The 111,133-nt window shown below is 59.7% G+C and overlaps 6 protein-coding genes and 2 long non-coding RNA genes across 13 annotated transcripts; 5 read left to right on the top strand and 3 right to left on the bottom strand.

The window, feature by feature from the left end:
• Window positions 1–728: 728 nt before the first annotated feature.
• Window positions 729–57,101, top strand: PIEZO1 (piezo type mechanosensitive ion channel component 1 (Er blood group)). 3 transcript variants are annotated; one of them, XM_020911698.2, is made up of 51 exons: window positions 729–1,121; window positions 29,292–29,387; window positions 33,847–33,972; window positions 34,974–35,031; window positions 35,155–35,293; window positions 37,884–38,052; window positions 38,199–38,412; window positions 38,515–38,686; window positions 38,770–38,883; window positions 38,963–39,053; window positions 39,889–39,989; window positions 40,269–40,529; window positions 41,086–41,197; window positions 41,282–41,460; window positions 41,567–41,715; window positions 41,813–41,995; window positions 42,265–42,377; window positions 42,480–42,634; window positions 42,739–42,915; window positions 43,007–43,132; window positions 43,207–43,407; window positions 43,777–43,981; window positions 46,787–46,891; window positions 47,468–47,621; window positions 47,719–47,962; window positions 48,068–48,164; window positions 48,254–48,425; window positions 48,749–48,838; window positions 48,909–49,003; window positions 49,303–49,374; window positions 49,913–50,013; window positions 50,435–50,516; window positions 50,587–50,643; window positions 50,731–50,903; window positions 51,068–51,153; window positions 51,370–51,561; window positions 51,668–51,926; window positions 51,995–52,183; window positions 52,366–52,627; window positions 52,841–52,976; window positions 53,054–53,201; window positions 53,281–53,495; window positions 53,609–53,767; window positions 53,851–53,998; window positions 55,265–55,453; window positions 55,548–55,640; window positions 55,721–55,893; window positions 56,012–56,134; window positions 56,217–56,296; window positions 56,387–56,576; window positions 56,677–57,101. In XM_020911698.2, the coding sequence occupies exons 1-51, from the start codon at window positions 1,058–1,060 to the stop codon at window positions 56,924–56,926; spliced, it is 7,539 nt and encodes a 2,512-aa protein (XP_020767357.2). In that variant the 5' UTR covers window positions 729–1,057; the 3' UTR covers window positions 56,927–57,101. The 3 variants fall into 3 exon arrangements, with proteins under 3 accessions (XP_020767357.2, XP_070307510.1, XP_070307511.1); XM_070451409.1 differs by lacking the exon at window positions 49,303–49,374; XM_070451410.1 differs by lacking the exons at window positions 33,847–33,972; window positions 34,974–35,031; window positions 35,155–35,293 and having other exon boundaries at window positions 731–1,121.
• On the bottom strand, window positions 4,645–7,796 carry LOC110149331 (uncharacterized). Its single transcript, XR_002317428.2, has 4 exons — window positions 7,707–7,796; window positions 5,678–5,874; window positions 5,272–5,410; window positions 4,645–4,786 (listed from the first exon to the last, which is right to left on the bottom strand). It is a non-coding gene; the product is annotated as an uncharacterized lncRNA (long non-coding RNA).
• Window positions 54,269–63,965, bottom strand: CTU2 (cytosolic thiouridylase subunit 2). 2 transcript variants are annotated; one of them, XR_011482264.1, is made up of 16 exons: window positions 63,807–63,965; window positions 63,085–63,162; window positions 61,102–61,180; window positions 60,870–60,929; window positions 59,780–59,840; window positions 59,266–59,375; window positions 58,888–59,153; window positions 58,674–58,809; window positions 58,427–58,558; window positions 58,073–58,164; window positions 57,885–57,979; window positions 57,660–57,786; window positions 57,462–57,528; window positions 57,311–57,369; window positions 57,109–57,234; window positions 54,269–56,815 (listed from the first exon to the last, which is right to left on the bottom strand). XR_011482264.1 is itself a non-coding variant. In XM_070451411.1 (15 exons), the coding sequence occupies exons 1-15, from the start codon at window positions 63,869–63,871 to the stop codon at window positions 57,159–57,161; spliced, it is 1,503 nt and encodes a 500-aa protein (XP_070307512.1). In that variant the 5' UTR covers window positions 63,872–63,964; the 3' UTR covers window positions 54,269–57,158. The 2 variants fall into 2 exon arrangements, 1 of the variants encoding a protein (XP_070307512.1); XM_070451411.1 differs by having other exon boundaries at window positions 54,269–57,234; window positions 63,807–63,964.
• A 58-nt stretch (window positions 63,966–64,023) lies between these two features.
• RNF166 (ring finger protein 166) lies at window positions 64,024–71,942 on the top strand. 3 transcript variants are annotated; one of them, XM_020911711.2, is made up of 6 exons: window positions 64,031–64,265; window positions 68,069–68,225; window positions 69,448–69,560; window positions 69,950–70,064; window positions 70,144–70,251; window positions 70,952–71,942. In XM_020911711.2, the coding sequence occupies exons 1-6, from the start codon at window positions 64,111–64,113 to the stop codon at window positions 71,015–71,017; spliced, it is 714 nt and encodes a 237-aa protein (XP_020767370.1). In that variant the 5' UTR covers window positions 64,031–64,110; the 3' UTR covers window positions 71,018–71,942. The 3 variants fall into 3 exon arrangements, with proteins under 3 accessions (XP_070307514.1, XP_070307513.1, XP_020767370.1); XM_070451413.1 differs by having other exon boundaries at window positions 64,024–64,265; window positions 69,965–70,064; window positions 70,144–71,942; XM_070451412.1 differs by having other exon boundaries at window positions 64,027–64,265; window positions 70,144–71,942.
• Window positions 71,943–76,538: 4,596 nt separating this feature from the next.
• On the top strand, window positions 76,539–84,554 carry SNAI3 (snail family transcriptional repressor 3). The gene is made up of 3 exons (XM_020911699.2): window positions 76,539–76,672; window positions 79,662–80,282; window positions 81,762–84,554. The coding sequence occupies exons 1-3, from the start codon at window positions 76,597–76,599 to the stop codon at window positions 81,938–81,940; spliced, it is 876 nt and encodes a 291-aa protein (XP_020767358.1). The 5' UTR covers window positions 76,539–76,596; the 3' UTR covers window positions 81,941–84,554.
• A 2,829-nt stretch (window positions 84,555–87,383) lies between these two features.
• LOC110149323 (uncharacterized) lies at window positions 87,384–95,329 on the bottom strand. Its single transcript, XR_002317427.2, has 3 exons — window positions 95,271–95,329; window positions 88,683–88,942; window positions 87,384–88,171 (listed from the first exon to the last, which is right to left on the bottom strand). It is a non-coding gene; the product is annotated as an uncharacterized lncRNA (long non-coding RNA).
• Window positions 95,330–95,556: 227 nt separating this feature from the next.
• On the top strand, window positions 95,557–102,114 carry MVD (mevalonate diphosphate decarboxylase). Its single transcript, XM_020911710.2, has 10 exons — window positions 95,557–95,698; window positions 97,647–97,717; window positions 98,121–98,235; window positions 98,490–98,636; window positions 99,265–99,464; window positions 99,553–99,627; window positions 99,728–99,946; window positions 100,131–100,246; window positions 100,959–101,067; window positions 101,500–102,114. The coding sequence occupies exons 1-10, from the start codon at window positions 95,629–95,631 to the stop codon at window positions 101,578–101,580; spliced, it is 1,203 nt and encodes a 400-aa protein (XP_020767369.2). The 5' UTR covers window positions 95,557–95,628; the 3' UTR covers window positions 101,581–102,114.
• A 686-nt stretch (window positions 102,115–102,800) lies between these two features.
• CYBA (cytochrome b-245 alpha chain) lies at window positions 102,801–109,677 on the top strand. Its single transcript, XM_020911709.1, has 6 exons — window positions 102,801–102,938; window positions 106,193–106,262; window positions 106,721–106,795; window positions 107,014–107,097; window positions 107,617–107,698; window positions 109,278–109,677. Exons 1-6 carry the CDS (start codon window positions 102,881–102,883, stop codon window positions 109,485–109,487), a joined length of 579 nt encoding a protein of 192 aa, XP_020767368.1. The 5' UTR covers window positions 102,801–102,880; the 3' UTR covers window positions 109,488–109,677.
• Window positions 109,678–111,133: the final 1,456 nt, after the last annotated feature.

Below are 111,133 nucleotides of genomic sequence, written 5' to 3' on the forward strand. Positions count from 1 at the left end.
CGTGGGCTCTGCCTCGCACACTGAGTGGCTATTTTTTTCTCCTTTCCCAGCCTAACTCAAGGTGGAGAAGGCCAAACTGGGGTGGCCAAGTGAAGTGCCTATGCAGTCTGTATTCAGACCCTGGCCTATTGACCCAAGGGCAGTTCTCATTTCCTTCTTACGGCAGGGCCCGTGGTGGTGCTGGTGGCGGCAGGCAGAGGCGCCGGTGGAAGCGGCCCCCAGTCCTCGTTGGACCTCACGGGGCCTCCCACCCGAGCCCCAGCCCGGCTGCGGCCCTGCAGGCGGGGCCTCCGAGCCACTCCACGGTTTCCAGGGGGCGCTGCGGGCTGGGGGAGCAAGGTTTCAGCTGCTCCTGCCACCCGGGGCGCACTTGCGAGTGGGTGCTGTCCGAGAAGCCTGGGGCTGGGGTCCCTTTACGGAGCACTCCGGGCAGCGACGGCCAGGGAGGAAGCTGCCCCCGCCCGCACCCACGCGACTCGGAGCGGCCCCGCCAATGCTGGCAAGGCTGTGGGGGGTCTTCTAGGGAAGTGCGCCGAGCGGGGGTCTCCGACCCCCACTGGCCACCCCGTACCGTGAGGGCCAGTGCGGGGCGCGGGCCGCGTGGAGCCGCAGAGTGGGTGCCAGGGCGCGCCGGGCCGTAGGGGAGGCGCGGGGGCGGGCACGCAGGGAGGGCGGGGGCCGAGCTTATAAAGGCCCACGGGCTGGCCGAGGGAGGAGGGAGCCGCCGAGCCGCGTCCCGCCCTGCTCGGCCTCCGCGAGCTGCCGAGAGAGTCAAGAGCCGCGCGCAGCGCTCCGCCGCGGGGCAGGGCTGACACCGGAGCGAGCGCGGACCCCGGCCGTCCGCACCGGCGGGGCGCTGCGGACCCCGGCCCTGGGAGGAGGAGCAGGAGGAAGCGGAGGCGCTCAGGTCCCTGCTGACCAGCCGGGGTCCTGGCCGCGGCGCGCGGCACGTGCGGCGACCCGCCCTGTGCGCCATGCGCCGGCCAGGGCTCCCCCGCACCGCCCCTTAGCGCCGCGCCGGCCGACCGACCCTGGCCGGCCCCGGGGCCCCTCGGGTATGGAGCCGCACGTGCTCGGCGCCGTCCTGTACTGGCTGCTGCTGCCCTTCGCTCTTCTGGCCGGTGAGTGGGGGCGTGCGCGGCGGGCTCTGGTCTGGGACGGGGTCTGCGTCGCCGCTCCCGGCATTCCGGCCGGGCCACCCGGCGAGAATGGTCGGGCCGAGGATGGTGCGCGGGCGGGCGCGGAGATTCCCCGGGACGCGCGGCCCTGGGCGCCCGCATTCCAGAAGCATGAGAGCGCCGGGCCCGCCGGGAAGGCCGGGGCCCCGTCCGAGCGCCAGGCTGGGAGGGCGGCGGCGGGGTGGCGGGCAGATGGCACTCTGGCGCCCACGAAGGCCGGCGGCGAGCGCCCCCCGGAGAGGGCGGCGGGTGCCTCGGCCCGCGGCGCTGGGGGTAGGGACACAGGGGCAGGGAGGAGGAATGTCGGCCCCCATGGGAGGGGCTGGGGCGTCGGTGAGTGGGGCACGAATCTCTTTTTCTCTTTCGTGTTAAAAAAAAAAAAGCGCAAACTTGCATCACGACTTCCTGACCAATCTGGGAGAAGGCGGGCTTCCTGCCTGGAGCTGTTTAATCTGGAGCCTCTGGAGCAGAACTAACGTCGTTGTGCCCTGGGCTCGGCCCCCCTCTCTCTTCCCCTTCCCGTCCCCACCCCCGGCCGGACTAGGGCAGGCCCTTGCTCTGGAAAAAATAGTTCGGGTTCCTCCCTGCCTTCCCGGTGCCCTGGCTCCTCCGCTGGGCTCTAGAGCTGCGGGAGGGGCCGGGGGTGGCTCTGAATTGGGCTGGGGGAGAGGGTGACCCCAGAAGACTCTGGTCTTGGTGCCAGAGCTGAGGTCTCCACCGGGGCATCAGTGTCCCGGCTTGTGCTGTCATCTGCACCCCTTCCGGAAACCTCTATCTGTGGTTCTTGTTGCTCAAGGCCCCTCCCCTCTGCACCCCTCCTAGCCTCCCTGTGCCCAGGGCACAGTGCCGGAGCCTCCTTTCACCCTTCACAAGCCAGCCCTCCGTCCCCAGCTCCCTCCTCTGGGGCTGCCTCTACTGGATGTGAGCTGAAAAGTGGTCTGATTAATTCAGAGAAACAGGGAATGGTTTGCACTGTGCGTCTCTGTTGGGTGGAAATCCGTCAGACCGTGGTGGGTGTTGGTGGTTTTACTCTGAAAGCCTTTGCACAGCCTCTTAAATCTCTCCAGGTGGACTCTGCCGCTTCTGTCATAGGTGGGCGTGGGCTCCAGTGGGCCAGGAATGTGGGGGCCCGGAGCAGCCAGCACCAGCTCCCACACAAACTGTTTTGATTTGTAGCAGAGAAAGGTGGTGAAACTTGGGAAAAATTTCAGGACAGGAATCAATGAAAACCATTGAGGTCAGGGAGGAGGGTCTGAGTCAGCCTTGTGTGGACAGAACAGCCCAGGATGTGCTGGGAAGAGCGCAGGGTCAGCCGGCCTGTCTTTCTCCTCTCGCCTCTGGAAAACACACATTAACAGGCCAGCAGAAGAGACCCAGCTGGAGGTCGGGCTCAGAAGCCGGTAACCTTCTCACTGCAGGCTCGCCTCTGACGGCCCCACAGCACACCTGCAGCCTCCTTATCCTCTGAAGACATGAGGGGAATCAGGTTGGCTTGTGTGGGAGGGGCCTCCCTCCTGAAGGGCATGCCTCCCCCCATGGTGCAGTCTCCTTGTTCAGGGTCGGGAGACATTTCTCTGACGAGCTGGATAGTAAATATTTTCACATCATCAACTCTTCTGATATTTTTTCCAGCCATTAAAAAATGTAAACACCACTCCTAGCTTGTGGGCTGCAGCAAAACAAGTGGAGCCAGGCTCAGACCAGGAGCTGGAGTTTGTTGACCCGAGAATTAATCTGTGTTCTTCGGGCCCTTGGCTGCAACTCAAGTGGGTGATGAAGTTGGGGGGAGGGTAGGTCTCTAGTTCTCTGGATGCCGGGTGGAGCTACTCAGGGTTCCCACCTGGGCTGTATTGGTATCTCCTGGGAGCTTTTCACATCCTGATGACTAATTTTTTGTGTGCTTGGCTCAGTTTTTCTGTAAACCTGAAACTGTCCCCCAAAATAAAGTCTGTTAATTAAAACCCGTATACCCAGGCCACACCCCACATGGATTCTGTGTCTGGGTGTGGAACTTGGACTTCCATGTTTTTTCTTGAGCTTCAGGGGAGGGTGATGTAGAGCTGGCCGAGAGTCCTGCCCAGTGACACCTGAGAGGGTGGAGGCCGGAGGCCGGCTCTCGGGGCTGGGTAGCTCCAGAGGAATCTTGCTGTGCTGCTGGCTGGAGGTGGGACAGTCGCCCTGCTGCCTTCTGAGCACCCCTTGCTCTGTGACGAGCTTCGGTAGAAATAGTTAATTCTGCAGTGATTTCAAAGTGAGTGGTGGGTGCTGGATGAGGCCATCTGAGGGTTTGGGTTATCCTAGGGCACCCCTCGCCTCCCAAAATCCCACTTCCACTTCCTCATTATGTCAGAGACTCCCCAGTCCCCCGTCCCAGGAAGGGTGACAGCCTTTATCATTTCACCTGTTGTCTGGGGGGCGTCAGGACCCAGAGCCGAAAGCTTCTATAGAGACTTCAGGACAGAACACTTTGTGATTTCTCCGTGAACAGCCCCGCCCCCAACTCTTGACCTAACGGGACAGGGGCAGCCTGAAGGAAGCACTGTAGCGGCGAGGCAGGTGGTGAGAAGGTGGTAACTGTATCACTGACTGGCAAACACGTGCAGGGTGGCAACATGGCTTCCTCCTGCGGGATGGGGCTCTGGCCTCTCCGGCACGCCCACCGCATGCCACGTCACCTGCCAGCCTGACTGTCGCTGCTGTGTCACTGTTTAGAATGGGGACACTTCCTCCTCTATGTAGGGTATTCACTATCACTGTCTCAACACCGCCCCGAGGCAGGCAGGAAGGCAGTGGGAAGACAGTCCTAGGATGGGGGCCCCTGTTAGGAACGCAGACCTGAGAGTCCACCTCAGCTCCCGGGCTGCCAGGCTCTTGGAGCCAGCAGTGAGCCCAGGCTGTCCTGTTCAGAGATCCCCCAGAGCTGGGGGTGGGTCTTGCTCTCCTCTGCCACCTTAGGGAGGAGACTTGGCCTTGGCAGCCCCTGCCCGCTCCCAGGACTGATTACGTTGCAGGACTCAGGTGTCTAGCTGATGGGCCCCGAGGAATCAGTGTGATCAGGGAGGGGCTGGGGTCAGCCCAGGAGCTGAGGACGGCCCGCAGTGGTCATCCTGCCGGCAGCCACCCCACCAGCATGCGCCAGTGGGAAGGTTCCTGCAGAGGAAGTGCTGATGGAGCGGCGGGAACGTCTTGGGTCCTGGCTGTGGGGCTGCTTCCTGGGCAGTGTCACTCCTCTAACACTCTCAGTGCTCAGAGATGGAGAGAGAGAGGGGCCCCCTGCTGTGTGTGCAGCCGCAGGGGACTGCCTTCTGTGACAGGGCCACCGCAAGGGTTGAGGGTATCCCCTGGGCCTGCCCCTTATCTTTAGGGCCCAGTGTGAGCTGCCTCTTACAGGAAGCCACTCTTGACCACCCTGGTCCAATGAAATATTGGTCTTTTCTGTGTTTTCTATTTTTAGAAATATATAGACTTTTTTTTTTTTTTAAAACAACTTAGTCTTTTATTTGCCCAAGGCCAGCTGTTGCAGGCACTGAGGCCCCAAGACTTCCAGGAGGGATGGGGGGTGGGGCGAGCCATCCTGCCCTCTGGTGCTGCCTGCCCCATCCTGCTTCCTGCAGGAGATGGGAGAACAGATAAAGTGTACACTTGTGCCACCAAGCATCTCCTCAATTTCGTGTGTGTGTCAGTAGCTCAATCATGTCTGACTCTGCAACTGCATGGACTGTAACCTGCCCAGCTCCTCTGTCCAAGGGATTCTCCAGGCAAGAGTGCTGGAGTGCGTTGCCATTTCCTTCTCCTAGACATTTTTTATGTAGACTCTCTTGTATGTGGACTTCTCTTTTCTGATTACCAAAGCAGTTTTCCTTCCTCCCTTGGGTACAGGCTCCAGGTGTTACAGAAGCAGGTGAGAAGGCTGCCTGGAGTGCCTCCAGGAGGTGGGTCAGTGCCTCTGTGTGAGCTCCTCCCACTGTTGACCTTTGAACCCCTCTAGTTGAGCCTGTTCTCTGGATGAGGATCTTAGGGCTTGGGGGATGAGAACACTGGCGGGTTTTCCTTCCCAGGACAAGTGAGTTGTGCAGCTATTGGCAGGTGTTACCTGTGGGAGAGCCCAGAGTGGGAAGCCTCAGGGAGGTTGGGGGCTGGCTTTGCGGGACGAGCTCATGGGCGGTGCCAGCCTCCGCCTTGCTTTGACTGGTCAGGCCCTCACCCCTCTTTCTGGGCCTCAGTTTCCTCACCTGTAAATGAGACAATAAAAGCTTGAAGGCCAGTGCCAGGTCTCTGATCTCTTGGCCTCTGGATGGGGCAGGGCGGGGCAGCCCTCCCTTGCACAGTGTTGGGGGTGCCAAGTGGGTCCGCGGCACACAGGGCTGCCCGCTGGCCACAGGTGGTTTCCAGGACAGGAGGTGTGTCCGGGGCCAGCCCAGCCACCCTGCCCACCTGCCTGCCCAGACTCCTGTGCTCATGTGGAACCTGTTCCCAAGTTCATTCAAGCATCGCCTTACCAGGTCTCCTGAGACGGAGCTCCGGGCAGCCTCCTAGGCTCTGGTTCAGGGCCCATGGCGGTGAGATGGGAGGGGCTGGGCCCACTCTGCTCTGTAACCCGGCCGAGGTTTCCTTGCGTGTAAAGGGAGGTGTGGATCCCCCCAGCTTCTGGCACCTTGGTTCTGTAAGTGCCTTTTCCGTGTTTGTTCACGCTGTGCTGAGTCCAGATGGGAAAGAAACATGCTGCCGTCAGTGACGCCATCCCTGGGGGTATCCCCTAGTAAATGCCATACAGATGGAGGTCCAGGCTAGGAGGGGCTGGGAGGGGGGTGGCTGGGCACCAGACAAGATCAGTCTGCCGGAGGGAGCGAGGTTGTCTGCCATGCTGGGCAGGGGTCAGAAAGGCAGATCCAAGGTGCCAGACCAGTGCACCCAGGGCCAGGCCGTCTGTGGAAGGAGGTCAGTGAGTGGCCTGCAAATGGGGGCTCAGGTCCCCTGGGTGGCCAGTCGGAGGGTTGAGGTGGGGTAGAGAGGGAGGGGCGGTGCCCAGTGGACAGTCAGGCAGGAGGGACTTGATCCCTGCCCAAGTTTTGATCTGTATTAACTGTTCATTACAGAAGTAAAGTATGAATAGTTGTCATAAAATAACCAAGAGTTAAATCTGATGAGAGTTAAGTTTCTTCTTCTTTTATCCTTTCTTCTCCCTCTCATCCAAAGCAAGGCCCTGGTCAGCAGTGAGGGCCTGAGGTTGCTGTGTCCCCACTCCTGAGGTTAGGTGGCTCCAGTGTTTGGAGCCACGGCAGTGCCCCGTGGCTGGGGTTCTGTGGGTGCCCAGGGTTGCCAGCCTCTGCCCTGGGGAGGACGCTGTGAGGCTGAGGCCCGGCACTCGGGCAGCCCTGGAAAGCCACCAGCATGCGATAGGCAGTGCTAGCCCAGACCAGCCACCCCAGGCACCTCAGGCCGACGTGCGTGGCCTCCCCCTTCCATGCGGTGTCTCGGGCCTTTGCTGAGTGGGGCGGGTCGATTTTTCTGGTGTGTTTTAATCACATAATTATAGGGAGTATTTTTAGTTCCCTGTAACGGCCGGCTGTTTACCAGGCTCTGACCTGCGCTGTTTGTCTCCCAGAGTATATATAGTTAGGCCTCCTCTCCTTCCCTGGGGTCAGGCTAAAGTGGGACCATGGCCACCTCAGCCGCCTCCTGTGGTTTCCTTTGCCAGTGAACAGGCGGCTGAACCAGGCCCCGTGGCTTCCGCAGAGCGGGAGGGGCCTGGGGGCTTCTGTCCTCGAGAGCAGGTAGGAGTCTGTCCCGAGTCCAGAACTGCTGACCATGCGGTGGGCTGTGAGGGATGCGCCTTCTGGGCCCCATTCAGGTTCAGCTGTGAGCCTGGCGGTACCCAGGTGTACCGGCTGGCCCGTTCCCTGGCTCTCCCCATGTCCCCTGCCCTTCAGTGGCCTCTGGTGGATCCTCTGAGGGAAAACAAAAGAACAGAACTGCTATGTGCACAGATTCCTTGGGCCTGCATGAGCAGCCAAAGGCCTGTGATTGTGGCCAGGATTGCGGCCCAGTCTGAAGGGACCAATCGAGAGGATATGGCCTGGGCTCCCGGGCAGGGGCCTCGGAGCAGAAGCCTCACCAGCCTCAAGCCTGAGTCTCCATCTCTCTCACCCCCAGGAGCCACCAGGCCTGTGAGCTGTTGGCTGGGCCCTGTCACACCCCAGCCTCCCCTTGGGACCCAGGCTCCTGTTCTGCCTCCATCCCCCCCTCCCCAATCTCTCCCTTTCATTCACCCCATCCCTCTCCCTCATTCACCGCCCCCCCCCCAATTCCATCCTCTCATTAACTTGATTCATATTTATGGTTAAAACACTGAAACAACACATCATTACAACAGCATTAACAGGTGCTTTTCAAAGGGAAGCAAGGTCTCCGATTCCACTCCCCCTCTCAGCTGCTTCATCCTCCCCTTCTGCCCCTCCCTGAAGATGGCCAGGGGTCGTAGTGACCAAGGGCATTCCTAGGAGCCCTCAGAGGCTGTGTGGTGTGTACCTGGCTTCCCTGCTGGGGGCGTGTCCCTGAGTTGCTTCTTGGGGGAATGAGTCACCTCATGGCAGAGACCCTGGCTGGCTCCCATGGGCCCAGGGGCAGCTGGGACAAGGTTTGCACAAGTTGCCTTTGTGATGTCGCAGGGCAGGTCCCCAGGCCCCTAATCCCCATGTGCCTGTGTGGGCAGCCGGCGCTGACCGTCTCCTCCGGTCATGTGGGCACACAGCTCTGCGTCATGTCTCTGCCTCAGTGTCCACTCACCCCCCACCCCAACCCTGCAGCCTCCATCCACGTCTGCTGGCATCACAGCCTCTACTTGGACAGCCTTGGGGGCCCTCGGCTCCCAACTCTGCTCCCAGATGCGTCCCATGGCCAGGTGACCTTCCTAGTCATTCGAGAGCTGCCTGCTGCCCACCATGCCCTCTCCGCTGCATTCACCTGGCTCAGGGCCCCCCAGGTTTCTAGTCTCCCCTCAGAATGAGTCTCCACTCACTTTCCTGCTCCTGAGGGTGGGCAGTCGTGGCCCTGTGTCACAGATGAACACCCAGAGCCAGAGTTCTGGCTGTGACACCCCTGCCTCCCAGGAGCCCCCTGCCCCGGCACCTGTCAACACATGGGTGACCCCCCGGTTCCTTCCTCTGGCTGCACCTCTTTCCCTGCAGAACTTCTCTCTGGCCCGCTAACTCCCCAAATCTGTCCTCACCCTGGAACCTGCCAGCTGTCCCCCTGCCACCACCTCCCATGGCTTCCCCTCTTGCCCCCCCCCCGACACTTGGCCCAGATTTAGGAAGCCCTGGGGTCCCCACAGAGCCCCCAGGGGAGAATGGCACAGCCTACACATCAAGCTCTCCATGGGGACAGCTGGAGCTCAGGGTGAAGAGCAGACCTCACAGCTGAGGTTGGGTTGACAGTTGAGTGCAGCCACGTACCGCCTCCCCAAGGACTGGGAAAAAATTCCGCCTCTTGCACTGCACGTCCCCCCTGCCCTCATCTTGGTTTTGCCTACTCTGGGGGTCCATGCTTGAGGGACCCCTGGGGGCGTGTAGTGGTGTGTCTGCTGTCCCCTCAGTACTGAGTTTGTGTGATTGTCTGTGACCGTGTGGCGGTGGTCCCTTCTGGCTCTGGCTTGTCCCCTGAAAGCAGTGCCACATTTGCTTATCCTGTCACCCATCCTGCCTGGCAAGTAGGTGTAGGCTGCTAGCTGGCGCATCTCTACAGACCCACTCATGCGTTTCATTCACTCCTGGGCATTGGGTTGCCAGGTCACGGGCCTCAATTGTCCACTGCAAGTAGGCTCCGATCTGTCCTCCTGGTAGTCATCTGGGGATGTTCCAGGGTGCCCCACCCTTGCCACACGTGGTGCTGGCCTCTGATTCCAGCTGGTCTGTGGGTGTGAAGTGGCATCTCCTGAGACTTCAGTCTGCGTTACTTTGATGCCAGTGATGCTCATCACCTTGGTATCTTCTCTGGCGTGTGTCTCTAAGAATCTTTCACCCATTAAAAAAAATTGGATTGTTTATCTTTTTATTTCTGACTCGGGGGGGTTCTTTGTGGACGTGAAACTGTAAGCTCTTTATCACCCTTTTGTACTGCATGTGGTTTTCCCTGCCTGTGGCTTACAATCCTAATTGTCATCTTTATGGTGTCCGGTTAAGAGCTAATCGTCTTTATGGTGTCCGGTTAAGGGCAAGTGTTTTTAGCTCAAAGTCCTGTGAACTTGGATGTTGCTGACTGGGACATCCTCTCCTGCTCCCCTGAGCTGGTGGCGGGGTCTCTGAGTGTTTCCTGGCGGGTGGGCCCCTCCGCTCACTGGGCCGGACCTTCCTGCTTCCCCTGCACCCTGCCCGTGCCCTTCCTGCACCCTCCGCTCGCCCTCCTGTCCCACCCCCTGCCCCCCCGCCGCCCACCTAGGGCTCTGCCGGCTCTCAGACCTCCTCCAGGGCCTCTGTCCTGCCACGGCAGGCTCTCGTCCTGGCATCACTGCTGCCGCTGGGACCCTCACTCTGCCTGTCATGACACGTGACCTCCCACAGCCGCTGGTTGCATGAAGTGGGTCTATTTCAACTGCTGCAGGGATGGTCTTGGCCTCCTGACCTCCATTCCTGTGGTCCCCATAGACACGGTGACCAGCTCTTGTTCATTGGCTTTCCCTCCTGACAGTTCCCTGTCCCCCAGGATAAGCCCCCCCAGAATCGGACCCCCAAGTCCGAGGGCAAGACAGCCTCGCTGTTGGATGCACACTCTGGGGTGTGAGTCTTATGTGACCCTCTAGGGAGGTGGTTGGTCCTGGGGGCCCGTACATGTCCAGGGTGGCCGGCACCCTGCCTCCTGCCTGCTCCTGCCTCCTCTGGGCCCTACCCAGCTCGGCACACGCTCAGCCCGCCTCTCCGCCCTGTGAGGAGGCGCCCTCATGGTTCATCTCCACCCTTGCTGTTGGGGTGGTACCCATTTGTCCCTGGGCGCTTGTTTCCTTGTCACTGTTGCTGTGGCCTGGCCAGGGTGGGCCTGTGCCCAGCCCTGTGAGTGGGAAGTGGTTGAGGCAGAGGCCCCGTGGGCTCTGAGCCCTGCCTGCTCCAAGAGCATCCTGCTGCTTATCAGTGGTGCAGACCTTCCCTGCTGGGGAGAATTGGCCTGTCAGGCCCTAATCTCTGGAGGTCAGGGGGTGGGGGGCACAGGCAGGGGTGTGGGTGACCCAGAGACAGGGGCTTGAGGCCCTGTGGGGGCCCCTGAGTGGTCCAGAAAAGGGGCCCTGGGGTGGGCAGTGTCACCAGGTGACCCCAGCAAGGGCCTCTCTTGCCTCCGAAACCTTGTCCTGACGAACGGGCAGATAATGTGACCTCAGGAGGCAGAAGTAGCTCTGAAAGCAAAGTGCTGGGGCATCTTCTGGCCTGGAGGCAGCTCTGGGGTGGGGGGAGGGCCTGGGCCCCGGATCCTCGGTCCCAGTGTTCCCTGCTCCCTGGGGGCCGCACCCCGGCTCTGTGGGCCCATTAGCAGCTGCTCCATCAGACTGCGGTCCTTAGGAACTGGGGGCCTCAGGGCGGGGGTGGCTTCTGTCCCGGGGTTGCAGGTGGAGTCTCCAGCTGGGGGGTCCTCTGTCCAGGCTTTCACTGAATAAATGAAACCTGGGCCACCCAGGGAGGGAGAAGCCTCTGCTCCGCTCCCCGGGGGGCACGCCTCCCACCTCACCCCCACGCGGCCCCTTTACCCTCACCATTGCCTCCCTCACACCGTGAAGACTGGAAGGGTGACCGACCACACAGGGAGGGCAGTGCCCACGCCACCCTGTCCGCTCCCTTCCTCGTGAGAGTGAGGCATGAAAGGCTGGGGACAGGGGTTGCCGGGGAGGGGGGTGCCCATGCTGAACAGAGGAGCCCCCTCACCCTCAGGGGCCTGGAGGGCACCCGAGGCCGACGGAGAAGGAATGGCTGCCTCCAGAGGCAGCTCCTGGAAACTTCTGGGCTGGACAGGCTGTGTCACATTCCAGAGCCTGAAACACTTCTAGGTGTTTGGTGGGTGTGTGGAGGGGGGTCAGGGGGAGCCCACTCATGTCTTCAGGAGGTGAAGGGTGCCTGCGGGGGCTGGGTCATGGGCCGGGATGCTGGGACTTCGGAGATGAAGGGGCCCTGGGGATGGTGCTGCTGCGGAGGGGCGGGGTGGGAGCAGGTGCTCCCTCGCAGGGGTGACCTGAGGACCAGGGCCGCCAGCGTCACCCCTCAGGCGAGGAGGCGGCAGGCACTGGAGCCACGGAGAGGGATGGAGCGGAGGCTGTTCTCTCTCTCCTGCCTGCAGGTGAGGGGCCTCATGGTGTGAGTGAGGCTGCCAGGAGTTAGGCATCCAGCACCCATCTGCTGGTTCCTTGTAACTTGAAGCCGCTTTCCTCTCTGCCCTGCGCTCTCTCTGGTGGCTCCTGACACAGCCGGGCTACCACAGTCCACCGGGCTGTCCTTGTGGGAAAGGGCCTATCATCAGCCTCCTCACTTGCCACTCAGCACTGGGTTCTGGAGTCACGTTGCTTCTTCCTCGTTCTGACCACAGACCTGGAACGTCAGGTCTGGAGACACACGATGCTGGACCCAGAGGTAGCGGGCGGTCGTGCCAGTGCTCTGCTTGGAATCCAGCCTCCCACTGGGATGGTCCCAGGGCTTCGGGGGTGTTTATAAATGGGTGTTTGGATGTCATCACCCCTGTTTCACTCCTGCGCATTGGTGCCCTGCCCAGTCCTGTTCTGCGTGCGGAGTGTGGGGGCCTGCCAGGGCTGTCCTGGGACCTCAGGCGATCCCCCGCCTGGTTCTGAGCTCTGTCACAGGGGGCTGCCAGGCCGGGACTCAGGCCACAGTGTGCCTAGCACCTGCCAGGCAGGACTTCAGCATCCATGCTTTGAGGCCGCACATTCCTCCCTCTGCCTTCTGGGTGGCAGGTGCCTTCAGAGCAGAGGAGTGGGGTGGAAAGACTCCGGGGACAAGCTTCTGTCACCTCTCCGCTCCCAGTCTCAAGCTGGCCCAAGGCCTGGCTCTGCTGCTGGGCACCTTGGGGAAAGTTGACTCAGCCTCTCTGGGCCTTGCACTCCTTACCTTTAGAAACAGGACACACTGCTGTGGGGAAGGCCGTCCAGAGCGGAGCCAGGGTGCGGAGGCTGCTCTGCGCCAGGCTCCTGCATCTCTGCACCTACTTGTCGTAACCTCTAGTTGTGAGACTAGCACCTACCCTGCTTGGCCCCGCAGCCCTCAGGGTGACCTGCCAGGTGACGTGGGTGGAAATATTCAGTTGTCACTGAATGCGACTGAGTGCGAGGCTGTCTGCCACCACGCCCACACCCCCAGGTGCCTCTCAGGAAGCCTGGCTGCCCAGCACTTTAATCAAGGTGCCCTGAGCCTCAGGACATGCGGCGGCCTCACCAGGGGGGAATCTGGGGCAGAGTTGCTGGTGACATCCTGGCTGAGGCGGGGGCGGTGGGGTGAGGACACCTCACTCAGGCGAATGCAGTGGAATGCAGTGGGTCTGAATAAGTCACAGCGGCCAGGCACTCCCCTGGAACAGCAGCTTGGATACCATGTGGCTGACCCTGGGCTGCTGGCGGAGGCTGGGAGGGAATGGAGGATGTTGCCTGGAGCCTGAGCCTGGGTGGGGGCGCCTGGAGTTCCTGGGGCTGTGGCAGCTGGCCGTGTTTCCTGGTGCACCCCCCCCCCCCCCGCCCCCACCAAGAGTCTGTCTGCCTCAGCCTGACCTCTGAGGGAGCAGGAGAGAGTCTTGCAGCCCAGAGAAGCTGAGTTGGTTCCCAGTCCCAAACTGGATCCTCAAAACCAGATGTCAGCCGGGCTGTGACCCATCCGGGGGGTGGGTATGCGGTTGGCATCGGGGGGCACAGGGACGGGAAGTCCTGGCATCAGGTTCCTGCCCAGGCTTCTGAGGGATTCGTCTGATGAGGGTGCGAGGATGGAATTGCATACTCAGCTGGCAGAGGGAGTGAGAAGGTGCCCTGCTGGTGGGCATATCTGTATGGGGGACCTCTCTGGCCTCGGGAGCCCCTCTGGGTGGAGAGACACTCTGGAGGGCATTGGGAGCGGGTTTCTGTGGGCCTCCTCCAGTTTTCTGGCCTCCCTGCTCTCCCACCACTGGCTGCAGCATCTGGATGGGACATAGACCTTGTGGCCTGTCCCTGTGTAGCAGGTACCCCATGGGGACCCAGTGGCAGCCAGGTTGGGGGCGGCCTCCTCCCTATGATGACTGGAGCCTGCACATTCCCAAAGGCTTGGCCCTGACCCTTAGGAGCAGGTGGGCCTGGGAGGGAGTGCAGGGTCAGGGGGCACCAGCGGTGGGAGGTGACCTGAGGCTGGGTTCTGGGCCCCTGGGCTGTGGGCAGGTGGACCAAGCACAGGCCAGGCCTCTGGCGAGCATCAGCAAGCTTTCTCCCTGCTGCTAGAGAACCACCAGCTGATAACCACCCATGAACCAGCCTCTAGGAGGGACGGTCTTGGTGTCCCTGCCTTACAGACCCCAGCCCAGGCTGACTGGACTCCTGAGCCAGAGTCCTGTGTCCATGAGGCCACCAGCCCTGGGAGCTTTTTCTTGCAGCTCAGGGCGTCCTCATCTTTTGTGACCCTTCCATCGTGGGTGGCAGCCCTGTGGTGACCATTGTCTATGTGCTGACCAGTCAAGGCCCTCTGGAGCAGGGCCAGCTGAGACTAAGGGGATGTAGACAGGAGCTGGCCTGCCCCTCCTGCCAGGGAAGATCTGTCAATCCCAGCCTCCCTGGGGAGTCAGGGGTGCTGGGATGGGGGCTCTGACCCTAGGGGTGGATGGGCGCCAGCTCCACCTCACGCCTTGTGGGGGGCCTATCCATCAGGTCCCTGGGGACCCCCGCGGATGTCTGCTGCTTGCTTTGCTGTCAGGAATTAGATTAGTTTTCCATAAAAACAGGATGTGGTGGGTGAGAGGCAGTGTTCGATCTTTTTTGTCACGCCTCTTTTTCCAGGAACTGAATGTATGGCTTTGGCCAGGACTGCCCTGTCCCCACCCGCCGCCTCCCCCTGGGGTGTGGGGACAGCGCTGTCTGCTCTTAAGTGGTTGCTTCTTCTCTGTCTAGGGAGCTGACTCCATCATCAGGAGCCAGCAGGGACACTCCCACCATGTGGTTTGAGAGCCGGGCAAGTTGGAGGGGGTCACCTTTCAGCCACTCTGGACATCCGGGTCTGTGATGCTGGACAGAGGGAGATGGCCTGGCCTCAGTCTCTCGCGTGACAGCACAAACCCTTGGGGGTTCCAGCCTCAGTCTGGAGGGTCCATTGTCCACAAGAGGTGGTGAAGAGCTCAGCCAGGGGTTGGGCAGGCCCTCTATGCGTGGGGAGGGGTGTGAGTCTCATGGCTAGTTCAGGGAAAAGCCCAGGGGTGGTGGAGCTGTGGGCATAGCTTGGGGGGACTGGGGGCACAGTAGGGAGCATGGAGTTGTCTGTGGGTGACAGGAGCTACACAGAGGAGCTTGTGGAGTAGGCCTCGCCCTGAGAGGACCTCATGAGAGGGCTGCTGCTTCCCGCTGCGGAGAGGCTGCCTCGTACACAGTGAAAGACCTGGCTTGGTCACTCACTGGCCCAGCAACCGTGGCCACTTGTGGCCCTCAGGACCTCCCTCCTCTGTGAGCAGACGGTAGTGGGCTTGGCCTGGCGCCTTGGGTGAGCGCTGATGGCATTGCTCTTGCAGAATCTGAGAACAAGGAGCCGAGGGGCAGGGGTTTCCAGCAAAGCCAATCACTGCCCCGACCCCTCCCTTCCTCAGCCCCTTCTCCACAGGCTCAGAATTCATGCCTCTGGAAGTTTCAGCACGGATTTAAAAGGGGAGAAAGCCCCACACTGGCTCAACCTTTGTCGGGCAGGCTGGCAGGGTCCTCTGGGTTCTGGTCTTCTGGGAGGCAGGAGGGGAGGGGCTGAGACGGGCCCCTGAGAGCCTGGGTGAGAGTGGCCCACCCTCCGTGGTGGGCCTGGGGCCTGGCCCAGGGGGCCCAGCATGCCCAGGGCTCTTTTGTTCTTTCTGGCTCAACACACCACAGCTGCAGGCCCAGATGCCCCCTTGGAAACCACCCCAGATGGAATTTCAGAGCCCAGAAGTGCCTCTTTCCTGGAAGGATATCCTGAAATTCATGCGCGTTTTTTTCTCAGGGCGTGGAGGGGAGGCCTGGGGAGATGAGCAAAGGACACTCAGGCTGAGGGTGACGATTGAGGGTGACGTGTGACCTGGTAGGACGTGCTCTGGCAGGAGGACCGTGTGACAGCCAGACCGCAGGAGCGGGAGGAGTGGAACTCACTTGTTTGTTATTTCTGTGCTTCTCCGCATCTAAAAAACTTCTGAAAAGGAAGGAAAGGAAAGTGAATGTTCTGTGAGCTGGTCAGCACCCTTTCCTGCCCAGGGGAATAGATCGCCCACTCCTGGCCTGAGCCAGAGTTCAGGCCTGGGGAGGCCCTGCCCCGGGGCCATCCTGCCCCTGGGGGTGGGCTGTGTCTCTGCCCCGGGGGCTGGTGTCCTGGGGGAGAAACCAGGCTGAGCCGCCCTGCCCAGGCTGGTTGTTAGGACTCGATGGTGTTGGTTTCTCCCTCAGTGGCTCTGAGCTTGTTGCATTTCCAGAGCCTGAGTGGGGCCCTGACACCCTGTCTGCCCCAGCCCTGCAGCCACCTGCGCCCAGACCTCAGAGACGGGCAGGTCAGCCAGCGGCTCACAGTCTAGAATCCCGAGAGCTGGTGGATCAGTCAGGGTTCTGCAGAGAAACAGAGCCCGTGATAGAGGGATAGAGCGGTGTGGTGTTTTACAGAAGAGGCATATGCATACACTCATGAGAGAGAAAGGGATTTGTGTTAAAGAATTGGCTCGCACAATTGTGAGACAAGTCAAATTTGCAGGGAGCCCAGCAGGCTGGAAATTTGAACAAGCCTTGGTGTTGCAGTCTGGCATTCAGATTCTGAAGGGGCTGGAGAATTCCTTCTTCCCTGGAGGCCTCAGGCTTTACTATGAGGAGGTATCCACCATCCTCTGGCTTCTGATAGACACGAGATGAAGCACCTCACAGGCCTGAGGCCCGTTGCAGAAGCTCTCAGTCTGCCTCTCTAGGAAAAGAAGTCTGCATGAGCTGGTTGGCATGTGATGTCTCTGGTCACATCTCCAGGCTCTCGGGCCATCCCCTGACCTCAGCACCCTCACCTGAGTGAAGAGGGTGGCCAGGTTCTCCAGCTGCTCCCTGCTGTTGGCACCCACTCAGTCACACACTTGTGGGGTGCCTTCTGGGGTCAGCACCATGCTGGAGCAACCACCTCCTCAGAAGCAGGATGGTCATGGGGCAGAGGGCCATGAATGTCCCCTTTCATCTCCTGATCTCACACACACACACACACACACACACACACACACACACACGAACAGGGCCTCCTACCTAAATGCCCAGGCATGCCCCAGTGTTGACAACAGCATTATTTACAATTGTCAGATCGTGGAAACAACCAAAATGTCCAATGACAGATGAATGGATAAAGAAGATGTAGTGTGTGTGTATACAATGGAATACTACTCATCCATAAAAGGCAATGGAATTGGGTCATTCATAGAGATGTGGATGACCTAGAGTCTGTTATACAGAGCAAAGTGGGACAGAGAAAGACAAATGTATATTAACGCATAATGTGGAATCTTGAAAAATGGTACTGATGAACCTGTTTGCAACACAGGAATAGAGACGCAGATGTAGAGAACGAAGCTGTAGACACAGCAGGGAAGGAGTGGGTGGGCTGAACTGGGAGAGTAGCAGTGCCTTATATACACTACCATGTGTAAAACAGTCAGCTAGCGGGAAGCTGCTGTATAGCCCAGGGAGCTCAGCTTGGTGCTCTGTGATGACCGAGAAGAGCGGGATGGGGGGGGTGGGGTGGGAGGAAGGCCCATGAGGGATGGGATTATGTATTGTTGTTGTTCAGTTGCTAAGTCATTTCTGACTCTTTGTGAACCCATGGACTGCAGAATGCCAGGCTTCCCTGTCCTTCACCATCTCCCAGAATTTGCTCAAACTCATGTCCACTGAGTCAGTGATGCCATCCAACCATCTTATCCTCTGTTGCCCGCTTCTCCTCCTGCTTTCAGTCTTTTCCAGCATCAGGGTCTTTTCCAATGAGTCTGCTCTTCATATAAGGTGGCCAAAATATTGGCGCTTCAACATTAGTCCTTCCAGTGAATATTCAGGGTTGCTTTCTTTTAAGATTGACTAGTTTGATCTCCTTTCAGTCCAAGGGACTCTCAAGAATTTTCTCCAGCACCACAATTTGAAAGCATCAGTTCTTCGGCACTCAGCCTTCTTTATGGTCCAACTCTCACATCCATGCATGACTACTGGAAAAACCATAGCTTTGACTATATGGACCTTTGTTGGCAAGTGATGTCTTTGCTTTTTAATATGCTGTCTACGTTTGTCACAGTTTTTCTTCCAAGGAGCAGGTGTCTTTTAGTTTCATGGCTGCAGTCACCATCTGCAGTGATTTTGGAGCCCAAGAAGATAAAGTCTGCCACTGTTTCCATTGTTTCCCCATCTATTTACCATGAAGTGATGGGATTGGTTGCCATTTATCTGAGTTTTCTGAATGTTGAGTTTTAAGCCAGCTTTTTTACTCTTTTACCTTTATCAGGAGGCTCTTTAGTTCCTCTTCACTTTCTGCCATTAGGATGGTATCATCTGCATATCTGAGGTTATTGACATTTCTCCTGGAAATCTTGATTCCAGCTTGTGACTCACCCAGCCCAGGATTTCACATGATGTACTCTGCATACAGTTAAATGAGCAGGGTGACAATATACAGCCTTGACATACTCCTTTCACAATTTGGAACCAGTCTATTTTCCCGTGTCTGATTCTAACTGTTGGCTTCTTGATCTGCATACAGATTTCTCAGGAGGCAGGTAAGGTGGTTTGGTGTTCCCATCTCTTTAAGAATTTTCCACAGTTTGTTGTGATCCACTCCTGCTTATTTAACTTATATGCAGAGTACATCATGCAAAATGCCAGGCTGGATGAAGCACAAACTGGAATCAAGACTGTCCGGAAAAATATCAATAACTTCAGATATGCAGCTGACACCACTCTTGTGGCAGGAAGCGAAGAGGAACTAAAGAACCTCTTGATGAAAGTGAAAGAGGAGAGTGAAAAAGTTAAACTTAAAACTCAACATTCAGAAAACCAAGATCATGGCTTCCAGCCCCATCACTTCATGGCAAATAGATGGGGAAACAATGGAAACAGTGAGAGACTATTTTCTTGGGCTCCAAAATCACTGCAGATGGTGACTGCAGCCATGAAACTAAAAGACACCTGCTCCTTGGAAGAAAAACTTTGACAAACCTAGACAGCATATTAAAAAGCAGAGACATTACTTTGCCGACAAAGGTCTGTATAGTCAAAGTTATGGTTTTTCCAGTAGTCACTTATGGATGTGAGAAGTTAGACATAATGAGAGCTGAGCATTGAAGAATTGATGCGTTTGAACTGTGGCATTGGAAAAGACTCTTGAAAGTCTCTTGGACTGCAAGAAGATCAAACCAGTCAATCAGTCTTGAATATTTATTGGAAGAACTGATGTTAAAACTGAAACTCCAATACTTTGGCCACCTGATGCGAAGAACTGACTCATTAGAAGAGACCCTAATGCTGGGAAAGATTGAAAGCAGGAGGAGAAGGGGACAATAGAGGGATAAGATGGTTGGGTGGCATCACTGACTTGATGGACATGAGTTTGAGCAAGTTCCAGGAGTTGGTGATGGACAGGGAAGCCTGGCATGCTACAGTCCATGGGGTCGCAGAGTCAGACATGACTGAGCAACTGAACTGAATTGACGTAGTCAAAGACTTCAGCAGTCAATGAGACAAAAGTTGATGTTTTCCTGGAATTCTCTTGCTTTTCTATAATCCAATGGATGTTGGCAATTTGATCTCTGGTTCCTCTGCCTTTTCTAAATCCAGCTTGTGCATCTGAAAGTTCTCAGTTCACGTACTGTTGAAGCCTAGCTTGAAGGATGTTGAGCATTACCTTACTGGCATGTGAAATGAGTAAAATTGTATGGTAGTCTGAACATTCTTTGGCATTGCCCTTCTTTAGGATTGGAATGAAAATTGTTGTTTCCCAGTCCTGTGGCCACTGCTGAGTTTTCCAAATTTGCTGGCTTATTGAGTGTAGCCCTTTTAACAGCATCGTGTTTTGGGATTTTAAATAGCTTAGCTGGAATTCCATCACCTCCACTAGCTTTGTTTGTAGGAATGCTTCCTAAGGCCCACTTCACACTCCAGGCTGTCTGACTCTAGGTGAGTGACCACACCATTTTGGTTATCTGGGTCATTAAGACCTTTTTTGTACAGTTCTTCTGTGTATTCTTGCCACCCCTTCTTAATTGCTTCTGCTTCTGTTAGGTCCTTACTATTTCTGTCCTTTATTGTGCCCATTTTTGCATGAAATATTCCTTTGGTATCTCCAGTTTTCTTGAAGAGATCTCTAGTCTTTCCCATTCTATTGTTTTCCTCTGTTTCTTTGCATTCTTCACTTAAGAAGGGCTTTCTTATCTCTCCTTGCTATTCTTTGGAACTCTGCATTCAGTTGGGTATATCTTTCCTTTTCTCCTTTGCCTTTCACTTCTCTTCTTTTCTCAGCCATTTGTAAGGGCTCCTCAGACAACCATTTTGCCTTCTTCATTTCTTTTTCTTCGGGATGGTTTTGGTCACTGCCTCCTATACAGTGTTACCAACCTCCATCCGTAGTTCTTCAGGCACCATATCAGATCTAATCCCTTGAATCTATTCATCACTTCCACTGTATAAGCGTAAGGAATTTGATTTAGGTCAAACCTGAATAGCCTAGTGGTTTTCCGTGCTTTCTTCAGTGTAAGGCTGAAGTTTGCAATAAGGAGCTCATGATATGAGTCAGTCAGCTCCAGGTCTTATTTTGTCCAACTGTATAAGAGCTTCTCCATCTTTGACTGCAAAGAATATAATCAACCTGATTCCAGTATTGACCATCTGGTGATTTCCATGTGTAGAGTCATCTCTTGTGTTGTTGGAAGACGGTGTTTGATTATGTATATGTATAGCTGGTTCGCGTGGTTGTATAGTAGAAACCAACACATTATAAAGCAGCTTTATCCCAATTTAAAATATAAACTGATTGAAAATAAATAAATGCACAGACAAGGACACCCTTCTCCACCAGGCCCCACCTCATGGAGAGGGCGGGGCTCTGAAGGCACTTGTGGACCCTCTCTTGCCAGCTAGCCTGCCTCCTCCAGCCAGTGAGCCCGCCCCGACCTGCCAGCTGAGGTGGCTGGGTGGCATTCCTCACTAGGTGCCAGGAAAGCCCTGGAGAGTGGGGAGACTGTGACCAGGCTCTGGAGCTGTTTGCACTAGCCAGACCGGAGAGGCTGAGGGACTGGGGTGCTGAATCACAGGGCGGGCACTCTGAGTCAGCACCTCAGCCTTCAGAGGCCCCATGGCCTCAGCCCCGGCTGCTGAGGCCAGCCTCACGGTGGATGTTGCCTCCACTTGTGGGAGATGCAGGACTCAGGGAGGCAGCTTGTTGTTCTCCTGGGGGCACTTGGGGGCCACTCTTTGCCGAGATGCCACGGGTCAGGCTAGGCTGCAGCAGGGGGTCCCACAAGTAACTGTTTTGTTGGGAGAACCACGCACCTGCTTCTTCCCATGTCTGGGTAACCTTCTCTCTGCGGGCAAGTCCCACAGGGCTGTGTCACAACATGCAGGGCTGGGCAAGCCTGGCATCGCTGCCAGATCCACAGGGGACGTGATGGGGTGGCCTGGGAACCCACTGGGAGGACCACGGCTCTGTAGGACGGGTTCTGCCACATCTGGTAACAGTGAAGAACTTTGGGGAGGATGTGGGCCGCTGGGTGGAGAGCCCTTGGAGCTCTGTGCAGGATGCCCAGGTCCAAGGCCCACCCACCCCAGAGGGGAGGCTCTGTCAAGACTCATGTGAGCATCACCTCCCATGGCTTCACATCTCCCCAGTTCTCCCCACGTTCTCTGTGACTTTGTGACCTGTTCAGGTTGCTCGGGGATGGGAGGCCCTGGCTGAGGCTTTGGGAGGCATGCTGGTGGCTGAGGCTATCTCAGGCCCCAGTGCTGACATGCCTCAGTGCTGGCTCAGGAGGGTCCTCTATATGGCACTGCCCCTCCTCACCCCGCTCCTGGCACTGTGGACAGGGCATCTCAAGGGGACCCCATGCCAGGGCCACCCCTGTAGGAACCCGATCATATCAATTGGCTTGGGGTTCGAGGTGGGGTGGGAGTGCCCAGGTCATGAGCGTCCTTGTTTATGCAGAGCTGAGTACCTGGGATGCTGTCTGTCACCACAGCTGCTTCTGTCTGCATCCATCAGGCAGGCGCCTTGTTGCAGGGGGCACACGGGCACTCTGGTTGTTGGGGGCTGCCTGTCCATCCCCTGTGAACTGGTACATGGGGTTTGGGGGTGCTCCTGGGGGACTGGGGGACAGGGTCTGGGAGACAGCAGGTGAGACCTGGCTGAGTGGGGCTGATGCATGGAGAAGGTGGTCAGAACTTGATCACAGGAAGAGTAGCGGGCTGTGGGAGGCCCTGAGGTCTGCATGTGGGCCCTGCTGGGCCTCAGTTTCTGCTCCTGACAAATGGCCAGCAGGAGGCCCTTGCTGGTACAGGGGCTGGCTGTCCCTGGGGAGTCCAGGAGGGCGGGAGCCATGCCCAGAGCTGACCCATGTGGAGAGGCCAGCAGAGCCAGTCTGCCCTTGTGGTGGGTGGGTTCCTCCTGCTGGCTGCTGGCTTTGAGGATGCCGCTGACCATCACCTGCCCACTGTGGCCCTCCATGAAGCCCCAGCTGTGACCTACGTGTCTGCTAGGCCCTGGGCTCCAGGCGGTGGGGAGGGCCGCATGGTCAAGCCACATCCGGGCAGAGGTGGGAGGGGAGTGTCTGTCCTCCCTTAGTGTCCACCTGCAGAGACTGAGATAAGCGAGGTCTCCTCCTGCCCTGGGGAGGCTGGGGGCCCAGCAGGGGTTCTCTGTCCCTCCCTGTGGAATGTGGTTCCCACCCCTGGCCTGGAATCTGGCCTCTCCATTGTGGAGGGCTAGGCGGGCTGGGAGCCCTGACCCTTCTGGGCCACAGCAAATACCTGAAGCTCCAGACACAGACCAGGAGCACAGTTTTTCGGGGCAGCTGTGTGGCCCTGGTCTAGGGAGGCCGGCTCATTCCCAGCAGTGCTTGAGGGTCTTCAGGGAAGGCTGAGCTCTGGGAGAAGGGGTCTGAGAAGCCTTTGGGGGCACAGGTGCCAAAGTTCCCCTTCCCCATGTCTCCCTGGCAGAGAATGGGCTGAGGGCGGCTCTCCTTTGAGTCAGGAGGCCTGCAAACAGCCAGCGAGGCCCATGACTGACCCCCAGGAGCAGCTCTCTCAGCACCCCTGACCGCCGCCGTCTCCCCTCACCTGGGCCGTGCTGGTTGGAAGTTTGGTCACCATGCTTCCCAGAGCCCATGCTGTGGGGAGGGGGTGGCCACCTGTGTGCTCAGGTGAGTCGTGAAACCTGGTTTCTTGGACACCGAGCTCGTTAAACCTGGACGCGGTGGTGGTTAAACCTTCCGCCTTCCCTGGGCACCCAGGCTGCCGGCAGGGCTCCAAGTGGGTAACCGTGTCCCTTGGCCTCTCCTGTCCCCTCGCTCCGTCTTGCACCCCTACGAGCCCACAGCTGTGTCTATGGCCTCCTTTTGCTTGTGGCCTCAGCTTCTGCTGTGGAGGGAAGGGGACTCGTCTGAAGGTTACTGAGGCTCCAGGGCGTTGTGGGCCCATCCTCCTCAGTCCCCGAGCTGGAAGAGGCTGCCCTGTGCTGCCCTCATCCCTCCTGCCATGCAGTGTGCCCCCGCCACCCCAAGGCTGGCCTGTGGAGGGAGCATCTGGATGCCCGTGTGCGACCCTCCGGTGGGCAGGCTCCGGCAGAGGTGGTACCCCAGGGGTGCGGGGTCTCAGGTGGGCAGGCTCTGGTGGAGGTGGTACCCCAGTGGGATGGGGTCTCAGGTGGGTGGGCTTCGGAGGTGGTACCCCAGTGGGAAGGAGTCTCAGGCGGGCACATGCTGGACGGAGCATGGGGCAGGCACTGGGCAGTGGAGGAAGTGTGACTGAAGAGCCCGGCGTCTTGGCCGCAGGTGGGTCTGGGCAGCAGGGCCTTACCTCCCCTCTCCCCCCAGCCGCCTGCACACTCTCTGAGGGGCCCTGAGGTGCCACCCGCACTGGCTGTGCTGGCCCTGGGCTCCTGTCCCCTGAGGTGGGGGGCACTGGGGGCCTCAGCCAATCTCCTTGCCCTCTTCTTTAGAAAGCCGGTCTGATCCAAGCCTTGGTCTTCTCTGGGTTGGGGCCTGGCTGGTGGGGAGTGGGGGGGATGGCAGGTGCAGCAACTGAGTGCCGTGGGCGCTGCCGTGGGCGCTGTGAGGCCTGGCTGCCCATGTGGCCCCACAGATGGCAGGGCACGGCCGGTGCCACTGTGTCTGTCTCCCCTTTTCTGTCTTCCTCTTCCTCCTTCGCCCCACCCACCGGCCCCTGGCCGAAGCGAGCAAGGAAGTGTTTATGGGTTTCTCCTCCAAGCCAAATAAGGCAGAATGAACAAGCTGGTGGGAGATGCAGCAGCCTGGGGGGAGGGCAGGCTCGGACGGGACCCCCGCCCTGGAGGCTGTCGTGGCCTGGCAGCGGTCCCCTGGGGACTCTGAGCCTCTAGGCCCTGCCCGGAAGAGCTGGCAGAGAGGTGGCCCAAGGGTGCCCATGTTGGATCAGGAGACCCTGGGCCTAGTCCTGCCACCGCCTGGGGACTCCAGTGACGCACATCCTCCCCAGCCTCCCGCCCCGTCTGTGACCGGGCAGCCTGGGGACCCACTGCTCTGTGGTGTGTCCCCCAGTCTCACCCTCTTGGTCACACTGCCAACAAGCCCAGTAACACACCCCCGAGGAAACTCTCGGGCAGGCAAGGTCCCTCCTCTGCAGGTAAACATTGGCTCCGCTGGTGTGGCTCTTCTGGGCACTTGTGACGTTTACACGTGCGTGTGTCTGTTCTCACTTAAGTTTTACACAGGGAGTGGTGGTGGGCGTGGCTGCCGGCTGCGGCCTCTGTCCTGCATGGTGCCTCGGGGATTGGCTGGTTCTCTCTGCTGCCCTTCTGGCTTTGTCCCCTCAGGGGGTGGTTTTGAGCCCCACCCCCACCCCCACCCCGTGGCTGGGGAGACAGCAGCCCGGAGCGGCCTGTCTCCTGCAGGACTGGGTCTCCTCCAGTCGTTTCTCAAGGAAGAATTTCATGGTCTGGGGTGTAGGCTCTGTGCTCCTGAGCCGCCTCACACCAGAAGCGATCCCCAAGCAGAGGCCCACAGCTCTTCTCCCCTTGACCTCGAGCAGGAGCCCAGCGGGGAGAGTAGGAAGGGCCAGGGAGCTGCAGCCACCCCGGACTCTGGGCCTCACGCCCGCCCATCCTCCTCCATGTTTTTCCGTGTGCCACAGTGCTGGCCGCCCTGGAAGGGGCCTGGTGTCCCCAGCCTGGTGGAGGATATGGGAGCGCTTCCCAGGCCCTGGTTTCCCACGTCGGGCCTTCTGGCCGGGTCCCCTGTCCGCAGCTGACCCCACAGGTCTGCCAGTCCTGGCCCAGCCCTCCTGCCCCATCTGTCCACTGCTGGCTGTCCTCCAGAGCTGGTTCAGCAGGTCCTAATGCCTGGCCTGGAAGTGACCCTCACCCACCCACTTCTACACCCCGGGCCACCATTTCCCCAGTGGGGAGTGCTATCAGCCCCTGTACCTGGGACTCGCTCTGTCTCCTTATCTCTGAAGAGGAAATGCCTGGACAGTCATGGTGGTGGCTGTGGTGCATCCCCCACTGCTGGCCTCCAAGGTCTCTCCCAGTTCCTCTGTCTTTCCAACTTGGATGCTGACTCAGGTCTGGCATGACCTCTGAGCCTCCTCCTGCCATCCCTGCTGGCCCCGGGGGTCACCCACCCGTGCCAGCCTGCGGGCGGGTCCCACCGGTCAGGTGGTGTGCTCAGGCCTCATATTCATCCTGGGCCCCCCTGCAGATGGGCTGAAAGACCCCTTGGAGGATAATGATGAGGACCCTGAGGGCGTGTGCTGAGCTGTAGCCCCAACCCACTTTACAGGCAGGGAAATCAGGGCTGGAGTGGGAGCAGGAAGGATTGGGCCTCACTGTCCATGTCTCTCAGCTGGGGGGGAGGGCAAGTCAGACTTGGGGTTGTGTCATGGCACCACGGGGAGACCTATGGTCTCTCAAGTCCAGCCCCCAGCAGGGACCCCAGCTCCCTGCAGGCTAGGCTGGGGGGTCCAGCTCTGCACACAGTGTCCAGGTATCTGTGCTCTCCATGCTGCCTCCCCGCCTCCCTTCCTGGCCAGGCATCAGTGAGACCAGGACTCCATCTCTCCCCCCAGGCCTCACTTGCCTCACCTGCAGGACGAGGGGCAGACACGCTGGGGTCTCTGAAGGGTTAAGCAGTGGGGAGGGGTTGCAGGGGCCTTTCCTGCCGGCACAGCCCTGCGGGCACAGCCCTCCCCCACCCCATTGTTCCTGCTCAGGAAAAGGCATATCTCCCCCATGAGGTCACCAGCCACCACCGGCAACTCTCGAAGCTCTCACGGGGAGGTGGGAGCTGCCTGGGCAGAGCAGCCTGTACCCCTTCTCAGAATGTCCCCACCGCCTCCCCAGCTTAGCATCTTCCTTGTCTGTGGAAGCTGGGGCCGACCCAAACCTCCCGAGTCTTAGTTGGCCTTCAAGACCAAAAGCAGTGCCTCCTCCTCCAGGCAGCCTGCTCAGATGCCCTGAGTCTCCTGGTCGTAGAGTCACAGTGAGACCATGTCCTTGGCATTTAGACCAGTGACTCCAAGGGCGGGTATACAGCCAGGAGTCTGTACCCAAGTCCCGGTGTCCCATCTGAATGCCCTTCCCCCTGGGCACCTGATTTTTCCTTTGAACAAGGGAGCATGCAGGAGCCAGCCTGGCTTCCCCCGAGAGGCCAGTTTGCTTCTAGTCCCTGTGTCCAGGCCAGCCCTCTGTCACTCTTGCTCTGCTAGCCTCTCACCCCAGGCCCTGATAACAGGAAGGGGAGGTGGTCTGGGAATGTGACCTCAGCCTATCTCATCCTGGCCCAGGGCTGCCCTGCTGGGGCTAGAGGCCAGTGGGTCCACAACCCCTGGGCTGCGTTCCCAGCTCACGTCCCCTGGGTCAAGTCCAGGGCTTGTCCAGGCACCAACTCCCTGTGGTGCCAGTTTCCTGGTGGGGCACCATCTCTCAGCCCGTCTCTGTGGGGCCAGCAGCCGGCTGTACTCCCGGACACCCCAATCTTTCCTCATCTGTGTTGGCAGTGCATCCATGCGTGTTAAGTCACTTCAGTTGTGTCTGACTCTTCGCAACCCTCTGAATTGGCCAGGCACCTCTGTCCATGGGATTCTCCAGGCAAGAATACTGGAGTGGGTTGCCATGCCCTCCTCCAGGGGATCTTTCTGATCAGGGATGGAACCCGTGTCTCTTACGTCTCCTGCATTGGCAGGAGGGTTCTTCACCACTAGCACCACCTAGGACACTCTCTTTCTCTAGCTCTCTGCCATATCCCCATGGACACAGGACTCCCCCTGGGCCGACAGCTCTGCGTCTAATTAATGAATGACTGAGGGGTCCTTGTCCCCCGCTCCAGGGCAGGCCCTATGTGAACTCTGGTGCCTGGCGACCATCCCAGGGTGGGGCAGTGCCCGGCAGCACCCACATGGGTGACCATGTCCGTCCTGTCTTCCCACGCCCTCCCTTCTGACCCTTCGTCTCTGATTTCCTGCTTTTTGCAGAAGGAGCTTCTAGATTCTTTTCCTTCTGCTTGGGCTGGGGAAGGGGCAGAGGCCCAGCCCCGCATGCCTTGTGGCCCCACTGGTGGCAGAGGAGGGGCGGCCCCTGCCCTTCTGGTTCTGGTCTGAGATCCTTCACTGATTTCTGGGACCATTTATTCTTTTATTTTGGTAAAATACACATAAAATGAAATTCACCATCCTAACCATTTAATTAACTGATTTAGTTATTTGACCACACCGTGCAGCATGCAGGGTCTTAGTTCCCCAAGCAGGGATGGAACCCCTGTGCCCTGCATTGGGAGTGCGGAGTCTTGACCACTGGACCACCAGGGAAGTCCCCTGCTTAACCATTTTCAAGTGGACAGTTCAATGACTTTAATTACATTCTCAGCATTGTGCAGCTGGCACCACCACCTCCAGAACCTTGCGTCTTCCAGGCTGCAGCCCGCATCATGAAGCGCTGACTCCATCTCCCCCAACACCATCCCTCCAGCTCAGGGTCGGCATCAGAGCCAGGAGCTCCCCAGGGCTGCACTGAGTTAGCCTCCCTATCACTGGCCTGTGCACACCTGTCAAAGGGGCTTGAGTGCTTGTCCAGCGCTGATGTCCCTGGCGGATTAGAACAGGAACACCTCAGTACAGAGACCACCTTAGGAGTGGATGCACCCTTAGGAGGAAATTTACCTGGTCAGATGGGTGGACATCATTTGGCTGGTGCTGTAGGTGCAGGGGGCAGAGCCCAGAGGGTAAAAGTGCGGCCCTGGAAAACAGAACGGAGTGTTAGAAGCCTTTGTCATAAATGCTTTTCCCTGGTCTTCTCAGGCCAGATCAGATTGATTTTTTGTTTGTTTGTTTTTTATGCAAATATGTAATTGTGAGTAGCCTTAGACTTTGACTGAGCTGGTCGCTATGGCTAGTGGACCTCATGGAAAGAGGCAGCTTAGTGTCAGGGCACTCTGTGGAGTGGGAGAGCGTGGTGGTGCCCAGAAAGGAGGACTGCTGATCAGAGTTCAGGGCTGCAGCTCTTCCCGTATGGTTCTCCAGGTTACCTTGTTGCTGGGGTGGTTGGAGGGCTTGGGGGCTGAACACCCCCCTGGCCCTGCTGACTGCTCTGGGGAGATGGTGTGGCCGGGTTCAGGTCAGCTTGTCTTGGCCCAGGACGTCCAGAGGGCTGTTAAGCAGAGGTCCAGCTCTTGCTGGGTTCATGGTCCCCACCTGGGGGCCTGAGGGGCTGAGAGTGGAAGTGGGATAGCATCCCCTGGGAGGCCATTCTGGGGGTGAGTTTACCCCTGTGCCACTCTGCTCAGTCTCGATGACAGGGCCATGAAGCTGGACCGTCTGGGGGTGAGGTTGTGTCTGTGGTGGGTGCTGGCACCCACAGCCATCAACTCTGTCCTGGGCTGGGGTAGGGGGTGGGCAGGGCCAGGTCACCGGGGCCCAGTGGATTGAGGAGCAGAATGGGCAGAGGTGGCTCCAGGCCGGGGGCTGCTTTCAGGGTTACCAGTACCCTCTGGGCTGCTAGCTGGGCTTTCCTGGCCCAGCTTCCTCTCAGGCCCCTGGGAAAGGCTGAGAGGGCTGGTTTCTGGGTGATGAGCCCTGAGCTGGGACACTTGGCATTTCCCCAGCCTCTCCAATCCCAGCATCTGCTGCACTCTGTCAGGATGGCTTTGGGGAGGCTTCCAGGAGTAAGTTGTGGATGTGTGCCGTGGCTTGAAGGGATGCGTGCTGTGGTTCTCCTGGGAGATATGATGGGGGACATGGCCACGGCCCCAGTGGGTGTACAAGGATGTCCAGGAAGTGGAAGCTGGGCAGGAGGGAGGAGATTTAGAGAGCTAGACCTCAAAATCAGCCGTGCTGTGTGTTGACTGGAGACATAAAGTCTTACAAAGGAGAGAAAACAAGTGGGGAGGTTGTCATGACCTCAGTGTTGACCCTGGGCAGGGGGGAAGGGGGTGTGGGGGGCGGCTCTGCAGGGCGAGTCCTGTGACACGTGCAGCACGAGAGCCCCCTGCTTGGTGCAAACAGAGCCCGTCGTAGGTCAGACTCGGGGCTCCCGGGGCAGGTGACCCATCCTGCACTGAGCATGGTTGCTCACGCGTGGAGGGAGGTGGGCAGCCTCCTGAAGTGACAAGCGCCGCACCCATGGCGGGGAGGCTCGGGGTAGTGGCCAGGGTGTGGGGCTGGCTGTCCTCGCTCACCGAGTGGCCCTGATGACTGTCCCGTCTCCTCTGCAGCCTGCTTGTTCCGGGTCAATGCGCTCTCCCTGGTCTACCTGCTGTTCCTGCTGCTGCTGCCCTGGTTCCCGGGCCCGTCCCGGCACAGCATCCGAGGTAAGGGTGGGCAGGGCTCGGTGGGGGTGGGGTGTGGATTCTGGGGTCTCAGAGCTCTTTCTCCAGATGCCTGGGGCAGGGGAGAGTTGGGGCCGTGGCTGAACCGGGCAGGGGTTATGTTCTCTGTGGTTGAAGAGCCACTGGTAAAGGATGAGTGGTCCCAGGTTCATTTTTCATGGTGGACCCTTGGCTGTTTCAGATCTCTGTTCTGATCTCCTGTTGCAGGGCCCATGCCATGTTCCCCTGGCCATGGGTTAAGCCACCTTCCTGCCAGGTCCCTCCCCTGACCCCTACCCGGTTCCAGTGCTGACCTTGCAGTCTGTCTGCCCAGAGTGGCTCTGGCCAACCCTTAAGTCCAGCCACCTTACCAGCGCCCCTGCCCCACTGTGGACTCAGGCTCCATCCATGTGTGCTTGGAGGTCTATGGGGCAGTGGCTTTGCTCTGACCACCTTGTTGTCAGGGTAGCTGGGGGCCTGGTGGTTCCCACCTAGTTCTGAGCTCCTAGAGCGTGGCCTTTGAGTCCACTAGGCGGACAAGATGGGTGGGAAAACCTGTCAGGGTGCCTTTGCCCCCAGGGCTGTCTGCACAGTGGGGCCCAGAGAACTGGCTTGTCTGAGAGGAGTTGAGAGCGGAGAGGATCCCTGAGTAGGAGGGCACCCTGGCCCCTGTCCTGTGGAGCAGGACAGGTCCCTGTAAAGGGGGACACAGACCTGCAGGCCAACAGTGTGGGCACATGGTTGAGGAGCCCCTTCAGGCCAGGGTCCCACCGGCCACTCTCTGGGTACTTCTGGGTCAGCTTTTGTCCTGGCTTTTCAGTAAGGACAGGTGCAGCGGATGGCTCTGTGCCCTGTGGGCAGGGAGGCCCTCAGGTTTCCCAGAGTGAAGAGAGAGGCCCAGGCTTAAAAGAGGGTTCCCAGGGAGCAGTTTGTCAGTGGTGTGACCCCCACCCCATTCCTGACAGAGGTTATGGAAGAATAGCCTGGTGGTCCAGGGGATTGCCAAGACTGCTGTAGGGAGCCAGGCCCATGCCTGCTGCTCCTGGGAGGTGCTGGCAGCAGACTGGCTGCCCGGGACCTCAGGTGTGTCCTTTGGCTGCAGAGACCACTTCACACTGAGCAGCCACCCGCAGGTCTCTGCTCCCAGTCTGGGGGTCAGAGTCCAGCATGGGCTTCTTGGGGTAAATACCGGGCTGGTCCCTCCTGAGGGATCTGGGGAGAATCTGGTTCCTGTTTCCAGCTCCTCAGCTCAGTGCCCCTTCCCCATCATCCAGGTTAGCAATGGACAGTTGATCATCACCCCCGGTCGCTCTGGGCCCTCCTGCCCCCTCTCCACGGTTGGGACCCTGGAGTGAAACTGGGCCTGCCCTGGGTGGGGGTGGCCAGGAGCAGCCCCTGTTTAAGATTAGCTGCTTGGCTCTCCTGGTTCCCCTTTGCTGCATCAGGAAATGTTCACAGGGTCCCAGGATTGGGGTGTGGATTCTCCTGGAGGGGTGTCATCCTGCCTCCCACAGGGTGACAGGTCCCCCTCCCCAGCCTGTGGTGTCTGGTGGGAACCCCCAGGTCAAGCTCTCTGCTCCCATGGGCACTGGTATGGGGGGTGGGGGTGGGGTGGCCTGACTGTGGAGTGCAGGGCCCCACACAGGTGTAGGGTTGGGAGCCACGGGGGACCCCAGGCCACACCCCTCCATGGCTGGCTGTCCCAGCCCTTCCCCAATCCCCAGCTCAGGCCAGCCTGGGGAGACTGCAGGCAGTCCAGGCGCCCCCCCTCCTCTGTGGACCCTGTTCCCAGGGTCTCAGCTCTGAGCTGTTTGTTCCATCATATTTCATGCCCTGCAGTGATGGGGAACACTTTCTTCTAATTGGCACTGGGAGAAGCACAGGCTCTCAGCCAGGGCAGGAGTCCAGAGTGGGGAAGGGTCAGGGTGCTGGGAAGACGTGCTTGCCTGACCTTCCTCTGTCCATCTGTCCGGCCTCAGAGGCCCTTCAGGGTCAGAGAAGCTGCTGGGTTTTTCCGGGTGGGAGAGAGGAAAATGTGAGGCCCATCCATGCCTGAGCACCTGGCCACAGGGTCACAGTAGTGTTGCAGCTGTGCCTTGGCGCCAGCTCTGGGTGGAAGGTCTGAGGCTGCCTGGGTCCCCTGTGGGTGCTGATTCCTGGCTCTATCCTCATGTGGGTGTCAGCTTAACACCAGCTCCCTGTGCTGGGCAGAGAGGTGCCCAGTTCAGTGCGTCCTCAGGAAAGTTCCAGCTCTTCCTCAGTCACGTTGCCAGCACCATGGGCTACGTGCCCCAGCAGGGCACAGCCACAGCATAAGTTTCAGGGAGTCCCGAGGGTCAGCTCCCGTGCCCTGATTAACAGGGACTTGAGGAGACAGCCCCTGCCTTAAAGTAACACCTGGCCCTGCAGCTGCTGTCCGGAGAGGGTGACTGCCCTGGAGTCCTGAGCTCTGCTCTGACTTGGGGGCCATGGACAGGAGGGCCTGGCAGGCAGGCCTCGTTCATGTCACAGAATGGCACACCAGGAGGACCCTGTGCTCATTGGACGAGGGGATGAGAGGCTCTGTCGTCCTCCCAAGAGCTGTGCCCTCCTGCCTGTGGGCAGACAACATGCTAGGCATGGCAGAGCAGATTCCCAGGGCCTCGAGCTCAGGCTCTGACCTCCCCTGGCCCTGTCCCTCTCTGCCCCCCACCTCCAGACCATCCTCCCTGTGACAGGGCCTTGGACGAGTAGGGGACTCCTCTTCCCTTGGCACCCTTCACCCAGTTCATGTTGGGAGGATGAGGTTGACCAGCAGCTCATCGTGGTGTCAGAACTGGGCCCGGGTGGGCACCACAACCACAGGGGTCCCAGGCTGCCCCAGAACAGGGTCGTGGGAGTGGGGCTGTCTTGGAGTATTTGGAGACTGAGTGGCTAGGTCAGGAAGGTTTGGGGCTTGAGCCCCAGTGCCCACTCTGGTCAGATGCTCTGTGCACCCCAAGTTCCCTCTCCTCCACGCCAGAAGCCCCAGCCTCCCAGCCCCATTTCCTGCTTTTCCAGAGATTCTGGCCTGAGCGGAGCCCTGGCTCCTTCAGGAGGAAACGCTTCTGTGTGACCTGCTCCCCTGCACAACAGAGGTGGGGGTTGCCTGCCCACAGAGGCAGGGCTCCATCCTTTCACCACTCTCCCTGTGCCCTGCAGGCCTCACATGACCAGATGAGTGACCCCAGATCAAGGGGAGAGGCAGGCAGGGCTTCCAGCTACTGCAGTGGGTGGCCCAGGACCCCCACATACCACCCCACCCTCTCAGGAGCCCCATACCAGCCTGACTGCCCTCCACCCTCTGGAGTTAGAGCTGCCCCCTGGCCTCGCCCAACACTGCTGTCAGCCATCCCACTACCCTCTCATCCTCCATCCATCATTCCATTTATCCACCCATCCTCCCACCCACCCATTCACTTGTATATCCATCCTCCACCTATTGATCCATCCTTCCATCCATTCAACCACCTCTCTATCCTTCTATCCATCCATCCATCCATACCCATCCATTAATCTCTTTGTCCTCCTATCTATCCATCCATCGTTCCCACCATCCTTCTTCCCATTCATCCATCTCTCCATCCTCCCATCAGTTCCTCATTTACCCATCCATCCATCTTCTCATCCATCCAATCCATTCATCTGTCTATAATCACAGCTGCCCATCCATTTATCCAACTTCCCATCCTCTGTCCTCTCATTGACCTTCTGCCATCCATCCCTTCTCTAATCTGTTCATTCATCCATCTATCCATCTCCCATCCATTCCTGCGATACATCCTCTCATCCATCCAGTGTATCTTCCCCTCCCTCCATCCATCATGTGAATTCCTGGGATACAGTCGCCTCTAGGAATCTGAGGCTTTGTTCTGTGGGTAGGTTTGATAAGCCATGTGGTTGAATGTTGGGCAGGGTCTTCCCTGCATGGTGCATGCTTTCAGCCCACATGGGGGGTGACGCATTACCATGCTGCCAGGGCCAAGTAGCAACACATATGTTTGCTGGATACGTGACCAGACCTGAGGGTGGCCCCCAGCCTGAGGGGGCCTCTCCTTCTTGCGCTGGCTCTACCCCCCATGCCCCATGCCCCAAGTAGGGGGCGAGACTCAAGCGCTGGCAGGCTGGGTGTGCTGTGCTCCCCTGATTCCTTTTTGTATGACTATGGGCAAGTGGCTTCATCTCTCTGTGCCCATTTCTTTGTAAAGTGAGGTCGTCATAGTCCGGGACCGTGGGGCAGCTGTGAGCGGTCAGTGGGATGGTATAGGAGGGGTGTGCTGCCTGAGTTCTCTGCTGACAGACCCTGGGTCCATGCTAGGCTGGTGGATACAGCCTGGCTCGGGGCTGACAGCCAGGGCTGACTGGCCTTGACTGGTCTGCTCCTCCCCATACCCCCGCAGACCCAGCTGTGTGCTGGCCTTACCCCTGCCCACTCTGCCTGCAGGTCACACTGGCCGCCTCCTCCGAGCCCTGCTGGGCTTCAGCCTCCTCTTCTTGGCTGCCCACCTTACCTTCCAGATATGCCTGCATACTGTGCCCCGCCTGGACCAGCTTCTGGACTCACCAAGCTGTGAGTCACTAGGGGGCCTGGGGGGGATGCTCGAGGGCAGCAGGCCTTGGGGAGAGCCAGTGGTCTCCCTGAGCCACCAGAGGGCCTGGGCAGGGTTGGGGAGCCTCACACTCTTTGGAAAGGTCAGCCAGCCTCAGGGCCACCCTGCCTCACCCAGGCTTTTTCTACCTCTGAGTGTCTATCCATTGTTTATATCCAGTGCAAATGGGCCCAGGTTAACTGCCCCAGCGACAGGGGCTGGGCTGAGCACTGGCAGCACTGAACTGAGCCTGGTGTCTGGCTCACCGGACAGCCCTGGTCTTCTCAGGCCCCACCTGCTCACATCTTCCTCCTGAGCCTTTGGAGGCATAGAGGCTAGGCTGGGGGGACAGGGGTGCCAGCAGACCTGGTGAGCTGCCTGCCCACCGTCCTGTACCCTTTCACCCTGTGGAGATTCTTCTCCAACTGGCACCCAGCCCTTCCACCTCCACTGACTCCAGCACCCCAGTGTGCAGATGAAGGAGCCCTGGGCTCCCATCTCCACTGCTCAGAGAGGGGTTTCCCACCTCCATGTCCCACCTGGATTGTGGCTGGCAGGATATTCTACCCAGCTTCCCATTTTCATTCTGTGAAGATCATGTGTCTCCCTCAGCTTAGAGACTGGAAGTCAGGTGCCTCGAGGGCCCTCTGGTCCTGGTGGCTCTGAGACCAGGCTTCCCATGTGGGCCCCCCTGCCTCCCAAGGAGCGGTCGGCTTTGGCCAGCAGACCTAAGAGCCCCCCACAGACACACAGCTCCCAGCTGGGCTGTGAGCCCCATTCTGCCTGGTAGAACTAACAGGCCTCTGACCTATCAGACTTTCCCTGGCTGGGCCTCAGTTTCCCCACCAGCATAGGCAGCATTCTCGAGTATCCCTGAATACCTGGGGACCTGTGGCTTGAGGGATGGAGGGCCTCTTGGCCACAAGGAGGGGGTTTCTTGACGACCACCTGCCTGACCTGGATCCCCCACGTCTCTCTACAGGCAGCCCCTGGGACACCATCACCTGGGACACCATCTCCCGGCATATTGGGGTCACGAGGTGAGAGTCCTCAGTCTCCCTCGGGGATTTCCTGGGCCTGAGGTGGGGGTCTCCAGCTCCTCGGATGCCCCCACCAGCCCCAGCCCCCCTAAGCCCACCGTGGGCTCTCCCTGCCCTCCACAGGCTGGACCTGAAGGACATTCCCAATGCCATCCGCCTGGTGGCCCCTGACCTGGGCATCCTAGTGGTCTCGTCCCTGTGCCTTGGGGTCTGCAGGCGCCTCACGAGGACAGCCCGGTGCAGCCAGCACGTCCAGGAGCCGGTGAGGGCTGTGGGGCACCCTGGGTTCCAGCCATTTGAGGACCGTTGTACATCCTCTTTCTTTCTTTTCTTTTCTTAAACAAATGTGGACATTTTAGTTGTAAAAGCCTGTATGTGCCCACTGTGGAGAGACATGACACCAGTGGAGAGGTCAAGTGCGTGTCTCAAGGGGCACTGGCATCACAGCACATGGTCTCAGCACGTGCAGGGGCTGCAGGCAGCATCTGCCCCAAGAGCTGCTCCTATGGAGGGTCTTCGAGGCTGCAGGCCACAGGGAATCAGTGGTGCTGGGAGGCCGTGTGTGCTGGCCGTCAAGGAGCACCTGGGGACTGATGGATGGACTGACAGACGGATCTTTGAGGAGCCCCACCCACAGCGAGGGCATCAGTGGGCTTGTGGATGGGGCAGAGGCTGTGTAGCTGGAGACCTAGAGCAGGGCCCTGCATCAGAGTCCTTTGGGTCCCACCCTGGGTCTTCCCTCCGTGTCCTCTGGTTGATGGCTCAGCTCTCCTGTTCCCGCACGAGGGCTGAAGTCTTGAGCCTCGTTTGGGTCCCACACTTGGCCTCAGCCTCTGTCCAGTAGGACCTGGTCTCCAGGGCTCGGTAAGGTCTGTGATATAGAGTCCCTGCCCAGGAGGCGGTGGGGGACACAGGCTCACACCCTTAGCCCCAGTGTCCTCTGGTCAGGCTGCTGATGCTTGTGAAAATGAGGGCCTCAGTCCCCAGAGAGGGGGTGCTTCCCATTGTGGGCTGGGGTGGGGCTCAGCCTGCAACTGACTATCCATCCCCTGAGTCCTGAGGGGCAAGGCTGGCACCCCTATTTCACAGAGGAGATGGGGCCTGGAGGTCAAGCGGCTCTTCCAGGTACTTGTGAGGGTGGAGTGGGGGCTGGGGCAGCCCCCTGACTGGCTGGCTCCCTCTATCCCTATGGCGCGTGGCACTGGCGGGCACAGGGGCCAGAACAGCCTCTGGTTTCCTCGTTAGCAGAGCCAGGGCTTCCAGGAACAGCTCCGCTGGGGAGGGGCTGGCTGGTTCCCCATGCCTGGGGCAGAGGGAGGGGCCAGCCCCCCACTCCACGCTGCCCATCACCCCTCGGACCTCAGAGCATCACAGGCATCACAGGCACCCAGCATTTAAGGTCTGAGGCAGAAGCAGGCACAGCGCCCCTTGTGGACGACACCACCTGGCAGGGCCATAGCGCATGCATCCACGTACATGCGCCCATCCCAACTTGGCAAACATGTATCCATGCCTGTCCTGCGTTTCAGATGGGCTGTGGTGAGGGGTGCGGCCTGGGGGACTGGCCGAGGCAGGCTGGATGCTGCTAGCGGCCCCCAGCACCTGTCCTTTTGCCCAGCAGCTGCTTCTGTTCTTCCCACACCCAGAAGCGCTCATTTTCCACGGCAGCTTTCCCAGGGCTGGAGCCAGGCTGTGGGTGGAGTGAGCTCAGGCCTGGTTATAGTGCCTTCCAGGGCTGACCCCGCACCCTCGTTCCAGGACATAACAGGGGGACCCTGGGTACTGCTCTGACCACAAGGCTGGGCCTCCTGCCCTGGCCTGTCCCCTCCGCACTAACAGACATGGCCCAGCAGCACTCCCTGGGGCCTGCCCAGCTCCCCACCTACGTTTGATAGGCAGAAGATGGATTCAGAGAGGTTAGGGGGCTTGCTGAGGCTGCCCAGCTGGGAGATGTGGAGCTGGGGTGTGACCAGGGCTCCTGGCTCCCCCATGCCCTCAGCCTGGATGCCAAGGGCCACCTTGGCCAGGGCAGGTGAGGCACAGGCCAGCGCCCATGTCACAGGTAGGGACCCAGGGCCTGGGCTTCCAACACAGAGGCTGTTCTTTCTGCCTCCTTCTGGCTCCCCGATTCCAGGAAACAGTCTGTTCTGGGAAACCGTGAGGCAGGGCCAAGGAGACAGGCCCTGGTGGGTCTCCATGCCTGCGGACAGGTGAGGCCAGAAGGGCTGGCCAGGGACACCCAGGAGGCCCACCTCACTCTGCAGAGTGAGGGCAGAGAATGCCCACAGGCAACAGAATGAGAGTAGACTGTCCCCTGGGCGCGGTCTCCCCTGGCAGTATGACCTGAGTCCTTCCACCCCCAAGCCTCCATTGCTGTTCTTATAAGGAAAGTGCTGTGGGCCAGGAGTAGGGTGTGGAGCTGCTCTGTGATTGTAGAGGGAGGGGCACCTGTGGCCCTGCCATGTGTCCCCACTGGGGCGCTCTCAGGCCAGGGGCATGGGGCACGGATGCACGAGCCTGTGGGCTGGGCTGTCCTCGGGGCCCCTGGCACAGGTGGGAGATAAGGAAGCTGCACCTGAGGGACACCTGGGTCATCTGAGTGCCAGGCCTTGGCAGGAATGTGTCACTGCCGCAGTGGGCCACCTCCAGGAAGGCCTCCAGGGCTGCGAGGCCGTGGGAAGGTGGTGGGCAGACCAGGCATGGAGGGCAGCACTGCTGGACACAGGCTGGCGGCCCTGTGACCTCAGAGGGCCAGCAGTGGGTGTGGAGGGGGGCCAGGGAGATGGCCATGGGGTGGGCTCCTCCCCCCCCCCCCACGTACCTGACCTTTGCTCTTCCCATGACTTCGGCAGGATGACGACAGTGAGGAAGCAGACACTGGCTCCCTGGGGGAGCTGCAGGAAGCCCCTGCACTGTCCCCCACGCGGAGATCTCGGCTGGCTGCCCGGTTCCGGATCACAGCGCACTGGCTGCTCGTGGCAGCTGGGCGGACCCTGGCCATCATGCTGCTCGCACTGGCAGGTACCCAGTGGGCAGGGGGCTGGGACCCCACCTCTGACCACCACACTAGGAGGGGTCTCAACAGCCAAACTCCCCACTGGCCGGCGAGACGGTGGTCAAGCCACCCCCACCAGGAGTGACCCTGTGTGCCCTTGCCTGGCCTGCAGGCATCGCCCACCCCTCAGCCTTCTCCAGTGTCTACTTCCTGCTCTTCCTGGCCATTGGCACCTGGTGGGCCTGTCACTTTCCCATCAGCCCCTTGGGCTTCAACACACTCTGCGTCATGGTGGGCTGCTTTGGCACCGGCCATCTCATCTGCCTCTATTGCTACCAGACGCCTCTCGCCCAGACCACTCTCCCACCTGCCAGCATCTGGGCCAGGTGAGGGCTCACCCCAGGCACCTCCCTGCCCTTGCCCTAGCCCTGCCCACCCGGCACCCGTGAACCCCTCGCCACAGTCACCGACACGCCTTCTCTGGGCAGGGTGTTTGGTCTCAAGGATTTCGTGGCCCCCACCAATTGCTCCAGCCCCAACATGCTGGTCATCAATGCCGACCATGACTGGCCCGTGTATGTGAGCCCCGGCATCCTGCTGCTGCTCTGCTACACGGTGACCTCGCTCCTGAAGCTCCACGCCCGCCAGCCTGCGGACCAGGTGAGCACCCAGGCCAGCGCCCTGCATCCCCCACCCCCTTGAGCCAGGGCGAGGGGGCTGAGCCTCATCTCTGGTCTCCACAGAGGAAGGAGGCGGCCAGAGACGATGATGCACGGGAGGTGGAGTTGACCGAGGTGGACCAGTGGCCCCAGGGTCAGGCCAGGGTTGTGGCCATCAAGGAGGAAGGGGCTGCCCAGGTGAGGGGTCGGGACTGAGAGGTGGGGCCGGCACCCCCCCTGCCCACGGGCTTCGCTCATGGGCTTGGCTTGTCTACAGCACACAATACCTGCTCCCACAACACCAGACCCCGAGGACAACTGCATCGTACACGACCTCACTGGCCACAGCGCCGTCCAGCAGCGGCTCTGTAAGTATATGTAGCCATGCAGTGCTGCCCCCTGGCGGCCTTTCTGTGTCAGCCTCTCTAGCTGCACCCCTCTTTGGGACTGCCCACAGACCTTCCTGGCTCGGCTGGTAAAGAATCCACGTGCAATGCGGGAGACCTGGGTTCAATCCCTGGGGTGGGAAGATCCCCTGGAGAAGGGAAAGGCTACCCTCTCCAGTATTCTGGCCTGGAGAATTCCATGGACTGTATAGTCCATGGGGTCAAAAAGAGTCGGACACAGCTGAGCGACTTTCACTTACTTACTCATTCTCTCACGGACCCAAGACCTTGCAGGGATCTCCCATGCCTGTCTGCCTGCCTCTCAGTCCCAGAGTTATTTGCTGCTCTGTCTTGGGCTGGCTCTGTGTCCCCAGGGCAGGTCTGGGTGTTTTTCCTGGGTGCTTTTTCTTTCTTTTCTTTTGCCCTAAGCCTCATTTTCCATTTTACAAAGCAGGGGATGAAGCTGCTGGCCTTGGGAGATGTGGGCACTCACAGAGCTGGAGGGACTGAGGCTATCTTGTCCACCCCATCCCTCTAGAGTCTTGAAAACCAAGGCCGGGAAGGGGGCGAGGATGGGCCAGGGTTCCACGATGCATTGGGGACAGGGTCAGACAGGAGCCTGGGCCCTTTTCTGCCCCCAGAGCCCCTGTGAGACTGTGCTGAGCACGGCTCCCCCCGCCCCCACCCCAGGCTGCGGCTCCAGCACTGTCTGCGCTTGGGGGCTGAGTCAGGTGTGGGTGAGGGGCTCTGGCCTAATGATGTTGGAGCCTCCCCAGCAGCGGTCCTGCTTCACCTGTGACCCCTGCCCTCACCCTAGCATGCCCCCGACTGGTTGAGCCAAAGGAGACGTCTCCGCTGCACGGCCTGGGTCACCTCATCATGGACCAGAGCTACGTGTGTGCCCTCATTGCCATGATGGTAAGGGCGCTGGCCTGGACCAGCTGGGGCTGGGCCTTCCCACGGGCTCCCACAGCGTTCCAGTGGCCTGGTGCCTTGTCACCAGAAGTGGATGGGACTGTGGCCTACCTGCTGGGCCACAAGCCATCCAGGCCAGCCACCAGCCACATGGTTGTGTGTGTGTGCACGTTTGTGTGGTGGATGGGTGGGCCAGCAGGGCAGGTTTGCTTTCCTGTCGGGGGCCCCCACGCCATCAGCCTGGGGAGCATGCGTGCTGCCCTGCTCCACCCCGGCCCACAGGTGTGGAGCATCACCTACCACAGCTGGCTGACCTTCGTGCTGCTGCTCTGGGCCTGCCTCATCTGGACGGTTCGCAGCCGCCACCAGCTGGCCATGCTCTGCTCGCCCTTCATTCTGCTCTATGGGCTGGCGCTCTGCTGCCTGCGTTACGTGTGGGCCATGGACCTGCAGACTGAGCTGCCCACCACCCTGGGCCCTGTCAGCCTGCGCCAGCTGGGGCTGGAGCACACCCGTTACCCCTGCCTGGACCTGGGCGCCATGGTGAGTCCTCCCGGCCCTCACCTGGCTCCCAGTGCGGTGGGCATGCTGCAGCCCAGGGCCCGCGTCTGGCTGTCACCAGGACCCCCTGGCCAAGCCCAGCATAGTTGCTCAGTTAGTGTTTGTCGAGTGAATGAGTGACGACCTCATGTTGCTAGGGGCACCATCCTGTGTCCTGAGACGGGCTCTGTGAGCACCGCATGTGGTCCCCGGTCCCAGTGAGTTTCTGTGCCCTCATGGTGTCCCCTTGTGAGACAGGTCACTGCACCTGGACATCCATGCCACCGCTGGCCGCGTGGGAGGGCTGTGGGTCACACCTCACTATGTGAGTCTGCGGGCATGCAAGCATGCAAACACATGTGAGCCTGTGTTCACCTGTGGGTCTGTGTGCACACAAGATCGTGTGTGAGTAGGAGCCGCCATGTAGGAGTGTGTGTGCGTTTGTATGTGAACTCGTTCCTGCGAGGAGGATGGCAGGTGGGGGGACACCTTCCCGCTGCAGTCTTGCCTCTGGCTCCCCTGCTTAGGCCCCTCGGTGATGCCGCCCCCCTCTCCCCAGCTGCTGTGCACCCTGACCTTCTGGCTCCTGCTGCGCCAGTTTGTGAAGGAGAAGCTGCTGAGGAGGGCGCGGGCCCCGGTGGCGTTGACGGAGGTCACCGTGGCCACCACAGGTGAGTGTGTGGGAGGGCTGGGTGACTGGGGGGGAGCTCCTTGCCCACCTGCCTGGTCCTGACGCTGTGCCCCACCCACTGCAGAGCCCACGCGGACGCAGATGCTGCTGCAGAGCCTGGGGGAGCTGGTCAGGGGCATCTACGCCAAGTACTGGATCTACGTGTGTGCAGGCATGTTCATCGTGGTCAGCTTTGCTGGCCGCCTGGTGGTCTACAAGATCGTCTACATGTTGCTCTTCCTGCTCTGTCTCATCCTCTTCCAGGTGTGGGGACACAGGGTGCAGAGTGGTGGGGGCAGGGGCATCGGGGAGCGTGGAGTCAGGGGGCTGGGGCCTCACGGCCAGCCTCACCATGCCCGTTGGCCGGTAGGTCTACTACAGCCTGTGGCGGAAGCTGCTCAAGGCGTTCTGGTGGCTGGTAGTGGCCTACACCATGCTGGTGCTGGTGGCCGTCTACACCTTCCAGTTCCAGGACTTCCCGGCCTACTGGCGCAACCTGACGGGCCTCACCGATGAGCAGTGAGTCTGGGGCGGGGCTGGGCGGGGGTGGAGGGTGTGGGACGCCACTGTGGGGGTCATGCAACTGTGCTGACTCCTACTTCGCCTCCCCACCCAGGCTGGGGGACCTGGGCCTGGAGCAGTTCAGCGTGTCTGAGCTCTTCTCTAGCATCCTGGTCCCCGGCTTCTTTCTGCTCGCCTGCATCCTGCAGCTGCACTACTTCCACCGGCCCTTCATGCAGCTCACCGACCCTGAGCACTGGCCGCTGCCCGGTGCCTGCATCCCACGCTGGGTTCCTGGGTAGGCCTGCCCTCTGGGGCTGGGGGTCTGCAGAGGCTGGTGGCATCAGGCAGGAGACCCAGAATAGGGGTAGGGCCTCAGCCGTCACCTTTAGGTGCCCCACTGGGGTCACAGGGGTCAGGAGGTCAGCAGGCCCCATGCTCCCACCTGGTGGCTGCAGCACCCACAGCCGGGGTCCCAGAGCTGGGGTGGGGGAGGCAAGAGAGGAAGGGGCTACAGGGCCACCCCAGGAGTGCGGGTGGGAAGGACACTCCGGGGCCCTGTCCTAGGCAGGACGCGGTGAGCCGGACCCCCCTGCTGCAGCAGGAGGAAGAGGAGGAGATGCCTAGGGACGAGGGGTTGGGCACAGCCAGCCCCCACCAGTCCACGCAGGTCCCAGAGGGTAAGTTCAAGGTGTCTGAACTTGAGTCCTGGAGCCCCATCTGCACGGGACAGGATGGCCCGGGCCCCTCCTCCTCACTGTCCATCCCTCCAACACCCCCAGCCAGCAAGTGGGGCCTGGTGGCCGAGCGCCTGCTGGACCTGGCCACTGGCTTCTCGGACGTCATCACCCGCGTGCAGGTGCTGGTGCGGCGCCTGCTGGAGCTGCATGTCTTCAAGCTGGTGGCCCTGTACACCGTGTGGGTGGCTCTGAAGGAGGTGAGTATGGACATGCTCGCATACCCGCGTGGGCCCCCTGGGTGCTATGGGGGAGGGGCAAGGGGCCTGTGGGGAGGGTGCTGATCGGCCACCAACACCCATAGGTGTCGGTGCTGAACTTCCTGCTAGTTGTGCTCTGGGCCTTCGCCCTGCCCTACCCACGCTTCCGGCCCATGGCCTCGTGCCTGGCCACTGTGTGGACCTGCATCATCATCGTATGCAAGATGCTGTACCAGCTCAAGGTGGTCAACCCCCACGAGTACGCCAGCAACTGCACGGAGGTAAGCGCCACAGTGGAGGGGCAGGTGCAGAGGGCCTGGGTGGGGGTCCATCCCAGGGGTCAGCATGCAGTGTCCGCCGCTCCTCTCCCAGCCGTTCCCCAACAGTACGAACCTGCAGAAGACGGAGATCCGCCAGTCCTTGCTGTACCGCGGGCCTGTCGACCCCGCCAACTGGTTTGGAGTGCGGAAGGGCTTTCCCAACCTGGGCTACATCCAGGTGAGTGCAGCAGGCAGGTGGGCCGGGTAGGGGCACTGCGGGGCGGGTGAGGCCTGACCACCCTCGCCCCTCAGAACCACCTGCAGATCCTGCTGCTGCTGGTGTTCGAGGCCATGGTGTACCGGAGCCAGGACTACCACCGCCGCCGGCACCAGCTGGCCCCGCTGCCTGCCCAGGCCGTCTGCGCCGAGGGCACCCGCCAGCGGCTGGACTGTGACCTGCCCAGCTGCCTCAAGTACTACGTGAATTTCTTCTTCTACAAATTTGGGCTGGAGGTGAGGCGGGGGTCAACCCTTGTCCCTTCCCCGGGTAGGGGCTCAGCCACATGGGGCCTTTGCTAAGCAAAGGCTTGAGGGGATGGGGGGGTGGGGCGTGCAGACCATGGGGGCTGGGAGCCCCAGCTGGAGGTGGGCTCAGGCTTGGGCTCAACTCTGCTGCAGGACCCCCACCTCAATTTCCCCAGCATGGAGACATGTTTAGCCTCTCTGCTCCTCCAGGAGAGTGGCCTGGGCTGCTGCCCCTGTCCTGGGCACAACACCCTCTGCCCACCAAGGCTGCCCAGAGGCAGAGCCAGGAGGACCCCCACTGCCACTGGCTCACTGTGTCCTCACCCTGGCCACTCCTTTCCGCTCTGCCACCCCCAGGTCTGCTTTCTGGCGGCCGTGAACGTGATCGGGCAGCGCATGAACTTCATGGTCATCCTGCATGGCTGCTGGCTGGTGGCCATCCTTACCCGCCGACGCCGGGAGGCCATCGCCCGCCTCTGGCCCAATTACTGTCTGTTCCTGGCGCTCTTCCTGCTGTACCAGTACCTGCTGTGCCTGGGTGTCCCCCCAGCCTTGTGCATTGGTGAGTGGGCTGCCGGCCGGGCACACGCTGGGTGCCCTGCCCCTGGTGTGGTGTCAGGCGCCTTCCACCTGCACCCCCTCCCCCTCCATGGGCTCTGTGGGCCGCAGTCATTCCAGCTCTAGGGGGCAGTGCTGGCCCTTCGTTCATTGGTCTCCCTGAATCATTGTTTTCTTTTTGCCAAACATTTTATTTTGAAAAGTTTCAAATCATCAGAGAGGTTGAGAGTTTGGAAAACAGTCCAGGGAGCAGCCCTGCACTCCTCTTGGCTAGTGGGGGCTGTCTGGAGTTCACGTCCAGTAGGCCCAGGGTGGAGGCCTCTATGCGCAGGGCGGTGACCACAAACAGCTGCCCATCCCTGGATGACACCTTGGTCTGGTGTGCCATCCAAGCTCAGCGGCCGCATCTTCAAGGCTGTGTCCCTGGTAGCTGCTGGCTCTGAGCAGGACCTGACAGGAGCACTTGGCCATCTCCTTCTATTGCCTTCCTGTTATGACCTTTCTGGAGTCAGGCCACAGGCTGGCAGAAAGCCCTGATCTTGGATTTGTGGACTCTGCCCCAGGCTTAGACACTGGTGAACATGTGGGCAGGAACAGCCCCCACCGGGGGAGTGAGCAGCCATCAGCCCTGCATGCTGAGAGGCTGGTGCTCGGTCTTGTGTGTGCACGTCCACACCTGCAGACTCTCCCTGCTGCAGGCAGGCCTGCATGCAGTGGAGGTCGGTTCCGACTTCGGTTACTCCTGGCGCACTTGTTAAGTGGCTTCTCTGTGAGAGGAGCTTGGGTTTCTCTCCCTCCTGTTAGTACAGGGGTTTCTCTGGATGCCTTGTAATGTCCTGTGCTTCCTTTCACATTTGGAGCATCTCAGCGGTGCCCGTGGAGCCCCCAGGCAGGCCCTTCCTCCCTCAGTGTCTGTGGAAGGCAGATCCCTGGCTCGTGAAATGCCCCTTTTGGTTGACAGTCTGAGTTTTGACAGAGAACAGCAGAAGCACAACGGGGTTTGTAAACATCCTTCACTTAGTTTCCCTGATGTGAGCGTCAGCCTCTGACTCCACCTGGCACGGCGACCCAAGTTAAGAACCAGAAGAGGTGCAGGGCCCCGACACCGGGCAGAGCCACAGGCTGCCATGGCCAGCCCTGATGGCCCCTCCCCCTAGCTCTCTGTCCTAGGCCTCTGAGAAGACCCCTCGAGCTGGCCCCACGGTCTTCTTGGGCTTCTCTGTCTCTTGTCATATTGAGGCTTCCGGAGCACGAAGCAGTTGCTTCTAGAAACTCTCCACGCTGCACCATCAGTTTTCATTAGACGAGTTTATGCGTCTTTGGCAAGAAATGTGCAGCTGCGAATAGTCCGTCTCAGGGCGTCACATTGGGGCCAGTGTATCCCATCACAGGTGGCGGCCTTCCACCACCGGGCCTGACACTGCTTGTCACTGTCATGTGTGTGGTTGTGGAAGAGACCTTGGGACCTGGCGAGGGTCTCGTTTCCATGTAAACCCTCACCCACTCAGGGGATCCATCCACAGGACTGTCTGGTTTTCTTTGTCCCCTGTGATGCTCGGTTGGCATCTTCTCTAAGAGAGCTGTCCTCTCACCCTGCTGGTCTGTCCAGCTGTTTCCCTGTCCAAACAGATTCTGGGCCTTCATTCCTGGGCTTCTGCTCCTGCCTGTCACTGGGGCTTTGAGTTCACACAGTCCCTGCACGGCCCTGGGACATGTCCTCACTTGGTTCTACGAGGTGCTGCCACCACAAGAGACCCCCTGCTCCCCCGCCCCAGGAAAGTGGCCCCTGCCTCATGGAGCCTGGTTCCTTTCACTGGAGAGTGAAACTCAGAAACCAAGACAAGGGCCATGGCTGTGTTGCTGCTATGAGTGTCGCTGCTCCAGCACCCTCTCGCTGGACAGTCTTTAGTTAAGACACCGTTTCTGAAGTTACTCAGGGTGGCTCCATTCTCCCCCCGCCCCCCCCCCCCCGAAGGTGTGTCATGCACACCTTGTCAGGTTAGACCCCTTGTCAGCCTGTGCTCTGTCCTGGGCTCCCCCAGCAGCCTGTAATGTAGTAAAATTCATCCTTTGGTGCTGACCAGGGCAGGAGCTCTGTATGCCCCCCAGGTACCTGCCTCCCACCTCCTCTTGCCATCAGCCCCCCACCCTGCTTCCAGTGACCACCGTGGTCTTTGTCCCTGTGGTTTGCTGTTTCTAGAACAGCGTGTGAGTAGGATGGTTTAACCTCGGGCTCTGGCTTCTCTCATGAGACACTGTTCAGGGTCAAGGTGCACTGGGCTGTGGGCTAGATGCCACTTGGCTTGCGACCCCTAGTAGGCAGTTCCATGCTTTGGATGCGCCAGAGTGGGCTTGACCTTTCACCCTTGGATGGCATCAGGCCATCTCCAGGTCTGAGATGTCGGGGATTAGGTGCTATAGAGGTTTGCTCGTTCGCCAGTGTGCAGGTGTCTGTGGGGCCATGGTTTCTGTTTCTCTGGGGTGATCACCCCAGGTGGTCCTGCCAGTTCCCTTCTGCTCTGGTACTGGGCATCCACACTATTTTCTTTTAGCCATTCTGACAGGTGCACAGTGAAGCCTCATTTGGGTCTACCTGGGCCATGGCCCACACGCAGGGGGCCTGCCCCACTCCCCTCAACCCCTGTGCCCCACCCACATCCCCCCACCCACCCAGGGTGCCTGGAGCGCATGTCCATGAGAACTGGGCTCTCTGGGCCTGTGTGCAAGACAGTGTGTATGAGTGACTTCTGGGGTTACTGGGGTTGGAGGTGGGTCGGGACAGTGGGTGACAGACTACCTCTGTCTACAGACTACCCATGGCGCTGGAGCCGGGCCGTCCCCATGAACTCCGCGCTCATCAAGTGGCTGTACCTGCCTGACTTCTTCAGTGCCCCCAATGCCACCAACCTCATCAGTGAGTCACCAGCCCCTCACGCACACACGCCACTGCCAGCCATGCTGAGACTGTGCAGATGCCCATGGGACGGGCAGTGGGTGGGCACCGACCCTCCTCTCCAGCCAGCCAGGGGCCCATCGCCCAGGCCTCACCAGGCAGTCCAGTCCTGCCATTCCCTGTGGGGTCTGTGTCCTGTGAATGTACCCCATCCCACAGGCACATCTCACGTGTACACGTTCCACCACACAGACACGTCTGCTCCCTGGTGTGGGCACAGGTGTGCATGCAGGTGTGGACATAGGCGGACACGGGTGTGGAGACTGATGCCACATGGCATAGTCAGGCTCATGTTGGCCTCATTTCCTGACGCGTGTGGTTTGTGTGTGTAGATCTACATGTACACACAGAAAATGTACGCAGGCATGTTCTCCAACACCCACATGCACATCCACACGGTGTGTAGATGCAGGCATAAATACGCATGGATTTTCTGCTCAGCTGCCCACACACCCCATCACCCCAGGATAAGGGCCGAGCTGGCAGGAAGTGGACTGCACTTTCCAGGCGTGACAGTGGCCTCCCATTTGCCCACAGGTGACTTCCTCCTGCTGCTCTGCGCCTCCCAGCAATGGCAGGTGTTCTCGGCCGAGCGCACGGAGGAGTGGCGGCACATGGCCGGTGTCAATACTGACTGCCTGGAGCCGCTGCGGGGGGAGCCCAACCCTGTGCCCAACTTCATCCACTGCAGGTGGGGGTCTTAGAGGCTGTGGGGCTCCTGGGGCCGTGGTCCTGGGCTGCCGGGGAGGTGGTGGTGACCTGGGTCCACGGTGCCATCCACCCGGCAGGTCCTACCTCGACATGCTGAAGGTGGCCGTTTTCCGCTACCTCTTCTGGCTGGTGCTGGTGGTGGTGTTCATCACAGGGGCCACGCGCATCAGCGTCTTTGGGCTGGGCTACCTACTGGCCTGCTTCTACCTGCTGCTCTTCGGCACCAGCCTGCAGCAGAAGGACACACGTGCCCGCCTCGTGCTGTGGGACTGCCTCATCCTTTACAACGTCACTGTCATCATCTCCAAGAACATGCTCTCTGTGAGCCTGGCCCCCACCCCCTGGCCCCGCCCCACCCCCCTGGCTCTGCCCCACCCTCCTGGCTCTGCCCCACCCTGACACCCAGACTGACTCCTCCGCCCACAGCTCCTGTCCTGCGTCTTTGTGGAGCAGATGCAGAGCAGCTTCTGCTGGGTTATCCAGCTCTTCAGCCTCGTATGCACCGTCAAGGGCTACTACGACCGTGAGTGGGCGAAGTGGGCGGCAGGGCCCCGGGGGTGCTCTGTGACATCCAGCTTACGGGACCCTGACCTGGACCGTATCCGTCTGCAGCCAAGGAGATGCTGGGCCGCGACCAGGACTGCCTGCTGCCCGTGGAGGAGGCGGGCGTCCTGTGGGACAGCGTCTGCTTCCTGTTTCTGCTGCTGCAGCGCAGGGTGTTCCTCAGCTACTACTTCCTGCACGTTCAGGCCGAGCTCCGCGCCACCGCCCTGCAGGCCTCCAGGTGTGCCGCCCCTCCGTGACTTGACTTGTCACCTAGAGGGAGAACCAAGGAGACAGACCCCCTGGGACCTTCTCAGGACCTTGGCGATGCGCGGTCTCGCCCCCCTCTTGGTTGTTGGCTGGACTGAGGGCACATCCCCGCTGGAAGGCCTTCCTCCCTAGCCCTGTGCTTTGGCTGCTCCTGTTCCTTCTTTCCTACCCTGTGATACTGGAGGTTCTAAGAGGGTCTCCCTCTCCCCATAGCAGGACAAGGTGGGTGTGGGTGGGTAGGACTGAGCGCCCTGGGCCAGGCCGTAGCTAATGCCCAGCCTTGCTGCCCTACAGGGGCTTCGCCCTCTACAATGCTGCCAACCTCAAGACCATCGAGCTCCACCGTAGGGCGGAGGAGAAGTCACTGGCCCAGCTGAAAAGACAGTAGGTGCCGTGTGGGCAAGGCCAGGGCTTTCCTAACTTGCCCAATGCTGAGCCACCTCCCCTTCTGCAGGATGGAGCGGATCCGGGCCAAGCAGGAGAAGCACAGGCAGGGCCGGGCCAACCGAGGCCGCCTTCAGGGCTCCCCAGACCCCGGCCAAGAGCCAGGTGAGTGTGGACAGAGCCTCAGTGCCCACATCCCATGTGTCCACACCCGCTGGAGCCGTGTCCGTGCTGTGTGGCGTCCCACGGGGCTTCTGGCCCATCCGCCCTGTGCTGTGTGGTCACTCTGTCCCTGCAGGCCACATGGCCCGACTGTGACTATCCGTCTGCACTTGTGGGCTGCCCTCCACCCCCCGTGGCACTTCATGTAGCCCCTTCATTGCCTAAGGGCTCCGAGTCTGTGTCCTCTGAGGGGCCGCCTGCGCCCCTCCCCACTGGCTCATGCGCACCCTGCCCCTCCACAGGGCCCGGCAGTCCAGGGGGCGCCTCCCCGCCACCACAGCAGTGGTGGCGGCCCTGGCTGGACCACGCCACAGGTACTGCCCCCACCCAGCCTTTCCTGACCACCCTCTCAGGGCTGCTGTGACTAGGCAGACCTCCCTCTTGCCCTGCACTGACCTGGCCGGCACCTCCCGGGAGCCCTGCTCTCAGGCTTCACACTGAGCCTCTGGGTCATCAGGGGCCACGTCCCCACAACAGGCTCTGTGTGTCTTCTGCTTTCTAACTCTTAGCCTCAGAAGTCTGAATCTTGGCTGCTGGCTGGCAGTGTCCCTCCTTCCCAGTCCTGCCCGCTTGTGTTCCTCTCGTCCAGTCTGGTCTCGTCCCCCTGCTCTTGCTTGTGTCCTGTGCATGTGCCGCTGTCCCCCGGCCTGCCACCCCCTGGTTCTTGCCCATGGCTGTCCCTCGGGAGGGTGGCATGCAGGCCTTTGCCACAGGGTCACGGGCTACTGAGGGGCTCAAGCTGGCCAGAATAGCCAGACTGTTACTGCATCCATCCCAAACCAAGGAGATGAAGTTGAGGGTCTGGGGGGAGGAGGGAGTGTGGCTGGCTCTCAGTGCCCCCCTTACCCGCAGTTATCCACTCTGGGGACTACTTCCTGTTCGAGTCAGACAGTGAGGAGGAGGAGGAAGCCCAGCCTGAGGACCCCAGGCCATCATCACAGAGCGCCTTCCAGGTGAGCATGTGGGCCTGACACTCCCTAGGCCGGGGGCACCTACCCAGCCCATTCAGACCTCCTGCACTCACATATGGGGGGAAGGCAGGATCTAGGGGTACAGGTCATGGGCAGCTGTGTGCCCCTCTGCCCACCTCTCCAGGCCCTGACCTCTTGAGAAGGCTCACTGTTTGCTAGACACGCCCTTCCTGTCCACCTTTAGGCTCCTGTTCTTAGCATGGGGACTGGCGCTGAGTGGTAGCCAGGACGTGCTGGGTGGACTCATGCACCAGCCCAGTCTTCCCACCACAGCCCTCTGGGGATCTGATGGCCCCCACTCTGGCCTCCTGACCCCAGGCTGCTCCTGGATGGGAGGCAGAGGTGGGTAAATGGGATCCCATGGCAGGGGCGGCGGGGTGCTAACCCAGGGCCCTGCCTGCAGATGGCGTACCAGGCGTGGGTGACCAACGCGCAGACTGTGCTGCGGCAGCAGCGGCAGCAGCAGGCCGAGCAGCTGCGCACAGGTGAGTCTGGCTGTGGGCAGGTTGTGGGGTGGTGGGGAGGCAAAGCGCTGATCAGATCCCCTGTGCCTAGGAGGCGACCCAAGCCAGGAGGCAGGGCCGGCAGAGGGCTTGGAGGACGAGGTGACCGGTGAGTTGGAGCCAAAACCTGGGGTCAGGGAGCGGGGGTTACCCACTGACCGCTCCTTTACGCCCTCCTGCCCCACCCTCGCCGCAGGCCGCAGCCATGTGATGCAGCGAGTGCTGAGCGCTGTGCAGTTCCTGTGGGTGCTGGGGCAGGCGCTGGTGGACGGGCTCACGCGCTGGTTGCACGACTTCACGCGGCACCACCGCGCCATGAGCGACGTACTGCGCGCTGAGCGCTACCTGCTCACACAGGAGCTGCTCCGGGTGAGCGGGTTTCCCGGCCCCGCCGTGCCACGCCCCTGGGTCCGCCCCTACACCGACGCCCCGCCCACAACCACATGCCCCGCCCCTGCACAGACACCTGTCACGCCCCCTCCCCCCCCTCCTTTGCCCAAGTCGTTTGACCTGAGCCCCTGGCTGCCCTGCAGGGCGGAGAGGTGCGCCGGGACGTGGTGGACCAGCTGTACGCCAGCGAAGCTGAGGCGGCCCGTGATGCGCTGAGCACAGCATCGAGGTAGGAGCGGGGGTGGGCGGCTCAGGACAGCGGGGACCCACCTCACGCGGCCTGTCCAGCCCCAGCGCCTGAGCTGCTGCACAGGGGGCGGTAGCCGGCTGGGCCCTTGTCCACCAGAGACCCAGAGGCCCTCCAGGACTGCCCCAGAGGCCCTCCAGGACTGCCCCAGAGCCCCGGCAGAGCGCAGGCCGCCTTGTGAGCTGCCCTTTCCCGCAGCGGGCTGGGGGTGGAGGAGCCGCTGAGCAGCATGACCGAGGACGCCAGCAGCCCCCTGAGCACCGGCTACAACACCCGCAGCAGCAGCGAAGAGGTGGTCACCGAGCCCGGGGCTTCTCTGCGCGGCTCTGGGGAGCTTCCCGCCGGCGGCCGCGGCCGAATGCGCACGGCCAGCGAGCTGCTCCTGGACAGGTGAGCAGGGAGGGGTGCACAGCGGGTGGCCTCCGAGGCTACGAGCCTGTGCAGGTGCTGGTGCCGTCTAGGCCTCTGCACCAGGCCTGAGCCTGGTCCCCCGCAGGTGCGTGCACATTCCGGAGCTGGAGGAGGCGGAGCAGTTTGCGGCAGGGCGGGGTCGGGTGCTGCGGCTGCTGGAGGCCATGTACCAGTGCGTGGCTGCCCACTCGGAGCTGCTGTGCTACTTCGTCATTGTCCTCAACCACATGGTCACTGCCTCAGCCACCTCCCTCGTGCTGCCCGTGCTGGTCTTCCTGTGGGCCATGCTCTCCATCCCACGGCCCAGCAAACGCTTCTGGATGACGGCCATCATCTTCACCGAGGTGGGCGTCGCTGGAGGGGTGCGGGTGGGGGTGGGTGCAGGCACCACGCTGACCTCTCTCCCCTGCAGGTCACTGTGGTCGCCAAGTACCTGTTCCAGTTTGGCTTCTTTCCCTGGAACAGCCACGCAGTGCTGCGGCGCTATGAGAACAAGCCCTACTTCCCGCCGCGCATCCTGGGCCTGGAGAAGAGCGACAGCTACGTCAAGTATGACCTGCTGCAGCTCATGGCGCTCTTCTTCCACCGTGCACAGCTGCTGGTGAGTGCTTACACACACACACCTGCACTCATAGGTCGACACATGGGAACACACACACACACGTGCACACGCACAGCCATTTCAGGAAGCAGGCCGGACACAGTGGGGCCCAAGGGGGGCCTGGCCATCTCAGCCAGCCCTGCGTGGCCGTGCCAGCCTCACCAGCCTGCCTCCCTCCACAGTGCTATGGCCTCTGGGACCATGAGGACCCCCCACTGTCCAAGGAGCACGACGGGGGCAGTGCCAAGGAGAAGGGGGCTGAGGAGGAGCCAGCCCTGCCCACACCCCAAGAGGAGCCAGGAGGGGCCGCCAGGCCCCCTGCTGAGGACAACGGCCAGGCGGAAGTGAAGGGTGGGCCCCTAGAGCCCGGCGACAAGAGGCGCATCAGCCTCCGTTTCAGGAGGAGGAGGAAGGATAGCACAGAAGCCAGAGGACAGGCCGTTGGTATGAGGGCCCACCTGGTGGAGCCGCTCACACCCCACGTCCCTCACACCCTCTGCTGGTGACCCTGGGGAGGTCCCTGCTCTCGTTTGGTCTGTACAAAGTGGGCTGGCTGCACTGGCAGCCCCTTCGGGCTTTCTCGGGATGGTCAGGAGCCTGAGCTGGGCCAACCTGTGCCATGCGGGCTCCATCATCAGTGGCAGCTGTTCCCCACAGAAGGCGAGGAGGAGGCGGCAGCAGTGGCGGTGGCGGCGGCGGGGGCAGCGGCCTTGCGGAGAGAGAAGAAGCGGAGTCGCCCCCGGGAAAGAGTGAGGGTGCTGGGGGTCCGGCTGCAGAGCTTCTGCCTGTCCCTGTGAGTGCCCGGCTGGGAGCGCCCAGATGAGGGTGGGAGGGAGGAGCAGGGCCTGGACTGAGCCCACCCGCCCGCAGGGCCCAGAGCATGTACTGGCCCGTGCGGCGCTTCTTCCAGGACATCCTGCACACGAAGTACCGGGCCGCTACCGACGTCTACGCCCTCATGTTCCTGGCCGACGTCATCGACTTCATCATCATCATTTTCGGATTCTGGGCCTTTGGGGTGAGCTGGGTCTCAGCCCTGGTGAGCTCAGGCCCCACGGCCTCCCCAGCACCCCTAACCTCTGCTCTCCCGGCCACAGAAGCACTCGGCAGCCACGGACATCACATCCTCCCTGTCAGACGACCAGGTGCCCGAGGCTTTCCTGGTCATGCTGCTGATCCAGTTCAGTACCATGGTCATCGACCGTGCCCTCTACCTGCGCAAGACTGTGCTGGGCAAGCTGGCCTTCCAGGTCGTCCTGGTGCTGGCCGTCCACCTCTGGATGTTCTTCATCCTGCCCGCCGTCACCGAGCGGTGCGTGCCAGGGTTCAGGCCCCGCCCGGACACAGGCTTTGTGGTGCCTGGTGGAGGCAGGGTTGGGGGGTGGGGCACCCTGACCTCTAACCTGGCCTCCCGGTCCCGTCCAGGATGTTCAGCCAGAACGCGGTGGCCCAGCTGTGGTACTTTGTGAAATGCATCTACTTCGCTTTGTCCGCCTACCAAATCCGCTGCGGCTACCCCACCCGCATCCTTGGCAACTTTCTCACCAAGAAGTACAACCACCTCAACCTCTTCCTCTTCCAGGGGTGAGTGTGGCCAGCCTGGGGTGCTGGGCGGGGGAGGGCTGTCCTCCTTCCGGCCCTCCTGATGGTGCCCCTGCCTCGGGCAGGTTCCGGCTGGTGCCATTCCTGGTGGAGCTGCGGGCGGTGATGGACTGGGTGTGGACGGACACCACGCTATCCCTGTCCAACTGGATGTGCGTGGAGGACATCTATGCCAATATCTTCATCATCAAGTGCAGCCGAGAGACCGAGAAGGTGCTGGGGCCCCAGGGGGCACTGGGCACTCACACCCACTGGGGTCCCACCTGGGGTTCACCGCCCACGCAGCATGAGTCCAGAAAGCACTCTCCTAAAATCCTCCTGGTGGCCAGAAAGGGTTCCTCCCAGGGGATGGTGACTGAGGCTGCCTCAGGGGCGGCCCAACCGCAGAGGGGCTGGAGCCAACACTGGGCAGGAAAGGCCTGGCCTCTGGGCCCTGGCTCACTGTCGTGGGTCACGGTGTGAGCACTGACCTATCAACTGGGCTTTTGTGCTTTCTCATCTGTTTTATTGATAAAATTCACACATCACCGGGTGGATGGTTTCTAGTATATTCAAATCTCCATAAGCATCTGCACAGTTAAGACCACATTCATCATCCAGAAACCCCAGCCCCACCAGCAGTGGGTCCCCGGCCCTCGGCCCCCATCCACCCTCTACACGCGTGTGCCTGTTCCTGTCATGCCAGCTGCATGGACCCACAGCACATGGCCTTCCACAACTGGCTTCTCACAGCACAGTGTGGCCCAAGTTTATCCATGCAGCTATACCACAGTTTCTCATGGCTAAGTAGTAGTCCATTGTGGTTAAGACTTGTGTATGTCCTTAAAAAAAAAATCGCCTCCACAGCCTTTCATATCTCCTGGGTGTGCACTTAGGAGTGGAACCCTGTGTCTCTGGGGGCACCCTTCTGGGCCCTGTCACTGTGGCATGGCAGGGACACCAGCCAGCTTGCTCCATACCCTCACCTGTCCTGGCAGCGTAAGGAGGTGTCTCACTGTGCTCCTGTTTCACCTGGCGACTTCTGTTTCCCATCAAGCATCTTTCCCTGTGGTTGGTCACCTGTGTATCATTGTCTTTGGAGAGACAGTCTGTCCAGGTTTCTCCCTGGTTCTTACTTGGGTGGTTTTTGTCATTGTGGGGGTTCCTTATGTATTCCAGATACTAGACCCTCATCAGATAGATTTGCCCTGAAGGCATCTACTGCTTTAGGTCTCCTAGGAGTTCATCTTTGTCAAGCATGTGGGTGACCAGCACCCTCTGTGGCAAAGGCTTTCCTTCCCCAAGGCCTCAAGGTGAGGGTCTGGTTCTGGCTTCGGGCCCTACTCTCTGGTCAGCTGTCTTCACCGCTATGGCTTCAGTTTCAATGTATAGTCAAGGCTTGGCTTTGTGGGCTCACAGGGGAGCCTGAGACCACAATGCCTGCTGCCAGGGCCCGCCATGGGGCCAGGTGGGTGACCTGTGTTTACCCCCCACCCCCAGAAATACCCGCAGCCCAAGGGGCAGAAGAAGAAGAAGATCGTCAAGTACGGCATGGGCGGCCTCATCATCCTGTTCCTCGTGGCCATCATCTGGTTCCCACTGCTCTTCATGTCCCTGGTGCGCTCTGTGGTCGGCGTCGTCAACCAGCCCATCGACGTCACCGTGACTCTCAAGCTGGGAGGCTACGAGGTGAGCATCACGAGGGGGCCCGGCTTCACGTGGCTGCTGGCGGCAGGGCTGGGGGGCCTCTCCGGGCGCCAGGTCACTGTGTCCCCACCGCCAGCCCCTGTTCACCATGAGTGCCCAGCAGCCGTCCATCGTGCCCTTCACGCACCACACCTACGAGGAGCTGTCCAAGCAGTTTGACCCCCACCCGGTGAGTGGCCCCCCCATGCGTCTGCCTGGGATGGGAGGGGGGCCTGGCTGCTCCCCACTGAGATGCCGCCCTGCTCCCAGCTGGCCATGCAGTTCATCAGCCAGTATAGCCCCGAGGATATCGTCACGGTGCACATCGAGGGCAGCTCCGGGGCGCTGTGGCGCATCAGCCCGCCAAGCCGGGCGCAGATGAAGCGGGAGCTGTATAACGGCACAGCCGACATCACCCTGCGCTTCACCTGGAACTTCCAGAGGTGCGTCCTGGGGGGAACCCCACCCTGTGATTCACCTAGAACTAGAGGTGCATCCTGGGTGGGGAGCAGCCCCAAGGGGTCACACACCCCACTGGGTCACACTGTGCCGCTGCCATAGGGACCTGGCCAAGGGCGGCAGCGTGGAGTACACCAACGAGAAGCACACCCTGGACCTGGCCCCCAACAGCACCGCCCGGCGGCAGCTGGCCAGCCTGCTGGAAGGTACCTCGGACCAGTCAGTGTGAGTGTGCGGGGGGCCTGGCGTGGAGGGAGGGCTGGACAGGAGGGCTGGACCAGGCCTAACTCGCCACTTCTCCCCACAGGGTCATCCCCCACCTCTTCCCCAAGTACATCCGTGCCCCCAACGGGCCTGAAGCCAACCCTGTGAAGCAGCTGCAGCCCAGTGAGCGGGGCAGGGGTTTGGGTGGGGGTGCTGGCTGCAGCCACAGCCCTGGATAGCTGGGGGCCCTGACACCTCCTGGTTCCCACCTAGACGAGGAGGCTGACTACCTCGGCGTGCGTATCCAGCTGCGCAGGGAGCGTGTGGGCACAGGGGCAGCTGGCTTCCTCGAGTGGTGGGTCATTGAGCTGCAGGACTGCCAGGCCAACTGCAACCTACTGCCCATGGTCATCTTCAGTGACAAGGTCAGCCCACCCAGCCTGGGCTTCCTGGCCGGCTATGGGTGAGTATGGCGGGGCCAGGAGGCGGCGCGGGGCCGGGGCCAGGGTGGGGCGCAGGCCAGCGGCAGCCCGAAGCTCACTCGCCCACCCACCTGCCCCCAGCATCATGGGGCTGTATGTGTCCATCGTGCTGGTCATCGGTAAGTTCGTGCGCGGCTTCTTCAGCGAGATCTCGCACTCCATCATGTTCGAGGAGCTGCCGTGTGTGGACCGCATCCTCAAGCTCTGCCAGGACATCTTCCTGGTGCGGGAGACGCGGGAGCTGGAGCTGGAGGAGGAGCTCTACGCCAAGCTCATCTTCCTGTACCGCTCGCCCGAGACCATGATCAAATGGACACGCGACAAGGAGTAGAGCCGCTGCGGGTGGAGTCGAGGCCCCGGCCTGATGCTGCTGTCACAGGAAGCCGCGGCCCGCCCGGCGCAGGACTGCTGGCCCTTCCCGTTGTCCCCCACCCCCACGCGTACTGTAGTTTTCTAATTAAATCGTTTTTATTTATACAAACGGGCAATCACATGCCGCCTGCCCAGCCTTGCCTGTCTTCCTGCTCCCGGGGGTCTCCTGTCCCAGGCGCTGGTCCGCGAGCTCAGCTCTCACCAGTCCCGGTCTCGTCTTCGCTGTCCCCCAGCAGGTACTCTCGGACCTCCTGCTCGACCGTGGCCCTGGGGGAACTGCACAGTAGGAACCCACACCCAGAAGGACCCCCCTGTGCTGCCTCCCCCGGAGAACAGGCAGTACCTCTGGCTGCGGAGCTGGGCCTCGGACAGGATGTAGGGTGGCAAGGGCTCCAAGGAGGGCTGCAACAGAGTCAGCACGGGCGAGGGGCCTCGTGGCACAAGGCTGGCCAGGGCCCACCTGTCCCTCGCCCGGCAGAGAGGTGGCCACTCACCAAGTCCTTCATGTTCACACGGCAGCCGTAGCACAGCTGCTCCATCACCTGGGCCCGGGGGTCCTCTCTGCAGAGACAGCTGGACTGAGCGCCTGGCCCGGCCCTCAGGGAGGACCCCTGGGCGCACCCACACTGTGCAGCCCCCAGGCGCCGACCACAGCGGGTGGGGGGGCACGACAGGGCGAGACAGGGACTCACCTGCAGCAGCCAGGGGCCCCACCCATCCCGGCACAGCAGCAGGGCCCGGCAGCCGCCCCGGCCTGTGCAACAGGGGGCTGCATCTGGGGGAGATGTGAGGTCTGAGCCCCAAAAGCCGTGGTGCTGTCTGCAAACAGAGAGGAGCTGATGGGACCTTGGGGGCCACAAAACCCCAAGAGCACTCACGGGTGCCCCGCCCCAGCACCACACCAGGTGAGGACGGACCGGCAGTGTCGACGTCCAGTGTGCACATGCAGAGCAGGCAGCGGGGGCCAGCGGCACAGCCGTCCCTGGGGGCCTTGATCAGCTTCTCGCTTGTCCTGGGGGTGGGGACAGGGCTCTAAGACACTGCTGGCTGGGGGCTCTATCCCGCCAGCGTCCCCCCCCCACCCCTAGTACTCACTCACACACACCTGTACACGGTGCTGATCGTGGAGGGGAACTGGGCCTGCAGTCTGAGGATGAAGGCTTCCATCAGCCGGTGGATGCTGGCCTTCTCGGGTGCCTAGGAGCAATGAGACAAAGGGGCAGCTGTGGGAGGAGCCCCACCTCAGATGAGCGTGGACCCTGGGCTTCTCCACAGCATCACTTGAGAGTCTGTTGTGGAGCAAGCCAGGTGCCCCACTTCTAGAGCACCCCCGTTGTTCAATCAGGCACCCTGACAGAGCCTATCCTGCCCCTCACCCCACCCCACAAACCCCCACTCAGGGAGGGCGGGGATGCCCCACGTGGGCTCCACTACGGCAAGGGGTGTGCATGCTGCTCACCTTGGTGTCCAGGGCTGGCGTGCAAATGGAGGGCACAGCAAACAGGTGGTTGTAGAAGGCGACCTCCTTCAGCGTGTGCTCACGCATAGGCCGTACCACCACCACATCACCGTGTCGCTCGTCTGAGAAGCCCTGGGGGTGGTGAGGGGGACAGTGTTCCTCGCTGTACTCGGCTGCTCCTGCCCACTGGCGGGGTCCCAAGCTCTCCCCGCCTCCTGGGCGACCCCTGGGCAGCTTGTAGGCGCACCGTGTCCCAGGCGAGGAAGGCCCCTCTCCCCAGTGCCAGGCTGGTCATGAGCTTGATGGCCAGGCGGGTGCAGCTGTCCCCCGTCATGACTTTGGAGTAGCCGTGGTTCCGGGCCACGTGGAGAATCAAGTGGGTCCTGTGGATTGAGGCGGGAGGTCTCATGAGCCCAGGCAGGCAGGCCCAGAACTTGGGGGGCAGAGCGAGGCAGACTCACCGCAGAGTCTGCAGAAGCTCCTCCTTGGCTGTCAGCGTCTTCACCGAGTCAAACAACCTGGACAGCGCCTGGGTCTGGGCGGTCGTGGGTGGCCCAGTGTGGCTGTGGGGGTCCTGGGAGCAGTGCTGGCTCTTCCGCTCCACCCCGTCAGCCCCCAGCGCGTGCTGCTGCTGCAGGAAACTGTCCACGGCAGCCTTGTAGGCTCCCTCCGTCCCCACTGGCTCCTGGGCAGCGAAGCGCAGCACAGAGGGCGGCAGGCTGAACACCTGCGGGAGGGACAGGGGTGTGAGGCTCACCCCACGTGGGGGAAGCAGACCGTGCCCCTCAGGGACACCCAGTGCTCACCCCCAGGCCCTCTAACAGGGATGGCACGCCTACCTCTTCCAAGGCCACAATGTGCCATGGGAAGCCAGTGGTCTGCAGGACCAGCTTCACCTCTGCCAGGGTTTTAGCTCTGTTCTCGGGGCTCTGGCTGCAGGCAGCTCCCTCTGAAAACCACAGACAGAGAAGAGAGTTAGGCTTAAAGAGATGCAGACAGTGGTCAGGACCAACAGCCCTGTGCCCTGGGGGCAGCGGTCTCCTGAACACTGACCTATCTCCTTGGGGGGCATTTTCAGAGTGGCTGCTGAATTCTCTGGGCATGGGATGGAGGCCGGAAGGGCAGGTCCCCTCAGGCAGTGAACTCGCCCTTCTCACTCAGTGCCCTAGACCCTGGGGTGGACACTCAGCAGACGCTCCTGCCCAACCCTGGATGGTCTGAGACAGGATGGCAGCAGTGCTATCCTCCGAACGCGCTCACTGTCTCCAGAGAAACGCCCCCAGGAGGGCTTCCTGTGGGCACAGTGCCAGCAGTCAGCAGGCCCACCCGAACACCAGGGCCCAGGAGACGTACCATCAACGTAGACAACCCCTGGCACGAAACGCAGCCTCTTGGCAGAATCTCGACTCAGGCCCTGGGGGGATGTGACAGGGCCTCAGCTCCAAGGCCAGAAGCCACCGGGCCCTTTGCTGCAGAGACTCTGCCCCTTCCAGACCGAGGGCCCCCAGGAAAGGGCAGCGGTGTCCCCTGTGCTGTACCGAACTCCATGCAGGCCCTCAGGGGGGAGGCACAGCCCGACACGCTTTAAAGCGGCACTACCTAGGGCACCTCTGTCCCCCTCCCAAGTAAAACCCACCCTCAAAGCCTGTCTGTGCCTCCGGGCAAAACCCCGAGAAGCCCCTGCCAAGCCCCTCAGACCACTCAGAGCAAGAAGAGACCAGGACAGCAAGGCGTCTCTGGTCACGGGGAAGAGAACCCACGGGCGCAGGGGGCTGGTCTCACATCCTCTGGCCAGGTTGTGGGGACCGGGAGGCAAGGGCAGAAAACCAAGCACAGAAGTACCGCCTCCAGGAAGCCCTGGTACAGGCCACACCACCACCCCTTAGAGGGCGCGCAGGGCTCTGGGTATGTGCCACGCGGGTCAAAGCCTCCCAAGTGCCCCAGGGCTACCAGGAGGAGTCCCACTGCCTCCAGTGCCCAAAGCGGGCCTGTGGATGGGCCAGAGCACAGCCCCCATGCCCCTTGTCTCTCCACTGACAACCCCAGAGACCCTGCCTCTCCGAGACCCCCCTTAAACTGCTCAAGGAAGCCACCCTGACCCCTGCCAGGACCGAGCCCATCCAAGGTCCCTGGGGCACCTGCTCATGCTTCACTGTCTTGTTCCGGGCACCCTCCCTGGACCAGGGGAACGCCCCTGGTGCCTGGTGCTGTCCAGCAGCACATGTCTGCAGTCAAGAAAAGGGACAGGGCGCTAAACCCAGACATGGCTGGGCACTCCTCACACCACTCTGGGGCCGGCGTCCATGTGCCCACATCTAAGAGCCCCGAGCAACCTGGCTGGGGAGGGGACCTTTCTCTCCAGCCCCAAGCAAGAGTCCCTTGGTGCCAGCCCCCACCACTGGATCCTGGCTAGGCGTGGCAGGAGGATGGTGTAGAGACATACCTCAAGGACCTGCCAGACCATGGAGCTGGATGAAGCCCCCCCAGACCATGCCAAGAGCACCTGTGGAAGAAGGAACATCACTGAGGGCACCGCACCTCCAACATGGCCCCTCATCTCTGCCCACAGATGTCTCCAGATGTGAGTCCCCCAGAAGTCCGGGTGTGCACCCGTGGGAGAAGCTGGCACGATGAGGCTGGGACAGGCCGCCTGCAAGGGGGGTGCCACACCCTACCTTCTCTCCTGGGAAGATCAGCCGGTTCTTCCCTAGCATGGCTCTGAACTTGTGGATGTACAACGCCTTGAAACAGTCCCTGCAACACAAACACCAGCAGCTGTGGCAACACAGCCCCGACCACCCAGCAACACTTTGCAGGCTGACAGCCTGAGAGTCCACCAGGTTACATCTTCTTTCAGCCACTTCCACCTTTAAAGCAGTGTCTTGACATTAAAAGCTGCACCCAAAGATGGGTGAGGATAGAAAGGGAAAAAAAAAAGTGGAACAAAAGAAAGAAAAAAGGAAGAGAAAGAGAAAGGAAGAAGGGGAAAGAAGGGAGGAAAGAGGAGAAAGAGAGAAGAGAGACAAGCAGAGAGAAAGCAGCTCCCTCCCCAGAAACCCAGCAGGCAGCCAGGTGGAGCAGAGGGGCCCAAGCAGAGGGGAGTAGAAGGACCTGAGCGGAGGGGAGCAGCGCTGCCCCCGACAGCGGCCAAGCCTGGGGCTGTGCCCCCACAGCATTTCCTTCTTCCTGCTCGGACGATCTAGTGTCACAACAGCCCCCAACACAGAACAGGCCCTGCTTATGAACAGCCGACCAAACACCCCATGGAGGCTTTGTGGACAGTAACTCAACAGCAGAACACCGAGGCTCCAGGGACTCCTGGGGATGTGCCACCGGGTAACCTGGAAGGTCAGGACCCTGGGAGGTTCCTTGGGCAAACACGGATGCTCAAGGTGGCAGAGAGGACCCTGCAGCTGCCATAGCCGTGCCCCCCACAGCACCATGAGGCCCCTGCTCTCCGTCTGGTCAGGCGAGGCAAGAGCTTCCTACATGCTGACCTTCTCCACCAATGAGGAACTTGCTCAAAACCCAGACTGCCAAAATCTGCAACCTGGAAGATCAGCCTGTCACCTCTTCCCAAAATAAGCAAGCAGGGGAGGGAAGCCCTGGGCCCAGGAGGAGTCGCTGTGGCCTCTCTCCTCCTCATCGGGGAGCTCTCCAAGCAGACCAGAGAGACCATCATTTCCAGATGCTCTTATGTGGTTAAAGCAGTGACTTTCGTATCTAAAACATATTTCATGACAGCACACAGCAAATCTACTTGGCCCCCAAAAATGGGCAACTGAGAAAGTTTGGAGAAAACAACTTATTTCATCCCTTTGACTTCTTTTTCAGAAACTTAGTAAGTAGAGTCCGATACTCTGGGAGACCCATTTAAAAATGTGAGCTGGTCAAATAACTCAACTTGTTAGTTTGCTATGCATGCCACGTCACCAGAATTTCATAAAGCAGGTGACAAGCCTGACCCCTGTGGAGCTATGGACACGGTGAACATGACCAGACACTGAAAAGTTATGATTCACGGGCAATGTGACAGGGCCACAGACAGCTTCAGATCAGACAGAACATGCTAGGCCTCTCTGGGACCAGTCGCCGCTCCTGTCCAGAGGTCCCCCCACGGATTGCCCCTGGTGGTCCAGTGGCTAAGAGTCTGTGCTCCCAACGCAGGGTTCATCCCTGGTCAAGAAACTAGATCCCACGTGCCTCAACGAAGACCTGATGAAACCAAATAAATAAAACAAAAAAAGAAACCAAAAAACCTCCAAAGGTCCCCCCACAGATGGGTCAGAACCCCCTCTTCCATCCCTCTCTCTCTCTCACAATACAGGCAACACACAGAGCGCCTGCCAGAGCGCCCAGGGTGCTCCAAGCTGCCCCTGAAGAGCTCTTCTCGCCTGCACCACACTCCTCTTCACCTTCGCTCCCAATTCTCTCTGTAAGCGACACCCGGACCTTCCTGCCACCTGATGCACGCCTGGACGATGGGAGAACGGCACTCACACAAGAACCGACATCCAAAGCCATACACACACACTCACCCACCCGTGGACATTAGGAGTAAAATGCTTTCAAAAGCAAGGAATAAAGCCGCAGAAATGGAGGCGGTCCTGGTTACTAAGACTGTGTGTGCAGAGTCACCTCCCACCTCCAGGCCTCACCTGCAGAAGGCGTCTCCAGCCCGGATCACCACCACAGGCAGGCCTTCCTTGCACTTCACACACTTTTGATCCTGGGTTCTGAGGCATTGGGAGAAGAGAGATCAGGACACTGATTACACGCACTCAGGGGCTTCAGAGAGGCGGCAGCTGGTTTCTCATCCCAAGCTGTTGTACCAGAGAGGCCATGGTGGGGTGGGGGTCGGGGGGTGGGGAGCTGCACCTCACAGACCGGACCTTGTATCTTCTCCAGACTACCCTTCTGAGGAAATACCAGGGCCCTAAGAGGATTTCAGTTCGTTAAAGCCAGCTCAGTGGGCTCTCTTAGGGCTGGCACGAGAAGGGAGACAGCTCGCTCTGGGAGGTCCTGGAGGGAAAAACTGGAACCAGAGTGCAGAAGCGGCCGGGAGTCCGACTTTCCTCGCCGAGTAAGGACAGTTTGGTCAGAGGCGGAACCATTCCACTGGCCACAAAAATTAGAGGAGCGAGCGCGCCAAGTGTTCACCACGGGATTGCCAGGCACTCCCCGGGTGCTGAGGAGCGAGGTCCACCCCACACCAGAGATTGCTGGACTCCCAGAACCCGCCCTGGGCAGTCTCCGGGCTTCCAGGAGCGTGGCCCCCGAGACTGAGCGCAAAGAGCCCACGGGCTGGCCCTCGGGGCAGAGCTCGCCGCCTGCCGGAGGGTCGGAAAGAAAGCGGCGGGTACTGCTGCCCAACTTTTACCCAAGCCGTGGCTGCGGCGGCCCCTTGGGGGCGGACTCCCGGTACTCCTCAGACATCTCGCACATGGCTTCGCCGTGCCGCTTAGCAGACAGCTTCTACGGCAGAAGCAGGACGCATCCTGACTACGTCACCTAGGCGCCGGCGCGAGGGGCGGCCGCTCCCTATGACGTCAACACGACGCCGACGCAGCCGTGACGCTCGAATCGGGGGCGGGCGCTCCTTCTGACGTCAACTCGGCGCCGGCGCGGCCGTTACGCGCTGGCCGAGCCGGGACAGGGGCGGCGGCGGCCGGCCGAGCCCGGGGATGGCGATGTTCCGCAGCCTGGTGGGCTCGGCTCAGCAGCGACAGCCGCCGGGCGGGCCCGCGGGCGGCGACAGTGCCCTGGAGGCGCAGTACAGCTGCCCCATCTGCCTGGAAGTCTACCACCGGCCCGTGGCCATCGGCAGCTGCGGCCACACGTGAGTGCGCTGGCCTCCGGGAGGCCGCGGGGTCGGGCGCCGCCGCGGGGAGGTCTGAGGCCACCCCAGCGCAGTCCCAGCGCGCGAGGACTTGGGGGAGCGAGGGGCTTCATGCGCAGCGCCGTTGCTGCCCTCTGGGCACGTCCATCCGCCTCAGCCCAGCGTCCTGCCCGCCCGCCCCGGGCGCTCGACCCCAATCACCCCGTCGGCAGACAGGGCCGACCTGCGGAGTTGCCAGGTCTCGGGTGCCAGGAGCCGCTGACGGCCTCGGCGGGCCTCCCTGGGAACTCAAAGGGCAGCGGGCGCGACATCTGTGCCGGTCGCCTTCCATCTGGTCTCGTGGAGACTGGGGTGAGCAATTGTAAATAAATGCTTTGTGGCTTTTGCTGTCAACTATTTTTTGGATCCGCTGTCAGCTTGTCGTGACTGCAGAGGAGAGGAGTTCCCTAAAGTTTGGACAAAGGCTTGCTTGGAGTCTGGTGCTGTTTTGTTTTGATGGAGGACTTTGGTCACCATGGGTCACTGAGCAGCCAGGCAGGCTGGCCCTCGGTGGACCAGATGCCACACACCAAGCTGCGCCAGGGCCAGTTGTTTCAGGAACACAAACCGGAGGATGTGGCTCTTCTCCCAGCAGAGAGCTGCACTCATGTCTTCTGGGAGCTGCCAACCTGGTTGGGGGGCAGGGGGCGGGCTGAGATCAGAGTGTGTGGTCTCCAGTTCTCCAGAAGGCTGAATAACACAGCTCTTAAGTGAAATTAAAAGGGTGGGAGAGGGGGCAGGAGGGCTTGGCTGCCCGCAGAGCTGCTGAGGAGGTGGGGCCAAGGTGCACCCAGGATAGCAGGAGGCCCCAGAACATTTTGCAAACAAAGGCAGCTGGCCTAGGAGGTTCTTGATGCAAAGAGGAAACTGGAACTGCTAGGTGTGTATGCTGTGTATTCTCAGGCTGCAGGACTGTGTCAGGAGTCGGGAAGCCTTTACACACACACAGTGCAGGCAGCACAGGCACCCACCTGTGCACCCTGGGAGAGTGCTGCTGACTAGTTCTGAAGGCGCTGTGCCTCACTTTTCCATGCTGTTTGTGACATTTTGGCAGGGGCAGCTTTTGAACAGCACCTCTCTCGTCAACACACACCAGTGGGTGTTGTCACAGTGTGTTCAGCTTCTTCCAGCCAATCATTGAGAGAGCTGCAGAGCTTGTCTTGGGGCCCAATTTTAGAAAGACTTTCCTGGGCTTAGGATTTCTATCAACACTCACCCAGTCCTAGACACAAGGCTTTTTTCCCAAATACTCTTTTTAGAATACAGAACTACACAAACTGCTGTGAAAGCATATTCTTCTATAATACCCTCTCTCCACACTTTTCTTGGCAGAATCAGACCCCTCTTCTCCTGTTCCTGAGGCTGGTCCTGCAGCAGCCTCTTCTTCAGCTTCTGCCTTAGAAATATTTTCTTCCTGACTCTACCTGCTGATGTAAACCTACTGGCTGTTTATCTCTGCTGCTTACTTTCCATAAGTTTCTTGTCCGATGTTTTGAAGGCATGTGTGCAAACGAATACGAAAGATTTAAAGACACACCTTTCCTTTTAAAAAGTCTGCTGGTGGTCTGGTTATCTGCCTCACCCCACAGCTACCTGACTAAGCAGTTTCCTTCCACAAAATAGGTTTTCTGGACGTGACAGCAGCCCTGCCTTGCCTGGGCCTGGATTACTGCTCCAGCACCAGACAAAAGGGGACAGGTCACAGGGAGAGCTTTCCAACAGGAGCCCAGAGGCAAGGGGGGTCCTCGGTGGAGACTGTGGAAGCACTCCCAGGAAGTCCCCAGAGGAAGCCAGTAATCTGTCACACTCAGGGGATGCCCTGGGCAGTAAGCCGCATCTGGAACCAGAAGCCACCTGGCTGTTTCTAATGCTCTGACGAAGCCTACCCTAGTGCCAGTGTATTTGGGCCAGGGTTCTGCCTGGGCTGCCTCCAGCCACTGTGCCTCTTCTGTCGCCCTCTCTGGTCAGTGCCATCACATTGTCCCCCACTTAAGTGTCCCCACGTGCAGTCTGTTAATGAACAGAAGTTGTAGAGAAACTGATACACTCATGCATAAGGAGATACATAGGGAATGGTGGTAACAGACATTTTCTGAGTCCTCCCTGCTTGCAGAGGCCTGGGAGACAGGTGCTGTTACTCTTCCTGTGCAAGGAAAAGATCACGGTGACCGAGGGCAGTTCCCAGGTGCGCAGCAAAGCTGAGGCTGGAGCTTAGGCTGCTGGGCCAGGCCAGCCTCTCAGCCCCTCTAACTGAGGCCCCTTCTGCGGCCACAGCCCCCAGCACCTGTGGGCCAGTGCCTGCAGAGACCTGGGACTGCTAAGCATATACTAGCCTGGAGCGGGCTTCTCTGCTCAGTTTGCAAGGCCTCTGTCCACCAGCTCAGTGGCCTGAGAGGCTTGGGTCCCAGGCGGCTCCCCTGTGTTGTGCAGGTGGTGACCAGTGGGGGCAGCACTGGAGCCATGGGCCCAGGCAGAAGAGGCTTCGGCCAGCTGACTGGCTGCCCCCACGCCCCAACCAGGTCTCCATGTGCCTGTGAGGGCAGGGGCCACGCTGCACCTCGTTTTGCCCCCGGCTCCTCAGGGAGTAAGACACAAAATGGCAGTGTGGCAGGCGGGGCTCGTCCTGCTTCTGGAACCGCAGCTTCCCTGCCTCCCCTCCCCACCAGGCGCCCCTCTCCCGACCCGAGGCTGGTTTGTCCTGAGCACACCCTCAGCCTGGCGCTCTGTGAGCTTCCTCCAGCTCCTTGTGGCTCAGAGCATCCCCTCACTGAAAGCACACACAGGTGGCTGCATGGAAGCCAGCATGCAGGAGAAGGGCCTCTGGATCGCCTGGGGTGCCTCTTCCTGAGAAGAGGTGAAAGTCTGAGGCGGAAGGACGGGGGGGCCTGTGCTCAGTTAGGCCGTCTGTGCCCCCAGAAATGCCCGCAGCCCCACCTGCCTGACCCCCGCGGGACAGGGCACACCCCGATGCCCGGCAGGGTTCGTGCAGGCCGCCAAGCTGCCACCTTTCTCACGGGGCTAAGCCTCTGGGCTGTGGACGAGGCTCCAGTCTGCTGAGCAGACACCTCGACAGACTGAGGTGGTCCTGAGATCAGGTTCTCGGTCCCTCTTGTCCCCCAGCTGAGAGTGTTCGACCTGCGGCGTGTGCTCTTCCGTAGCACAGGGCTGGTTATGAACGCGAGCTGCTGTGGCCAAGCACCCTCAGGTGCAGAACACGGCATCTCCAGAGACATGGCTGAGAGCTCAGTGCCAAGAGGAGCCTGGGCGCCTGGGCACAGCCCCTCTGCCACCCTGCCTCTGCTCAGGCTGGGCCCGAGGCCTGCTTGCCTGGGGACAGGGCATGTCCCAAGACTGGTGACGCTCCCTGGCCAGCCTTGGCCTTGCTCCGTCCAATGAGTGCTGGGCCCTGGGACCCTGTGGTTTCCTCTCAGCACTGGGGGTTAGTGATTTTACCCCCAGACTTAGTGGGTGGAGGGCCTCCAGGATCTCCCACGCTGTCCTGGAGCCCCCAAGGTATTGTCATCACCCGTTGCAGTGAGATGGGCAGGGTGGGCCCTGGCCCTCCCACAACCAGTGCTCTTGCTGGGACCAAGTCTGGGGGCCAGCACAGGACAGGGGGTCACGGCTGCAGCTCAGGAGCCCACGATGGGGCAGGGACAGGGCCATTTTTCAGCCAGACGGTGCCCACCCCGCCTGCAGGCCCCGCACAGAAGCACCCGCTGACGTAGGGGCGCGCAGCCCTCAGGCCCGTGTCCCCCCTGCAGGTTCTGTGGGGAGTGCCTCCAGCCCTGCCTGCAGGTGCCGTCCCCGCTGTGCCCACTGTGCCGCCTGCCCTTCGACCCCAAGAAGGTGGACAAGGCTGCCCACGTGGAGAAGCAGCTCGCATCCTACAAGGCGCCCTGCCGAGGCTGCAGTAAGAAGGTACTGGCTAGGGTCCTGGCGGGTGTGCAGGGGAACCGGGCGCAGGCCACCCCCCGGTCGTGTTGAGCAACCTGCCGCTCCACTCACTTCCCGAGTGTGGCCTGGGCTCTGGGCTGTGGCTGATGCGGGGATGGGGGCTGAGCTGAGCCCACCCTAGACACAGCCTAACACTCCAGTGAGCCTCGCACTGCAGGCGGTGACTGAGGCAGGCCCAGGCCCACCAGTCCCTGCAGCACCCGAGCTCCCCAGCCTGCCCCACACCTGCTGTTCCTGCAGGCGGGCGCACCACCTCGCAAGGGACCCAGCCTGGGAGCAGAACGTGAAGTGAGGTTTTCAGATTCCACAATTGCTCAGGTTAACTCTCCTGAGTTACCACAGTAGGAAGCGGCCCTGGTTGCTCTGTCCTCTGGGTCAAAGGTCTGAATGTCCAGAGGCCTCCTTCAGGCTCTTGTGCCCCTCCCTCCCAGCCCAAGAGCAGCGTGAGGCACCCCCGCCCTTGTTCTGTGTTGTGGTTCTTTCCACACAAGTGGGATCAGAGGGGCAGGCCTCACGCAGCGTCCCCAGCCCTGGGCAAAGCGGGGCCAGGCTGGTGTCAGGAGGCCCTCCACGTATACCCCTGGCTCCTGGTGGGCACTCCTAGAGGCCCCTGCCCTGGGGAGCGAGCACTCCCCTGCCCTGTTCTGAGCCAGTTCCACCTCTGGCCAGAGTGGGCAACCTGGTAACCGAGAAGGTTGTGTCACGTTTGCTTTCCTACTTCTTGATAAGGAGTTTTCAGCACATCTGACTGCCTAGAATTGTGTCTGCTGGCTCCCGTTATGAGGGGTAACTTTTCACAAATAAACACCCTCCCATGGGATCCCTGGTGGTCCAGTGGCTAAGACTCCACATTTCCAATGCAGAGGGCCCACCTTCGGCCCCTGGTCAGGAAACTAGATCCTACAAGGCCCAGCTAAAGATCCCAGTGGGGCAACTAAGACCCAGAGCAGCCAAATCAATCAATTAAACAAACACCCTCCCATGTCCCCCAGCTCCCCAGGGGCCCCGTCAGGGCTGCTCCCTGAAGGCCCCCTGCATGACCACAGCGTGAGCTGTGAGCGCCTGCTTCTGGGTGCAGCTCCGCAGCCCTGGGTGCATCGGCCTCCTTTCAGCCGGGGTGCTGGCCGGGGAGTCAGGAGCCAGGGGCCCAGCCCCCGCCCCCTGACCCTGCCCTGTCTCTTCCCAGGTGACACTGGCCAAGATGAGAGTGCACGTGTCCTCCTGCGTGAAGGTCCAGGAGCAGATGGCCAACTGTCCCAAGTTTGTCCCCGTGGTGCCCACGTCCCAGCCCATCCCCAGGTAGGCCCCGCACAGGTCATCCTCTGTGGGCACTTTCTGGCCTATGTCAAAGGGTGGGCAGTGTGGCTCCGCCCTGAGGAGGTGGGAGGGCTGCTGGGCCCTCTGCGGAGGGCCTCAACCCCTGCAGGAGGGGACCCAGGAGGGCCTGGCCCAGCCCACCTGTCACCCCCCAGTGGGGAGCGCAGTCCTTAGGCTGGGGCCGGACAGATACCACTCTGGGCACACAGCCTCGTCGAGGAAGGAGAGACTGGGAGTTACTAGATGGGAGCTCCTGGTGGAATGTGCAGAGGGCAGGGGCTCCACCACAGCAGGGCCCACGGTGCGGGGAGGGCGAGCCGGCTGGGCCGTAGGAAGGGGGGCAGCGCCACTCACCCCCTGCCCCGGCCCAGCGCCGTCCCCAATAGGTCCACCTTTGCTTGCCCTTACTGTGGCGCCCGCAATCTGGACCAGCAGGAACTGGTGAAGCACTGCGTGGACAACCACCGCAGCGACCCCAACCGTGTGGTAAGCCCGCCACCCCGGGACCCTGCTCCCCATGCGCACGGCCCCGTGGACTCACCCCCGCCTCCCGGCTCTGTCCCAGGTGTGCCCCATCTGCTCGGCCATGCCCTGGGGTGACCCCAGCTACAAGAGCGCCAACTTCTTGCAACACCTGCTCCACAGGCACAAGTTCTCCTACGACACCTTCGTGGTGGGTGACCCGCCTTCCCCCTGCCCTGCAGTGCTGGTGGTGGGCGGGTCTGCAGGGCCACTAGAGGCAGAGGTCTGGGGGCTCTGGGCTGTGCAGAGTGGGCCCCTCACCCACAGGCCAACCAGCTCTCCTCACTCGGGGCTCCTCTGGGGGAGGTGCCATCGCAAGGGCACCATCTCCCTGTTTTTTCACTGAGGCCTGGGGACACAGACCCTCCTTGGGGACAGGCCCCTCTGAAGCCCACTGGGCAAGAGCCACATCCCACCTGCAGACGCTCCCCTCTTGTGCGCCCCCAGGCCTACTCTTCCCGTCCCCTGCCAGCCTCCAGGCACCCGGCCTCGTAGGGTCCCGCCTCTGCTCCGCCCACACTTGGTCCTGATGGTAGAAACACGGGGGTGCTGGCTTCCCCCCCGTCCTTGTATCTGGGGGGAAAGGACAGCTCTCGTTACTCACGTCCACCGTGCACAGTCTGTCCAGCCCTCCATCACTGGGCGCAGTGTCCTCAAGGCAGCTTGCTGCGTGGACTTCAGGGCAGCCAGACCATCCCCCACTGGTTGCCACGAGGTGCCCGGGACCCATGACCGTGAGGGCTGAATGGCGGCAGGGCAGGGGGACTGGACGCCAGTCTGTCCGAGGTGACCGGGCAGGGGTGGCCCTGAGAGACCACAGCGTCCCGCCCAGCTCTGCCCCTGTCTTCCAGGACTACAGCATCGACGAAGAGGCCGCCTTCCAGGCCGCCCTGGCCCTGTCTCTCTCTGAGAACTGACGGTGCCACCACTGGCTGAGCCTTCCCACCTCCAAGGACAGAGCCCGCCGGCTCCTGCGCCCAGACCCGCCTGGGAAGGCGCCCCGAGGGCCAGGCAGAACCACATCGCTGCCAGAGGAGAGGCCGCGTCCCCACCGCCTGCGCTCCTGCTGAGCGCCATTGGCTCCTCGGTGCTCGGGCTGAGCAGGTGGCCTCGCGGGGCAGCCACTGGGGCAGAGTGCGGCCCCTGTCCGTGTCTCAAAGCCATGCTGTCCTCCCTGCCGAGAGGACCCTTCAGGCCCCGCCACGTCCGCAGGCCCCGCCATCCAGCAGGGACGCACGGGGGCCCAGCCCAGCACCTGGCAACGCTTCCCCCTTGCGCGCTCGGTACTGGCTTTTGTGATACCTAGAGGTTCCGCACTTTTCTATATTATCCGGTGTGATGACCTTTTCACGTTTTCTAGAGCAAAGACAGAGCAGTTACCCTTCATATTGCAATATCTGTGTTTGACTAGGAACAATAGTATTTTTATGGAACATTTACAAAATTATATTTTTTAAAAAAAACAAAAACAGTTGTGGGGTAGGTGGGGGAAGGAGAGGAGAGACAGGACAATGGCTGTGCGTGAGGACCAAGGTGACCACATCCCCAGGTCACTTCGCCGTTCCCCAGGGTCCCTGTGATAACAGCCAGAAGAAATCCCAGTGCCTGGCCACTTGCGGAGGCAGCCGGGTCTGCTCCTGGCCTCAGCCCCACTGTCACTGTTCTGAAGCTGACCACCTCCCGCCCCAGGCAGGGCCACCCCCAATGGTGGCAGAATGCGGGGGCCGGGGCAGTGGCTGGTCAGGCCAGAAAACGCTCACTGGCACCTTCGTTTGGTTTCTGGCATAAATTATTGCTGTCTTTAAAAAAAAATTTTAAATAAAACGTTTGAAAGCATCTCAAGTGGCCTGACCAGTGCATTTCCTTCAGCAAATATTAACAGCAGAGGGCTGGAGTGGGGTCAGGAGACCTTCCTCTGCTGCAGGCCTGTGGGCACGTGTCCGTCCCCAAGGAGTTCCACCTCAGAGGCTCCCACGGCCTCCCCAGGCAGCCTGCCAGGCTGTGCCCTCAGCATGTGCCCTCACTCCCCAGCCCAGGACCTGGCCCTCCTCTCAGACATCCATCCAGGGACGGTGGTCTCAGGCCAACGTCAGTGCCAGGACCCCCTGCTGTTTCCAAGTCAGCACAGGCCTTTAAAACATAACAAGCACCCTGTGTGGTCAGGGTCCTGGTGCCCTGCCGAGCTGTCCCTGCCTGCCTCCCCTGCCTGTGCCCTGCCCTTCAGGAGAAGGTGAGGCTCCCGCAGACAGGGCTGACAAGCAGAGGCCTCCACGAGAGGACCGTCCTGCCTGGGGCACAGTTAGCCGCTATAGAAAGCCTTCCTCAGGAGCCACCAGCACTCTACCCCCACTGACCACCCTCTGACCCCACTGGTCACGGATGCCACCTGCCAGCCTGTCCTTCCTGCTGCCTTCCAGAAGAGGCCGTGACGTGGTCCCAGGGGCCACCCAGGCCCAGCCTCAGCTTCCCCGGGGCTGGCAGGAAAGGAAGCATGTGGCTGACGTCCCCCTCCTGCAGGAGGCCAAGGGGCTGGGATGCAGCCCCCCATGTGCAGGTATAGGAGCCTCGGGGTGGCCCTGGCCAGTCCCCTAGGGCATGGAGCCAGCGGAGGCAGCGCAGGGACCGCCCAGCTCCAGAGGTCAGGTGCAGACGCTGCCCTGCATCCTCCCCCTCCCCCCACCAGCCCAGTGCCTTACTCCACCGTGACCCTCCCCTGCCCCCGGCAGTCGGCAGTGCTGACCGCTCCGGGGCTGGCCACCCTGCCCCCGTCCAGGACCTGTCGCTTCCCCCCCCCACCCCGGAGCTGCCAGCACATCGTGTCTGGGACACATTTGGTTCTGGGGTCACTGGGCCCGTGTCCCAGCCCCAGTTCAGCTGGCAACAGCTACGTTCTCCCCTCCTGGACACCGCCAGCCTGGTCAGCCACCCACAGGCCGCCTGGGGAGGACAGAGCTGCTTTCATGTGCCCGTCACGACCCTTGGTGCCCACAGAGTCCCAGGGGCAGCCTTGGGGCAGCCTCAGCAGGTCCTGACGTCACAGTGCCCTCGAGGAAGCGACGCCTGGGTGGTCTCGCCCTGTAGAGGTCTCAGCACCCACCACGTCAGCACACGACCAAGGGCTCCCAGCCACAGCAGGCTGGCAGTCCCCGGGGGTGATGCCCAGGCTGCAGCGCCTCCTTCTGGACTCTCTCCGACATACCTGAGCACCGCACGTCTGACCACGAAACGTACTCCCTGGAAGGAGCTTTGAACTGCCTCACCCCAAGACGGCGGGGACTGACGGGCCCAAAGACCCCTCCACACAGTGGGCCTGAGAACACATCCCCAGTAGCGTGTAATCAACACCTGCCGGCAGCAAGCTTCTGTGCCCAGAACCCGTGATGAGCCCTGTTCTCCGGCCCAGCTAGCTGCCAGAGCCAGGACCCGATCAGGAGGAGCTGCCCTCACAATCACAGAGAAGAGAGCCGCGCCCCGTGGCTCTCCGGCCTCTCCCACAGGCCACCAGGAACGAGGGCCCAGGTGGGGAAGGGGCTCTGAGAGAGCGCTGTGGAGCCCAGAGTTTGGAATTCGGCTGTGCACCAGCAGACACTCCCCTGCAAACCCCGGCCCACCTGCGGAAGCCCGACTGCAGTGACACCCGGAACAGCTCCTGCAGCATTACTCGTGTGCACGCCAGAGTGCAGGCCTGCACACACCTGAGTATTGACACATGCACATGTGTGTGTCCCTCCTCAGCCCCACATCACCTGTGAGGCTCAGCACCTGGTGATGCACCCACTGCGGGTCACAGCTGTGTGTGGTCAGGGTCCCCTCCCAGAAACCCCACGTCACACAGCATGTGAACCCCTCCCCCCATTTAGGAACCAGTATCACCTCTAACAAACAGCCCTCTAGAGGGATCCTGCAGCTGTCAGCAGCTGTGAGTCCCTTCTGGGGGTGACCACACACACACACTGGTCACCAGCCTGACCCAGAGCCCTGGGTCCGTGACTTTGGACAGCCACGAGGATTCTCCAAGGCAGGCTATCACAGTCATGCCCTTATGACAAATACGCCATACACCAGCACAGGGGCCACGCCACCAGGGCAAGTGCCCTGAATGCTGGGACAGCCAAGCCCCAGCTGCAAGGCCAGGTTCTGAGTGCCATTCTGAGCCCCAGAGCCAGGCCCACCGAGGGGCCAGGTACCTTCATCCAGGTGTCTACACTGGAGAGATCCCCAGGGAGGGGCATGCCTGGACCACACCTGACACTTTTCCATGTAATCTGACAGGTACTGCTGAGCCCCGACCACAGACCCAACCTCACCCAGGCACTGTGGGGGAGGGCGAGAGCGTCCCACCTCTTCAGCCCTTGGGCTGCATCTAACATGGAGGGGCTTTACACATTGGGCCAGGAAGCCCAGTTAGTAGAAAATTCAGGCTCAACGGAATACAGATGCACAAGCCCAGAGTCACATTGTAAAGCACAGAAAAGAACAAAACATACCTGTAAAAGAAAGAAAACACCAATGTAGAAGGAATTGTAACAATCTTACCTGGGCTCTGCTGGCTCAGTGTCTGATAGAGGCAAGCGGGCAGGTGGCCACAAGCAGACATCTCCAAGTGTCAAGGGCAGACCCTGGGGTCCCTGCAAGTCCTGCTCTGATGGGGAGTGCCATTCCAGGAGGCTGGGGGGAGTGGGCTTCTGACAGCGCAGCATGGGGCCTAGCTGCAAGGCAAGGTGGCCATACTGAAGACAGAGGACACAGACCAAGGTGAGGGGGTACTGCCACCGACCTCAGGGCTGCACAGGGGCAAACAGGGCCAGCACTCGGGTTTTCCTCTGAGTCCTACTCCAGGCTGGCCCGGACACAACCCTGTGAGTCACAGCGAACAGGGAGTCTGTGTGACCACAGGAGGGCAGTTCTGAGCAGTAGGCAGGGACCTTAAACTTCCCTTTGGGTCACTGCTCATGGCAGCCCTCAGAAAGGAGCACCCCACCCCAGAGGTGCTCTAGGGTCCTCGAAATCCCTGGGGCATTTCTTGGATGAGATTGGCCAGTTCTCCATGGGAGTGCGTAAGTCCCTCTAGGGACTAAAGTCAACCTGGGGCGGCCACACAGTGGTTTACTGGGCAAGGAAGGACGGTGTGGGTGCAGGGCTGGTCCGGGTATCTGCAAGTGTTATCTACGTCTGGCAAGACAAAAAGGAAGGGAAGGTACGCACGGAAAGCTTGAGGCCACAGGAGAAACACACAAGCAGAAGGCAGCCACATGTTCTCTGAAATGCATGAGAGTGGAAACCCGGTGGTAAGCCAGGTGATGGGAGAGACAGACATCTTCTTCCATCTGTGCCCCACCTGTCTGTTCTTCCATGAGCCCTAACCAAGCAACAGACACCCTGAATGAGGCCGGAAGTGCCGACCCCGGTCCCAGTCCCACTGCCACCTAACTCAGCATGTTTTTTTTTCCGCAAAACTGAAGGCATATATGACCTGGTGTGACTCAGGCCTCCCTCCCCATGTCTCTCTGAGGCTCCTCTGTGGACTCCTCACCAACTCCACTCACCCCCAGGCTCCTGGCTGGCAAAGCACCAGGCTGCACGTGGTGCCTGCACCTTTCAAGGCAGGCCTGCTGCACAGACAGGGAAGTGCCTGGAGCTTCTCAGGGGCCTGGCAGTGTGTTCCTCCACCCCCGCCAGAGATGGACCCCTGAATTCATCAAATGTCCACATCAGAAGGTACCAGACATGCAGGCATGGCCGGCTGTTGGTGGCACTGAAAACTCCAAAAGACACAGAAGGTGAGGCTGCCTGGGCCACACAGCCTGGGCTGCAGCAGTGGGTGCCCTCTCACCCCACTTCCCACAGCTGCCTGTCTGAGCCCTCGGAATTCCGGAATGCCAGGCAGTGTCCTTCCTCCCACCAAATGAGCTTTCTGGAGCCAACTGCTAAAGCACTGTCTCTTCTGGGTCCCCTCCCATTGGGAGAGGGCCAGTCTCCCCGAGGTCGGTCGAGCCCCTGGTCACCACTCTAGCGGGTCAGCAGGGTCAGCTCTGGAGTTCAGGGCTGGCGCTCATCAAACCTACCTTTGCAGGTTTACGCAGGAGGCGGGGCGGGTTTATAACTGGCTGGAGCAGGTTCTCCGAAGCTGGGCTCGGCTCACGCTCCCACCACAGGGTGGACTGAGCCCAGCTCGGCTTCCACCCAGCCCTGACCTCCGCCCTTCAGTCCACGGAGAGTGGGCGCGCCAGGTCTCGGGGTCGGCGTGACTCATGGCGCGCGCCAGGGAAGTCCCGTGGGCTGGACACGCAGCCACGCGCTCCCTCCCCCGCGGCCCGCGCACCTGTCCTGGGCGTGGCCCGCGGCCCCGCCTCGCGGCCCCGCCCCGCCCCGGCCGCGCCCCGCGCTGGTTGGCCGAGGCGGCGCGCTATGCTAATAACCTGACCCTCTAGGCACCTGCGGGCCGCGCAGCCCGCGGGCGCCGGCGGACGCTCAGCGGCACCCGCGCGAGGGCACCATGCCGCGCTCCTTCCTCGTGAAGACGCACTCCAGCCACAGGGTCCCCAACTACGGGCAGCTGGAGACGCAGAGAGGTAGGGGCTGCGCGCTTCCCTGCCCCGCCCAGGACTCGACTCCCGCGGGGCAAGAGGGGAGACGCCTCCCCCCCCCCCCACCCCCCGGGAGCCGGGACACCTGCCTCAGGTGGGAGGAGGGACCACGGGGATGAAGGTAGGAAGGTGTCCCGCGGGCGCCTTATGCACTTCAGGAACCTCAGCCTCGCGTCAGGCAGAGTGGGTGAGGATTCTCTGTCCACTTAGATAAGTTTCCAGGCCCCTAGTCACTCTGAGGCTCTTCGCTATTGCCTGGCATGTTCATCCTAGCAAAGCGGACCTCAGGGCCATCTTCCTGGGGCAGGATATTTGAGAAAGCCCCACAGATATTGCGAAGAGAGACGACGAAGCTGCTCTCCAAGGGCCCCCAGAGCATCCTGGCTTGGGTGGTGAGCAGAGAGGGCGGGAAGAGTGACCCAGGGGCCCGTGGTGCCAAGGCCCAGCTCGCCCAGTAGTCTGCTGGGTCCTCTCCAATGCCTCCTTCCTTCCCACCTCCCCTCACCCTAGAGAAGGTTGCCCAGGATAGGGTGGACTAAGGGAGGACAGTCCTCACCCAGGTGGGGAAACGGGCATCCAGCAACCAGGCCTGGGCACTCATCCCCACTGCCTTTATAGTCAGGACACGTGGAGGTCCCAGGGCAAAGGCCTCCCCAGAGTGGTCAGAGATGCTCCCAGCTCTACAGCTTCTTGGGGTGAAGACCCTCTGGGGTACTGCTGTCTCAGAGCGGGGAGGAGGGACATTGTGGAGACTAGAGCACATAGTCGGTGCCCACTCAGGACTGGCAGCAGGGAGAGAGTCCAGGCTGGAGGGGGGTGGGGCGGGTGCTGCCACCAGTGGGCAGCGTTTAGAACTGGGATCCTCAACTTCACGTTTAGAAATCCAGTTGAGTCACCACCAGCAACTTTATAAAATAAAAAAGAACAGAAACCATCAGAGTGCAATGCAGACAGTAAAGGAAACTTTTCTTTTGGATATACATGTATGACAGAACACATAATTCACATGGGTCATGGCTTTAAAGGCTGAAAAACCATTGTCTAGAGTCCAGTGTCACAGGCACTCCACTTTACATCAGTGCAGACCCCGCAGCCACCCAAGGCCCAGTGACTGACGGTCAGGGAGCAGCCTCGGGGCCACCAGTGCTCTGCTCCCCACCCCCTCCCTTGTCCTTGTAGCACCAGCTTCCTGAGGCCAGGTGGCTGTGGTGATCCTCTTTCTGTCAGGCAGTTACCCTAGCATAGACCTGAGATGCTGGATTTGGGGTCCCCCATTCTTTACTTTTCAATAAGTGCCCTTTTAGGCCTCCCCAGGGAACCCCTGAAGCCAGAAGGGAACTTAAGTCTCTTCTCCCAGGAATCTGAGCTACAGAATGAATAAAACAATCTAGCTAACCCAGGACATATGGGGAAACATTTAAAGTATTAACAGACGGACTCCTTTGCAGTCCAGTGGCTAAGACTCTGTGCTCCCAATGCATGGGGCCTGGGTTCAATCCCTGCTCAGGGAACTAAGACCACATGTGCCTCAACTAAGACCCAGCACAGCCAAAGTAATTAATTAACTAAAAAGAAAAGTATTAACAGGAGCATGCAGTCACAAGCACCCAGCAGATGGCTGCCTCTCTCCTGCCCTCCCACTGGGGTCAACACTGGCCCCCAGATAGGGTTTGGCTCCATGGTGGCACCTGGGGCCTGGGTAGTGGCTGAGCCTCAGAGACTTGAGGTGACTCTCTTCCTACACAAGAGCCCTTAGACTCTCTGGGCACCCCAGTGCTGTCTCCAGAAATTCCTTGGACTTCATCTCTTAGCTGGTCACTGTCCAGCCTCCATTTCTGGAAGGACAGGAAACTGGTGTGTTGATGTTATCACTGGGAAGACTGCAGTGGAAAACGGTGAAGTCAGGAGAGAGTGGAGGGTGGGAAACTTCCTTCACTTTTCCATTTCTCTGCATCCTCATCAACATGTCTAATGGTCTATTTTTAATTCTAGCCATCCTAGTGGGTATGATGTGGCACCTCACTATGGCTTTAACCTGCATCTCCCTGCAGGCTAAGGACATTGAGCATCTTTTCTGGCACTTATTGGCCATGTGTATGTCTTCCTTGGAGAAGTGTCTATTCAGATTCTTTACCCATTTAAAAAACGGATTATTTGTTGTTTCATTGTTGAGGGCAAGGTTTCCCTATATAGTCCCGACTCTAATTCCTCATCAGATATCGGATTTGCAAATATTTTCCCCATTTTATGGTCTGTCTGTCTCAACCCAGAGCAATAGTGTGGACATAGAAATGGGGCCAAAGATTTATTTCAACACATGAAATAAGAAATAGCTTGAGAGCTGTTTGGAGATTTGATCTTTGGGGAAGTGTAGAATTGAACTCTTACATTCCTAACTTGTTTACTCTGGGGGATTCTGCCCCCTGGGTCAAGCATGAGGCATGCTGGCCTACAGCCTGAGGGCAGGCCGACCCAGGAGGCAGTGGACACCAGCTGGAACAACCTGTTTTGACCCGGGAGTGTCTGCAGGAGGCTGTGTGCACCTGTGTTGCGATGGGCAAGGGGGGGATCGGAGGTGACTGGAGGCTAATTAGCTATTTTACACACATCAGCCTGCTGTCAAGTGCTGTGAATTAATGCTGTGTGGGAGCCCACAGGACAGAGCTCCGAGCCGGCCCTGAGCTGGGATAGGGGCTCAGAGACAGGGCCTTTCTTGCCCAGGGTGTCAGAGGGCCTCCCTTGGCCCCCGAGGGATGTTCTAGGACCCTGTGACATGTTTCTGCGTCCATGTTTTTAAAGAGGAACTGAGATTCCTGCTCTGGCCCAGTGGCCCGCATTTCTGTCTGGTGAGGACCTCCTTTGCGCAGGGCTGCCAATGGCCTGGTCGTGGGATTGGGCCAGGAAGGCGGGTTGGAGAACTTGCAGCGCTGGGACGCAGACTTCACCGTGCACTGTCTCCTCGCCCTGCTTCTAGATGCCAGTGGTGCCTGTTCAGCCTGCGGGGGGCTGGTGGTGCCCTTCGTGCTCCCAGACAAGGCAGCCCCGCCCACATCTGGCGACCCTCCCCGGCCCTGGGACTTCACCTCCGTCGTCGCCCACGTCTCCCTGCCCCTCCCCACGTTCCTGTGTAATGAGGAAGCTGGCAGGGCCTCGGGGCCAGGCCCCCTGGAAGTCAGCCTGGAGGACCCTCGGGCTGGCCGGGCCCCCAGCGCACCTCTCAGAGACAGCGTGAACCACCTCAACCTGCCCCCGCTGCTGGCTCTGCCCACGCGCTGGTCCTCGATCCTGAACGCAGACGGGGCCCAGGTTCCGGGCTGCTGCCTGCCGGGGGCTGAGCGGGCCCCCCGCACCCCGGGGGGCTTCCCTTGCCATAAGTCCTTCCATGCACCGGCCGCCCTGGCCGGGCATCAGCAGCTGCACTGCCACCTGCAGGCCCAGCGCTGCTTTACCTGCAAGTTCTGTGACAAGGAGTACGGCAGCCTGGGCGCCCTCAAGATGCACATCCGCACACACACGCTGCCCTGCCTCTGCGCCGTCTGCGGCAAGGCCTTCTCCAGGCCCTGGCTGCTCCAGGGCCACCTCCGGACCCACACAGGTAGACGTGGGCCCCCAAGGGGCCAGCTGGGGGCGGAGTGAGGCCTGGCTCTCAAAGCGGGAGGTGCGGGAGAGAGGGCTGGTTTCATAAGCAAGAGGATGGATGCACACACAGTGCTTCTGCTTCCCCGTGTCCTGAGGCTGCGGCTCAAAGGCCCACACCCCCAGACTCACAGGTACTCGGGTTTAGGACACAGAGGCATCCTTTTGAGGACATTCCTGTCTCCAGAAACAACTCATACACCTGGTGGGAGGCACAGGGCGTCCGCGGGGCCTGACTTCTCACATTCTGTGGCCTTTCCACATTCTGGAGGAGCAGAAAAGGAGAGGAGCCAGAAAGGCCTGGTGTGGGCGGGAGGACCCCAGGGGGTCACACAGTCTGTCTGAGGGACAGAGACGGGGGGCTGGGAGTTACTCTGGAGCAAACCCACCACTGGGTGAGAGGGTGGCCACGGAGCACACGTGCTGCAGGAGAGGGGCGGACGGGAGGGGGTGTGGGGCCGGGAGCCGCATCTCCACTCCCTGGATTACAAACTAAACAGCCCAGAAAGAGTGCGCGGGCCTGGCCCAGCCCTGCCCTGCCCTGGGGAACTCTTCCTCTCGAGTCCAGGGCTTCGTGAAGCACTCGGTCAAAGAGAGACAGGCACGGAGAGGCAGCTGCAGGCCTCACCACACACACTGTCCTAACTGGAGCCTCCCTCACCCTCGATCACAGCCCTGTGAGTCACACTGAGTGAGGGACGGGAAGGAGGGTTTCGTAGGAGCCTTTTTTCAGGCTGGAAATCCATCCGGTTTTCCCTGACCACTCACTGAGGATGTCCCCCTCCGGGCGCCCCATCACACCGTCAGGGGTCAGCGCCCTGGTCTGGGAACATGAAGGCCGGGCAGCGGGAATGTGATGCTCTGGGCCCCGCAGGACTCTCCACACAGACAGAGCTGAACAGAGGACTCTCACTGACCTTCCTTTTACACCTGTTGGGTCGGCCTAACAGAAGGTCTCAGCAGAAGGACTCTGTCCAAATCCCTGGTTGCCCTGATTGGAGGTGGCCTGGAGGACACGGGCACGCTCCAGGTCCTGCATGCCTGCCCGTGCACGGCCACCTTCATGGTTTGGGAGGGAGGTGGGGGGCGGGTACAGCTGCCAGAAGGCTCGCATCACCTCTCCCGTCCAGGGCTGGTGGCAGGGGCCCCGGGGAGCTCCAGCAGAAGAGCCATCTCGCAAAGGTCTGTGTTTTAGCTGCTGAGGTCTTGCCCAGGTTACCGGGCACGTGACCCCTCGGCCGAGGGCAGGAGTGGAGAGGCCCCCCCACCAGTTATCTGGAGGGAGGGGGCGATGGGGAGGAAGGCATTGGAGTCCCTGTGGGGGTGCTGAGCTCTGGGTGGGGCACAGCTTATTCACTCACGAGGCGGGGGCTGCCCTCCTCAGCGTTCTGACTGCTGCCAGCAGGGCCACTCACCAGTGTCCCCTCTGCTCCCCTAGGTGAGAAGCCCTACACCTGCCCTCACTGCAGCAGGGCCTTCGCCGACCGCTCCAACCTGCGGGCCCACCTGCAGACACACTCAGACACCAAGAAGTATCGGTGTAAGCGCTGCGCCAAGACCTTCTCCCGCATGGCGCTCCTGGCGCGGCATGAGGAAGCTGGCTGCTGTGCGCCCTGAGAGGGGAGGGGCGTCCTCAAGGAGTCCGGCGCCCTCCCCTGCCCAGGTGAGGGGCTTCCCTCCAGGGAAGACACTCATACAGACGAGAACCTCCTCCGAGCTGAGCCGGCACAGGCGACCCCCGAGCAAGGCTGATGACGCCGGGGCTGCCCTGGGTGCCCTCCACTCCTGACTGACAGGTTGACCTGGGCCGAGCACATCCCTGCAGGCCACCCGTGGGCAGAGCTACCTCAAGGCTCACCTCCACCTGCCTGGGGGTGGGCCAAGCTGTCTCATGTCACATGTGCACAGGCTCACACTCACGACCCGCTTGTCTCATGTCACATGTGCACAGGCTCACACTCACGACCCGCATCCCCCTGCCTCCTCCTCACTAGGCTGTCCTGAGGAGAGAGCAGCAGGAGGCCCCGAGGCGGGTGGGTTCGGGGTGATGAAGAGCCCGCACTCCTGATGCGCTGGCCTCTGAGGCTCACCCAGTCCCCTGAGTCCGCGGAGGAGGCTGAGCTCTGACAGGCTGCTGCAGCTGCAGGGTGCCTGGGTGATACGGGCTTCTGGTCAGAGTACGGGAAACCGAGGGGCAAGGGCCTTGAGCTGTGTGGTGCTTCCGGGGCGGCAGCCCCAGGTGAGCAGGGCGCCTTCCCTTGGAAGGACACAGGGACAGTTCAGCGCAGACGAGGGATGGGGTGAGGGTGTGAGAGGGCAGTCAAGGCCACCTGTCTGCAGTGGGCATTTATCTCCTCAAAGTCTAACTCAGAGCACAGTCCATCCTGTGCCTGCAGCATCTCTACTGACCACCATGGACGCAGCTTCACTGCAGCCCCCTGCCCATGGCGCGAGCCCGTCACTCAGCATCCAGACTGCTTCCTGCATGTGCCCTCCTGAGGCTGCAGCACCCTCAAACCAGTAAACAGCAGATCTTTGATCCCACCCAGACACACAGCTTCCCAAACTGACTCAGACACTGAGACCCCATTTCCTTGTCATGGGTGGCCTTCCCTCACCCCCAGACCCCAGGTGGTCACCTGCTGGGTTGGCCAGGCCTCTTGGCAGCGTGTCTGAGTCATCTGTGCCAGACCCTGGAGAGTGGCGTTCAGGAACCAGGAAGGAAGCCTGAGTCTGGCGGAGATGGGTTGAGTCCTTGACACCAGGAGGGGACGCCTGTTCCTCTCTGCAGGAGGGCTGGTCCCGGCCAAGGGACAGAGTTAGGCACCTCGGTCCCGCTCCCAGAGTGAAATCACATGGCAAGTGTCAGAGGCCCCCGCTCTCAGCCTTGAGCCACCGGACCTGCTGACCTGCTTCCCGTGTCCTGTGTGACAGGACCACACCGGCCCTGGCTCTGCACACACAGACCCCAAGGGACACATCAGGGGGCAGACAGGCCCCGGGTGGCTGCTTTGATGATGGCCATCAGAAGGTACCTGGGTACATGCCAGAGGAAACCAGACCTTGGGCTTCTTTGGACCAAGGGTGACCCTGATGAAACTAACCACCCAGGAGAGCCCCTGCTCCAGCCTGAACCAGACTGTATCTACTGATAGAACACAGACCCTCCTGGAGGAAGCCACACTCATGTTCCCAGGCCCACTGCTCCCCTCAAAGGAATCAGCCTCCCTCCAGGGACAGATGGCAGGAACCAGATGTTTCCCTTGAAGGAAAGGTGCCCTTTGCTGGGGTGGCCGTTACAAACTCACAGAGCGGGGCCCTCAGACCACAGAGAATGACACCCCTGCAGGCCTGAAGGCCGGAAGTCTGAGGCTGAGGTGCCGGCCAGGCTGGTGCCTTCTGGGGCCCCAGACCTCTCTTAGCTCCTGTTTTGCTGGCTCCTCTGATGTTCCGTGGCTCATGGAAGCATCACCCCCATCTCTGCCTCCGTCTCCCTGCGTGTGTGTGTCTGTCTCTGTATCCAGATTTCCCCTTTTCATAAGGACACCTGTCAGACTGGGCGAGGACCCAGCCTGATGACCTCCTCTTGACAACATCCACAAAGACCCGGTTTCCAAATGAGGCCATGTTCTGAGGTTCCTGGGGGTCAGGACCTCAGTATGTGAACGGGGGGCACCGTTCACCCTGTAACAGCTGATGACAACACACGCTTGCCTAGAGATGCCTGGTGGGTCCCTGTTCCCCTCAGGCACGAAGGGTCGAGGTGGCAGCCATCTCACAGCCAATTTACTAGAAACACCTCACCAAAGGCGGCGTGAGCCCACCCCCACGGCCCCCTCTGGAGTTTGCTGGTGCCTGACCCCACCTCCTCTCCGCTGTCCTGGTCAGGGCCCCACTGTGGGTGAGAAGGGGCCTCTGGCCTACAGGGCCACCCCACCCCCACCCTGCGCTGTCTCCTGAAGTGCCCGGGCCGCTGCTGGGAGGGGTGGGTGGGCAGCCCAGGGCTCGGGAGCCTCTGCTGGTTCCTGGCAAAGGTTGAGCTCCAACTGCATTTGTGTTTGTGTCTGACCACCGCACTGGACGGCTTTTTTTAAAATGGCATCCAGATGCCTGAAGGAAGCTATATTGTAAATTGTGTTCTATTTCTGAGCACCAATATCTAAATGAAGCCGATGCACCTGTTGGGGATGGAGGAAGGGAATTTCACAAGCCTAAAATAAAGTCCCATGTTTGCCCTTCTGTGCTGGCCCATGGAAAATGCTCTTATATTTATATCTGGGCTGGCGGAGGGTGGGTTGGCAGGCAGGGTGAAGACAGGCCTGGGCACCTGCCAGGGAGCCAACGTGGAATGAATGGGGGAGATGTTCCCCTCCGAGGAGGGTGGCTGCAGTCAGCACACCGCGTCCCTGCCATGGGGCCACATCCCCGCTGGCCACTGAGGCCTCACAGCTTCCCGCCCCGCTATTCCTCATGGTTCTGCCTGGTCAGCAGCAGCACTGACCCAGGAATCTCGTTTAGTGTTTGGGTTTCTGGAGCCCACTCCAAACACCCACGGGTGGGGATCAGGAAGGGGTCCAACCCTCACTCACACTTGTCCCCACGTGAGGTGGGGCACTGCAATCTGGGTCCTCTGCCCCCCACCTACAGGCTTTCTTTTCTCTACCCAGATTTTTATGTGTCACACTTTCTCTTTTCTCCCTTTGGAAGGCCTTTTGATCACATTGCTCCACACACACTGTCAGTGCCTCTCTCTAGGGCAGGAGACCTGGTCGGGGGACCAGAGGCCCAGGACCTGAGGAATATGAAGCAGGTGTTTCGGAGGCGGTGGGCTGAATCTGGGCAAAAGCAGGAGCCTAAGAAATTCGCAGCATTCTGGACAAGAGAATTGGGGTGGGGGTGGCATCCGCACTGTATGACAAGTGCTCCCAGGAGGCGCGTGAGGGGCGGTGGACAGAAAACCCCTGGGGCTGCCTTCTGACTGGGATGCTTGTGCCCGGCTCATGGCTCAGGTCCCAGGACAGGTGTGGGAGGGATGCCCGGCCTCCCGGGGGCCTGGCTGCCCCCCACTCCCTGTTGAGACCTCTCTCCTGAAGCTGAAGACACACTAGGGAGCCCAGAGGCTCCATAAATATCGGGTTGGCCCAGAATATTCCGGGGGTTCTCTGGAAGTTTGAAAATAGCCCACTGGTTACTATCTATACTTGGAGAGCCCACTCCTGGCCTCCACTTGGTGGCTAAGTATAGCTCCCTGGCAAAGTTCAGTGGAACAAAAGTTTCCAGCCTCCATCACCTTGCAGATGGTGGAGCATTCCAGGGAGAGCACCACGGCAGCCAAGACCGAGAGGTGCTAGGGAGAGGCTGGGACATGGGCGCGGCGGGCGGCACCCCCTCCCCGAGTCGGGGGTCTGTGGGCCTGTGCCGGCAAACGCAGAATCCTCGCCAGGTGAGCAGTGAGGCGTGCTGGCTCCAGCCTTGCGGCCCTGCTGGGCTTCACTCCACCGCGACGCCACGGGGTCTGCGAGAAGGAAGTCGGTGAGCCGCTGCTGCAGAGCTCAGGAGGGGCCAGGGAGACCTGGCAGCCAAGGAGATGCGAGACGCCAAAAATACAACACAACCGCTCCCTCCAGGGAGACCCTCCACCCTTAGCCTCTCCCGGATGCTATGTCCATTCCTGACCACCAAGTTCCAGCTCCAGCCCACCTCTCCTCCAAGCTGCCTCCGCCCGGCCCACTGAGCTGCTGGCGAGGTGGTCTGGCAGCTGCCCACGCGTCCATCCCCAGGTGCCCGCAGAGCCCTGGGCAGAGCTGGAGGACAGGAGGGCAGAGGGCGAGAGTGGAGGGGGCCACCACCAGGGTCCATCCTCGGGTATCCTGTGGAATAGACAGCGGTCCTCCCGTGGGTCAGTCAGAGCCCCCGACTGGGTTCACAGCCCGCTCTCCCCAGGCTAACCCCTCCCCCACCTCCGCCCCTCAGGGCTGCTCTCTTGTCCCCATAAGGATGGCCTGGAACTAGTGCTCAGGAAGATGCAGAATCACTTCAGTCCATGCTCACAGCTCAAACACCTGCCACCTGTCCTCCCCCAGGAACAAGCCTGGGGCCCAAGACACAGTCACAGCAGCACTTCAGAAATGGAGGCTGCAGGAAGGCGGGTCACGGAGCCCAGGGGCCTTTCCGTGAGCGCTGCAGAGCAGCCTCTGAGACGTAGCGGCTTGGGACCAGTCAGAAAGAGCCAGAGAGCGAGGAGACCCCACTGGGCATCGGGGAGGCACGGCCGGCCGGCTGCTCAGCTCTGGTCACCTTGGGGGTCATCTCCTGTCTTCTCTTGCAGAACCTAACCCACATTCCTATACCAGCAGTTCTTCAGGTGGTCAGCAGACCAGGGGCTGCGCTGGGGGAGGCTGGTTACGGTTACCATAGCTGTGGACAGTGCAGAAGCTGGGGGGCCACACTGCCAGGGGCTCCACACACACCAGGGCACCACAGTTCACCACCGCCCATCCACACAAAGCTCATCAGCTTCAGGACATCTTCCATCCCCAAGTCCTGGTCCCTCTGAGCTTCTGAGTGAAGAATTACACTTGCTAGTGACAGCATTTGTGCTTTCGAGAAAAAAAATGGCCATTTTGGAAATGTCTGTCTTCCCTAAAAGCTTGGCAGTTCCCCAAGTTTAAAGACTTTTCAGATGAGAGTTTTTGATACTATAAAATGAAACTCGCCAACATTTGGAAGCTCTGTTTAGTCAGTGAAGCAGTATTTTCCAAATGACCAATGTAGATGCCACAAAGCCCTGCCTGGACCAAAGACAAAGCAGCAGACAGACCAGCAGAGCACGGGAAGCTCACTGCTCAGCGCCAGGACCAGAGTGCACCTGGAGGAGATCTGGTCCTTCCCAATCAGAGCCGTGTCAGCTAAAAGTGGTTACAGTGCAGACCACCCATCAGGCAAAGTGTCACAAGGAGGATGTTCATGGGGCCAAATGCGGAGACGTGCAAAAACGCCAAACACCACCACTCTCCTCACTACAGCTTTGTCTCAGAAAATAACTATTGTTTACAAAATGTTAAGGTGTTATGGGTTTATTATGATTATTTTTAATAAATTTGATAAACAAAATCTTTAAGAAACATAGCACATTTAACTTCTGAAGCACGTGAAAATAAATGGGAGCCTCCCCCCCGACACACTCTCACTCTTTGGGATCCTCAATTGTCTGTGAGGGTGTGAGGGTCCCTGAGATGCACAGCGTGGGAACCCCTGTCCCTCGTGTGACCCTGGTGTATGAACGTGAGCTCTCGGGGCTGGAGTGGCAGGGGGGCAGCCCCGGGAGGAGCTGGGCAGTGGGCCCATCGCTCCATGGGAGACACTGGCTGGGCACGTGGGGGTGATTCTGCCTAGATGCTTTCTGCTTTACTCACTGACTCTGGGAACAACTCTGAGGCCATGTGACTTCCTCACCCCTGTATTCACCTTCCTGACCCCACAGTCACCCAGTTCCACCTCCCAAGCCTTTCTCAGACCAGATCTTCACCTCGACCCTCATAGCCTTCACCATAGTCCATATTCTTGCAATTTCGCAGGCTGACAAGTGGAAGAATCTTTCTGGCCCCCAGGTCCATCTTCCATCCAGCCTCCACCCTGCATGCTGGTGCAGCTCCACCACCCTCTCACTAAGCGCTGCTCCAACCTCAGACAGGCTGTCTGTCTGTCCTGCAGCCTTAGATGGGCTGTCTGTCCTGCAGCCTCGAGTTCAAGCCCGACATCCTCGGCAGCACATATGAAGCCACTCTCCCCCACGACCTTCACCGCGTGGTGGCAGCCTGCATATCCATGCCTGACCTCTACCAGATCCTGGACAAAGAAGAAAGGAATAAATGGAACAGGGCAACCTCGACGTAACCAGACTCTCCTCCCCTTTTAATCCAGCTATCGGGGCTTTCCCCAGCCTTGGAGAGGGGTCTGCTCTTTTTAGCACAAATGGAATAACCATCATCAGCCCCAGGAGGCCTGCAAAGCAGTCTCCTGGGTTATCCAGGCCACAGGAATCAAGCCCCAGATCTATTTACAGGGGTGGCTGGGGTGCTGGACCACACGTGCGGGCGTCTGAAAGCAGGTGAGCTGGGTGCACGTGTCCCTTGATGAGGGGAATAGTTTCCACAGTCAGTGGCTCAGGGGGGGAGGCAGGAGCGTGAGCAGATGCCAGCTGTCTGTCCCGGCTGGCCAGGCCTCCCCGCCTCGTGCATACAGTACGTGATGCCATGTCTGGAGCTCTCACTTGGGAAAGCTGGAAGTGATGGACTCCATGTAACTTACTCCTGATTTAACCAAATGAACAGTTTCTCTGCAGGGCGACTGCAGTTACCTGAGAGCTCCTTTGGGGACGAAGAGGGACCAGCAGTCGCTGCAGATGCACGTGGCACAGCACCGACATGACCTCTCTCATGTTTTGTCCCCTTTGACGGAGGACGCTGGCACAGGGAGCCTGAAGCAGCTTGCTGGGAGTCACACAGCGGGCCCGTGGCAGAGCTGGGATTTCTGGCTCCAGGGTCCTGCTCCCAAACCACACTGCTGCTCAGTAAGCAATTTTTAATTTCCTTTTACTTGGAAATCAGAAATAAGGCACTAGATTAAAAAAAAAAAAAAGAAAGAAAGAAATAAGGCACTAGATCAGAATGTCAGATACTGTTTTTAACCTGGGGCCACAGCATGGGGTGAGATGGTCAGAAGGGGCTGGGAGGATGTGCAGGGAGGGGAGCTCTGGAAGCCACATGGGAAGGGGGTACCCTCGTGCCTGGCCGGGGGAGGAGGAAGGGCTTGCAGAGGGAGGCAGGCCGGAAGGAAGCCACTCAGAGCTGACTAGAGTTTGGGAAACAAGACAGAGAGGCAGAGGAAAGAGAGGAGAGGAATGTCGGAGTGACAGGTCTGTGTGTGTGTGTGTGTGTGTGTGTGTGTGTGTGTGTGTGTGTTAGTTGCTCAGTCGTGCCCACTCTTTTTGACCCCATAAATTGTAGCCTGCGAGGCTTCTCTGTCCATGGAATTCTCCAGGCAAGAACACTGGAGTGGATTGCCATTCTCTTCTCCAGAGGATCTTCCTGACCCAGGGATCCAACCCGGGTTTCCTGCATCGCAGGCAGATTATTTACCATTTGAGCTACAGGGAAGTTCTAATTCACAGGAACACCTTGTAATTAAAGAGGGTGATGGGTCCATAGAAAAGCTTGAAAAGATCCTGAGGCAGGTGACTGTGGGCTGCTCACAGCGGGCGTGGGGCTAAAGGGATGCAGGGAAGCGGCCCGTGGCACCGTGCGCACAGCGGGGGCTCCCCGCAGATGTGGCCAGCTCTCGGCTCTGGGCCACTCCACCCAGAGCCTTTCCTCTGGATGGGAGGGTCCCCAGGGACTCACAGAAATACCCAGAGCTGAGCACAAAACATGATCGGGGATGATTATGTTTGCGAGCAGGGTCAGTGAGCCATAGCCCAGAGGCCAAACCCAGCCCTTCCCACCTACTTCTGGACAGCTCATGAGCTGAGGACGGTTGTGTCCAAAAAAAGCAGAAGACACAGCAGCATTATTCACAGTGGTCAGCAGGCGGATGAATAAAGCATGGTCTATTGGTACAAAGGGACACTCCTTAGCAATAAAAAGGGAGGCAATCGTGACACACACCACATGGGGGTGTCCCCTGAGGACATGATGCTCAGTCACATAAACCAGACACAAAAAGGCATGTGCTGTACGATTCCACTGACACAGGGAACTAAGGGAGTCACAGCCACAGAGACAGCAAGTAGATGGTGGCTGTGGGGGGCTGGGGAAGGAGGTTCTGGGGAGGGAGGGGTTTAGTGGGAAGAGAGTCTCAGCTTGAGAAGGCGAGGGAGCTCTGGAGGCAGACGGAAGTGATGGCCACACCACAACGTGAATACTCCTAAAGCCTCTGAACTGTACACTTAAAAATGGTTACAATGGAAATTTTTAAAAATTCTGTTAAAAAAAAAAGTACCAAACCATCAAAAGAATTTGTGGCCAGAAAATATTCTATGAGGGTCACACCTCCATGTCTCTGTCACGACCCATGGAGACCTGTTTGGTGTGCAGGCACAGAGAACAAATCCTGGGTCTTTAGAGATCACCAAGTTCAAGGCCTTAATCTCCAGGGCCAAGATACTAAGTCCTGAGGAGTTCAGGAGACGATGAAAAGGACAAGAAGACATGAGGTGGGAGTGAAGTCTGGGGCACTGGGCCCTTCTCACTCTGAGCAGGTGCTCCCAACCAGTGCACAGGAGGGTTTGGCCGCCTGCTGGCTCCCAGCTCGGCCTGAAGAAGAGATGGACTTCCTCCTGGAGGGATGGCGTGCTCCTGTTCAGCCCTCCCCACTGCCTCCGCCCCCAGAACGTTCCTCCCACCTCCTGCTGGCACACCGCCCCACTTGCATCACTCCTCAGTGCCCCGGCCACCTCAGCTCCCACTGCCGACTCCTCTTACACACACTCGCCCCAGCCCACGCTGTGGGCATCAGCTGTGTTACCTCACGGTGGAGTCTACCTGCACCTCTGCAGCGTCACCTCTTCTGTGAGCGTCAGATTACCCCCGCCCCCACGGTAATCTCCCAGGAGGGAAGACGCCCTCCCTTTCTGTCTCACTGCCACGCTCTGTCGTGTTTCACCCCCAGATGCCAAAAAAACCCTCGCTGTTGAGGGTCTCCAGGGTGGACTGAATTGAAATGAAAGGGCAATAAAGAAAACTCTGCACATCACCTTTTCAAGTCACCTCCTGTCCACTAATTCCCTGGAGGGAGCATTGCTCTGCTGTAGGGAACACTTATCTGCGGCTTGGAAAGTTACATACACACAGGGTTGGTCTGACTGCAGAGCCCATGTGTGTTCTGCGCTCTTTGTTACTCATGGTGTATCCCTGGAACAGCAAGCTTCTGCCCTCAACACCCAGGACACTGGCTACAAAGGCAGTCTTCCAGACCTCCTGACTCAGAATCAGCATTTCAACACGCTCCCTGGATGACTGGTACTCACACTAATGTTTGAGCAATGCCATACCATGTGCTCTCTTAGCAACACTGAGAAATCACTGCAAATGAAAGGAAATCTGGGAATGCACATCAAAACCACAAGGAGATACGACTTCACACCTCACGGCCATTAGGGAGGCTGCGCAAAAAAGGAAGGAAAGGAAAGAACAAGTGTCAGTGAGGACACAGGAAATGCAAGCTGGGGACGTTGGTGGGGAGGTAACATGGTGCAGCAGCATGCAAAAAGACTGAAGGTTCCTCAGAAAATTAAACACAGAACTACCACGTGACCCAGAAACTCTACCTCTGGGTGTGTACCCCAAAGAACCAAATAAGAGGAACTGTAATAAGACACAGTGGACACCCATGTTCACAGCAGCATTACTCGCCAACAGCCAAGGGGTGGAAGCAACACAAATACCCACAACAGATGAATGGATAAGCAATATGTGGTCCATCCATACAATGGAATATTACTCAGCCTTAAAAAGCAGGGAAATTCTGGCACCTGCTACAACATGGGTGAACCTTGAGGACATTATGCTCAGTGAAATAAGCCAGACACAGGATTCCACTTACATGGGTCCCTGGTGCAGACAAATTCAGACACAGAGAGTAGAAGAATAGCTGCCAGGGGCTGGAGGAGGAGATCCACACTCAGTGTTTACTGAGCATAGAGTCTCAGTTTGGGAAGAGGGAAAAGTTCTGGAGATGGACCTGGGATGACTGCACAACGATGTAGTGCACTTACTGCCACTGAACTGCACACTTGAAAATGGTTAAGACTCCCCTGGTGGGTCCAGGGGTAAGACTCTGTGCTCCCAAGGCAGGGCACTTGGGTTCAATCCCTGGTCAGGGAACTAGACCCCACATATTGCAACTAAGACCCAGTGCAGCCAAATTTTTTTTTTTTTAAGGAAAAGGTTAAGAAGGTAAATTTTATGTTACATATTTTACGTTAAAAAAAAATGCTTTGAAATAAGACAGGAAGTCTGAGGAAGACTGTAAGAAATGCTCCAGGCTCCATTCTTGTCCTGCAACCTTGACACTTCAGGCTGACTCCCTGAGGTGTCAAGGCACCTACCACATCTCCATGAAACACATTTTAATGGAGCAAATCAGAACACGTGACCATGTGTAAAAGCTTCTGTCCTTTGGTTTATCACTCCCACCATGGCAGAACAGGCATTAACCCACATCTAGTTAACAAAAAGCCCCAGAAATAGAGGCCCTGTGATGAGCTTATCTTCTACATGCTTGAAGGCTGACTGTTCAGAAGAGTGGGGGCTGATGGTATCAGCTTGGGGTCTATGCCCAGCCCTCTTTCAGGGGGCTTGTTTGTTCAAGTTTCCCCACTACACAAATGCACACTGTCAGGCACTTAGACCTATGCATTCAACTGTGAGCATGGTTCACATGATCATAACGCTGAGAACATCACCTGTATGGGGGAGGATGGATTGTGGTGGGGATAGAAGACAATTCCTCATTTCTGCTTGGTGACAATCAAAAGATGCCATTGAAAATGATAATAAAGGAAAGAGAAAAAGAAAGAGGGAAACAAGTAGGCTGTTTATAAATATGGAGGAAGGGGCTTCCCTGTGGTTGAGTATCTGTCTGTCAAAGCAGGGGATGCAGGTTCAATCGCTGGTCCAAGAAGATTCCACATGCCACGGGGCAACTGAGCCCATGTGCCACAACTACTGAGCTGGCACTCTAGGGCCCATGCTTCACAAGAGAAGCTACTGCAATGAGAAGCCCACGCACTGCAACTAGAGAGCAGCCCTTGCCAGATGCAACTAGGGAAAGCCCACATGCAGCAATGAAGACCCAGTGCAGCCAAAACAGTCAGTGAATTAAAAAAGAAAAGTAACACAGAGGAAAAGAACAGATTTAAAAGTGGCTGCCTTTGGACTTCTGGTAGTCCAGTGCAGGGGACACAGGTTCCCTCCGGACACGCGTTCCATCCCTGGTCTGGGAAGATCCCGCTCCAGGGCAACTAGGCCCGTGCTCTGCAATAAGAGAAGCCATCAGAATAAGAAGACTGCACACCATGACCAAGAGTGGCACCCGCTCGCCGCAACTAGAGAAAGCCCGAGCCCAGCAATGAAGACCCAGTACAGTCAAAATAAGGTAAAAAATAAAGTGCCCACCAAACCTGGGGGAGGGCATAGAAGAGTGTTTGATAATTCACTCTTTAAATCAAGTACATATAATATTGTCTTTGTCTTAGTTTGTTCAGGATGCTGTAACAAACAATACCACAGACTTGGGGCCTTAAACAACCACCCTTGAGTTCTCACAGTTTGGAAGCTGGAAGTATGAGATCAAGGTGCTGGCAGACTTGCTGTCTGACAAGAGCCCCTTCCTGGATCATGATGGTGCCCTTACCTGGAGAAAGGGTGAGGAGCTCTGTGGGATCTTTTATGAGGGCCCCACCCCCATAACCCCATCACTCCCAGAGGCCCCCTTCTAACACCATCATACTGGGGGTTAGGTTTCAACCTGTGAATGTGGGGTGATGCATTTCACTCTATAGTCAATATTTAAATTATAAACAATAAAATGAAGTTCCCAGGTGAAGTCCCTCAGAGTAGGGCACCTGGCACAGTACTTGGTGCAAAACAGATGGCACCATGAACTTGTGAGATGTCCCTTCATCACTCCCACACACTGTACAAATCACTGAGATTCATAGGTGACCTTGCTTCTATAGTTCAGAGAATACATTGCAACCACCGTCCAGAGAAATGCACCAACAGCTCTTCAAAGGAAGTTTTAACGGCTCTGCATGAAACAAAACAGTGATTCCAAGAAAACAACCATCAGAAACACAACTGAAAACAGTGAGATACCATTTTTCACAGGTCAGGTGGACGGGGAGCCACTGTGCTGAGGAAGGTTCCGGATCCCTTCCTTTGGTGGCTGGGATCAATGGAACTTCCAGAAGGAACTTGCCAAGAGCTATCAACTTTACTTCAAGTACATCCTGCTAGGCCCAGCAAATCCAATTCCAGGGATTTATCCTAAAAAAGGACTCAACACTTGCGCAGGAAAGCTGCTTGTGTCCAAAAACTGGTAACAACTTCATTGTCAACCAACAGGGGACCAGTTGGACAAGTTATGGCAAATGGAGATCTTCAGGATGGTCTCCAAGAAACACCTAATCGGAAGAAAGCTATTTGCTGATACTTGTAGGAACAGAACTGGAGGGCTGCGCTCTGTTCTTCACTGAAAACAGAATCATGTTAAAGCCAAAAATAAATTTTTACAACGGAAGGGGGAAGCTGGGAGTTATTGTGTAAGGAACAGAGTTTGACTTTAAGAAAATGAAAAAGTTCTAGAGTTGGAGAGTGGTGATGGTTGCCCAACAATGTGAAGGTACTTAATGCCACAGAATCGCACGCTTCAAAGTGGTTAAAATGGTGTATTTTACACCAGTAAGAGTCATTATAAATGTGGCAACCCACTTCAACAGGGAAGCCTGGAGTGCTGCAGTCCATGGGGCGCAAACAGTCGAACACGACTGAGCGACTGAACTTCAACCCTGAAAAGAGAATCCCAGCTGGTACGGAGCTTTAAAAGAGAGGGGTGGGGCTGGAAAGCCCCACCTATTCCGAAGAAGTTCCTCCCTTAGCAGCCCCTCATCCAGGAACTGGTCGGTGAGGGGATGGGGAGTCTGTGGGAACCCCGGGCGGCGGGGTGAGGGGAAGCTCGGGTGGCGTGGGGAGAGAAAACTCGAGTGAGGCGTGAGGAACCTCGGGCAGCCGGGCTGAGGAAAACTCGGCAGGCGGGGTGAGGGAAATTCAGGGAGGCCGGGTGAGGGGAATTTCAGGCGGCTGGGTGAGGGAAACCCAAGGCGGCGGGGCGTGGGGGACCCAGGGCGGAGGGGCGCGTGTCCCGTGGCGCTGAGCGCGGCATTCACCCAGAGTCTTCACCGGGAACCCTCGGCGCGTTTTGGGGAACGGCACCACCACGCGCAGGCGCAAAGCTCGCGCCTGCGTGGACTTCGCGTGAATGTCAGGGGAGGGCGGTGGAGGCGAACCAATCCCTGCGCCTGCGCAGAGTCTGAGCGCGTCTTAGGGCCAGCGGGGGCGGGCTCAGGGTCGCCAGCCTATCTTCCGATGCCACTCATTGGCTGAGAGGTGGAGCAATAGGCCGGGCCCGCCTTTGATTGGGCGGCACGCGAGCAGGTGGGGCGTTGAGGACCAATCGCCGGCCTCGCTGCGGCGCGGGTCTGGACGGCTGGCCGCCGTGGGTTGGGGTCTCTCTGTTCTTCGGCCATGGCCTCAGAGAAGCCGACCGTGGTGGTGACTTGCACCGCGCCCGTCAACATCGCGGTCGTCAAGTACTGTGAGTGGTGGGCTCGTGAGGCGCAGGATGTGGGGGCCCTGCAGACAGGGAAACTGAGGCTGGGAGGGGCTTGTTTGGGCGGTGGCCGGGTCCCTGGCCGGTGGCAGGTGGGCTGGGCCCTCGTGTGGACGTGATTGTGGGTCCGCGTGCAGATGTGGGGACCCTCCCGCGGTACGATCGCGGAGCTGGGCACCACGTGCAGCCAGGAGACGTGGGGACGTGTTTCATACAGGACGCCGGTCCCCGTGGGGGCTTGATTCCCACGGTCACGCCCACCCTGCCACCTCCGCCTGCTCTAGGTGTCTGTCTTGTTCAGTTCTCAAGAATGCTCCCGGGATTGGCTCCTCTCCCTCACTAGTTTCTGGAGAGTCACTCGCGTGAATCTTGGAGTCCCCAGGGGGGAGGGGCCACAATTTGCTTGGCAATATGCCTTTACAAGGCAACTGGGCTGTTTCCACTTTGGATCAGTTATGGAAAAAGCTGCTGTAAACTTTTGTGTACAGGTTTTTGTGTCAATGTAAGTTTTCATTCTTCTGGATAAATGCCCCGGGAGTACAATTGCTAGGCCATGGAGTGGTTGCATGTTTGGTTTTTTAAAGAAACAAACTTTTCCCATTTGACTGTACCATTTTTCATTCCCACCAACTACATATAACCGTATGGGTGATCCAGCTTTCTGGCATGTGTTGTTGTCACTAGCAGTTATTTTAGCCATTCTGATGGTGATATCGTACTGTGGCTTTAGCTTGTTTTTCCTGCTGCTCGGTGATGTCGAACAGCGTTCTGTGTGCTCATTTTCTCTCTGTGAGTCTTAGGTGAAATGTCTCTTCAGGACTTTCATCACATTCTAACTGAACTGTCTGCTTTTTACTATTGAGTTTTGAGAGTTCGTTTTGTATTTTAGATAATAATCCTTGCTACATACAAGGTTTGCAAATATTTTCTCCCACCGTGTAGCTTCTCTTTTCATCCTCCTAACAGAGCCTTTCAAAGGGTTGAAGTTGTTAGACGGTGGTGGGGGCCAATGTGTCATCTCCATCCTTGGTAGCAAGTCAGAGACATCGTGATCCTAGCCCTTCATCGTGAGGAGTATTTACTATGCTTTTTCCTAAAAGTTTTAGGCTTTTACGTTTTAAGTTGAAGTCTGATCTATTTTGAGTGCTTTTGTTCAAGACATGAGACTGAGGCGTGGCTGTGTCGGGCCATGGATTGTCCAGTCACCCAGAGGCATTTTCAGAAGGTTTCATGCTGCACACCTCCTCCAAGGAACTGCTTTTGCACTTTTGTCAGCAAGCAACTGGGCATGTTTATGGAGGATCGTTCTGTGTTCTCCTGGATTACCTACCAGGATTCGTCTTCATGTCTTGTAACTGTCCGCCACCCCAAAGACGAATATGGGGACCCTTTCGTCCCCACCTGTGCCTAACAGTGGATCTGAAATTTTGGACTTTGTGGAAGGTTTCCCGTATTTGCTGTGATATGCAGGAGTGGAAGTGCTCAGTGGAAGTGGGGATAATTCCAGAGTGTCTCCAGGGGTATAAGCAGGGAGATTTAAGGAATTTTCAGTAACTAGGACTCCCTCTGTTTGGGAGGGAAAGGGAAGAGACTTAAATCAGAGCACTCAGCATCTGGCAGGCACTCCAAGACTACTTGCTGAATGAGTGAAAAACAAAACAGAAGCAGTGAAGCAAGGGGATGGACTGGCCACCAGCTCTGCTCTCAGGAGCTAAGTGAAGTGGGGAACAATCGATGAGGGATTCCTGAAGGTGGGGCACAACAGGAGGAGGACTTAGATTGTGCAGTGAAAGAGCAAGATCCAGACAACTTGGGGAGCTATGGGGTGGCGGTGGCGTTGGGGAGGGGCAGGGCATTGGTGGGCAAGAGCAACAGGGTGCCCGTATGTTGGGCTGGGACACTGACTCGCTTTGTGGTGGGCCATCTGTTCTAGGGGGAAAGCGAGATGAGGAGCTGATCCTGCCCATCAATTCCTCTCTCAGCGTCACGTTGCACCAGGATCAGGTGAGCATGGGCTGTTGATATACATCGAAAAAATATTTACAAAACTCTTGTTTACAGATGGTATCAGTACATCCCCAGCCAACGAACACCATCCGTCCCATTGCCCACTGTGAGGTGTGCTCAGCACATGGGCACATACATGCTGGGCCCTCCTAGGAGATCCCTGCCCTGCATTTTCTGCTGGAAGATGGGCATGTGGGCCCTTCCCTATGTAGTAGACACCCACAGGGCTTCCCCACCGCTCGAGCCCGGCCTGCCTTGGCCTCCACCTCCACTTCCCTGTTCTCTAGCAAGGCCACTGCTCTGAGCGGATGACCAAGAGGGGCCAGGGGAGGAAAGGCCCCACAGAGAGGGAGGCTTGGCTGGTATCCACCACTAAGGTGCTCTGCACTTTCTTTCCCAGTTAAAAACCACCACGACAGCCGCCATCAGCAGGGACTTCACGGAGGACCGGATTTGGCTGAACGGCCGGGAGGAAGACGTGGGGCAGCCTCGCCTCCAGGCCTGCCTGAGGGAGAGTGAGTAGGGGCCTTGAGGATGCTGGGTTTAGGACAAGTCCGCCCCTACCCCTGCACTGCTTCCTCGCGCTGGGTGGGTCTGAGCACGTAGAAGGTGCTGCCATCACCTGCCCCCTCCCCACCTCTCACACCTTAGGGGGCTTGCCTGGCCAGGTCTGGACTTGGGGTCTCCCAAGAAGGGGGGTCTGTATAAGGCGCTCGGGCAGAGACCAGTCCCCCTGTGCTGACCCAGGCGTTGCCTCCCATCCCCGCAGTCCGCCGCCTGGCCCGCAAACGGAGGAGCAACGGCCTTGAGGACCCACTGCCTCTCAGCCTCAGCTACAAGGTTCACGTGGCTTCGGAGAACAACTTCCCCACGGCCGCAGGCCTGGCCTCCTCGGCTGCAGGCTATGCCTGCCTAGGTGGGTGCCCCAGGACAGGTCCCAGTGCTTGGCCCTGCATGCGAGGCCACGGCCTCAGCCATGGCACGCCTCTGAATGCTGAGATATTCTGGGGGCTCTGAGGGGAGGACCCGGCACATGACAAAATCCCCCACAAAAAACTAAGTGGGGGTGATTTCTTGGCTTATGTAGCAGAACCCCAGGGTTGTGGCCAGCTCCAGGCTCTCAGATGGCCTATTGGGAGCCCATCTTGCTCCTTCGGAACCCCTGCTCTGCCCTGCTCTCCTGTGGCTCACTCTCTAACAGGGCCCCCCACCCCCAAGCTGGGGGCAAAGCTGGTCACCACAGCAGTGAGTGGTTGGGTCACGTCTTCCACGTAGCCCTGAGACCAGTGAACCAGGGCACACAGATTACCTTGTGGACCCCCCCAGGGCTGCATCCTGGCATCATGCCCTTAAGAAGTTCTGGCCTATGTCCAGCACTGCCAGCAGCCCCAGGCCTCCTGGTCCCCAGGGGGCTCCTCCACCCAGCAGCTCATGTACCCTGAGGGCTGAGGCTCCATGCCCCAGGTGCCCCCCTTCTCTGGCACTGAGCACAGACCACCCCCCCACCTCTAGCCTATCTGAGCCTCCCCCGTCTCCACCTGCAGCCTATGCCCTGGCCCGGGTCTATGGGGTGGACAGCGATCTGTCGGAAGTGGCCCGCAGGGGCTCGGGCAGCGCCTGCCGCAGTCTATACGGTGGCTTCGTGGAGTGGCAGATGGGGGAGCGCCCTGATGGGAAGGACAGCGTTGCCCGTCAGGTGGCCCCCGAGTCACACTGGCCGGAGCTCCGAGTCCTGATCCTCGTGGTAAGTGGGGGGCCCAGCTGGGGTCGAGAGGGCCTTCCCAAGCTCCCTGGGCCGCGGGCACGGTAAAGGCCTCCTTCCCTTGCCGCAGGTGAGCGCTGAGAAGAAGCCAATGGGCAGCACGGCAGGCATGCAGACCAGTGTGGAGACCAGTGCCCTGCTCAAGGTGAGGCCAGCGGGTGACTGAGCAGGTGGCTCTTCAGGGGTGCTCAGAAGCCAGGTTCCGTGGCTCCACTCAACTCATGGGCTGGCCGTCGGCCTTGCAGTTCCGGGCAGAGGCACTGGTGCCAGCGCGCATGGCTGAGATGACCCGCTGCATCAGGGAGCGTGACTTCCAGGCCTTTGGCCAGCTGACCATGAAGGACAGCAACCAGTTCCACGCTACCTGCCTGGATACCTTCCCACCCATCTCCTACCTCAGTGACACATCCCGGCGCATCATCCAGCTGGCGCACCGCTTCAACGCTCACCATGGGCGGACCAAGGCAGGTGCGGGGCTGGGTTCCCCAGGTGGGCTTCACAGAACCTGCTTTGCTGGGGGCTGTGTCTCCATCTCACTCTCACTGGTGGCACAGCCCCCATGTTGGAAAAACTCCACTCCCCATTCCTGAGTGGCTGGCCTGTGGGTCCTGGAAGCTGGTCTGAGCCCATCTGACTGCCCGGTTCCAGGTGGCATACACTTTTGATGCGGGTCCCAACGCCGTGATCTTTACCCTGGATGACACTGTTGCTGAGTTTGTGGCTGCCGTGAGGCACAGCTTCCCCCCTGAGTCGAACGGAGACAAGTGAGTTGCAGGCCCCCATCCAGGAGGCCGTGGTGGGCAGCAACTGTGAGGACCACAGGCAGTGTCCCCACGTGCATGCCCATGTGGCTGTGGATGCTCATCTGCTCTTCCTGCCCCCAGTGGCACACGCCTGTCTCCAGCGGCTCCTGTGATGCCAGGGGCATCTGGATTTCTCCCTCCCAGCTGTTTAAGGGGCCCTGTTCTCAGTGTGGGGACACTTGACCCACTAGGGATGTGAGAAGCGTGTGTGGGTTCTTTTTATCTGTCACCCTATGGGGGCAGTGAGACTTCTGGTAGGTAGAGCTGAGTACTGCTCCCACCGTGCATGGGATGAGACTCACGATCGAGGATGTGGGGGCTCTGGACTCATCTCCCTGGTTACTGTGGGGGTAATTTGTAGGATTAAGCTTGAACTGAGGCCGTTTCTTAAGCTGTGTCCCCACGGGGCACAGCAGCACGGTGGGCGAGGGCGAGGGGCGGTACTACAGCCTCGTGGAGGTCTCCTAAAGCCCTCCCCTCAGAGACAGAGCTAGGCCCTGGCTTTCTCACTCCATTTAACCACCTCGAGGTGTGCAGCCCAGTGGCGTTAAGAACAGGCTGAGCATCTTTGTTCATCAGCCCCAAAGACCCCAACCCCACTGGCAGTCACAAACCCCAGCAGTCCTGCATCTGCCTGTGCTGCACACTTCCCACCCCTGCCGTCTTCCCCCAGGTTTCTGAAGGGGCTGCCCGTAGAGCCCGTTCTGCTCTCAGATGAGCTTAAAGCCACGCTGGGCATGGACCCCATCCCCGGCGGCATCAGATATATCATCGCCACCCAGGTGAGTCCTGGCTACACACTGCACACGCCCTGCAGGCTCGCCCCAGGGCATCCACAGGAGGGCCAGTGAGGTAGCTGTGACCCTGCTCCTTGGTTTCACAGCACCTAGTGTTCCTCTTAGTCACTCACGGAGAATATTTAAGGACTGATGGATGCCTGTGGTGTGCAGGGGTGGGGCTGGACTGTGGGGTACCCTCCAGAGCAGGTCAGGGTCCCATCTGACTCCCAGACCTGTGACCTATGCTCCCCAGGCCTTGGCCTCAGCCAACGGCCCTGGACTTGCTGTCCACTCCATGTCTGCCCAGAGGGACTGAGCCTCTGCCTGAGGATTGGGCCCTGGGCCCAGCATCACCAGGGTGTCTGACCTGCCTGCATTTCCTGGAAGGGCAGGTGCACCTTGTCCCTCCCTGATGATAATTTCTCAACCCCGCAGGTGGGACCTGGGCCTCAGGTCCTGGACGACCCTGGCGCTCATCTCCTGGGTCCTGATGGTCTGCCAAAGCCAGCTGCCTGACCACGTCTTCAATGGGGCCCGGCCACCGCTGGGAGAAGGGGCTGCTTCACTGGGACTGGGAGCCGGGTGTGGTGAACAGGCCACGCTTGTTGGGATTTGTGGGTGACTGCCTGCTCTGGGCCGGGCCGTGTGCTGTGGCCGAGTTGGGCAATGGAATGATGCCTGCAGCCACCCAGGTGATCAGGGGCAGCCCCCCCAAGTGCCTCACCTTTCCCTGACCTGCACCCAGAGCTTGCTGAGATGGAGACCTGGACCCTGATCCAAGACCAGGGGACTGAGCTGGCAGGGAGCTGCTGGTGCATCGATCATGAAGGGATCCTGGACTCATAGCCACCCCACTGCTACAGGAGGTGACGGCATGTCGGGGTACCCCTCAGAGCTGGAAGCCATGTCACCATGCAGGAGGCGACCTCAGGACAGCTCCATGAAGTGCTCCCCCAACTCTAAGCCCAGGCCCCTGAGCGGGTGCAGTGTTGTGTCTGCGGGACAGGGGAGCAGTGCCAAGGCCAAAGTAAAAGCAGTTCGAGGACTCCACCTGGCCTGGTGTGCTTTCTGCAGCCCTCACCCAGGGGGCTGGGCGGACATTGTTGGGGGCAGGGCTGGGACCTCCCCGCCACGGGTGGGATGCTCAGCACAGGCAGACTCACGGCCACAGCCATGCAGTGCTGGTTGGACCTGGTCACTAAGGCTGACAGGCTGGGAAATGGTTTGGGTTTGGCTTTAAGCTCTGTCTATGTCCCCCTTTCAGGTGAGTTCCATTCTTCTCCACTGTCCTAACCCAGCTGGGGGGAATAGGGGGAGGGCTTCTGAGCCCTCTGACCTTGACCCTAAAAGGGGGTCCAAGGAGGGAGGTGACAAAGGACAGGGCCCAGCACTGCTACATTCTGGGTTTTCTCAGAAGCTTCCCACACTCATCCGCCCTCCCCCCCCAAGTTAGTCCAGGGTTACCAGTGGGGCCAAGGCCAGCACACCTGCACTAGCCCAGGGCCTCCAGGGAGGCTCCCCACGAGGTGCAGGGGCCTGACCTGAAGCCCCGCTTCCCCTCCAGGAGTCCACCGAGGCCGGGCTGGTTGGGCCTGCAGGGGAGGAAGACCTGAGGTCCCGTGGAGGGGTGGGGAGCAAGGCTCCTGGGACCCCACCTGCCGCCGGCCTGTCACCTGGGGAACCGGGCTGGGGCGGAGCCAGCGGCGGGGCGGGGCGGTGCCGGAACTTGGGGAACTTGGGCGGGGCCGGAGGCCGGCAGAGCTCTGGGGCCGCGGGGTCTGAAGAGTCCGAGCCGCGTTGGAACCGATCTGCCGACATGGGGCAGATCGAGTGGGCCATGTGGGCCAACGAGCAGGCGCTGGCGTCCGGCCTGAGTGAGTAGGGGGCGCTCGCACTTGGGGCAGGGGCTGCAGAGGGGCGGCTGAGCCTGGGGGCCGGGCGCCGCGGCAGTGCAGGGGGGTGCTTGGGCTGGGGAAGTGGGGGCCTGGAGACCCCAGGCTGCGAGAGGTAAAGGGGGAAAGGCAGGCTGGAGGAGGGGCGGGAGCAGGGTCTTGAGGAGCCACAGACACCCGGCGGGAGCCTGGGGTGGGGCCCCGAGCCCGGAGGCTCCAGTGGGCGACCTGCAGCGCCGACGGGAAGGGGGCTGGGGGCCTCTGTTGGGAGCAGGCTGCAGCCCCCAAGAGGAGCCTTGGGGCTGGGGAGGGGGATTCGGGGCCCTCCTGCCCCTGCACCCCGTGCACACCCACACCCCGATCCTCTGCCCTCCTTCCCCCGCCCCCTCCGCCACACACACACAAAAAGAGGAAGTTCAGTTTGGGGAAGAAGCGCTTGCCCCGGTGGTTTCCGGAGAACTCACCGCCCAGTAGGGCTGGGAAAACCCAGCACGACCCACCCCTGCCTGGAGTGACCCTCCTGCCCTGGGGTGGGAGCTCTCTCCCTAAGGCTACTGGGCTGCAGAGGTGGGCTCCTCCTGCCTACTGGCCTGGGGCTTGGTCCATGGAGCTGGGTGACCGCTCTGTCTCCCGGGGCGCAGCCCTGAGTCTGCTCAGAAGGACATTCATTGCACAAGGCAGCTGGCGACGACCCATGTGACCCCTCCCACCCAGCTCCCAGGGCCTGCTTCTGGGTAGGAAGGCGGCTGTCCCCCCGCTTCCCTGTGCTCAGCCGCGGCTGCAGACAGTGCAGTACGCACTAGTACTCAGCTTCTCAGGAGAGGGTGGGGCCTGAGGCTAGAGGAAGCCGCCCGTGGCTCCGCCCCTCCCAGGAAGGCCCCGCCCACAGTGGGAGTGGGCGGACGGGAGGACCCGGGGATGAAGTGATGAGGCGGGTCTCAGCCACCATGGTTCACCTGGAACCCACCCTGACGCCCCCACCGCCAACCTGGGGACCGAAGGGAGGAGCCTGCAAAGCTGGGCTGGGGGTGGAGAGGGAGCACTTTAAGGTCACGTTTGGGGGTGGGCAACTTTGGAGTACCAGGCAGGGCAGCCCCCTTCTGGCTTCTAGATGGCGGAGAACCCAGCGGGTCAGTACGTGGTTCTCCTTGCCCAGTGTCTTCTCCCCTTGCTGTCTACCCCTCCGCATCACCACCACAATGACTACTGCTTGTCTTCCTCCACAACCTCCTGGCTCTGAATTCCTCCTTTTGCTAACTCCTGACTCAGTACAGGCCCCATGAGCATCTCAGCCCACCAGCCCTTTATGCTGTAGAGAATCACGTCTGTTCAGATCACGGTCCCTCTATCTCCCACCTCTCTGCCCCTGCCCCTCTGGCCTCGGGGGCCCACCACCCTGGTGTTTGCCACAGGGCTGGCTCCCCCCACTTCACCTCTCTGCCCACATCCACCTGCTCAGAGAAATGTTTCCAGAGCTCCCAGCCCGACAGCCATGGCACCCACCTCATTCACCATGATATGAAGTGTCTGTCCCCATCGAGAGACCCCAGCCCCTCTGGGAGCTGAGGCTCCCACTAATGACGCAGGCTCAGGCCAAGGAGATTGCACGCCCAGGTCGAGTGGAGGAGCCGTGGCCTGAACGCATGGGCGACGGCTCTTCCCTCCTCCCGCACAGCGCGGGTAAACATGACACCAGCAGAAGAAGGCCAGGGTTCAGGGGCTGAAGGGGGGAGCGGGGGGTCAGAGCTTTTACCTCGTGGGACTCTGAGGCCAGACCGCGAAAGGCTGCCTGAACAAGAAACAGACCAAAAGATCGTCCCCTCCAAGGAGTTGTGTTATCTGCCACCACAGCCTGGACGAAGAAAGTCACAAGGAAGACAAAACCGCTGGAAACTCAGGCCTGTGCTACACATGGGGAGGGGCTGCCTCTCCCACTCTGTGCCGCAGGGACCACCGACAAAGCTCAGGTCATCAGAAAGGAGTGCTGAAGGGTGTGCTCCAGCCAGAGCGAAGTTGGATCCAGAGGGAAGATGGCTATGCCACTGTGAAGACACTGACTGTAAATAATTAATAATTGTGGCTAATTTGGGGTGAGATTAAAGATAAACCTTCTAAAGTCCACATGTAGTTCAGGAAGAGGAATTTTAAAATTACAGTTTGATCAAGTCAGTAGAAGGCAGGAGAAGCAACAAGAAAAGCTTGTTCAAGAGGAAACCCAAGTAAGATAACAAAGTAAGTTATCTGCAATCACAGTCAATAAAAAGTGTCAAATTCACTATCAGATGGCTTAAAGGGTGGAGAGTTTAGCTCTATCAGCTGATTCATAAAAGCCCAACACTGGAAGCAACTGACATGTCCCAAAGGCAGGAGAACACATAAATAAATTGTGAGAAACTACCTGATGAGACAAACAGCGAGCTGGGGCTCTCTGCAAACCACCCCAGGAAGGGCCTGGACCAACCTTCTGTCCAGCAAAAGAAGAGCCCCCAGAAAACCTGGGGTGGGTGAGAATGTTGATTTGGGTGGAGATCACATGGTGGGGGTCACACGTGTTAAAAGTCTGTGCACTTTATGTCATAGTGATACCTCAGTAAGTGACTGGAACCCTGAGGATGGGTGACCGTGATGGAGCAACAAGTGAGAGTGTGCTTCACGCCTCTGAGCGGTACACTGACGCTACCACCGTAGAGGAAAGTCACTGGGGAGGAACTGGGGCCATGCATATGTTCACAGCAGGCAGGCTGCGATCGGGCGCGCACAGGGCTGGGGAGACCAGACCCACCCAGACCCGGCATCACACAGAGCACATGAACAGGATCAGCCCGCACACCCGAGGCCAGGAGACAGTGTCCACGCAGCTGGTACAAGGTCAACCACCAACAGCATGGTCCTTAAATGCGTTGAGCAAACGCTCAGGGTGCTGTGGGTCACAGGCCTCGGGGCTGTGTCCAGGCTGGAGCCAGGCCCTGCCTCCCTCTCAGCAGCTCCTCAGCCCCCTCTTTGCCTCAAATGCTGCTCTTGGGGAAGGGTCCCAATGCCCATCCCTACAGCCACCCCCGTCATCTCCCAAGGTCTCCCCCGCCTGGGTCCCCTTCCTGGGCTAACACAGGGGCCGGCAGGGCAGCTCTGTGGTGGACTGGTGGCCCCCCTTTGGGGAGGGGGCCCTGGGGGGGTGGCCAGAGCCCCTGCAAGGATGGGATGTGGCATCTACTAACCTCCTTCTCCTCTGCCTGCAGTCCTTATCACCGGGGGCATCGTGGCCACGGCCGGTCAGTTCACCCAGTGGTACCTGGGCGCCTACTCCATGTATCCTCTTGCCACAGACCCAGGTCGGGGTTGGGGCCAGAGAGGCCGCTGCCCCTTAAAGGCAGGAGGGGCTCCGAGCAGGGAGGTGACAGAGCCTGGGGGCCTGGGCCCTGGGCTCTGGCAAGGGAGGGAGGTGTCCATGGCACCCGAGGGCTGACACTGAGGCCTGAGAATGCTCGGGGTTCCTCTGCATTCGCTTCTATCAGTCATCCTCCCCAGCTGGCCCAGCCTGTCCACCAGTGGGCCGAGCCCCACCTGTCCTGGCCAGTCCAGATGTTACAAGCCCTCCAGAGGCCAAGGCAGGCATGGGGAAGGGAGGCTGCCCGCACTGTGGCCAGACCTGTTGGAATCCTGTGGACCTCAGGCAGTGGCCACACCTCCCGGTTCTCTCATCAAAAAAGCTGACTCTCTGGGGCCTCTCAGGCTTGATCTGGGCTGTTCCTTAACCTCCGCTTCAGAGCAGCGGGTGTATTGATCTGCATGCTGGAGTACCCCCGGGGGAAGAGGAGCAAGGGCTCCACCATGGAGAGGTGGTGAGTTTCTCACCCAGCTCTGGGCAGCCTCCTCCCTCCAGCTGTCACTACGGGGAGCCTGTCGCTCCTGTCTCTCTGAGGCTCCAGCACCAGCCCAATCAGGGTCTGCCCTGCCACTGGACCTGAGACCCCCTCCCCTCCCTGGGACGAAGGACCGGGTGGTCTGAGAGGCTGGGGTGGGTGGAGGGTGACACGGCCTGTCTCCCCCTCCTGCCTAGTGGACAGAAGTACCTGACCAAAGTGGTGAAGCTGTTTGGGCCCCTCACCAGGAACTACTACATCCGGGCCTTCCTGCACCTTGGGTGAGCCTGTGCCCACTTGGGACCCCCCAGTGCCATCGGCAGAGGACTGCTGGAATCAATCAGGCCCCTCCCAGCCCAGAACCCGTTCCAAACAAAAACCCAGGTCCCAGGCTCTGCCAGGGGCTCCCCAAACCTGTATCTGTCATTAACACTTCACCCTAGCCTGATACCTTAATGCAGGGATAATCGGTGCTCCAGGGTTGATGGCTCAGCCGCCCTGGTGAGTCTTCCAGAGAGACCACCACTCCTGGTACCCCTGCAGCTGCCAAGAGACCTCTTTCCAGGGTGGTGGCTGGGGGCCAAGAGCTCTGTCCCAAGACTTGGGAAGGTGCAGACCAGGCAGAGAACAGCTCAGGGTGAAGTTAGAAGTCCAGTTGTGCAGCACTAGGCCTCCCCTCTGTTCAGGGTCCTGTGATCCTATGCTGTCTGACCTATTTCGGGGGTGGGGGAGTTGTGGACCCCCTCTGACCATCTTCTGTCTTCCCTGTCCCCTCTGACTGCCCTCCACCCCTACTCCAGGCTGGCAGTACCTGCTGGCTTCCTGCTCGCCACCATCCTGGGGACAGCCTGCTTGGCCATCGCAAGCGGCATCTACCTGCTGGTGGGTAGCATCCTTGCAGTCAGCCTCAGCCTCGAGGCTGGTCCTGCAAGCTGAGCCCGTGTCCTGGCTTACATTGTGGGGACAGTGACAATGTGGCCTCCACATGTGGCCCATCTAACGTGCTAGCCACTCCCCTATATCCTCCTGTAACCCATGCCACAGCGCCTCAACAGGGGAGGTGGGTCCCCACTTTATAGACAAGCAGCAAAAGCTAGGAGAGAGGACATGTCTGGCCCGCCAGGCCCTGCTTGGATTGGGATCCATAGCTCAAAGTTTTCTATCCAGTTCAGGATGCTGCCAGGGGCACTTCCCCAGGACTCATGAGCCTGGCTGATGTCACAAGCCGCACGGGGCTGGGTTTGCCTGGAGTCCAGGTTATGCAAACGGCCCCTTAAGGCCATCTTTATAGCAGGGTGGGGAGGCTGGGAGGTGGGGAGGAGGGGACATGGACGACAGTGGAACAGGGAGGGACGAGGATCCCTGTCAGGCACAGGTTGCTGAATGCCCGCTGTTCTCTGCATGCTGCCTGCCGACTGTCAGCCTGCTAAGCCATTGGTTCCAACCCAGCCACAGCCTCCAGCCTCCCAGAGTCAGTTTTGACTTGATTGTTCTACTAATTCCAACCCCGGGCACCCCCCTCATACAGCTGAGTTGCAGCTGAGTCCTTCTGTGCCGCTTGTTCGGATCTTTCCTCCATTTTTCTGTTGGGGTTTTGTCTTGTTAGTTTGCAGAAACCACTTGTGTGCTTTCATTGTGAACCCTTTGTAGGTTTTAGCTTTTAAGGATACTTGCTCTCTGTTAGGGATCCACCTTTGCCTATGGATTCTTCACTGAGCAGAACACAAGTTTGTCTTCTAAATTGTTTTTCTACTTTGTGTTTTTTCTGCTTTTTTTGTGCTTTTTTACCCCCTGCTGCCTGTCTGCTATATTTTCCTGCATTCTCTAACTTTCTAGTTTTAGCTTCTGGGATAGAGTGTTCTAGTCTTTAACTTAGGAGGTGTGATTATAGAACTTCTTTTCATCCTTATGCTTCATAAATTATATGCTGTCACTTTTTTTTAACTAATGGGATACAAAGTTAGAGATACACATTTCTAGGTCCACTTGGCCTGTGGCCATGGGGTAGGCCCAGGACTCTGCATTTCGGCAAGTTCACTGGGCTGCAATCTCCCCCCTCGACATGCCTGGGCCCCCGGCCTCCCACACTGCGCCTGCCACCCCACCCCCCACCCCCGCCCAGAGCTGCTGGCCTCGGTTCAGCATCATGCCCCTTAGGCCTGGGCTCCTGTCCTGCTCCCAGCCCTTAGTCCCTGGGAGGAAGTCTGGTCTTAGCCTCCAGGGATCATTCAAAAGCCCCAGGGTTCCACTGTCCCCCTCTTGAGTCGTGTCTTCTGGCTGGTGAGACAGCTGGGTGCTGACCATGTGGCCTCAGGCCTGGCACATAACCTTTCTGAGCTACAGCCCCTCAGGTCTTGCTGAGTTCAGGCCTGTCCTGGACCCTGGCGGGGGTGGGGGCGCACAGGGATGGGTAGGGGGGCGGCCTGGGAGGACCCAGGCCCAGCCTGTCTATGTCCTGCAGGCGGCCATCCGTGGGGAGCAGTGGAGCCCCATCGAGCCCAAACCCAAGGAGCGGCCGCAGATTGGGGGCACCATCAAGCAGCCGCCCAGCAACCCTCCACCCCGGCCCCCGGCCGAGGCCCGCAAGAAGCCGAGTGAGGAGGAGGCGGCGGGGGTCTCCCCGGGTGGCCCCAAGGAAAACCCCATGCCAGTGACCGATGAGGTCGTGTGACCAGAACCTCAAGCCGCTCCGGCCCGCTGAAGCTTTGAAGGTCCTTCCTCCTGTGGGCAGGCCAGTGGGTGGGTGGGGGTATGTGGCGCCCAGCCAGGGATGCCCCCTTTCCTGCAACCTCCTTGGGGTTCCTCGACAGCAGGGCTGGGGTCTTGGTGCCTCGCCTGTTCCATGAATCATGTATCTGGAATTCCCTGTGTTTGTGTTTCTGCTCTGGAAATGAATGTCTCAGGTCTGGGGGGAGGGCCTGTGTTCCCCCAGACCCCCGATCTGCCAGGGCTCACCTGCTGGAGCACCCCTCGGGCCACCCTGGGGTCGATGTGCCACAGGTAGTGTGCCCACACAAGAACCTCCACCCGCTCTGGGTCGCAAAAACTGTTACCAAACCAAATGCAGGTCCCCTTACCCCCATGCAGCAAAGCCAACCTACTGACTTGGGTCGTGGTGAAGGAAAGGGCAGTGTTATCACAGGTGCTGAGCCAGGAGGCCAAGCAGCTCACACTCAGAACTCCAGCCCCCTCACGGCTTTCGGGGAAAGGTTTTTAAGGACAGTGAGGGAGGGTGGGGGTAATCAACAGACAAGAGACCCAAATTTGGTTCCATAACACACACACACACCACACATGTCCCCTGCTTACTCCCCCAGCACACCACACACACACCATACAAGCCATGGAAGGGGCCCCAAAGCTCATCAGCTCACACCTCAGCCTGGGAGGCCCTTCATTCCTGGATATCCAGTCCCCCAAAGTCTGGGAAAATCCTCCAATCACTGGCTTCCTGCTCTCACAGTTTCAGAATCGGGGTCTCTGGGACCTCTGACCTGGAGGGCACCCTGCCCATCAACCAACACTTTGTCTTCAGCATAAATCCAGTTGGCTCACCGTTCCCCATCCCCTGGCCACTTCCAGCGCTACCTGGGCCTGCCCAGTGCCCGGCTCAGAGCCCAGAGACTCACAGGAACACATGGCAGACCCCACCCCAGCCCCACCCCGTCACCCTGCCCACTGGCCTCCAGCCACTGGACCTCCCTTGACCTCCCAGATACAGCCTCTGCACGGGCCACTCCCTCTGCTTGGAGCACGGGGCCCTGGGTGGCCACTCGGGTCATCCTCAGTTGGCCTCCACTGCAGTCCCTCTCTTCCTGATCTTTTCACCACCAACAGGCCAAGCGCTTTGCCTCGGGTCCTGTGGCAGCAAGTCACCCATGGGAGAGGCGGGCGGCTGAGCGTTTTGTCACTGCTCTGTTCCCAGAGCTGGGCATGTGGCCGAAACTCAGGGCGTTAAGTGCTGACTGAAGACTCCTTCCAGGCTCAAGACATAGGTCACCTCCTCCAGGAAACCTTCTCTAGACCCTCCTGCCTTCCTGGGCCTTACACACAGTAGGTGTCAGTCATCGGGTGAAAACAGCAGGGGGTTGCAGACAATCATCCTGCAGCCCTGCGGCCCAGCATCAGCCCTCGGAGCCAAGGTGCATCACCGGTAGCAGGGAGACTGAGACTCTAAAGGGGGGTCGTGACTGAGCCAGGGCGCTGAGGCTGTGCACTCAGCCTCTAAACTCACTGCCTGGAACATGCTCTGATCCAGAATATCCTGCTATGAGCGGGCGGGCAGTTCCCAGGTAGCTGACTGAGCTTGTTAGCTTG

The sequence above is a fragment of the Odocoileus virginianus genome, chromosome 20 (genome assembly GCF_023699985.2).
Source record: "Odocoileus virginianus isolate 20LAN1187 ecotype Illinois chromosome 20, Ovbor_1.2, whole genome shotgun sequence".
In the NCBI taxonomy this organism is placed as follows: domain Eukaryota; kingdom Metazoa; phylum Chordata; class Mammalia; order Artiodactyla; family Cervidae; genus Odocoileus; species Odocoileus virginianus.

Bases quoted from the DNA above. Each gene is read 5' to 3' on its own strand.
- PIEZO1 (XM_020911698.2), top strand. From the start codon at position 1,058: ATGGAGCCGCACGTGCTCGGCGCCGTCCTGTACTGGCTGCTGCTGCCC. The intron at 51,154-51,369 runs GTAGGAGCGGGG...CCTTTCCCGCAG, and splicing joins GCGCTGAGCACAGCATCGAG to CGGGCTGGGGGTGGAGGAGC. The intron at 55,894-56,011 runs GTGCGTCCTGGG...CCGCTGCCATAG, and splicing joins TTCACCTGGAACTTCCAGAG to GGACCTGGCCAAGGGCGGCA.
- CTU2 (XM_070451411.1), bottom strand. From the start codon at position 63,871: ATGTGCGAGATGTCTGAGGAGTACCGGGAGTCCGCCCCCAAGGGGCCG. The intron at 57,980-58,072 runs GTGTGTGTGAGT...CCCCACCCCCAG, and splicing joins ACGATCAGCACCGTGTACAG to GACAAGCGAGAAGCTGATCA. The intron at 57,235-57,310 runs GTACTGCCTGTT...CAGTTCCCCCAG, and splicing joins GCCCAGCTCCGCAGCCAGAG to GGCCACGGTCGAGCAGGAGG.
- RNF166 (XM_070451412.1), top strand. From the start codon at position 64,111: ATGGCGATGTTCCGCAGCCTGGTGGGCTCGGCTCAGCAGCGACAGCCG. The intron at 64,266-68,068 runs GTGAGTGCGCTG...TCCCCCCTGCAG, and splicing joins ATCGGCAGCTGCGGCCACAC to GTTCTGTGGGGAGTGCCTCC. The intron at 69,561-69,949 runs GTAGGCCCCGCA...GCCCCGGCCCAG, and splicing joins ACGTCCCAGCCCATCCCCAG to CGCCGTCCCCAATAGGTCCA.
- SNAI3 (XM_020911699.2), top strand. From the start codon at position 76,597: ATGCCGCGCTCCTTCCTCGTGAAGACGCACTCCAGCCACAGGGTCCCC. The intron at 76,673-79,661 runs GTAGGGGCTGCG...CCCTGCTTCTAG, and splicing joins GCAGCTGGAGACGCAGAGAG to ATGCCAGTGGTGCCTGTTCA. The intron at 80,283-81,761 runs GTAGACGTGGGC...CTGCTCCCCTAG, and splicing joins CCACCTCCGGACCCACACAG to GTGAGAAGCCCTACACCTGC.
- MVD (XM_020911710.2), top strand. From the start codon at position 95,629: ATGGCCTCAGAGAAGCCGACCGTGGTGGTGACTTGCACCGCGCCCGTC. The intron at 97,718-98,120 runs GTGAGCATGGGC...TTTCTTTCCCAG, and splicing joins TCACGTTGCACCAGGATCAG to TTAAAAACCACCACGACAGC. The intron at 98,637-99,264 runs GTGGGTGCCCCA...CTCCACCTGCAG, and splicing joins TGCAGGCTATGCCTGCCTAG to CCTATGCCCTGGCCCGGGTC.
- CYBA (XM_020911709.1), top strand. From the start codon at position 102,881: ATGGGGCAGATCGAGTGGGCCATGTGGGCCAACGAGCAGGCGCTGGCG. The intron at 102,939-106,192 runs GTGAGTAGGGGG...CTCTGCCTGCAG, and splicing joins GGCGCTGGCGTCCGGCCTGA to TCCTTATCACCGGGGGCATC. The intron at 107,699-109,277 runs GTGGGTAGCATC...TATGTCCTGCAG, and splicing joins CAAGCGGCATCTACCTGCTG to GCGGCCATCCGTGGGGAGCA.